Source organism: Jaculus jaculus, chromosome 13, assembly GCF_020740685.1.
Source record: "Jaculus jaculus isolate mJacJac1 chromosome 13, mJacJac1.mat.Y.cur, whole genome shotgun sequence".
Classification (NCBI taxonomy): domain Eukaryota; kingdom Metazoa; phylum Chordata; class Mammalia; order Rodentia; family Dipodidae; genus Jaculus; species Jaculus jaculus.
The window spans coordinates 86,895,573-87,039,751 of NC_059114.1; the positions used below are offsets into that span (position 1 = coordinate 86,895,573).

The 144,179-nt window shown below is 43.3% G+C and overlaps 1 protein-coding gene and 1 pseudogene across 1 annotated transcript; one reads left to right on the top strand and one right to left on the bottom strand.

Moving 5' to 3' along the window:
* Nucleotides 1-9,840: 9,840 nt before the first annotated feature.
* Marchf11 (membrane associated ring-CH-type finger 11) lies at nt 9,841-117,246 on the top strand. Its single transcript, XM_045132163.1, has 5 exons — nt 9,841-10,068; nt 10,270-10,698; nt 11,912-12,067; nt 92,098-92,290; nt 116,719-117,246. Exons 1-5 carry the CDS (start codon nt 9,841-9,843, stop codon nt 117,039-117,041), a joined length of 1,329 nt encoding a protein of 442 aa, XP_044988098.1. The 3' UTR covers nt 117,042-117,246.
* Nucleotides 117,247-126,076: 8,830 nt separating this feature from the next.
* LOC123454012 lies at nt 126,077-126,669 on the bottom strand (annotated as a pseudogene).
* Between the last annotated feature and the right edge of the window lie 17,510 nt (nt 126,670-144,179).

Genomic DNA, 144,179 nt, shown 5'->3' on the forward strand with positions numbered 1-144,179 from the left:
ACAGATAGCTCACTTTAATTTCCAAACTCGTTATCTGTGATCGGCTTTGGACAGGGAAATGAGGAGGTGTACTTATTAGGATCCCATTTAAAACCAAACCTAGCAGGTCTACTCAGCTCACCTGAAGGGGAAATGGAAATATTGATACATGCATTCTTTTTTAAAAATATTTTCTTTTAATTTATTTGAGAGCAACAGAGAGAGAGAGAGAGAGAATGGGCGCACCAGGGCCTCCAGCCACTGCAAATGAACTCCAGATGTGTGCGCCCCCTTGTGCATCTGGCTAATGTGGGTCCTGAGGAATTGAGCCTTGAACCAGGGTCCTTAGGCTTCGCAGGCAAGTGCTTAACCGCTAAGCCATCTCTCCAGCCCTGATACCTGTGTTCTTATGGGCTTGTGTGGGGTATGGGCTGAGGCGAACTATGAGAGGCCAAATTGCTCATTTCCTGGTCTGAAGAAGCTCTTGACTGTGTGTGTGGTGGAATGAACAGTGCCGTCTTGGTAAGCAAATGGCTGAAAGTCTGCAATGCTCTTTCAGCAGAAGGTGCCTGTCTTCTCACACTTCCGTACATGGTAGATGTGTCTTATGTGTTACTTAGAGTTTTGCTCTTCTCAGCTACGTTTTCCATGCCTCGCATCACATCTGCTCTCAGTGTTGTCTTGATAGTCCTCATACTTAACGTTTCCTGTATATGGCAATCCTCTCTTCCCTTGATTTTGTTCACTGTTAGGTTGGACTACATCTAACATATTCCTATCTGGCATTCAAGTTTCAGATCAAATGACTCACTCTGAGAAAAATTGCCTGTACAGAAGTGTCATATTTCTGTACATCCACAACACTTTTAATCCTCCTACTATGACCTGCTCTATGTAATGTTTCTATGTGTATATGCCTAGCTTATCTTCTTACTTTCAGAAGCCAGGTCTCAAAGGCATTACCCAAAAGGATTTACTTGCTAATTGCTGATTGCACACATAATGTTTTATTCTTATTTTTTTTTTTTACCACTCAATTCCCTCTGATGATACCCATAATTATCTTATATTTGGAATTCCATGATATGCTCATCCTTTATATATTATATGGAAACATTATATGTATTTACATGGCTCATGGCAATGTCAAATATTTTTAAACTATTAAATTATGCCACTTACTCAAGCCTTTCTGCATTTAGGAATCCTGTATAAAGCTGCAGTATTTTTTAAGATTATGCGTGTGAAGGATGTACGAGAATGTGTATATATATACAGGGGCACACACGCCATGGTGTATGTGTGGGGGTCAAGGGACACCCCTGGGTGTCTGTCCTTTACTTTCACCTTGTTTTGAAGCTGGTCTCTTATTGTTCGCTGCTGCATTCACTGGCCTAGATTGACTGCAAACTTCGGGGTTCTCCTGTGTCTATTTCCTGTCTATAACTTGGAGCACTGGCACCACATCGTCTCTGTGGATCTGAACTCAGGTTGCCAGGCTTGTGCAGCAAGCACTTCTAACCACAGCCATCCACTGCTCCTAGCTGCAGTTTTTATAACTCTTATTTTTCATTTCAAGTGCATTTTGCAGCATGCTTACCTGTTATTGGTTTATCTGGGAGGGAAAGAGGCAGGTCTGGGAGCTCAAATGGTCAGGAGAAAAGTGATAAGTCTCATGACTTGCTATGGGTTTCCAAAATATGGGAATAGTTGGCATCTTTTTTTTTTAAATTTGTTGAGAAGCATTCTCTCTAGAAAGGACATTTACCTTCATTTGAGGAATTGGTATTCACAGTAACTCTGTTTTTTTTTTTTTTCAATATCAACCACTGTAGTTATTTACAATAGTATATATGTTGGTATTGGTAACTCTTCATGTTGCCGATGACATCTTCACTGACTGCTCATCAGCTTGTTAGGGATGCTGGGGTGATGACAATCTGCTCCTGTCGTTTCTGAGATCTGGAAGAAGGGGCAGGGGTGGAGTGTGAGGTTCTTGGTCTCATATAACTTTGGAGCTGAGTCTTCTCCTCGGCCCAAGAGAGATTCTTTTTTTTTTTTTTTTAAGTATTTTTATTTATTTATTTATTTGAGAGCGACAGACACAGAGAGAAAGACAGATAGAGGGAGAGAGAGAGAATGGGCGCGCCAGGGCTTCCAGCCTCTGCAAACGAACTCCAGACGCGTGCGCCCCCTTGTGCATCTGGCTAACGTGGGACCTGGGGAAGCGAGCCTCGAACCAGGGTCCTTAGGCTTCACAGGCAAGCGCTTAACTGCTAAGCCATCTCTCCAGCCCGAGAGATTCTTTTATGGCAGAGGTCACAGGAAGGAGGTGGGAGTGTGATAGTGATACCCTGAACCCTGACACTGTCTCTCTGGATTTCACGCTTCTCAACTGGTCAGGTGTCCTGGTGATAGGATCAGTACCTTGGAGAAAAGTGGGCAATAGCAGAGGAAACAGAAAGGAAACGTGGCAATTCTCCTGTATTATCAGAGCTGTCAACTGATCCTGAGGGACACAAAGTCCATGTCAATACTAGCTATGGAGGAAGTGGTCTCCATGCAGCAAATCCTCTAATAAATGAGTCTTCTGTTCTCCACTAGGATTTCATGAGCTCTCTTTAAGTTTTAGTTGCATGGAACCATGTTAATAACTGAAAAATAGTAGTTTTTGTTTGTTCTTTTCAAGGTAGGTACTCACTCTAGCCCAGGTTTCTCTGGAATTCACTCTGTAGTCTCAGGTAGCCTCAAACTCATGGCGATCCTCCTATCTCTGCCTCCTGAGTGCTGGGATTAAAGGCGTGCGCCACCACACCCAAGTAGTTCCATTTGAATTCATACTCACTAATTTAACTCACATTTAGGTGAACACCATATTAAGCCCATGTTTCATATCTATGACCTAGAAGGACTCAAATTAAGTAGATGAAAATTTAGCACAATAGAAAAACTTCAGCCAAGAGCATACCTAATGTTACACTGCAAGGCATAGCTTGAAAATCACATTTGCTATGTTTGATGGAAAAAGTGGTTTTCTGCTGAGGGGAATCAGAGATGGCCTTATTTGAGGTCTCTCTGCAGCTTGGATGCCCCCCCTCAAGTGACACAAACGCTGCCTTCCAGATGGTAGGTTGCTTCAGGACACCCTGTGCAGACATACTTCATTGTGATTTAATTAGGCACTTTGGGCATTCACATCTCTGATGTGAAAAGCACTTTGTGTTTCCAAGGTTCAGGGCAGGAAAGAAAACAATACTTGGTGATTTTTTTTTTTTTTTTTTTTTTTTTTAGTGTTATATGATCCTTTACCAAAAACGTGCTTTAGCTTGAGATATTATTTCTTCAAGGTCTTGTAACTTTTGTGGGGTAGGTGAGGTAAAGGGTGTGGCTTTGACAGCAATCAATTTATATTTGGAGCTTAGGTATCTTTGAGTTTTCAGGAAAGAGGCCAGGTGCTTGGAGAAATGTTAGGTCTACGTTATTAAGTGGGTGATGATGAGTGTGCTTCATGAGGGTACAGAGAGACCTGTCCGGTGTAGATATGGAAGCCTTTTAAACTGGAAAAGGCACAGGGCTAGAAAAAAAAGGGACATATGGGAGACAGTGCTAGAAAGAACCTAAGAAAGAATGTTACCAAATGTGAGGGTAAACTTAACAGATGTGAAAAAGTTGTGTCAAATCATAGAGAGGAACACAGTGGATCAGTGATGACATTGCTCAGGTGTGGGCAATTTTCAACCACACTCCTTCGCTTTGATTCTCTTCACACCAGTGACATGCATTTAAAATGTTCTGACACATACCTTTGGTGAACATGGGATGAAGGCCGTCCAAGACTGTGACCTCATTTATTCACGGTAGCAAGCAACCTACACATTATTATGATAACGGGATAATTGGAGTTAGTTCAGTTAAACTGTGGAGGAACATGTTTTGCATCATATGGACAAAGCCTATTTCTACAGATTGCATTCCCACCTGGGGACTTCAACGCAACCAGCTGCGCAGTGACTCAAACACAGAGACTGATGAATAATTTCCTGCTTGATGGACTGGATTACTCATTTACTTGTTGAGTAAATATCAGCTGTGCTTCACTTTGTCCAGATACTTTTCTAGGCACTGACAATAGGGTTCAATAGGGCAATAGTACTACTCAAAGGGGATAGATGGAAAAAAGAAAGCGAGGGAAATCTATACCACACACACACACACACACACACACACACACACACATTACTTTATTTTTTTTATCGAGGTAGGGTCTCACATTACTCCAGGCTGACCTGGAACTCACTATGGAGTCTCAGAGTGGTCTCGAACTCAGGGCAATCCTCCTACCTCTACCTCAGGAGTGCTGGGATTAAAGGCGTGCTCCACCACGCCTGGCTTCATATTTTATATATATATATATATATGTGTAATGAAAGTTAGTGAAACTTAGCCACGGTTAGACTTAAAACAAGTGTGGAGGGTTCTGTTGCAGATGAAGGGCCTGAGTGGCAGAAGGAGTAAGTCCCTAAGACCTGGGCTAGGGCAAGGGGGACCCTGGCAGTTACAAGTGGTGATTGTGGCAGGAATGAACAACAGGAAGGGTGCAGCTGCTGTGGAGTGTTTGTAGATGTCTTCAGACAGGGAGCTAGGGGTTTGGCTGAGGACTCCTAAGACGTGTTAAAATATTTGATATGAAGTGTGATGGGAAGTTGTATCAGTTACCATCTTGTTGCTAGGACAAAATACCTGCCAGACCAGAAGCATCTGAAGAAAGGAAAGGATTTATTTTCAGCTCACAGTTTTGAAAGAATATCATGTTGGGTGTGATGGTTTGAATGTATGTCCCCCATAGACTCAGGTGTCAAAATTAAGCTTGTAACTTGTGTCTCCAGCCGTCTGGCTGGAGGAGGTGTCACTGGGGGCAAATCCTAGAACCCAGCCCTATGGTGTCACTGAGGTCAGATCTGAATTCCAATCAAAAGGTGTGTGTGGGCTGGAGAAATGGCTTAGCAGTTAAGCCTGTGAAGCTTAAGGACCCTGGTTCATGGCTCGATTCCCCAGGACCCATGTTAGCCAGATGCACAAGGGGGCACATGCATCTGGAGTTTGTTTGCCATGGCTGTTAGCCCTGGTGCGCCCATTCTCTCTCTCTCTCTCTCTCTCTCTCTCTCTGCCTCTTTCTTTCTCTGTAACTCTCATATAAATAAAGAAAAATAAACAAAAAAAATTTTGAAAGGTGTTTGGAGAAACCGGAGCTCTGTGGGGGTCTGACTGGCTGCTGATGGCCCTCGCTTTCTAGTTTCTTTGTGTGTGTGAGCTGGAGCTGGCGTTTTACTTGCTGCAGTATTTTCTTTGGTTGGACGTATGGAAGCAGTTTCTTCTGTCATTATAGAAGTTACCCCGGATCTGTAAGCTTGAAATAAATCCCTTCCTCCTCTAAACTGTGCTTGGTTTGGATGTTCATCCCAACAACGTGAAAATATCATCTACAGTGCGGATAACATGGCAGAAGCAGGAAGCTGGAGTGACATGGTCACATCCACAAGAACGAAGTAAAGAAAGATGAGTGCTGCTGCCCAGCTAGATTTCTCTTTTTATAGAAAAAAAATATTTATTTATTTATTTATTTATTTGAGAGAGAGAGAGAATCAGAGAGAGAGAGAGAGGGAGAGAGAGAGGGAGGGAGAGAGAGAGAGAGAGAGAGAGAGAGAGAGAGAGAGAGAGAGAATGGACACACCAGGGCATTCAGCCACTGAAAACAAACTCTTGACTCATGAGCCACCTTGTGTATCTGGCTTACATGGGTTCTGGGGAATCAAACCTTTGTCCTTTGGGTTTGTAGGCAAATGCCTTAACTGCTAAGGCATCTCTCTATCCCTATATTTCTCTTTTTGATTCAGGCCAGGATCCTTATCTATGGAGAGGAGCCACCCACAGTTCTGGTGGATCCTAATGTAGAGAGTGCTTAATAGATATGTCAAGAGATTTGTTTCCAGGTCAATTCTAAAGCCTGTGACTTTGACAACCAGAGACCAAGCATCACAGAAGCCATTGGTAGAAGTGAGCAGGGGTGAATGTGACTGGAATCACACTTGAATGAGATCACCTGGCTGTCACAGAAGATTATTCCAGGATGAGAAGTGGGGGGATAATCCAGAGACCATGTTGGTCGTCCCAACAGGGATGGAGGCAAAAGTAGTCTTGAATATGGTGTGTACTTTGAAAGGACATTTGAAAGATTTTATTCCTCACAAGTCAAGGATAACGTCAAGGATTTTGGCTTGAACAATGGATGAATGAATAAATGGATTAAAACATATGAAGATGAGTGACAGGTTTGGGGTGTTGTTTGCTTTTGGACTTGCTTGGTTAGAAGTTGCTTTGAAGGATACAACTTGATATAGGACTCTGGACTGAAATAGGAAGGAAGGACTAGGAGATATAAATTGTGGATGCATCTGCATATGGCACTGTATTGTTAAACATGGCACCACATTGCAGCAGTGGGTAACAAAGTTACATTCTGCACTGGTGAGCGCTGGTCACCATGCAGGTGGAGTGCCAGTATCCCCTAAAATAACACCCTCTCTCACTTACAGCATAACTCTGTTGATCTGTAACCCAGAATTGCTAGTTTCTCTTCCCAGATGCTGGACACAACTAAGAATTCTGTGTGTTGTACTCAGTGACTGCAGAGATGTACCTCAAATGTGACAACTGAAACATGCTGGTGTATCCTTAAGAGCTACACTTGAAGTGTCTGCACAGAACTTCTAAAGAGCTCCCCAGGCTACCTCTCTTCCATTGCTTGAGGGCAAACCAAGGCTATCACACCTAATCCAGACTCAGGACAATGCGGAGAACATGACCTGCTCCATCCCAGACTCAACGGACTCCAGTTGTACACACGAGGGAGTGCCAGGAGACCTCTAGGGAGATCCATAAGTATCTCTGAGGAACATCTTAGACATACTTGCCTGCCAGCCCCTCCTTCCTATTTTCCTCCTCCCATGGACTCAACTAGTGCTGTCTTAAGGGTCTGCACCCCACAAGGAAGCATTCCATCTGAAGAAGGGTGAGCGCATGGGGCGTGTGTGTGTGTGTGTGTGTGTGTGTGTGTGTGCGCGCGTGTGTGTGTTGTGCATACAACGGATGCGTTTCATCTGCCATATTTTCTGCACCTTTCTCCTTACTTACATATGTTAAGGTCAGTTTCATGAACTTTTTAGCATTAATGAATTTTTTTTTTTAAACTTGATGATGGTCAGGATCATGGTATCCTTTCTCAACTCTTCTTTATCCAGGTCTCCGTGACCCACCAGAGTTCCAGAAGTCCAGTGAGTCATCTTTTGTGGGTCACTACCCCCCCTCCACTTTTCAACAGCATAGGGACAAAGTGTTTCTTGAGATTCCTTGAAGACTTCCTGAGATAACTGAAGATCATGAACAGTTTCTCCTTTGGAGGAGGGGACAGAGGTCCACCTTGGAGGTCACTAAAATTTGAAAATAATGTTTGTTTGTTTTTTTAATGTGATTACCTTCCATGTCATGGAAGCTTAATTTGTTCTTATTGAAGTTAATTATTTCTTCAAAAAAAGAACAACTGGAAGCTTTGCTACTTTAATTATTCTGCATACTTGCCATACAACCTTCACTAGTGCATTTTGTCACAGCTTGTAGCAATGTCTCAGTCATAACTGAATTTCATGATTGAAATCAGGATATTTCACATAAATTCCAACCCTTTGTTAAGAATTTAGGATCAGTATTCAAGACTTACGATGATCTTAGCCTGAGCAATATACAAAAGCCACTCGATGTTATCTTGACAGGGGAAGACTAGGCAAGGAGCACATGGACTGAAGGACTCAGGAACCAGACGGATGCCATGACAGGCTTCAGAGTCCTCAGTAGGCCTAAGTTTCTGTTTCCCAGCAAGATCTAAGATTTTTTATCTTCTGGTAAGGGTGGGTTTAACAGTTACTGGAAACTGATTAAGCCATATATTCCTGTAGTCATAGATAAGTTCAATTCCCCTATTCCCAGCCAGCCAACTTTTAGCCCTCCAACTTTTAGCTGGCCAAAATCCGAAGCCAATCAGAAGAATACAAGTGCAGTTACTGTTTTAGTCAACCAATCATGTACCCATTCCCTTCTTCCATGTTCAAATCCCTATGAAAACCCTACCCTCCCACTACTTGGGGCTCTTGTATGGATCCACTGTGTTGGTGAAGTCAAGAGACTGAGCTTAAGCCTGAAATCAAGCTCCTTGCCCTTGCGTATGTGTTTGGTTCTCCTTGGTGGTCACTGGGGGTGCCAAGAACTGGGCATGGTCAATCACATTTCTTCAGCTTGGTAAGTTCCTACTGCAGGAGAGGATTCTTATTTTAGAAAATGTGCTTGGTGCCTGCCATTCAGCCATCAGAAATAAGCTGGTCTCGGGGACTGAGTGTGAGAGGACATTCCTGGAAGATATTTCATCCCAGTCCACTTGTGGCAAAGAATTCTTGAATTCTCTTTTTACCGGTCTGTTCCAATCAAGCTGATGTAAGTCAAAAGACTTAGGTGGTTCGTTTTTCCTTCTTCTCCCTCCCCCCTCCCTCCCTCCCTCCCTCCCTTTCTTTTAAAAATCAAATATAGTCCTTACTGCCAAAATGTGTAATTGAAAAAAACTAACTTAAGCTGGTAGTTCATCTCAACCATTTCTAAACATGTGTTAATGAGAATCAGAGTCACCAAATAAACTATGCATTGCAATACTACTTTGGGAGGAAGAAAAAGACTCGGGGGTGGGGGTGGGGGGAATCCCTGGTGTTTGAGCCAGGAAAGCTGGTGTCAAACATCTCAAAGGTCCTTTAATAACTGATGACCTTGAAGAAGTTAGTTTGCTTGTCTGACCCAAGATTGCTCCTAGAGCCAGCAGCCTGCCTCAAAAACGTAAAAACACCAGTGAAAAGCCACCAGCGATTTGCATAGACACATTGCTTTGTGTCAACCCAGTGACTTCGGATTTCTTTCACACCGCACTGGGTTCCCATTATTATGGGACCTATTTCATGTGCAAATTTCTTTCTGCAAGGGAGCTAGTTTCTTTCACAAGGAACCCAGGCCAGAGGGTACCCCTGGGGAGGTTTTGTGAAATGGAGTTATAGAGAAAACCCTGTTCAGGTTGAGTCAAAACCCAGGTTCAAGATTGTAGCCAGCCGCTTCTCCTGGGTAACGGATGATGTCATTAATTCAAGGATGAAAGTGACCACGAGTCACAGACCGTGATACCGAAATTTGTTAATCGGCATCACTGCAGGAAATGATCCTTGAAGCGCCAAGGCACGGAGATGTTTACAAGTAATCTAATGCATGCGCTTCGCCAGGGGGCGAGGACCACCGAGAAGAACTCAGTGAAGAAACAGAGGGTGTGATCACAAATCTAGAAGCTTCTGTGTGAACGCACTAGGGGTTGGGGAGGAATGCCCTGAATGGGCAAGGTAAGGGAAGCTGCTAAGTTACGAAAGGGCAGGGGCGGTTACAGCGGCGGGTTCCGCGCGCCGGGGCTCGATCCCGGGCTCCACTCCCACGCGGGTGGTCGGCTTGGACCGTCGCGCCCCCAGCGGGCCAAAGTCTTGGAATTCCCCTTGACCCATCCAGTAACGGTTTCAGAACCAGCACCCTGCGCCCCCTCCCCCTTCCCCGGCTCGGGAGCCGCAGTGGCGCGCGGTTCGGAGCAGGCTAGTCCGCCCCGGAACCGACGTGAGCGGCGGCCCGGGGCGGGGTTGGTGGAAGCAGTTTAGGGATTCCTCCCACCCCCACTCCACCTCCCAATTCCGGCGGGTCCTCTGCGCACCCCAACGCCCGGGGTTCGCGTCCCCCATGCCTCCCTCCCACGCAGGCCCTCCCGGCATCATCCCGCACCAGCTCCCCGCACACCGCCTCCCCGGCGCCCCCCGCTCCGCCTCCCCGCCTTCCCCTGGGCGCGCGCCTGGCACGCGCAGCCAGATTTCGTGCCGCCTCCATCAGAGCCGAGCGGGCGGCTCAGCGGAGCGGCCGCGTCCGCCGCCACCGCCGCCTCCGCCGCCTCCGCCGGGGTCCTCCGCGTTGGTGCCGCCCCCGGACCCGCCTGCCCAGCCCCTCTCCTCCCCACCCCGCGCTCACGACCGCAGTCCGCGCCCGGCCTCCCTGCCGGGCGGGCGGGAGGGCGGCGGTGGCTCCACCATGAGCTTGGAGGGCAGCCGCCCCGGCCACCGGAGTCGTGGGGCCGACCGCCGGGACGCCGAGCCGCCCCCGGCGCCGCAGGGAGAGCCGGTGTCCGCGGCCCCGTGCCCCCGGCCGCCGCCGCCCGCGCCCCCGGAGCGCCCCGCCGGGGGCTGGGCTGAGCCTCCTGGAGAGATGGTTCCAAGGCGCCGCGGAACCGACGAGCCTCCTCCTCCTCCTCCTCCTCCGCCGCCGCCCCTGCTGCCCGCCAGCCAAGAGGTGTCAGCGGCTGGAGACTCCGGGGAAGGTCCGAGGCGCCTCCCGGAGGTGGTCGTCCCCCCAGCGGCGGAGGCGAAAGGCGGCCCCCCGGAGCCGGAGGCCAGCGCGGCTGGAGAGGGCGAGCGGCGGGGCGCCGGCGACCAGCCCGAGACGCGCTCGGTCTGCAGCAGTCGAAGCAGCAGCAGCGACCAGCGCTCCGGGCACCAGCACCAGCACCACCAGCCCATTTGCAAGATCTGCTTCCAGGGCGCCGAGCAGGTAAGGCCGGGCGGGAGCCCGGTTCGATGGCCGCGGGGTCGGTTTGGCCCGGGAGGACTCCGCGTTTGCAAGGGCAGGTTATTTCAGCACCGCGGACAGAGCACGCCTCCAGCTCGCCTCGCGCTCGGCTGCGCTCATCCCGCCCTCTGAGCTGCGGCTGGCTTCTGGGAAGGCAGCTAAAATGTGCTGGTGGCAAGCACAGGGCTCATGTAGCCTACACTTTTCCCTCCCTACCCGGTTTTACGGTCAGTGACGCCTCGGGTACTCTAATGATGTGGTAGTGCCATTAAGTATTTCTTGGGAATTGCTCAAAAGATTTTAGTTTATACATAAAAGCGAACTCACAGGCTGTAAAGGTGAAGTCTGTTTTCTATTAATGCATCTGGGGACGGATAGTCTTAGATACAAACTGGGAGGGGAGTCAAGTCACAATGAGAGAGAAAAAAAAATAGGCTCTTCCCTTATTGCAAATTTTGGTTATTGGATCTCATGGATGACGGGAGTATGTTAGAGTTCTTATGAAAGTAATAAGAGAACTATTTGAAAGACAGGTTATTTAAGGCAATGATGGGCCTTATATTTTTTGTCAGAAACACATTTCAGAAATTACAAACGCCATTAGAGGTGCCTGCAAACTCACATGGGAGAGAGGATAGTGCATTTCTCTTCCAAAGTGTGTGCTGTGAGAAAACGGAGGCTTCAGATCTTTAAAAGTAAGGAAATTACATAAGAATATGCAGGCTTTCAGGAACACAGTGCCCCAAGTCAATATTTATGATGCTACATTTAGAAAAAAAATAAAAGCATAATGCTATTGCAGGCTACTTTCTGGGATGACATGCATTTCTCCTTTAGCCATGATTAAGAATAACTGCCGAGGAAATGCATCTGACCATCCACTTAAAAGTTATTAAAGAGATTTCATAGTACAGAATTTTCCCCAGGGTATCAGCAGATAGATCTTGCAGACGTTTCGCATCTTGGTAGAACATTTGTGTCATAACTCTAAGCAATATCACTGGGATAGTTTTAAGACTTTAGCAACATTCCCATCTGAGGGATAAAACCTTAATTTGGTTTTCTGGGATAGAACTTGATGCTTGTATTCTGGGTAAGCAGCTTGTAGCTTGGAAAGGAAGGAAAGAGAGTGCTGTGTTTTTACATAGAGACAGAGACACGCGTATTCATCCTGAGCTTCTTTTTTTTTTGGCAGGGTGAGTTGTTAAACCCCTGTCGATGTGATGGGTCTGTCCGGTACACGCACCAGCTCTGTCTGCTGAAGTGGATCAGTGAGAGGGGCTCCTGGACCTGCGAACTCTGCTGCTACCGGTACCATGTCACAGCCCTCAAGATGAAGCAGCCTTGCCAGGTAGACAGCCACGACATCCTCCCAGAGAGGATTGTGTTAACATGAGTGTCCTTAAGTCTATTTATCATTCAAAAGGTCTATTTAATGCTACTTAAACACATTTTATGCAAATTTCATAAAAAAAACAAGATTTAGAATTTGTAAAGATGTGTTTGGAGAAAGACATGCGTTATCTAAGAAACTCAAAGCACATTATAATCAAATGATTTCTTTTTTCCTCTGTTATTTACTGATCAAATTGTACCTATTTTTGTTTCCCAAAAGGCAAATTGGTAAAGTGACGCACAAAATCCATTTCGATCTATTTTATTAATTAGGAATGTCAAACAACTTATTTATTAGTACTTTGTTAAGTATTTGAGCCCCAGTGAACTCCCTTAATGGAAACTAGATGCACGTTCAGCAGAACTTTGCCATTTTAGAAACTTTGAAATTCTTCTCATTTGGACTTTCTGTTTCACAAGACACTTTTTTTCTTGATTATTTTTTTTCACATTCGTTCTTTGCCATATCCAACAGTGAGTACAGAAGTATGCCCAACAGTTCCCCTCAGTGATGCTACTGAAATTGTCCATAGTTTTAAACTTACGTGTAAAATTTTAAAACACAACATAACAAATCCACAAATGCCCCAAACCTTGCTTTTTTCTCCTTAGTTTTTCTTAATGAACTGATTCAAGTTCTTTTGAATAGGATAGGCATCCTCAAGAGAAGTAGAAAATGGGTAAGCTCACTGGCAGTGAGTTGGGCCTGGAATTTAACAGACAGAAAAGAATTCAAAACAGAAACAAAATATGTAATGGAAGTAAAAGGAAGAGAGACTTGAAAAGCTGAGAGGGGAGAAAAGTCATAGAATTGAGTGGTCCTATGTGTTTATGTCTAAATCACCAAATTTGGCTTTTGGTGAGCCTTTATAGCATATGCAATCATAGTGTTAGAAGAAGGAACCTGGAATTACCATTGCATTATTAATTTAAATTTCTTGGTATTTAATTTGTACATCACTCATTTAGTTTACAATTAATTGGGATCTACGAGAGCTGCATTTACGACATGATTAGCAAGCACAAAATGACAATGTGAATTTTCTCAGGGGAGGCTTATAAATTATTTGGAAATAGGAAGTGTAACTAACATGGGGAAGGGGCATTGCCATGCTGAAGATGGGCACAAAGCTGGCATTTTACCAGAGCGTCTAATGCTCAAACTACTTTTACACCAACTTACTGATCTATTGTAGTTGTCCTGATCAAAACAAAACAAAACAAAACAGATGAAACCCATGTCCAAAGATCAGGATATGCTTCTTTCTACATGTGGCATAACCTGAGGCTATCAGTGGGAAGTTTGGCTGGGTTAAAACATGTACGATGGTTCATTCATTTGACTTGTCCTTGACATTGCCTATTAGTTAGGAGAGTACAGTTGGAGATGCTAATTGCTACCTCATTTCTCTTTCCTGTGTCCAGTGGTTGCTGGCTTCAGAAGCATGCCAGGAGAAGTTACAGATATTCTGAGCTCAATTTCAAAGGTTACATGATTTCACCTCTGTCGCATTCCCCTGCTTAAATCAAACCTCATGGCCAATTCAGATGCAAGAGAAAGGCACTTTTAATGAGTGATCATTTTCTTTTTCACCCTCCATCAGAGACAGTGTCTAAGGTGACTCTTTCGATCTACCTTGATCTCTGGGTTTGATCCTCATTCAGTCCATATGGACCAGTAGGCATCACCATCATGTCTCTCCTTGAGAGCTGAACCACAGTTGGTTATAAATGCGTGGGAGCCTGGCTCATCCTCCATGTTGGATGTATATCACTGAGCACTTTCAGGAGCCATTGTTAGCACAATGTCTCCCCTAGTGCCCCCTGGGAGATATAGACAGTGAGGTCAAGGGGCAGGTCACCAGTAAGCACGTGTGCATGAGGGCAACAGAGTGTCTGAAACTTTAGTTGACTTGCTTCTGGCATTGAGTTTAATGCTTCCACTCACACTGGAGCTTGGTGATTCTGAAAGGGCCTACTAGAAAGCAGCAGACATGTTCACACCGTAATCGTTGCATCATTAGCAGCGGGAGTTAATTAAGACATTCGAGGCAGTTAGATGCATTTACCTTCCTCCTTACTTGCAGAATCTATTTATTAACATATCCAAGATGATGCATTATTGATATTTTAAGAGTTCAGACTAATTGTGTTTGGAATCACATAATATGTTCTAAAATTAGTGAGGTACATGAGCACATAAGATGGAATTTATTTTGAGACGTTGGTGCCATTGTAAACTGATGAAGTGATATTTCCTATCTCTCCTGAATGCTGTCAGTACTTTTCCAAGAGAATCTTTGGTGTCTTTGAAGCGATAACATCTACTAGATAAAGTATTGTACAGGGAACTTTAACCTTTGTATAAAAGCCAGACTGCCATGACCACAGATAGAAAACCATGTACAAATGCCAAGTTTTACCTATGTTCTCTTAGATAAGAGTTAACATGTTTTTATAAAGGAGATCAAAGTGACACCTACGCCATACACTGCGTGATTACCCTTGTCTGTGACCATTACGACTCGTTCAGCCTGTTAACACATACTGACCTTCAGATATCCACGGATAAGACATACCTCTGGTCACCTTCCATTTACTGTCTTAATAGTGAGGTTCCTGCTTCTCTTTCCACACCACTCTCCACATTTTATTTTTAATGGATTGATAATAACTGGATATACTACAGGTACAAGGAGGTGTCTCAGTGCATGGATACATTGTGAAATTATTAAATCAAGTTAATTAGCATATCCATCATCTCAGGTACATGCCATGTCTTTGTGGTAAGGACATTAAAATCCTCTCCTTTAGTTCTTTTAAAATATATAGCATGTCAGGCCGGGTGTGGTGGCACACACCTTTAACCTCAGTACTTGGTAGGCACAGGTAGTAGGATCACCATGAGTTTGAGGCCACCCTGAGACTACATAGTGAATTCCAGATCAGCCTGGGCTAGAGTGAGACCGTACCTCAAAAAATGATATATATATATATATAGCATGTTGTTATCAACATGACTGTGCACTATAGTTGTTATGCTGTGCCATAGAGTACCAGCTCCCTGTGTCTAATTCTAACTTCGTTGACCAGTCTGGCCTTTGTCATTCCCCAGCCTCGCACTATCTTTTGGTCATTACCATTCTATTCTCTACTATCATAAGTTTGGTTTTTGTTAATTCCACATACACACAAGACCCTATGGTCTTCCTTATTCTGTGCTGACCTTATTCCACTTAACATGGTGTCCTGAAGGTTCATCTGTATTGTTGTGACAGATTTGTTTTTACTTTGTTAAGGCTGTATGGGATTCCATCATATCTATATATCTGTTGTAGACATTTTGGTTGTGTTCATGTTGTGGCTATTATGAATACAATATTTCTCTTTAGATTTTCACTTCTCCCCTTCTTTTGGAAAAAATCTCAGTTTCTAGCCAAATCAGTTATCATAGATAATGAGTAGGCATTTTAAAAGCAGGTATGTGAAATACAGTGATCTCAGTGCATGTCGTCTCCAGATGTCTAGCTTACATTATTGAGTCTTCTCATCACGGAAGTTCTGAGATGTGGCTCAGTGTGGTCAAGTGCAGGACAGTACTATTCAAGGTGAGGTAGCCATTGTCAGTTTATTCTTCTGAATGCCCACCTGTAGGGTGTGGTGATTCCAGACAGTGGGTGGGAGGTTGAGAAGTTCCTGGAGAAGTTTCTGGCTAAGCCTCACTCAGCACATCTCGGGGCCCATCCTCCAACTCTCCTTCCTTCACCTCAGAGTAGCAGGGGAGAAGACTAACGCTATCTGTCCGCCATGGGAACGTGGGGAGGGCCTGGGACTTGCATAGTGGCGGCGCGCCTTGGTGAGTGTGAGACGTTGCCATTTTTAGCAGCCTGGAGCATTTTATTAGCCTTGCTTACTGGGCTTCCTTTAAACATTCCTAACATGCTCTCAGCCACAGATCTTGTCATGGCCATAAACACCAGGGGTCCTCCTATGAAGCCCAGGACATGAGGTCATTTGTTACTTTTGAAAACTCATGTTATCCCAACCCTGAGATTCACCATCATGTGTGCAAATTAACATGGAATTTGGTGCCACTGGGACGTGTCATGGCTGTCTTTCTGTGGCACCGCTTCTGGGCCTAGTTGTAAGTTGTTGAGAGAAACTTTAGTTAACTTTCTAAGGTCTCTGTACTCACATCTTTCCTAAGTGGGGCATTAAAGAGACATCTTCACCCTTGTACTGCCTGCTTGTTAGTATGATGTGGTCAGTGCACTAGGAGAAGCTGAAAAATGATCACTGACATCGAGATCCTGGAAACTTGGTAAGACAACATCTGAATCAGTGCTGCATGCTGTCATATGAAATCATTCAGGGCACCCTTGTTTAGGACTTCCCAATGTTTCACATATGGGCAACCTTGGCACACTTTGGCTCCCCCTCCCCCAGGTATTGTTGTTCTTAACATTATTTGTAAGTTTAATAGCAACAAAGCCAAAGTGAAGCTTTTATATGACCATGCCCAAGTTACAGAAAAACAATGTTCAGATATAATATTTCTGAGTGTCTAGGCTGCCATATCCTATAGGCAACTAAAAATGTCAACACAGACAAAGGACACACCACAAAGCAACTTTCTCGCCTTTGCAATTGTTTCTGTGTCATTTGCTTACTCATTCTCAAGACACATGAGTGTGTTTGACTCACTAGCAAAGATTAATGAGTCTCTGCTGAATGAAATACGTAAATTGGTTCTTGTGTACTACGATAGCTATCATGTTTACCGTACAGGCTTTGTGTGCAGTGATTTTTCAATTTCTCTCAAAGCCAGATGGCTCTAAGACAGGAGCAGGAGGAGGTGGAGGACATCTGGGCTTTGTAGAGTAAGGCTGGAGGATGACGCGGCTCCTGGAGGAGATGCTCCTCAGAGCTTGCTTCTCTGCGTGCACACACCTGCTCTTCCACATTTGTTCGCTCTTTGTAAGCATATTTCCCTTTCTTTTTGTTTTTGTTTTCACACGTTTTATCGCCTTTGCTTTTGTTGCCTGTCCACTTAGCTGACTTTAGGAGAAAGAACTTCCGGGACAGACCTGGATGGAGCAACCTCTCAAAACAAGATGAGGGTGGCAGAGAGTGTTTGGGTAGAGAAATGTTATCACGTCTCCAAACCATCTCCACTTGATACGGTTGTCTTATTACTTACATCAGAGTTCAGCCACTCTCTCCTCTATAGGGACCAACAGAAAGTAGGTCAGGCTTTGAGGGCCATTGTAGCTGTTGTCTTGACCGTAGATGCTGCATAACTGAGTGGGTATGGCTGTGTTCCGGAACAGTTTTACCTACCAACACTTAAATCTGAATTTCCTGTAGTCATAATGTTGCAATGAATGATATTCTTTTTTTTTTTGGCATGCATACATGTGTGGATAGATATGTGTGTGCATGTTGTGTGTAGCTACACGTGTGTTTTGATGGTGGACATATGTGTGGAGGCCAGAGATCAATGTCAAATGATTTGCTTCCCACCTTATTTATTTACTTATTATTTATTTTCTGGACAGGGCCACCGCAGGTTTAGGTAGTTGACTTAGTAAGCCATAGTGACCCCCCTGTTTGCTCCCCCAGTGCTTGGTGACAAGCATGCTTCACCATCCCTGGCATTTTACATGGGTGCTGGGGAGCCAAAGTCAGACCCTCTTGCTCACACAGTAAGCATTTACGCACTAACATGTCTCCCCAACCCATGAGTGGCATTCTTTCAAAAATTCTTTCTCTTATCACTTAGAAATGTAAAATCTTAGGCTGGGGAAATTGATCAGTGGTTAAAGGGATGCTTTCTTGCAAACCCTGCTGGTCCAGTTCAATTCCCCAGTACCCACTAAAATCCAGATGCACATAGTAACACATGCAGCTGGAGTTTCTTTACAGTGGCAAAGGGCCCCAGTGAACTCCTATTTCTCTCTCTCTCTCTCTCTCTCTCACTGCTCACACAGAAAAAGACCACAACACATGTCACATCTCCTAGGCTCCATCAAAATAGGTGAAGAACTGGGTGTGCCCCATGGCATTTGGTAGTAGTTTAAACAAATGGAGGGTTGATGTGGACTTAGGTGTTTCCTGATTTTTTTTTAGAAAATTTCATGGGTATTTTATTCTTTCTCATTTTGACGGAAACCATAATATACATCCATCATTTAGAAAATGATGGTTCTTCAGCTCCAGGACAGCATTAAATATTATTATTACATTTTATTCAAGATTAAAAATCATTGTTTCTTCCAAATGATTACTTGGCTATCTTACATACAAACCCTGGGTTTCCAGGAATTGTTTTAATTACTTAGAAGTAGCAGAACAAGGAATAAGTCCTCAGTATCAGCAAGCTGTCCTCTCAGTGGAGTGAGTCCTGGTGTTCACTGTGGCAAATGCTTGTGCGTCCAGCCCTTTCCATGTCCTCTGGCCTGCAGCCTAGTCTTGGTATGCATGCAATAGACCCTGCTGAATATCTCAGGATGGAGTGTTCTAGAGTTTGCTTAGGGTTCCTGGGGTTGCTTCAAGAGGAACAAGCCTATCAATGAGTGTGATACATTTTAGAATTAAACGATATAACACAGCCCAGTATTGCTTGAGACTCTTTCTCTTGGTCACTTTGTGGTCAGCCAATGAGTATTTATGGAATGAATGAATGAATAGATACATAAGTGAGTGTTTTAGCAAGATTCTCGGAGTCATGAGGGTCACATTATTTCTGTAGTGAGAGTATCTCGTAAGGAATTACAATTGCTTTCACTGCTTACATATTCATTATCTATTGGCTTTTGATTCTTAGTGTGTGCACCTGGCTTCCATGGGTACTGGGAAAATCAAACCTGGGTCCTCGGGCTTCACAGGCATGTGCCTTAGGCACTAAGCAATCCCTCTAGACCCTAAATATCTAGATTTTAATAATGGATCCCTTTGTTACTTTTAAGGCTTTTGGCTATGGTCTGAGAAAACTGAAATATGACTGGAAAAATATATTCTGCTTTTCTCTAAGGACCCAGGTTTGATTTCCAAGTACCCATGTAACCCAGATGCACAAGGCGGTATATGCATCTGAAGTTCATTTGCAGTGGCTAGAGGTCCTGGCATGCCCATTCTCTCTCTGCCTCTCTCTTCCTCTTTCTTTCTCTTTCTCTGTCTCTTTTACTCTCTCTCTCGAATAAATACATACAATATATTTTTAAAAATCTAGATATTTAAAATTTTATTTATTTACTTGAGAGAGAAAGAAGGGGATAGAGAGAGAGAGAGAGAGAGAGAGAGAGAGAGAGAGAGACCAGACGCATGTGCCACCTTGTGCATCAGGCTTACGTGGGTCCTGGGGAATCAAACCTAGGTCCTTTGGCTTTGCAGGCATGTGCCTTATCCCTTAATCCATTTCTCCAGCCCCAAATCTAGATATTTAAAAAGCCTCCAGGGCTGGAGAAATGGCTTAACGGTTAAGGCATTTGTTTGCCTGTGAAGGCAAAGGACCCAGGTTCGATTCCCCGGGACCCACGTAAGCCAGATGCATAAGGGGTACATGCATCTGGAGTTCATTTGCAGTGGCTAGAGACCCTGGAGTGTCCATTCTCTCTCTCTCTTCTCTATCTTTCTCTGCTTGTAAATAAATATATATTTTTAAAAAGTGACATATATCTTTTCATATTGCAAAATGTCCTGAATACAGACCCAGTGATTGTGGAAGTATCTATGTGTGCAACACACGCTCTTGGAGATTGTCACTGCTTGAAGAGTTTCATGTAGCATTTGTTCAGGGGGTTTGAATAATTTGGTGGATGTTTCACTGTATGACCATGGGTGTGGATGAGCTGCTAAGAAAGCGTAGTGAGTTTAATTTTTGGTGTGAAATCTGCCACCTGGCTTAAAACAAGATGCCATCTTTTTCTTTGCTGAGTGATTTGTATGGTCATAGCATCACTTAGAATGCGACTCCAAGATAGGGACGAGGCAGGAGAGCACGCAGCTTCCTCCTTGCTCATTCCCTGCGTCCCCTCTGCACACGTACTTTGCTGTGTGCTGTGACTAAAGGGATCGGACAAAGGAGACTCAGGGTCCTTCTGTTTCTGGACCATCTGAGAGTGGAAGGGATGACTCAAAGGGCAAGTTGAGTGTTCACTGGACCATTCAGAATGGTAAGGATTGAGCTGATGGGCAGGTGATCAGCCACAATCACCAGTCAGTGCATGGCAGCCGAGGCTTCTGCTGAGGAACAGCTGCACTGAGGCTTGCACTTTCTGCCTCCTTGGCTCTCTGACAAGGCATCTCCTGTGAGCACGGCTCATAACTCAGCCGCTCTTGCTGTGACTTAGCCAAGTGAATTTTGCTGTAAGGAGAGGTGGACACAAGAGAGAAACCGAGACAAAGGCCATTGGGGAACTGTGGAAGACACATTTCTTATGCCCTCCCTCCTCCAGGTACGAGACACTGTGAAAACTCCTGTCAGATAACCTGCTCTGTTTCTTTTCAACTTTTAAATTTCCAAGTGAGTTCATTTTTTTTTTTTTTCGAGGTAGGGTCTCACTCTGGCTCAGGCTGACCTGGAATTCACCATGGAGTCTTAGGGTGGCCTCGAACTCTTGGTGATCCTCCTACCTCTGCCTCCCGAGTGCTGGGATTAAAGGTGTGCGCCACCACGCCTGGTTCGCAAGGGAGTTCCTTTTGACTAGTGACTCATGAGCAGTGTGTCGGGCTTGGACTCAGAGAGGGCCTGCGTCTCTGTATGGTCTGCTAATTATGTGAAAGTGGTCCAGAGCTTAATTTGGGTAGAGGGTGGCGCCTCGTATGCTTCTAGCTCTTATCCCAGCCACCCTGTGGACACTCCTTTGCTATATATGTCCTTACAGTTGTGCCAAGTGGTGTCTTCCTTCTTGATCACTGTCACAACACACTGAGCTACAAAATAGTTTCAGTGAACAGGGAACTGTTTCAAGAAACTGACTCAGGCCTGCCTCCATTTGTTCAACCTTTCCTGAAAACGATTTCAGGAAAGCTGGCATCTTTCACAAACATCAGGGGACTTTATTTAGACTTCATGAAGGAGCATTTCCGAGGCCACAAGAAGTAATTCCCCCCCTCCAGCCCGGCCCCCTTACTAGCACTAAGCTACTATTAATCTTTTCTCTGTTGTTATTACATTTACAGATTTTTACAAAGATATGTACATAAATGATCCGCTTTATTATTATTATTTTTAACATTAAAGGACACCAAAACCTTTACATAGAGTAGAAAGGAACACAAGATTTGCTGGGCTGATGGTAGAAAATTGCTCTGTACATATGGTTGTATCCTTATCAACATCTTCTTGCTTTTCTGATAAGTTGCTTACTTCCATTTCTTTTTTTTAAAAATTATTTATTTATTTGAGAGGGATAGACAGAGAGAGAGAGAGAGAGAGAGAGAGAGAGAGAGAGAGAGAGGGAGAGGGAGAGAGGGAGGAAGGGAGGGAGGGAGGGAGGGAGGGAGGGAGGGAGAGAAAGAGGGAGAAAATGGGCTCACCAGGGCCTCCAGCCACTGCAGACAAACTCCAGACACATGTGCCACCTTATGCATATGGCTTATGTGGGTCCTGGGAAATTGAGCCTCGAACCAGGGTCCTTAGGCTTTTCAGGCAAGTGCTTAACCGCTAAGCCATCTCTCTGGCCCCTTACTTCCATTTCTTATGTGGGAGGAACAGATGGAAGCTTCCAGTGAGCGTTCCAGCCCCATGGAGAGAAGGGCTCAGTGAGGAGAGGGGATGGCCTCTGTCTGCACAGGACTCCTAGGGCTGCTCATGCTCAGTCCCCGACCTAGAGGCTGACACACATTTTGGAGACACGATGCCATTTAGTATCCTGCTGCAGAGCTCTCCTTTGCCTTTCGCGGTGGCTTGTCAGGCACGCTGCGGTGGCTTCTGTGAAGTGCATCTGTACCTCTAATTTGACTACTTGAGAGAAGCGGTGGGGGGGGGGGGCGTGGGAAACACCAGGCTAGCTAGAAGAATGCAAAGAACTTGGTAGACTTTTTGTATGGGTGGCTTTGGGCGTGGTTCTGGGGCTAGGGAGTAAAAGACGAGCTAGTGTCTTATCTCTCGAGCGTGAGTGACAACTCTCCCTGTGGTCCACGGGCCTCCACGGGCCTCCGGCTCCTGAGACTGAAGGAAGTGCTGCCAATGAAAAGGACACAGGAAAAAGAAATGTGCCATTTTTTTTTTTTAATTTGTTTGAGAGCGACAGACACAGAGAGAAAGACAGATAGAGAGAGAGAGAATGGGCGCGCCAGGGCTTCCAGCCTCTGCAAACGAACTCCAGACGCGTGCGCCCCCTTGTGCATCTGGCTAACGTGGGACCTGGGGAACCGAGCCTCGAACCGGGGTCCTTAGGCTTCACGGGCAAGCGCTTAACCGCTAAGCCATCTCTCCAGCCCGAAATGTGCCATTTTGATCAAGTCCTCCAAAAACATAAACTGTATGGGGGTGAAATCCCAGCCATTCCTCTCCTTACCTGTCTGGAGATTCACTGTCAAGTCATGCTGAAGCCATGGGGATTATGAATGCTATACATCAGGGTGATGGTTCAGCATGTGTTTAATTTTGGCCTGGAAGATGATTTTACTCATGCCCCAAGGGTAACCTCAAAGTATTCCATCTTTGTTATTTTCTACTATGAGCTATCTAATCAATACTTCATTATTGATTATTTTTCCATTTATTTAACAAATTACTGCTTCACAGTAGGCATACTTCTCAGCCCTGGACTTGCCAACTTGGGTAAAAAAAAAAAAAAAGGCAGGGCATGTTCTTCTCGCACTGAGATTATTTATAGTTGGGGATTGGAAATAAATGGAAGAACTTGTTAAATATAGATGGTTCTAGTAACTCTAGAACTATAATAACTCTAGAACTGGGTATGGTGGATCATTTTATGTCACGGTGTACCTAACACTTGGCTATGTGTTATTCTGCGTGTGTCTGTGAGGGTGTTTCTGGTAAAACTGGCATTTGAGTCTGTATACCGAGTAAACGTGAGTGCCTTCCTAACGTGGATGGGCCTCATCCAGTCAGCAGAGCCAGAGAGAATTCCATCTACACAGACATCCCAAAGGTTGATGACTCCGCCTTCTTGCAGCTCACTGGGGAGCATTTTGAGAGGAGAATGGTGAAACCAAAGACTAGGCCAAAAATGGCTTGGGTGTTGGATGGAATGAAACGGAGTCTGTGTGGAGGAATGGGAGAGGTCAGTGGGGAACGAAGGTTGCCATTTAACTTCCCAAAGTGGCTGGAATCCAACCCGGAGTCTTGGGGTGTCGTTTAGAGAGCGCAGACCTTGGCAGTGTGCGGGGCAGGATCGGCGCTGCCCGTTGCCAGGCTCCGTGGCCGACAGTGGAGTCACACGTACGGAGTCACACGTACAAGCTCCTTAATTAACCTCGCCGGGATGATCAAGACAAGTGTGTTTTCAAAGTGCTCCTTGGAGTTTGATGATCTTTTTGATTTCTGGCACCTAACCTCATTTTATTATCACTGCATTTGTAAAATCAATATTAATAATAATTATAATCCTAGGGAGGCCATAGTTTCCCATTTATGGAGAATTAATTTGAAGGTTAGTCATTTACACTTTAAATTTTATTCTTTTTTTATTTGTTTATTAGAGAAAGGACAGAGAGAGGGGGAGGGAGGTAGGAAGGGAGGGAATAGAGCATGCCCAGGGCCTCCAGCCACTGCAAATGAACTCCAGACACATGCTTCACCTGTGCATCTGGCTAACGGAGGTACTGGAGAACCAAACCTGGGTCCTTAGGCTTCTCAGGCAAGAGACTTAATCACTGAGCAATCTCTCCAGCCATAGTCATTTACTTTTTTCATCCATTCAATCATCAAACAAATTTTTATTTGTGACTTAGTAGATGTCAGGCACTAGTCTAAACACTGGAGCTTAACTAAAAAGAGAAAACAAAAAAGACAAAATTCTGGTTCTTAGTTGTATATTTTCCATAAAAATTGGTGATAAACAAGATGTTTCAAGTAAGCCAGTTTAGTGAGTTAACCAGTCATAAGTGCTAAAGAGAAAACATCAGGCAAGGAAGTGGGTAGGAAAAGTTGAGAGATGTTAAGATTCTGGACAGGGTAGTCAGGTAAAGGCTACAAATCCACATCTAGGGTTTGTGATGTCATTGACAGATGTTAAAATACATACAGCCTTCTAGAAATAGAGTATGCTAATGAATATTTACCTCAACCAGTGTTGCTATTTAGATACATTTAATTCTGGATTTTCGTTTCCCAGTAGTGAAATGGATAGATAAATATCTATAGCCTAATATTCTATAATTTGTGAACATTAATATATTGATAATATCAATATATTAATATCCTTGGTAGATGCTCAGTGTCCCTGGCCTATTTTTGCATTCTATGTATGGTAGCGACAAACAAGGAAAAAAGTAATACAATCAGACAGATGTTAAAAAAAAAAAAGGTCAGAGAATATGTCTTCTCATTTCTAAGAATCACAGATAATTAGTTTTCTCCTCCTGAGTCCTTTAAAATATTTAATTATGTGGCCATATTTACAGTTAAAGCTAAATCTGAAATCGAAGCCGGGATTGGCGCACACTTTTAATCCCAGCACTCGGGAGGCAGAGGTGGGAGGATTGCCATGAGTTCAAGGACACCCGGAGACTACAGAGTGAATTCCAGGTCAACCTGGGCTAGAGCGAGACTCTACCTCAAAAACTAACCAAACAACCAACCATCCAAACAAGCAAACAAAAAAACCAAAAAGAATCTGAAATGGCTAGAATCTTAAATTTCCACTTATGGTCCATTATAGCCTACCTAGGTAGGATTATAGTGATTTTTTAATGTCAATATTTACGAATATAGAAATAATAAAATAAGTTGTAAAACTAATTTTGAAGCAATCTTATTTTGGGAAAAATCCCATTTTTTCTGTTGAAAACATACAATTTCTGATGTGAATTATTTTGGAATGTCACCTTGATGGTTGCCTGTTTGGAGAATGACTGTTTCATGAGGGAATGTTCAAGATCATATGGTAGGGCTTGTATTGGAGTGGCGTGTATGGGACTCAGCTGCTGTCAAAGACATGGGCTGCCTTAAAGAGGTGATGATTCTTAGGTTGCCCCAAAAGCTGTGCAAATTGATATCCGGGCTTCTGAAACCCTCTTGGAATTAAATGGTTTTCATTTATCAGTGTAGTGGGATACTGGGCAGCCCATGTGTTTTTGAACCTCTTAAGTTGACATGGAATGTGACTCTAAAAGCGTTCTGTGGTGCAAGTATTTCTTCCCCTTCATAAAACTTTCAATAATATGCAGACTCTTGTTAAAAAAAAAATCTTAGAGTACTTGGTCAGCACAATTGGAATAACCACTTCCCCAAATTAGATAGGAAATGCCATCAGTGACTTGAAACGTTTAGTTCTCTAAGGCCACAAGCATAAGTGGGCTATAAAGAGGCTTTTGTTCAGGAATCAGCTATTAGTTATGAGTATATGCAAGAAGGAGGATTGATCATTTTAGGAAAAGTCTTCTCCGTTGAGCTCTCATCCGAGTTTCTTGGGTTTGATTGATTTCATAGTGGGATAGTTTAGATCGTGTGGTAAAAGTTAAAAGTCCCTTCAAAATAAGTTGACATGTCTCAAGGGTTTATAATACAAGGAGTTCTGCTAATCCCTTTTCCCCAGTCCGATGTCAGATGCACTTCACCACGCAGCTCTGCCCTCTAGTGTTGACATGATCCACAGCTGTGTTCTTGGGATCTGACCAAGAATCAATTAACTTTTCTATTTGGAAAAGAAAACATATTTGCTGAAAATATTTTAAAAGTTACTTAAAAGATAAAAAAATTATCTGTTATTTTTCACCTAACTAGCGTGAACAAAGATGACAGATTTTTTTACCTGGATTTAGGTCTTTTCTGTTTTTTTTTTTTTAACTTGGGAATTTTACTGTATTGCATACTGGTCAACTTACTAAATTACCTTTAAGATGGGGTGGAGAGATAGATGGCTTAGTGGTTAAGGCGTTTGCCTGCAAAGCCAAAGGATCCCAGATAAATTCCCCAGGACCCACATAAGCCAGATGCACAAGGAGATGCATGCATCTGGAGTTTATTGGCAGTGGCTAGAGGCCCTGGTGCACCCAGTCTCTTTCTCTGCCTCTTTCTCTCTCTCTCAAATAAATAAAAAAAAATATTTAAAAAATTGCCATCAGGTTATGTGTTTATCCACCCTCATTCTGCTGAGGCCCCCCTCAGTAGTTACCGGGGTCATGAATGTGCCAGGCATTCTCTGTCACAGGCCAGTACCTGAGCACACCTTCCCTTCCTGAGGTTCGCATCTTCCCCCCCCCCACCCCCCGCTTCATCTTCTGCAAAGGTCCCTGAGTCCTGGAGGCAACTCTTTCAGTGTTGATCTCTCAGAAGCCTCTGATTCTGCTCTGTTAGGCTTTGAATCTCCTCACATCTACCATTTGGGTGGATTTTGGCTTAGTCAAACCCTTTCTGTTTCCCATATTCCATATTTTACAATTTGAGGGTGTGAAGTTATTAAGGCTCAGGAATTTTTGCAGTGATTTAAAATTAAAAATATTTCTTTTCATTAAGTAGAAATTTTCTATGGACACATCCTGCGCTGGTACCATTATTTCCACCCTCCCTGTCCCCAATCCACTGAGGGCCCTCTTAAGTGACATTGCTGGTATTCCCCATGGAGTAGTGGGTTATGAGACATGAGATCAGCAGTCAGCCATTGTAAGGGGGCGGGGCAATACCTCTGGATGGTCCCTTCCATTAAGAGGCTCTTACAGTTTTTCCGGTCCCTTTTCTGCAGGATTTCCTGAGCTGTGGGGGGTTTAAGTCTACTTGAGCATTGTGCTTTCAGCAGCTTCTGAATTTCTGCTTTGATACATTTTAAGCATCCTCAGGGTCTGTCTCCATCTCCCTGGCACGGATTGTCTGGCTCGCCATGGAAGCGGTTCCCTTGCTCATCTCGCCAATTCCCTGTGGTTTCACCTGGGCCCTGGCTGCTGTGCACTGGGTTGGAGGTTTACCTCCTCAGTTCTCACGGCCTTACTGCAGAAGCACAGGGTCCAGGCAGCCTCAGACCAGCAGCTGGGGGACCCCAATGTCTTTTAAGTAATTGAGGAGTATAAAGTTTGACGGGCTGGAGAGATGGCTTAGCGGTTAAGCGCTTGCCTGTGAAGCCTAAGGACCCCGGTTCGAGGCTCGGTTCCCCAGGTCCCACGTTAGCCAGATGCACAAGGGGGCGCACGCGTCTGGAGTTCGTTTGCAGAGGCTGGAAGCCCTGGCGCGCCCATTCTCTCTCTCTCCCTCTATCTGTCTTTCTCTCTGTGTCTGTTGCTCTCAAAAAATAAATTAAAAAAATTAAAAAAAAAAGAGTATAAAGTTTGTAAACTCAAGCAGATTGTTAAATTCATTTAAAAGTATTTTTGGGAGTGCATTCATGCTCATAATATTTCCAGGCACAATATACTTAAACAGGGGATAATCATAGCATCTGCTGCTGTCAAAATATTTGTGACATATTGATAATCACATATTTTAAATATTTTGGTGAATCAAAGCAAAGTTCTTTGAACATCATTCATTTAGATTCACATGTTATGGAAGCAACTTCTGACCAATTATTGGACTTTTGTTATTTTAAAGAGAAACTGATCATATCTTAGTGTCTTCTGTTTTAAACTTTCAAAGAAGGTCTTTTATTTTGCTTGGAGCAACATTTTTAAAGGGAATTAGATGAGAAGTAATTTTCATGATGTAAAACTTATGAAACATTTGAAAATGAGGTTTTTAATTACTCTTGATTGTTCTGCTAATGACAAGCTATCTTGCTTGAGGGAGAGCTTTTTTTTTTTTCCCCAGGAAGCTTAAATTCCTAGTTAACAACCAGCTGAACATTCATTAGATTAAGCTGTAACTATTGAGGCACCGACCATCTTCTGAGGCCCCATCACTGGTGATTGTGGAGAATGAGTCTCTCCAGCTGCCTGTGAGTCTCTAGGAATGGCTCTGGGTCTGGTAATACATGGGAACAACAGAAAAGGGAGAGACATGAATGGTCTTATCTTTCTAGGTGAGAAATACTTTGATTTCAGAATTACAAGGCATTTTAAACAGCCTTCATAATTAGTTTTAGACAAACATCTATTTGTCTGGAAGCACATGCATACCTGTACGCTGTATGTACACTGTACTCCTACTGAGAACAAATGTGCAATGTGTCTCTAGTGGGCTCATTTTGTGACACTGGCCCTGCCCTACTGGTCAACTAACACATGTGTCAAGAAGCGTATGACATGGCAGAAGCTGGAAGGAAGTTGTACTGTATTGGGGAAGCCCGCTTCAATTCTGATTTTAAAGTTGGGCACTTGTAATTGTGGGCAGGCTAAATCAAGTTAAATGACATATGCATCACCCCAGGTATTACCATGTGTTGTGGTAAAAACCCCCTAAAATCTACTCATTAGCTAATTTCAAGAAAACACTATAATGCCACTGACTAGAGTCCCATAAATCTCTTGAATTTGCTCTTCCTAACTGTCATTTTACATCTGTGGTGGTTTGAGGTGTCCCCCGTAAACTCAGGTGTTCTGAATTCCAGGTTCCCAGCTGAGGGAGATTTGGGAATTAACGCCTCCTGCAGGCAGTGTATTGTTGGAGGCGGGCTTATGGGTGTTATAGCCAGTGCCCCCTTGCTAGTGTTTGGCACACTCTCCTGTCCCTGTTGTCCATCATATGTTGGCCAGGGGGTGATGTCCACCTTCTTCTCATGCCTTCTTTTCCCTGCCATCATGGAGCTTCCCCTTGAGCCTGTAAGCCAAAATAAAACTCTTTTTCTCCACAAGTTGCTCTTGGTTGGGTGCTTTCTACCAGCAGTGTGAACCTGACTGCAACATCTTTGACTGACATCTCCTCATCTTCCAGCTCTGGCAGCTAGTGTTCCGCTCTCTGCTCTGTTTCCTTTCACATCTAGAAGAAATCATACAGTGTGGGTCTCTTCTGTGTCTGCCTTACTTCATCTAACATAATGTCTTCCACATTCATCTATACTGTCATAAATGAAAAACATCCTTCCTTCTCTTTGTTCTTTTTTTAAAAATATTTTCTTTTAACTTATTTATTTGAGGGGAAAATAGGCAAGGGGAGAGAAAGAGGGGTGGAGTGAGAGAGAATGGGCATGCCAGAGCATCCAGCCACTGTTAGATGCATGCGCCACCTTCTGCATCTGGCTTATGTGGGTCCTGGGGAGTTGAACCTGGGTCCTTTGGCTTTGCAGGCAAGAGCTTTAATCACTAATCCATATCTCCAGCCCCTTTCTCTTTGTTCTTTATGAAGGCCACAGAGGATGTCATTATGTATGGATACCACATTTTCTTTATGTATCTGCTGATGGACATAGAGGATTCCATATTTCACTGTTGTGAATAATGCCACAGTGCACCTTGGTGTAAGCTCTTGAGATACTAACTTTGCTTCCTTTGGATCCAGACCCAGCAGTGTAGGATTGCTGGATCTTATGGTAGTTCTATTTGCCATTTTTTTTTTTTTTTTTTTTTTTTTTTATGAGAGAGAGAGAGACAGACACTTGGCATGCCAGGGCCTCCAGCCATTACAGTCGAACTCCAGATGAGCGTGCCACCTTGAGCGCACGCGCGACCTTGTGCACTTGCATTACCTTGTACATCTGGCTTATGTGGGATCTGGAGAATCGCACATGGGTCCTTAGGCTTTGTAGGTAAGTGCCTTCATCTTAAGCAATCTCTGCGGCCCCCATTTGTCATTTTTGGAGGAATCTTCATGCTGTTTTGTTCAATAGTTGTTCCAATTCACATTCCCACACCACCGCAGAGTTGGTTGTGGGTCTTGTCCTTGCCAACACTCACCCGTCATCTTTCTGACAGTTCCATTCGAACAGGTGTGAGCAATAACTCCCTGAGGTTTCTTTACTCGTTAGTAAACCTGAGCATTCGAGAAATGTTTCTCTCTCTCTATATATATATTTTTAATTTTTTTGTTTTTATTTATTTATTTGAAAGTGACAGAGAGAGAAAGAGGCAGATAGAGACAGAGAGAGAATGGGCGAACCAGGGCTTCCAGCCACTGTAAACAAACTCCAGATGCGTGTGCCCCCTTGTGCATCTGGCTAACGTGGGTCCTGGGGAATCGAGCCTCGAACCGGGGTCCTTAGGCTTCACAGGCAAGCGCTTAACCGCTAAACCATCTCTCCAGCTCTTTCTCTACATATTTTTAACATTACTTATATTTCCTCTTATTCCATGAAGGTGTATTTCATCATGTTGATGATTTCTTTTGCTATACAGGAATTTTAAATCCTGATGTTCTTATATTCATCTCATTTTGTTTTTTGTTACCTGTGCTTTTAAGGCCATCACTAAAAGAATTATTGCTTAGGTTCCTGCTATGGATCTTTTTTTCTATGCCTCCTCTTAGTGCTTCGTTTTGAAATTTCTAACGTTCGGTTTATTTTTTTAATTTGTTTCCAGTTGATGTTGGTATATGGAATGAGATAAGGGTATAATATCATGCTTTGCATGTGACTCTCCAGCTTTCCCAGCATAATTTATGGATGAAACTGATCTTTCCACTTTGCATGGTTTTTGAATCTTTTTTTTGTCAATTATTGAAATTATTTGACCAGTTGGGCGTGGTGGCACACGCCTTTAATCCCAGCACTTGGGAGGCAGAGGTAGGAGGATCGCCATGAGTTTGGAGGCCACCCTGAGACTGCATAGTGAATTCCAGGTCAGCCTGAGTTAGAGCGAGACCCTACCTCAAGCACCCCTCCCCCTGAAAAAATTAAAACAAATTATTTGACCATAGATACATAGATTTATTTCTAGGATCTCTGCTCTTTTCCACTGGTCTCTGTTCCTGTTTTTTTTTTTTTTTTAATTTTTGTTGTTCGTGTTGTTTGTAATTTTTTTTATGAGAGTGAGCAAGTAAGAGAGAGAGAAAGAAAGAGTGAGAAAATTGGCGCACCAGAGCCTCCAGCCACTGCAGTTGAATTCCAGACACATGAGCCATGTTGTGCACATGTGTGACCTGTGCACTTGAGTCCCCTTGTGCACCTGGCTTACCTGTGAGCTGGAGGGTCGAGGTGGGTCCTTAGGCTTTGCAGGTAAGTGCCTTAACCACCAAGCCGTCCTGCAGCCCTCTGTTCCTGTTTGGATGGTAGTGTAGCACCCTTTGATTGCCGTAGCTTTCCAGATTGTTTTCAAGTCAGATAGTGTGATGCTTCTGTTTTTATTCCTTCTCACAATTTCTTCTCAAGATTTGGTGTCTTTCATAGTTCCATACGAATTTTAGTTTTGATTTCTTTATTTCAGTGAGGAATGACATTGGTATCTTGAAAGAAAGCAAATTGCAACTGAAGATTACTTGAAGTGATATGGTCATTTTAACAATAGTAATCTTTCCCATCCATGAACATGGGGATTTTTATTCATTTGTATTTTTAAATCTTTTAAAACAACATTTTATAGTTTGAAGTACAGAAATCTTTCATCTGTTTGGGTAAAATTTTTCTTAAGTATATTACATTTTGTAGGTCTTGTAGATGATATTATTTTCTTTCTTTCTTTTTTTTTTTTGGTTTGTTTTGTTTTTAGAGGGAGAATCTCACTCTAGCCCAGCCTGACCTGGAATTTACTGTGTAACCTCAGGCTGGCCTCAAACTCACTGCAATCCTTCTACCTCTGCCTTCCAACTGTTGGGATTAAAGGTGTATGCCACCATGCCCAGCCTTTTTGATGTATTTTCTCACATAGTCATTATTGAATAGAAATGCTACCAATTTTTGCTAGTTTCTGTGTTCTGCAACTTTACTGTTTGTTAAGTATTTGATTTTTTTTTGATTAATCATTAAAGAGTGCTATATTTGAGATCATTATATGTATAAACAAGGGCATTTAATTCTTCATTTCTGACTTTGGTGGCTTTATTTCTTTCCATTGCATGATTGCTCTGATTAGGACTCTATGTTGAATGTCAGTCATGGGCAACCTCATCTGGTTCCCATTTTTAGATAAAAAATACTTTTAGTTTCCTACTGTCTGTATCCTCTGTGGCATCAGTGTAATTCCTTCTTAAATGTGTTATCTTTTTTTTTTCTTTATTAGGAATTTTGTCAAATACTTTTTTATGCCTACTAAGATAATCTTGTGTTTTATTCTTCATTATGTTACTGTGGTATATTGTGTTTACAGATTTGCGTGTTTTGAAATAGCCTCCCATTCCTGGGATAAATCCCACTTTATCTCCGTTGCCAGTGAATTTTGTTTGCTAGTATTTTTATTGGTAGGCTTTGTATCTGTAGTCATTAGGGATGTTTCTTTCCTTGTAAGTACTGTCTTTGGCACCTGGGTAATGCTGGCAATGAGTTGCCAAGATTTCATTTTGGAGAAGAGCTATAAAAGGCCTGGTGCTCTTGAAGGACCTGGTAGAGCTCAGAGGTGAAGCATCCAATCTTGGGTGCTGTTTGAAGAACGATTTTGTTATTGTTACTGATACAGTCTCCTTAACAGTGATCATTCTGTTCTGATTTTCTGTCTTGTCGTCATTCAGTTTTGGTATACCTCATGGATCTCGATGTGTGTCATTGGCTGTGAAGTTATCTGCTGGTGGCCACAAGCAAGCCCTTGGAGCTTTCATGTGGTTGTGGCATCAATGGCAATATCTCCGCTTTCATTTCTGACTGTGTTTTTATTCCAGTCTAGCTAAAGGTTTGTTGACTTAATTTTTCCTTTCAAAATAATTCTTAGTTCATTGATCTTTTAAATCTTGTATTGAATTTATTTTATTTATTACTGACCCTACACTTATTATTTCCCCTTTTCCTATTAACTTTTGGCTTAGTTTAATCTATGTCTGCTTCCTTGAGTCATGATTTCAGGTTGGTGTCTTTAAAAAAAAAAAAAGGAATTAATTAAAAAAGGAATGGGGCTGCAGAGATGGCTTAGGGGTTAAGTGCTTGCCTGTGAAGCCTAAGGACCCCAGTTTGAGGTTCAAATCCCCAGGACCCACGTTAGTCAGATGCACAAGGGGATGCACATGTCTGGAGTTCATTTGCAGTGGCTGGAGGCCCTGGTGTGCCCATTCTCTCTCTCCCTCTTAGCCTCTTTCTTTGTCTGTCACTCTCAAATAAATAAATAAAAATCAACAAAAATTTAAAAAAATAATTTAAAAAATTATTTAATAGATGGAGGGGGAGGGGAAAGGGAGAAAGAGAGAGAGAGAGAGTGGGTGTAGCAGGGCCCCTAGCCACTGCAAATGCTGAATGTGCCACCTTGTGCATCTGGCTTATGTAGATACTGGGAAATTGAACCTGGGTCCTTAGGCTTCACAGCCATTTCTCCAGCCTTTTCCTTCATTTTTGATGCTGGAACATTGCTATGAACTTCTTAGAACTACTTGTGCCGCATTCCAGATGGCTTAGTGTGTTGTGTGTCTATTTTCCTTTGTCTTGTGGCATTTTATAATTTCTCTTTAATTCATGTGTTATTCATGAGCATGCTGTTGAATTATTAAGTAGTTTGAATTTTTCTTAAATTCTCCCTATTAATGATTTTGTAGTGTCATGTCAATGTGGTTGGAACTTTTTTTGTGGCCTGACGTGATCTGTTCTGGAGAATATCCCATATACCTTCAAAAATAATGTGTAGTTGGATGGAAATTGGCACATGCCTGTGAGGTCCTATTTTGTCTAGTTTAAAGTCTGACGTTTACTTATTAAGTTACGTCAGTGCTTTTTGTCATTTATGTCAATTCTAGCCATTGCTGAATGTGGGACAGCGTAGTTCTGCTATTGGTGCCTTAGGCTAGCCCTCGCTTCAGCCCATGACACTCCCTTTAGACATGTAAATACTCTGGTGACTGCATCCATGTTTATAGATGTTAGCACATCTCGATGGACTGATTCTTTTTCAACTTACAATGACCTCCTTTGTGTCTTTTCATATTTGTGCACTCAAGTCACCTTTAAACCTGATTTAAATAGTTAAATTCAGGGTTTCATGCATGCTAGGCAAGTGCTCTACTTCTGAGTTACATCCGCACCCCTACTGTAAAGGATTTTAGGTGACCAAATAAATACACAAATGCATCGACTGTAACATGAAGATGTACAAATAGTACTTAGGCCTTTAAAAGCTGTTATATATTTTGGGGCCAAGATAGATTTGAGACCTTAAAAAGCTAAACATGGGGCTGGAGAGATGACTTAGTGGTTAAGGTGCTTGCCTGCAAAGCCAAAGGACCCAGGTTCGATTCCCCAGGACCCACATAAGCCAGATGCACAAGGGGGCGCATGCTTCTGGAGTTCGTTTGCAGTGGCTGGAGGACCTGGCACACCCATTCTCTTTCTCTTTCTCCCTGCCTATTTCTGTCTTTCTCTCAAATAAATAAATAAAATAAAATATTTTTGAAAAGCTAACAATTATAATAACATCATAAATCCAAATGGTTAATTTATAATCAGATATTCTAGTGGTCTATGTTTTAGTTTGGTCAGCTCGAAAAAGTATTCTCTATTATATTTTTATATGATAAGAAAAAAATGCCATGTTACTTACTAAGTGGCTCTTTCATCAGCAAACCACAGACAGTAAGAGAAATAAACACACAGTAAATTGAAACCTGTTTTGTATGATCAATAAAATGTTTTCAGCAGTTAAAATTTCATCCAAATGTTCTGTTTACTAATTTGTGTGACAATAATGTAATAATTAAGGTGATTAATGTTGTAATAAAAGGTTAGTACAAAACTGGGGCAGTTTTCAGTGAAGTAACATAAAATTTCATTGAGTGAAGAAAGAAATGATTACATTCAAATGCCTCTAAATAGCACGTTGTGTATCAAAGTGTATTCATTTAACCATTTCTTCACAGATTCCCCCTGTCATAAGATTACTTATTCCCACAAGAAACGAAGAAAATATTAGATACTGATAAGGGCAGTTTTAGTTTATAGTTTGAAGACAAAACCCCAACTTCAAATAAAGTGCTAACTGTGTATAGTTGGCAGTTTTATGGATATGAGAAATAATACAGAGCTTCTTATCAGTTGTGAGTCAGAATTTGGCCAGTACTTGAGAGTAAGAGAGCTCATTTCTCAAATCTTATCAGAGCATCTAATAATGGAATCTCTTCTATATGTTTGATCAAAACCAAACACTGTCAGCGAGATGACTATACAGTGAATAAATCATATAATCATTACCTTTTATGCTAAATGCATACAGAACTTAGTACAAAGAAAATACACGTTTTTCATATACATCTGTGTGGATTAGAACTCACTTCATTGAGTAGCCAATAGCATTGGAAGGTTTGTAGATTTAACAGGGGTTTGTTGAAGCAAACCTTAATGTAACATTTGCGGGATTGAAATATTTTATTTATTTATTTATTTATTTATTTATTTATTTATTTGAGAGCGTTAACAAATGATAATTGAGAGTGGTTTGTGGCAAAAGGTTAAGAATATGATAAAACATCTTCCCATGCACATACTTGCAGGCTAACTATGAGCTCTGTGAGCTCAGGAAAGGATGCATATATTATATGCTTTGCACTGCAATATGATCAGGAGCTCTGGAGTCAGTGACAATATTAACAGCTGTCACCTACTGAGCTCCGATGTGTCAGGCACGTTGCAGTGTGCTCACTAGGAGCACTGTACATGACATGCCATGAGAATGACCTGCTCAAAGAAGGATCCCTTAGCTTGTGTCAGAGTCTGGGAGTTTGAAAAGCATAAATAAGTCTGGGAAAACTGAGGCAACATCCCCATCCAGGCATTTAGGGGCTGGGATCCTTGTTCACGCGGCGGTACTTGACACTGTGAGATTTGGAGTGTCTTATGAAGTACTTGGTTGTTTTGAACTACAGAGTCATAGAGAAAACAGAATGTTGTTAAAATTTAAGTAATTGAGATAATGCAAAAACAATATAGCAAAACTAGATAATCGTGTTCTTTACCTCCCAGGCTCTGCCTCAACACAGTTGGGCTCCCAGTGGCGATCACAGGGAAAAGGCCCGGCCCGTAGCTTTGTCAGACTTTGGGAAATGCATTTCCATGTGCATACACTTGTGTGTGCACTTAATTTTATGCCCCCTTCCTGTGTGAAACATATTGCTTTTCTTTGTAACTTTGTTTACCTGGCAGTCGATCAGCACTGAGGGCCTTTCATATTTTCAACCATTGCATTGTATTATTTATTAGTCATATAACAGTGCATTTCATAGTTTTCCTAAAGCAGGATATTGGTTGGATTTAACGTGTCACTGCTATAGCTCTGGCACAGCAAGCTCAGCACACACACTGCTTGCACTATGCGGACCTGGGTCATCTGGGGGCGTGCTGCATCCGGGGCATCTGCACCCCTGAATGAAGTCTTCTCACATGGTTGCAGTCTCCTGCCGTCAGCCCTGTGCATTTCTGTCAGCAGCAGGCCAGCGCTCCCTTTCCCATAACCTCATGGATGAGGAAATCATAAAATAATCAGCTGTGAATAAATTATTAATGCCACATAAAAGAGATACTGGGCTATTTTAGTTTTCATTCCTCTGACTGGAGAGGTTGGGCATTATCTTCTGAGATGACTGGCTGTTGACATCTGCGTGTGTATGTGAGAGAGAGAGAGAGTGAGTGTGAGAGAGAGAGAGCTCCGTGTTTATATCCTTTCCCTGTTGTGTTATTTTTCACTGTGACAAAATAACCACAGAAATCAAAGGCTGCTGAGAACTCAATAGTAAAAGACTTCCAACATACCCCCCCACTACCAAAAAAAAAAAAAAAAATTCAGGGCACATTGCAGAAGAGAATGTCAGCGTCACAGGGTGGTAAGGTATATCCAGAGGCACTGCCCTCCACCTCCTCCCAGAGACTGGCTGCTGCGTTCCTGACTCCCCAGTGGATACCCAGAATCCCATGGAGAAGGACCCTCAGGGGAATGGGTGTGGGGGAGCGGTCACCTAAGAGTATAACCTGGTGGGAAATGCCACAGTGGTGCCGCGTTCACGTATCGGAATAGAAAGCGTCACTTTAGCTCACGGTTTTGGAGGGCTCCAGCCCACCAGGGTCGGGGAAGGAATGGTGGCATAGCCCCTTCCTGTGGCGGCATGAGCCTGTAGTGGCCACTTCTCCCTTGGTGACCAACCAGGAAGCAGAGAACTCACACTGGAACCACAAGTAAGCCCACCTCCAGCGGCCGGGCTGCCCAGTGGTCCCACAGCTCTTCCAAACAGCGCACCACTTAGGGCACGCCTTCTCTGCTTCTCACTTGGACAAAAACCCCTTCCAGATTTGTGGGTATGAACTAAAACCACCAATTTTGAACACAGCTCCCTGTGCACGTAGAATTGTGAGTGCTCAGTTTGGTCTCCCTACTACACTGTGAGGGCCTTTTTTGTTTGTTTGTTTGTTTTGTTTGTTTGTTTTCTGAGATAGGGTCTCACACTAGCCTGGGCTGACCTGGAATTCACTATGTAGCCATGTAGTCTCAGGGTGGCCTCGAACTCTCGGCGATCCTCCTACCTCTGCCTCCCAAGTGCTGGGATTAAAGGCGTGCGCCACCACGCCCGGCTGTTGTGCCTTCTTCATAGTGACTGGCCAGGTGCAGAAAGAACATTGGAGAATGCACTGGTCAAGACAGTTGAACAGGATGGCTTGGTGGCATCACGTCATTTTGTATGACACACAAGAGACTGAATTACCTTCTTTAAACTTACACTATGTGTGGTCCATATGGCGTTACTGGTGATAAGTCACGGTAGTGAGCAGAGAGGCACATTCTGCTCAGAGATATCACTGTTAGCTGCAGGCGGTGAGGGAATGCCTGAGTCCTCTTACCAGCGTATCTTAGTATCTATCAGATTTACTCTTCACCAAGTAGAGGAAGCCGAATGGAGAAATGATGCCAGTTCCTGCAACTGGATTCATCTGGACTGCTTCACCCATGAAGCTTTGGGGGGAATAATGAGCGCCTTGGCTCCATTCAAGCGTATGATTGGTTAGGAGGAGGATGTTGGGAATTCTCTGCAGGCTGCTGGGAAAAGTCATATTCTGGGTTTTTGCAAACCTGTTTTTCCCATCTTAGTTGAGAAGTGATCATGACAAAACTACTGGTTTTACACAAACCCAAACTAGGTGTTGAGAAAATTGGACTGGGTTGTTTTAAAAGATGAGTTAATTACAGTCTGAAATGATTTGTGACATAGTTTTGATAAAATTTATTACTCTTGGGCTGGAGAGATGGTTTAGCGGTTAAGCACTTGCCTGTGAAGCCTAAGGACCCCGGTTCGAGGCTCGGTTCCCCAGGTCCCACGTTAGCCAGATGCACAAGGGGGCGCACGTGTCTGGAGTTCGTTTGCAGAGGCTGGAAACCTGGCGCGCCCATTCTCTCTCCTTCTATCTGTCTTTCTCTCTGTGTCTGTCGCTCTCAAATAAATAAATAAAAAATTAAAAAAAATTTATTACTCTTACACCAGTGGCATACAAAAGTGAGTTGTGATGATGTTTTTTGGACCTTGGCCCATGCTCTTGGAACAAAGCTCATCTTTTGAGAGAAACAGAAATTCTGTGTTAGACGGGTGGGTGGGCATGTGGAACCGCCTGGCCCGCTTTGTCCTCATTCCTGTGTTTTCACACTGGTAGATGCAAAGATGCATTTGGTAAAAGCCACTTATTCCTAATAGAATGGGGAGATAGAAATAAAAATATAAAGCTCACCTCACATCCTGCTCGTGCTTCATGAATGAGGTCCTGGCAATGCAGCAGTCAACGTGGGGAGCGCGCGTGGCCTCTGCCATCTGCACTGTCACTTGAAATTGTTTAGGAAGTGCTAACTAATGAGGAGAGGACAAAGCCATCGTTACCTCAAAAGTGCCCTTTCCCAACATTCACATCAGTGGGGAATATTACTTCTCTTCGCCCCAAGAGTCTAACAAAATGAAAAGACCCTTGTGATTTTATTTGCATTTTTGGTTCATGGGAAGATTGTTTTCATATGTTTACTGGCAATGTCAGGATAGAAAGGCACACGTGATCATAACTGGATTCCTGGAATGAAAAACTGGGTTTATTACCACCATTCAGTAGCTCCGAATGCCTGTATGTGTGCATTCACACACACACACATTCATACACACACCACACACACAAACACTCACACAGAGGCACATAGACCTGCACACACATATGCACACATACACATACACACTCTTGAATAAAGGATGTGAGACTAAAGATGGCTACTTTTTTTATCTTGCCAGGAGATGAAAACATATTAGATAACTGTGAAGGAATGGGGTGTGGCAAGAGTGGTTCTGGGGGAAAAAATCTGTGCCCTGGGTGTAGTTATGCTTGTGAAGAGTGGCCTGTGAGTGTCAGCCTGAATACAAAAATGTACACCTCTTTGTCTTGGCAGTCCCCCCTCAAGGGATTTACTCTACAGATAAAATTATCTGCGTCTGAAAAGATGTGTTTATGAGGATATTGATTTTAGCTTTGTGTGTTATATAGCTATAGGGGAGCGACCCAGATACTACCCATAAAGACCGGTGAATAGTTATGTAAATTATGGCAATAAAGTGGATGACTATGAAGCCTATAATTGTACTGACTTGGACCATTTCCCACGCCCTACTGAAGAGATGGAAAAATCAGGTTATAGAACACTTGTGTGTTCTTGTTCCAGTGGTAGATGTAGACAGTTAAATGCCTACATATAACACACACACACACACACACACACACACACACACACACACATATATATATATATATATATATGTATGTATGAACAAAGGAAAATAGTGAAAAACTTTGCCAACTATTGACATTATTAATGAAAAGCTGAGAAGACACATGTAAGTATGTGGCTGGGGAGAAATAGGGACTATTAACAAGTAGCTCTTCTGGCTATGGGCTTCAGAAAAGGGGCGGGTCAGCTCTGCAAGAAAGGTCGGCCAGGAGCTCACACAGCAGAAGGCACTTGAATCAACTCGCTTAGTAATATTAGGTGGAGCAAATGGGACTGCGTGCCAAGTATGGAGAGCAGTCCATATTCTCACTTGGTCAGCCCAGGCTAGTGTAAGACCCTATCTCAGAAAACCAAAAATAAATACATAAATAAATAGCACTCACAGTGTAATAGGGAGGCAAAACTGAGCACACACAATCCTACGTATGCAGGGAGCTGTGTTCAGAATTGGTGGTTTTAGTTCATACCCACAAATCCAGAAGGGGTTTTTGTCCAAGTGAGAAACAGAGAAGGCATGCCCTAAATGGTGAGCTGTTTGGAAGAGCTGTGGGACCACTGGGCAGCAAGCCACTGGAGGTGGGTTTACTTCTGGTTCCAGTGTGAGTTCTCTGCTTCCTGGTTGGTCACCAAGGGAGAATTTTATCCTACAATGTTCAATGTACAATGGGAGGTGCTGTATTCGGTACTGAGAGTCTCACTGGAATCATTCATTTGGACTCAAGTACCTGAGTGGCTCCTGGGGAATTTCACCCTGGAGTTACTTGACAGATGTGCCCCACAGGCTGTGGTAGTACTGAGGAAGGACACCTGTCTGAGTTGTGAGTGTGGGGAGTAAGGGTGGGAGAGTAAGAGGCTATAGACAAGATGTTTCTGGAAGAGCTGACATGAGATGACCCTCAGAGGATGAGCTCCCTATGTGGAGAGTAAGCGACACTGAGAGAAGCCATGTATGTGCACGTATGTCTCTCTTGTACTTTACCTTGATACCTGCAGCTCACTGACAGGTCAGGTGTCTCATCTGTGTAGAAATCCCAGTACTTTTTGTCCTTGCAGAGACAGCACAGACTCTTGGCCTTGCCCATGGAGACCAATTTACCTGCCCCCTGTTCTGCATCACCTCACATTATGCTTTTAAGGTGAATTGATTTGTGAGTTTGGGGAGTCAAGAAACACATCGCACCCCACTTTTACTTTCTCCAGCCTCGTGATTATCTTCCAGGGCTTAGAAAGCCCAGCCTGTCCTGGTGGATTTTTGATAGTGTAACACCACAGACAGGCTAATTTATAAACAGGAGACATTTATTTGGCTCACGGTTCTGGAGGCTGGGAAGCCCACAATCAAGAAGTAGCATTGGGGGCTGCAGAGATGGCTTCGTGGTTAAGGCACTTGCCTTAACCCAGGTTCCATGCATCTGGAGTTCATTTGCAGCCCATTCTCTCTATCTGCCTCTCTCTCTCTCTGTCTCCAATAAACAAATAAATAAAAAAAAATATATATATATTTTTGTTTTTTTGAGGTAGGGTCTCACTCTAGTCCAGGTTGACCTGGAATTAACTATGGAGTCTCAAGGTGGCCTTGAACTTTCGGCAGTTCTACCACTGCCTCCCAAGTGCTGGGATTAAAGTCATGTGCCACAATGCCTAGCTCAAATATTTTTTTTTTTTAAAAAAGAACTAGCATTGGTAGAATGCTGGGGGAGGGAGCCCTGAAGTCTAGTGAGGGTCTTCCTGATCCAAATCAGCACCCTCCCGAGCACGTATGAGGTAGAGAAACTGAGCCAAGCTCATCCCTGTCTCAGAAGCTCTCTCCTTGGGTAACCAGTCTGAAACTATTCATGGTGGCATCTCTTAGAAGTCTTGCTTCTCAACATGGTTGTGATGGCCGTTGAGTTTCAGTGTGGGCTTGCGAGGGGACAGTCAGCCCACAGACTGTGTTGCGACATCCAGGCTGTGCGTAGTCCAGACTTCAGCCTGAGCTGGTCTCGTGGCTTCTTGGAGTCTTTCCTCACAATCAGCCGTTATATTTCTTTTTGATAGTAGACTCTTTCAGTTTTTTTCCTCTATGACTCATAGACAGTAAAGTGAAAAATCTAATGTGTATCGCTTGGCAAATCCATCACCAGTATAAACACATGTCACAATATGAGTTGGTTTAATCCCTTTTAAAAAAATTAAGTGTTTTTATTTATTTATTTGAGAGAGGAGGGAAACATGGGTATACCAGGGCTCCTGTTCTTGCAAACAGATTCCAGACACATGTGCCACTTTGTGCATCTGGCTTTCCATGGGTAATTGGGAATTGAACCTGAGCCATCAGTCTTTACCACCAAGTGCCTTTAGCCACTGAGCAATCTCCTCAGCCCATGTTTAATTCTTAACAGACTCCTAGGTTGTCTCTCAGAAGATAACACCTTAAGTATAACATCTATCAAGATAAATTATTATTTGTATAGAGACCTTAAGTAAATGGAGTTTTCTGTTTGTTTTTTTTTTTAAATTTTGTCTTGGGTTCCTGATGCTGAACATTGTACATCATCTACATGGTGGAGTGTAACGGGTGCTTGCTCTTTGCATGCTGGGAAGTATTCCACAGCATGGTGATGCTCTTTTTATGTGTTGCTCCTCTTTGGACTTGTTGTTCCACACGTGGATGAATCACAAGAGAATGAGAATGCGTATAATCCCATCAGCTGCTACTTCGCTGGCCTAAACAAGTCCCGTGGTTGAGTCCAAAACACAAAACTAATCAGGGCGCACACTTCTTGCTGGGAAGCTGGGGAACCACAGAGTTCTGTGGTGAAGGAACGAGGTGAAGCATTTGGATCCTAATGCAGCCAGTGGCACCCGGTCACAGGGCGTAGCTACGGCGTTCCTAAGGGTGGTTTTCATAGATTCCGCCAACGGCTCTTAGAGTGTGTGCATAACGTGTGCTCCTTGGTGGTGCTGGAGAAAGCAGCTGCTCTGCTTTTTTCCCAGTACGTGGCATTGAATTCTTATGAATTTTTCATTCTAACCACAGCAACCAGGAATAGGATGCTTTAAAAGGTTTCCTCCTCATCTTAACTTTCCATTACCCATTTTCATCATTTTTACTTAGATCCTAAATCCTTAAAAAAAAAAAAAGATGCACTTTTTTTTGTCGCTCCAAGAAGTTTTACTTTACCTAGGTATTTGGGTGTTTGGTATGCTTCCTGGGGAAACACACACAGATATGTCTACACCCCAGAGAGAGCACATTTGACAGACCATAGTATGATTACTACAAAATCCACCTTGGTGAACCAGTGAGTTAACAGGGGGTTCCCTACAGAGCATGGGGGAGAGGTGATTCCCAGGAGTTGGGCGAGTGGTTCCTTACAGGAGCTCAGGATGACTCAGCTGCTCCTTCCCCACTGAAGAGGTCCCCCCAGCACTGTGAAGCTTCAGGCTCGCAGGAGCCCCTGGGCTCACTCACTGGGTGGAGAGTCTCCTTCCTATCTCAGAAGTTGATTTGTGGACCTTGTAGACTTTAGGAGTTTCCTGAGATTATGAGATGTTTAGTTCTTAAGTCTCATGAGGGTTTCTCCTCCCTCCAGGTGGAAATATATATATGTATGTATGTGTATATGTATATGTATATGTATATGTATATGTATATGTATATGTATATGTATATGTATATGTATTATTGACAACTTCTATACTTACAGACAACAAACCATGGTATTTCCCTCCCCTCCCCCACTTTCCCCTTCATAACTCTGCTCTCCACCCTATCCCCTCCCTCTCTCCATTAGTCTCTCGTTTAATTTGATGTCATCATAAAAGGTGCACTTTTTAAGTGACTTTCTGAGAAGACCTTACTTATATTCCATGGAAGGTCTTGGAAATTGCGGGCCGGCTGGGGCGGGGGTCAGCACTAAGGATAAGTTGGGACGGTGGGTCAGGCGATGGGGGAGGCCTGCATGCCAGCGTGGGTGCTGTGGACGCAGTAAAGGTGACCTAGAGGAAGACGGCTGAGAGAGGAGATGGGAGTCAGTGCGGAACCGCAGCCTGTCGTTTCCCACGCGGGGCGTGGCGGTTGAGGGCGTGGATCTGCCATGCCACAGCTCCGTTTTCCTGTCTCTCCTCATCTGCTCGCGATGTCACCTTGGAGCAGATTTTCGAACTCTCAGCCTCCTGGACTCCTGGGCTCTCACGGGAAGATAAGAATCGTAGTAATTGCATCATTGGGTTTTGGCAGGGTGAGAGGGGGAGGGGGCGTTAGGCAGAATGATTCACAGGAGACATGCAGCAGAGTGACAGAGTGGAAGAAAGGACTCAATGGATGTCAGCTGCGTTTGCTGATGTTTTAAACAAAGGGCTTTATAGTGTGACAGAGATGACGTACGTCGTGATTCAAGGTGCTCTCGGAAGGCCTTGTAGGACAGGCGATCAGAATCTGCTGCCGGGGCTGTGCATGCGCCAGTGCGGTCTCGGCGCAGGGCTCCTCCTTGTGAGAAAAGTAACCTGAGCACGGTGGAGATACGCCTACTCTGATGAACTCGAGATTGAACTCTGGTGCTTCTTTTGTCCTCCCTGTCTCCCTGCTTCTCTTTCCCTTTCCCCTGCCCTCTCATTCACTCTCTTATCAGCATGTCTAACTTCGTTTTCTGCTTATCCTTTCTAAGCTAGAACTTCTAATTCTCCCGTGGCGTCTACCCACCTACACAGTACCATGGCGTAAGGCAACCGGCTTCGGAAACACGGCTGTAAGTGTCCTTCCCCACTAGCTGGACGGTTTTCACACTAGTTTACCATTTTAAAACTAAGTGGGGGCTGTTGCTGGTCCTCCCAGCTTAGTTACCGGGCCAAAAATCAAAGGATTTGGAAAACCAATGGATCCCAGTTTCCCTGCTTTTCACAGTCTGATGCACCAGCACTTTGAATGAGTTTCAGGTTTTGAGCCTGCAGAAGAAATGACTGTGAATCATATCCTCCAAATCTACAAGATGATCATGCGGGGGAAGGGAGCCTTGACGTCCTGCTCCTTCAGGTCACTTTCCTGTTCTCCACACCATCAAAGTCAGGCAGGATTCTGCACTTCTGAGCTGGCAGCTAAAGGAAGACAGAGCACGCCTGCCACAAACAAAAAGCTGTGCTTAACTGTACCCCACTTCTTATTCTGGTGAGAGTCAGGTTATGAACGAAAGACATCAAGTTCCCTGAGTCAGGATGACTTGACGTGAAATGTACTGGTTATTGGGACACTGTCTGCTCCCTTGTTTTCATATAACAATTAGAAACAAAACTCTGCCCATGTGGTACCACAATCTGATAACATCATCACCCTCTAGTGATGAGGAGGCTGTCCTATGTCCCAATTATTTTGATTATTTATAAAACCAAGCAAGGTGTTTTATTTGTTAAAATTATGCCCTTAACAGAAAACGCTCCCTGCCTCATAAATCTGGATGCTGTACTCTGCTTATTGAATTTGGTATGCGTGCTGGAGACATTGGCATTGGGGATACATGATTTGAAATGCTTCCACAAAAAAAAAAAACCCTCTAGACGATTTAGAAAAATATGAACAAAACTGAGCTAGAGTGGAAAGAAATTTACAACTAGGGCCCACTTGAGGTGCATGCCGTATGAGCACTGAAACATGGAGACCGTGGTTCTCTGAAGTGCCCATACACATTTATTTGGATAAAATGAGAAGAAATGGCATTGTTTATGTATTTTTTTTCCCAAATCAGTATTGGTAGAATTGTCTTTTCAATTGTATATAGTTCAGGTGTATTTGGACTTTTATGCTCCAATCACTTTTTCGTTCACAAAGAACAGTTATAGTCAGCTAGCACTGTGTAACAAAATTCATGGGGTGGAGGCTTGGAGAAGAGAAATTGGCCACTCAGAACTCTGGAGGCTGGAGAGGCTGAGGTCACAGGGTGTCTTGTTTGGTTCCTGGTAACCGCTCTCTTCACCACTTGATGGATGCCTCCTTCATCTGCATCTTTACATGGTGGATGAAGGAGGGAGAGGAGGTGGGGAAAGGGGGTGGTACAGGAAGGAAAAGGAGGAGGAGGAGGAGAGGAAGCTAGAGAGGAAGAGATTTTACAGAGCACAGTGTGATAGTATACTAGTGGTTTCATTTAATTTTACTTATGTGCTGAAGATCCTCTTTCCAAATATCGTTACATCGGGTGTTAAAACTTCAACACAGGAATTTGGAGAGTCGGTTGAAGCCATAGGGAGAACTTACTTCTGGGCATGCGGTCTCTGCAAAGCTAAGGCACCTCAGTTGCCACATGTATTAACATCTCAGAAAGTGTATTGATTTAGTTCACGAATTCCCCAGCCCCCATGGTTCCATAAGCTTGATAGAAAAGTCCAGAAATTTCTTGCTGTGTGTATTAACACATGTGCCTGTCTCCATTTCGTTGTCTCTAAGCATCGCCTAAAATAGCCTTTAGACTACTTGAAAGCAGCCTCTACATTAGCCCTAATGAGGACATTAACATAATAATAAAAATTAAAGAGTCGAAGAGGCTTCAAAGAACAAGGGAAGGATGATATCAGGAAAGGGGCCTTGCCGCAAGCCTTCTGTGAGAGACCTATGTGGCTAACCTGCTAGCCACAGAAGACACTGGACACCAGAGAAGCAAGGAGATGTGGAAGAGGTTCCCAATTTGGGATTTGAGGGTGCAAAAAGAACAGCAGTGTAGTGTAACCCTACAGTTAAGCAACCAGCTCCACACGCTGCATGCAGTATGAGTAATTAAGTTGCTTGGTCCTTTTCACTTCTCTGTGATCTTTGGCAATTTACAACAACGATTTTATCTTATTTATTTCATTTTGTAAAAATTTTAATTTTATTTATTTATTTTTAAAGAGAGCAAGAGAAACAAAGAGAGAGAGAGAGAGAGAGAGAGAGAGAGAGAGAGAGAGAGAGAGAGAGAGGGAGAGAATGGGCACACCAGGGCCTCCATTCATTGCAAACGAACTTCAGACACATGTGCCACCTTGTGTATTTGGCTTACATGGGTCCTGAGGAATCAAACCAGGGTCCTCTGGTTTTTTGTAGGCAAGTGCCTTAACCGCTAAGCCATCTCTGCAGCCCAACAAAGATTTTATTTTAAGGTACATAGGAGTTGCAAAGATGCTGCACAGAGCATATGAGCCCAGCGACCCTCCCCTGGTGTTGACGTTGTGTGACATTACTCCTGTCATAATTCAGAAATGACATTGGTGCACTATTGCTAAGCTCACCATTCACTATGATTTCACTGGTTTTCCTCAAATCGCCTCCCTTCCATAGTGTTCTGTTTCCCCACTGTAAAGTTAGCCTCCCTCCGGCATTTTCATAAGCTGTTCTCCTTTGAAACAAATCAAGAAATGCAAGTTACACTTGACGACAATCAGGGAAGGATTTTTTTTTTTTGATTGTTGTAAATGTATTCAGTCCCCTTCTCCTAACATGATGCGTAAGTGAACCCCTATTCCAAATTTAATCTTAACCCGATGGGAAGACGTTTTCTGCTCATTGTCCCCTTTATGCTCTTCCATCTGCTGTGTCCTTCAGCTTTGTCGGGTTTCTTTGTGTGCACATGGTGTTCGAAATCCAGATTAACACTGATCATCGTCTAGTTACCCCCATGCTTGTACTTAATTGTACTTAATTTAAATGTTTGCCCTCCGCCTAAAAGTTCAGATATGAGCTGAAAGTTATCTCTCATCACAGCGTTCTGCAACACGGGATTAGGGACTGTCTTTGGGTGCTGGGGTTCCTCAGTGGCTGCTGGATTGTGATAGAACGTCACGTGACTCGTCTCTGCCCTGCCGCGCTCACAGCGCACACTACAGCACGCCCCCGAATGCATGGTGTGGCTGAACGCTAAAGCCTCCGGATCAATCAAGCTGCAAGGAAACAAGAGGGGAGGATTAAGGGACGGGAAGGAGAGAGTGTCCATGGACACTGGTTGAACGGCTGGTGCTGGAGAGCCAAGGAGGAGGAGTGGTGCTGTCGGGAAGTGAGCGCCCGTGCTGGGGAGCTGGTGGGAGGTGGGCTGAGGCTGCGGGCTCGCCGGATCTGGTCCCCAAGGCGCACCTTGGTAATCGTCATCGTTAGCAGCACTGATGCTCATCTTGATATTTCAAAGCCGTCACGACCATTCCCGACTTTCTTTCCCCAAATTCATTTCGCAGCACTCAGCCTGGCTTTCTGAGTAATTACTACAGTATTTCAAAATTGTTTTGCATGCTCGCTACTTGGGTGTGAACTCCTCTCACTTGGAAACTCCTTGGGTGGAAGGTGCCATGTCTCGGGCATCTTTATAAATCAACAAATGTTTGCGGGGGTTTCAAAAATAAAGAATCGGGCTGGAGAAGATGGCTTAACAGTTAAGGTGTTTGCCTGCAAAGCCAAAGGACCCAGGTTCAATTCCCCAGAACCCATGCAAGCCAGATGCACAAGGAGGCGCATGCATCTGGAGTTTGTTTGCAGTGGTTGGAGGCCCTGGTATGCTCTCTCTCTCTCTCTCTCTCTCTCTCTTCCATTGGCTTCACCATTAGTCACATTTTGCAGGTGGGTCCACCGAAGCTTGGTAAGATTAAAATTTTATTTTAAACACTTGGCGAAAGACAAAGAACTGGGGACTTTAGCTGGCATCACTGAAATTAGTTGCTTTTGGGTAACTTGAAGGAATGGCCATCATTATGGCTAGGGATTGCTAGACTCAAGCAACTATGGTTTTGTTGTGATTTAATAATATAGTTATGCCCCCTCCCCCGCTCAGTGTTCATCTATTTACAAACGTTTGGTGTGCAAGATGGCATAATTGGAAGGGGATATGGACCTTCCAGAAACTGGTCCTAACCGAATGTCCATAGGTAATTTGTACTCTGCTCTGGCCCATGGTGTGACCCCTTTTTCCTGTTTTAGATCCTGTCATGATATGGTAACTTCACAGAGGCCAGATAAATGGGTCACCTGATATTGAACTTGAGGCTCTAAATTGTGAGCTAATTAAACTTTCACTCTCTGTAGAGTTAGTTGCCTCAGGTATTGTGTTGTAATAATGCAAGCCTGACTAACACATGAAGGGATCCATAAATGCAGCTGTCATACACGGATGTCCACCTAGATCAAACTGCAGGTCGAACATACTTAATCCAAACTGCACAGATTTGAAGCACTCCAAAATCTGCGAGTATTTGAGCATCAACATGATGGCAACAGGCATGATGGTGAAGTGTACACAGATTTTGTTTCATCTTTATAATTAGTAAAAGGTTATATAAAACTGTCACTAGCCTATGTGTATGTGATGCATATAAAACGCAAATTGATTTCATGTTCAGAACTTGGATCTCAACCCCCAAATATCTCATTCTGTGCATAGAAATATTCCAGATTGTGAAAAGATGACTCAAATCTGAAAGACTTCTGGTCTCAAGCATTTCAGTTAGGTGATATTCACCCTGTACTTCTGGAGTTCTTCTCGTATCTTGAAGGACCTTGCAGGGTGACCCAGGTGCAGCGTTCCAGAGGGGCTCTGTCGAACCTCTTAATGGGGATTCTGGCCCCCCTTCTGCACAGGCTTTGTTCCTCTTGCACCTAAGCATTCTGTTATTTCCTTCCTACTTTATTTATTTATTTATCTTGCTCCATTACTACTAGTCTTCCTAGCGTAAGCAAACATAAACAGAAAAAACAAATCTGAGCTGAAGAAAACACCTTTGTTAGTTGAGAAGCTGCCTGGGCCTTAGCTCTTACTTAGAACACTTCCCCTCCAAGGTTGCATGCTCACACCGGGGCGGTTTAAGGACTCCAGGGAAGTAGAACAAAGGATGTCCCTTCTGGACAGGGAGAATGTTGACATTTAGTGACCTGGGGAGCCAACTGCTGAGAGATGCAGAGGAAGAAGGAACCAGGTAGAGCGCACCAGGGCCCGAGACTTGCCTTGGCCTGTGGGCCAGCTCTAGCATGGGTAGAAAGACAGACAATGCCTCTGTTGGCCCAGCAATGAAGAAATGAAGTCACATGGCAGCTATTGTCAACTCTATGAGCATCCTCCACACTGACTTCCACAGTAGCTGCACCGGTTTTCCCTCCGTCAGGGAATGAGGGTTCCCCTTGCCCCCACACCCTGCCAGCGATTGTTTCCTAGGTTACCTTCATAACAGCCATTCTGAAAGGTCAGGTGGCATCTCAAAGTAGTTTTAATTTGCATTTCCCTGATGGCTGAGGATGTTGAACACTTTTAGGTAATTTATTAGTCGTTTATATTTCTTATTTGGGGAATGCTCTGTTCAGTTCTATGGCCTGTTTTTTAATTGGGTTGTTTTGTTTTATGTTTCGGGTTTTGTGTTCTTTGTATATGCCAGATATTAATCCTCTGTCAGATGCATAGCTGACAAAGATCCCATTCTGTAGGGTGCCTCTTTACCCAGTTGAACATTTTCTTTGTTTGGGTTGTAATTTCGTGAGGTCCCAGTTTTCGGTTTTTGCCCTTACTTATGACCTGAGCAACAGGGATTTCCCTTGAGTCCATTTCAGAAGGTCCTTCCTGTGCTTGTATCTTGACATGCACTCCCTACTTTCTCCACCAGCTTTTGCAGAGGTTCAGATCCTCTGTGAGGTTGGCATTGATTTCTGTGCAGGCTTGGAGACAAGAATCTAGTTTCATTCCTTCTGCATGTAGATATCCAGTTTTCCCAGCACCATGTGTTCAAGATGCTTTCTTCCAAAATGTATATTTGGAAACTATCAAAATTGTGATGGTTGTAGTTATGTGGACTTAGGCCAGAGTCCTCTGTTCTGTGAGGAGGTGCCCTTCCTTTCTCTATCCCATCTGGATGCCAGAAGGTTTTTTACTTTTCATAGAGGTCCACTAATTCATATTTATACATTTTGGGTATTCAATGTGGACTCTATTTCTTTCAATTTCTCCCTTTTTAAGAAATAAGAAATATTCATTTTAAATATTTATTTATTTGAGAGAGAGAAAGAACGAGGGAGGGAGGGAAAGAAAGAGAGAGAGAGAGAGAGAGAGAGAGAGAGAGAGAGAGAGAGAGAGAGAGAGAATGGGTGCTCAAGGGCCTTCAGCTGCTACAAACGAACTCTGGACACATGTGCCACCTTGTGTATCTATCTGGCTTACGTGGGTACTGGGGAATTGAACCTGGGTCCTTAGGCAAGTGCCTTAACTGCTAACTCATCTTTCCAGCCCCACAATTCCTCATTTTTGAAAATAAATTTTTGGCCTGGAGAGATGGCTTAGCAGTTAAAGTGTTTGCCTGCAAAGCTAACGGATCCCAGTCCAACTCTCCAGGACCCACATAAGCCAGATGCACAAGGGGCACATGCGTCTGGATTTTATTTGCAGTGTCTGGAGGCCCCTTCCCTCTTTTTCTCTCTCAACTAAATAAATAAAACACATGTTAAAAATAATAACTTTTTGTCCTTCTCTTTCTTCCTTTTCTTTCCCCCTCCTCCCTTCCCCCTCCTTTCCCTTCCCCTCACTTCCTCTCTCCCTTCATCCCTTCCTTCCTTCTCTGCCCTCTTTGTTCTGCTTTCTTGTTCTGGAATATCTGTTAAACATTTATGATGTTTCTGTACTATTATTTTCACAAAGTTTAAAACTTTTTCTTCCCTCTCTGCCTCTTATCTCGGGCTTCTTTCATGCTTTTGAGCCCTCTGGGGTTCTAACTTTGTTGCATTTAAAACTTTTAAATTATTTATTTATTTATTTGAGATAGAGAGAGGGGGAGAGAGAAAGAGAGAGCTAGAGAGAACAGGCACTCCAGGGCCTCCCGCTACTGCAAACAAACTGCAGACACATGCGCCACTTTGTGCATCTGGCCTTACTTGGGTACTAGGGACTTGAACCCAGGCTGTCGGCCTTTGTAAGCAAGTGCCTTAACCACTAGCCATTCTCCAGCCCCTGAGACATCTTGTAAGATGATGTTTGAGTTCCTTTAATGAAATCTGAGCTCTCTTACTCTTGATGTCCATGTTAATATTTCATGCTATCTTGTTCTCTGATCTTTGAATATAAGCCATGTATATCTATGGACGCCTCTTACTTGCCTGTTATTCCTCTATCCTTGTATTTTTTGAACATCTCTCATTATACATTTAGATTTCTATGAACAAGCTTCCTGTCACTGACTGCAGATCTACATACTGTGGGAGCATTATAAGGTCCCCTTAAGCAGGAAGAAGTGGCTTGGAGTGATTGCTTAGAGGTTAAGGCACTTGCTAACAAAGCCAAAGGACCCAGGTTTGATTCCCCAATACCCATGTAAAGCTGGATGCACAAGGTGGTGCATGCATCTGAAGTTTATTTGCAGTGGCTAGAGACCCTGGCATGCCCATTCTCTCTCTTTCTCTGTCTGCCCCTCTCTCTATCATTCTCTCTCAAATAAATAAATTAGCTACATTAAATAAAAGAAGGAAGAAGTCAAGGACAGACATGAATGCATATGAGTGGAGAACAAAATGAACAGAGTCCTGAATGAGTTCCTGGTTGACAGGTGAGGCAACATGGCTGGCCTGAAGGTTGGAGGGTTCAAACCACAGGGCAGGTATGACATTCTTCCCCCCGTGCTACTTCCCCGTCATTTCTTCTCTTTACCTTTGCCGCTTGGAGCATTGCAGTAAGTCTTCCCTGTGGGCTTAGCACAAAGAACACGCTCTCCCTGCCCCCAGAAAATGCTTTGAACCCCCTGCCATGGGGCTTGGAACACAGAGAAAATGAATTCTCTGTAGTCGGTCTCTGAATGACACAGGTCACAGTCAGTGGCCTCTTTTCTGGCTTTCACTATTTCTTCCTCATTGTTCTGTTTTGGGTTTTTTTTTTTTTTTCCGTTCTTTTGTTTGTACCTCAGTGAGCTTCACCTTAGCACAGAGCATCGGGATTTACTGAGTGGAGCTCCCTTTCAACCAGGCCATTTACCACGACTCAATTTCTGACCCTAGAAAGTAGCAGAAGTTAGACAAGAGTATGTTAGTAAGAGGGGAAAAGGCCTATTAAACATTTTAAGCCAACAGTAAAGTAATCTTTCTCTTTAAGCTGTCTATTATAAATGCCAATGTACCCAGAATATTTGAGTTGAAAGGGATTTGAAAAGATAGGTTCCCCCTTCTTGCTATCCAGTAGGAAACTGAGCCTCAAGAGGCTGCCTGGCTCATTGCTATCTCACAGAAAGTGATCAAAAGGCCTACTTAATCCTTCTTGTATTTCTTCTCCTCCTACTCCCCAGTTCTTCCCACTGCTTTGGTATTGACATTATACTTTTTTTTTTTAGAGAGAGAGAGAGAGAGAGAGAGCAAGATCGAGCATGTCTGCGTGCGTGCGTGTGTGCGTGTGTGTGTGTGTGTGTATGATTCTGTCATTGGCTGAATGAGGTGTACATGTCCCGGGGCACACGTGGAGGTTTGAAGAAAACTTTCAGGTGGAGTTTCCACCTCCTCACACTTCATTTCTGAGGAAGAGTCTTTCCCTGTTCATGGCTTCTTTCACCACCCTAACTGGCCTATTGCAAGCTTCTAGCAGATTCTCCCTTCTCCACCTCCCCTCTCACTGTAGGCATGTTGAGAATACAGACACCTGCTACCGCATCCGCAGCATGTGGGGTCTGGACCCAAACTTAGGCACTCACACTTGCTCGGCAAGAACTTTAAACACTGACCGACTCCCTCGCCCTTTAATCGCGCCTTGTTTCTTCCCTTGTTTACCACAGTCCATGCTTTCTCATGCTTGTTCCAGTATGATTGTACATTTGTATGTTTCCAAATTAATTGAAAATGTTCCCTAAGTCTGTTTCTTGCCTGTGGTTGGTTATTAATCCTGTGTTTCCACAGAAGGTAATTTCAGCAGGAGGACGCAGTGGCTTGCTGACCACAGCTGCAGTGCCTCACGCGACTTCATGGTGCTGCTTGACTTCCTTCCCCAAAAGTCATGTAGATGTGGGCTGGAGGAATGGCTTAGTGGTTAAGGCGTTTGCCTGTAAAGCCAAAGGGCCCAGGTTCGATTCCCCAGGACCCACGTTAGCCAGAAGCACAAGGGAGTGCATGTATCTGAAGTTCCTTTGCAGTGGCTGGAGGCCCTGGTGTATCCATACTCTCCTTCCCTCTCTCTCTCTCTCTCTCTCTCTCTCTCTCTCTCTCTCTCTCTCTCTCTCTGTCCAACTCTTTCTCTGTCAAATAATGAATAAAAAACAATAAAATATTTTTAAAAAGTTATTCAGATGCTATTACCATTGGAAATAGAATTTTGAATGTTTTTCTTTTATTTTTCTCTTTTTGGTTATATTTTAGGGTCTCACTCCAACCCAGGCTGGCATGGAACTCACTTTATAGCTCTAGGCTAGCCTTGAGCTCACTGGGATCCTCCCACCTCAGCTTCTTTTGTGCCTGCAGAATTTTGAACTTCTTTGAGAATTGCCTGTGACTGTGTAACTGGCGCTTGCCTCGGCATTGCGCATGCATCGATGTTGATTTTCACCTCCCTCCTGCCTGCAGCATTCTTAAGTGGAACTTTCTTAGCACTGCTTACCTTGCATGTAGAGGCACATGTCTATTTAAAATCAAAGAGCCTGGCTGGAGAGATGGCTTAGCGCTGAAGTACTTGCCTGTGAAGCCTAAGGACCCCAGTTCAAGGCTCAATTCTCCAGGACCCACATTAGCCAGATGCATAAGGGGGTGTGCATGCGTCTGGAGTTCGTTTGCAGTGGCTGGAGGCCCTGGTGTGCCCATTCTCTCTCTCTCTGTCTGTCATTCTCAAATAAATAAATAAAAATAAACAAAAATTTAAAATGAAAGAGCCATCCAATTATATTTGCCCGACAAAGCAGTTGAAACTTTCAGGCATATGTGTTGAAATAATTGTGCCCAATGGGCGAGAGTTAGGAATTAAGCTAATTTCAGTGAAGATGGAAATACAGTCCCTGGAAAAAAACACTATAAGTGTATTTGGAGTTAGCTGTCCATTCGTGACCTGACCTCTAACAGTGACAGCAGACTTGATTTGTGGCAGCACAGTTTATCTTCTGCCCTATAATTATAGTATAAACCTGAAACCTTGAGAATTTTTGACTCCTTTCAGTAATGCTTTCTGGATTATTTGCATAGAAGAATCGAGTAAGATAGTTGTCTTTTATGTGTATTCTTTTTATTTTATTTTATTCTTTTCTTTATTTTTTAAAAATTATTTATTTATTTATTTGAGAGCGACAGACACAGAGAGAAAGACAGGTAGAGGGAGAGGGAGAGAATGGGCGCGCCAGGGCTTCCAGCCTCTGCAAACGAACTCCAGACGCGTGCGCCCCCTTGTGCATCTGGCTAACGTGGGACCTGGGGAACGGAGCCTCGAACCGGGGTTCTTAGGCTTCACAGGCAAGCGCTTAACCGCTAAGCCATCTCTCCAGCCCTTCTTTATTTATTGACTGTATGTGTGTGTGTGTGTTTGAGAGAGAGAGAGAAAAACAGAAAGAGGGAGAGAAAGATAGAGAATGGGCACACCAGGGCCTCCAATCATGTACCACCATGTTCATCTGGCTTACATGGGTTCTGGGTAGTTGAACCTGGGTCCTTGGGCTTTGTAGGCAAGTGCCTTAACTGCTAAGCCATCTCTCCAGCTCTGTGTCTATTCCCTTAATGAGTCCCATCATCAGCACAGCTTTCACTGGAAACAAAAATGAATTCTTTTCCAAATCGAGATGTGTCGTCTCTGTTTAGTGGCTCCCCTCTGACTGCGTTCTATGCTCACCCAGGTAGGATCTCTCCAGAAGCCTATCAAGCTATAATGGCCAGTATCACCATCACTGTGCCCCAGGCTGTGAGCCCGTTTGACACAACAGTACTGCGGTTCAGGACATGTGCATAGTCAGTCTTAGTAAGCTGCTCATGATCTAAATCGAGTAGTATCATGGGCCAGGAAATAGGGAAAATTCAGACTCATCCATGTTTGTGTCTGGAATTTATAGTTTCTCTGTCAGCAGAGCAACCAATTAGAGTGAGTAGTTAATACATGGACCAAATTTTCCAAGCGGAATCTGCTTATAATTTTATAAGACTTATTACAGTGAGATTTTTACCCACACTTACCCAATTCAATTAGTCGCAATCATACTGGGCAGCAAATACTGCTCCCTCATATTTTTTCTGGAACTTATGAACTATTTCGACTCTATTAAATTTCTAGGAAATATATCTTGAAATGTTAAGGAAAAGACAGAAATATTATCTACTTTGGACTTTAGATCACAAATTTCACTGTATATCTTGTTTCCATTTTCATTTACTTACCCTTTGGGCCTTGTCTTATTGGTCCACATGCAGTAAACTGAGTTGACACAGGTTTCAGAGATAAGCACTGTGGTTTGTTTGGATAGACGGCCCCCAACATAGTCAGTGTTTTATTAGTTTGTTGTTTGGATCTGTAGCCACCTGGCTGGAGGCGGTGTCGCCACTGGGTGGATCTTAGTGCCCAGCCCTAAGGTGTGGTGGTGGGTTAGAAGTTTCAATCTAAAGGTATGCAGAGTGCCTGGTTTCACCTGGAGTTCCTGAAGTGTCCTGTGTGGCTTTTGGATTTTGGCTTGTGGCATCTCTCCCTCCCTTATTCCCTCCCTCCCTCCCTCCCTCCCTCCCTCCCTCCCTCCCTCCCTCCCTCCCTCCCTCTCTCTCTCTCTCTGTCTCCTTGGACCTGTGAAGGCAGGCCAGCTTCTTCTGCCATTATGGAACTTCCCCTGGATCTGTAAGCTCCAATAAATATCCCTTCCTCCATAACTCTGCCTGGTCTGGAAGTTCACGTCAGCAAACCTGAAGCTGTCTGCTATAAGCATCACGTAAAAGAATTATAAAGCTCACTGGGATGAATGTCGACTGGAAGTCACTATTTATTGAAACCTGACAACATATTCTAGAAGGGTATCACCCCCATTTCTTCTCCTGTGTATGTGTATGAGATGGTAGTGTAAGTATAAGTATCTGTGTTCGTATGTGTGTGATCACGCGTGTGTGTGTGCATGGGTGCACTGCATGTGGAAGTGGCCCTCTTTTGAGTTCCTTCAGCATACCGTTCACCTGTTCTTTTTGAGACAGGGTGTGCAGTCAGGTTTGCATTGCTGGCAGAAGACACCTGACCAAAAGCAGCTTTTGGAAAAAGGGTTTATTTTGGCTTACAGACTCGAGGGGAAGCTACATGACGGCAGGGGAAAATGATGGCATGAGCAGAGGGTGGACATCACCCCCTGGCCGACATCAGGTGGACAATAGCAACAGGAGAGTGTGCCAAACACTGGCATGGGGAAACTGGCTATAACACCCATAAGCCCACCCCCAACAATACACTGCCTCCAGGAGGCATTAATCCCCAAATCTCTATCAGCTGGGAACCTAGCACTGAGAACACCTAAGTTGATGGGGGACACCTGTATCAACCCCCCGCACAGGGACTCTCATTGGCTCGGAGCTCACTGATGAAGTTGGACTGGCTGGCAGTGGGCCTCAGGGGTCCTCCTGTCTCTGCCTCCCCAGCACTGTGATTATAGACATGCGCCACCACGCCCAGCATTCATCTGGGTGCCGGGTATCAAATTCAGTTCCTCAGGGGGCTGGAGAGATGGCTTAGCAGTTAAGCGCTTGCCTGTGAAGCCTAAGGACCACGGTTCGAGGCTCGGTTCCCCAGGTCCCACGTTAGCCAGATGCACAAGGGGGTGCACGCGTCTGGAGTTCGTTTGCAGAGGCTGGAAGCCCTGGCTTCTCTCTCTCTCCCTCTATCTGTCTTTCTCTCTGTGTCTGTTGCTCTCAAATAAATAAAAAATGACAAAAATATTAAAAAAAAATTCAGTTCCTCACACTTGTGAGGCAAGCACTTTACCAGCTGAACTGTCCCTTCCACGCAACCAACTAAATTCTACAGCAAAATTCTATAAAGCTTTGTTGAGAGTAACTGAAAGTCGGCGTAGAGGTAAAGTACTGCTGAGCCAGCAAGTTGGTAATTTACTAATTAAGGCACAATGGGAATATAAAGCAACTAAAATAAATATTTTGTTTGAGTATCTTTACATTAAGTGAAATTAAATTTGGCATAGCTATTTCAATAAAATCCTTTAACAAGTATTTGTTTTCTCACTGTAAACTGTGACTTGAAAATTTGTGTACTATATTGCTTTCTAAGGAAAAGAAAATGGAAAGGCAAAAAAATGGTTACTAGAATCAACTTTTTCTGATAAAGTTTAGGGAAATATAACCAAAGAAATGATGTCAACAGCATGAAAACATCCTCAGCCCTTTCAGTCCTTAAAATAGCTACGTGTCTTGGGACAGTTCTAACTCCTTAAATTTGTAAGGTACCTGTCTCTTTAGAAGTGAGAAGAATATTATACTAATATGAGCCTTAGACTTCCAGCTGGTGGTACCAATTTCATGACAACTGCATAGTCTGTGAAAAGTTAACACATTCTGATCCCCAAATTGAAGATGGGACAGTGATACCCAGGTTAGAATCGCTACATAAGCAAAGTCATTTTCCAATCAACCCCGAACAACCAGGGTTCACTGGACTTCTGTTGTGTAGCAAGCAGATGGCTCAGAAATGAAATTTTCCCTCCTGAGGAGAGGACAAAGCACTGGGGATTCAGAAGACAAGTCTGAGAGAACCGAAACTTAAAAGGCCACATGACCACTCCTCAAGGTGATAGGAATGATTAAGGCCAGACTTTGACCAATGTGAATGAGGAATTGAAATTGAAGTAGTCCCTCCCGGAAGTGGGGAGTGGGAAGGAAACTCTGGGGAACTCAGAAGGTCAAGAAGCCTGATTGAGGACGCTGCCTCAGGATGTAAAAAGGGAAAACGACTGCTTGGGGATGAGAATCTCTGGCAGACTTGACTGCAAGATGCATGGCCTGCCGAAGATGCCCAGCTGCCCGCGGGCTATGCCATGGGAACCAGAGCTGCAGGTGCCGGCTTCTCAGCGAGGCGGCTGCCTTTGTGCCATCCCTTGCTCCTGTAGGCAGCCCCCCCTTGCTCTATAAGCAACCCCAGTAAACACTTTGGCTCGCCAACACTGGTTTTGCTGCGGTTGTACTTTGGTCTCTCATCAGGCCCTGGCTAGGGTGAAGAAGTGTGTTCATGACTACTCAGGGAAAGAGTTTCCTGAAATAACTTCTTTTTTCTAAAAAAAAAAAAAAATCAGGGCTGGAGAGATGGCGTAGTGGTTAAGCGCTTGCCTGTGAAGCCTAAGGACCCCGGTTCGAGGCTCGGTTCCCTAGGTCCCACGTTAGCCAGATGCACAAGGGGGCGCACGCGTCTGGAGTTCGTTTGCAGAGGCTGGAAGCCCTGGCGTGCCCATTCTCTCTCTCTCCCTCTACCTGTCTTTCTCTCTGTGTCTGTCGCTCTCAAATAAATAAATTAAAAAAAAAATTAGTGTACATTAACATACATAAAATAAAAGTTCATTTTGTAATTGAGAATAACTACGTATTAAAGGGTTGGGAAGTTAACATCTTAGGTTCCTGTGCCCATGGGCCATTGCTGTTTGTGATGTGCTGTCATGAACAGATGGCAAAGTTTGATGACATGTTTTCTTTTCCAAATTTTTTTGAACAGTGAATGAATTCCCTGTGTACATCAAAGCTACATTTAAGGTGATATTTATATGCAGCCATACATATACATGTACTTTTTTTTTTTTATTTATTTGAGAACGACAGACACAGAGAGAAAGACAGATAAAGGGAGAGAGAGAATGGGCGCGCCAGGGTCTCCAGCCTCTGCAAACGAACTCCAGACGCGTGCGCCCCCTTCTGCGTCTGGCTAACGTGGGTCCTGGAGAATCCAGCCTCGAACTGGGGTCCGTAGGCTTCACAGGCAAGTGCTTAACCGCTAAGCCATCTCTCCAGCCCCATATACACGTACTTTGATAGATGACAGTTACAATCATTTCAAGTAAGGTTTTTCTTCTTTTTTTTTTAAATTTTTTTTTTTTTTTTTTTTTTTTTTTTTTTTAGGGCACATCGTTCCCTGTTCACGGCCTTTTCCCAAACCATGTCAGCTTAGTAAAAATCATTAGGTTCTGCTTCTCTATCGTTTGCTCCCCTGTTCTACAACAAGACCTCAAACGACTTCAATTCCTTTTCCATCTATTTACTAGTGTTCCTAGGGTCATCACAGTGGTTTTCAGCATCGCTCAGCAAATAGATGCTCAGCAATTTCCAGGGTTTCACCAAAGTGCTTGGCCCCGGCCCCCATTTCATCCTCCGCGGCCACATTTGAACTGCCTGCAGACAAGGGCTGCTCACTTAGGTCTTTTCACCCCATGAGTACGGAGTATGAAGGCTGCTGCATCACACTCACTAGATCCCGGGACCACCCGTGTACTTCCGGTGCCATTCAAGGTTCCTAATTGCATTGGGCCAGAGCACCTCATTTAGTGTGCCTGGTTATGCTTAAGTCTCATTGGCTTTAATCCCATACACAGTGCCTTGTCCACATTCCATCCCCATGCCTTCCCCTGTGTGTAGAGACACCCCTGGAATTTGCAGCTATTGGGGACACGGGGAAGGAGAGGGAAGAGGGAGGATCACATAAGACCGTTTACAGCCAGCCCTATGCGCGCGACACAGGAGCACTCTCGTCTCACTGGCCACCCAGTCTCACTGGCCCTAGTTAACAGCCGAGCATGCAGAGTGTTGCAAGATCATGCACTCTGGGCTGAGCTTGAGTCAAAAGTCTCCACGCGACTGGAGGGAGCTGTAAATTAAATATGCAGCTGGCATCTGCATAATATTCATTAAATTGTCTTGTTCCAGGAGTTTGCATCATGACCTGTGAAACTTCAATATTTAAACAGTTACTAAAGCTATGCCTTCATAATTTATTATTTGGTAGAATCATGGGGGAAATGCTTGTTTTTCTGTTTGAAATATGATGATACAAGTGGATAGATTTATGTTGTTATTAAAAATCTGTAACTTCTTAAAAACATTATCTAAATTTTATTCTTGACTATCAAGTTCTACTTTGACTCAGTATAAGATATCTTTTCCTATTTAAAGTCGATATGAACCCCAGCAGAGCCATTTCTTAAGACTGGAACAATGGAAATTTTAATGGCAAGACAACTCACAGGATGAATTGCTTTAATGTCGATACTTATTGCAGTCAGTTGTGTTCTCTATTTGAATGATTTCCTCCTATTTAGAATACCATGGTTTCCTGAAATGGTGCTCTTTAATAGTGTCACAAAGCAGGATAGAGTCCATCAGCTGGATGGCAGTGGTGGAGAAGCCAGTCTTAAGGTGCTGGCCACTTGTGCAAGCTTCAAATTCATTCCTTGGGGCCAGGCTGCAGACTGAATTCCCAATGGTAGCCCAGGCATTGCTGAGACATCAATTCCATGCTGCATGACACGTATCTCAGAGGCCTGTTTTGGAGACTCGCTACAGTACCGAGGGCCCCAGGATTAGTATACTGATGGGATTTACTGATCATGAACTGTACACGGTTCTGTTGTGGGTAATTCCATGCATGGCCCTCAGTCCACACTTGACCAAACCTTGACCAGAGTTTAGGGCATGGATTTTTGCCTGGTATTCATTCAATGCCAGATGGTCACAAATATACTATCTGTAATGTTTCCAACCTCACCCAGAACTGTGTTTCAGCTTAACGTGACATATCACAGTTGTCAGGGCCCTGTGGAGTTGATATTGTCCAGTATAGTAAGCTTCACATCACTGATGAGAGGCTAAGAAATTCTCCCACAAGGAAACCTCCAATGGAAGGGGATGATAACAGACTTAAAACAGTAAAAACACCGAAAGACTGGTATTCCTGGAATGACCACTGCCACCGTTCTAGAGAAAACAATGACAGATTTGACATTGACTCTAAACCTAGAAATGGTTGATACGCTTGGTCTGAGTTGCCATCTTGATGACATAAGGATGAGCGAAATGCACCAATGTGTTTGCTGGGGTCATTTGCAGAGAGGACTGACCTGTGGGAAAGTGGCACTGTATAGAAAAGTCCCCACCTTGGGCAGGGGCTGAACGCTCCAGTGGGCCAAGTGTCTGGATGAAGAAGGGAGGTGTGAGTGTGCGGAAGGAGACGTGGAGCCAGCACGTCTCTTCTGTTCTGCGTGGTTCTCTATCAGGCTGCTGCCCACTGCCATCAGAGTCAGCTTCTCCCACAGTTCAGTTACAACTCGCTACCACTAAGTGTCTTGGGAACTATCATGCTTTCAGAATTGCATTAGGATTGCTAAGGCATCCCACTTCCTAGATGGGGAACCAGACTCTATCTCTCCAAGGAGCAAATGGCCATTGTTGGACTACTTATCCTTATTTTATAAGCCAGTTCTATAAGTCACTTTTATTATTAGACATGAACATATTTAGTATGTAAGTAACACATGTTGGTACCATCTTTTCCCTCTTCCCTACACCTTTTCTGAAGAGGCCTGCCTTGTTGGGGATGCAGGTTAACCCCATGGGGATTTTGGTTGTGCATTATGCGGGCGGGGGGTAGGCAATGTCTCTGTGTAAAATGTCCCAACTTGAGGCTCTAACAATCTTTCTGGTCCCCCTCTTCTGCAAAATTCCCCAAGCCATGCTGGGAGCATTTTAAGTCTACTTCAGTGATGGGCACTTAGGAGACTCTGGATCTCTGCTTTGGTAGGTGTGGAGTGTCCTCAATGTCTGTCTCCTGCACCCTGGTGCTGATATCAGGTTCACTAAGAAAGCAGCACTCTTACTCATTTACCCAATTCCTCTGTGGTTTCTCTATAAATCACTCTTTACAGAATACATGTGTGCATTCTGTTAGTTCTGCTCCAGTAGAGAGAACACTGCCCAGTACAACCGAGATTCTGAAAAGTACAGACTTATGTCTTCTGTGGTTAATTAAACACCTGTCTCTGTATGTTTCATGCAAGATATAAATTGACGATCCTGTACGTCCCTGGAACTTGAACACCGAGTGTTCCTGTGGGGAGCAACGCAGGACTTCCTGGACCACCACTGAATAGTGTAAATTCTGTCAGGAAGTTCTGTGCCATCTCCTGGACACTGGCTGGATCACTGACCACAGGCAATGCGTGAACTCAAACTCAGGCTCTCACATTGCTTATGATGGCATCATACAGTGTGAAGCCACGTTATCATGGCTATGAAAAGCAGCAACCATGTCTGAGAGATCAACATTCTTACAATTGACTTTTCAGTACCAAGACCAAACGCCCAACACCCAGAAGCATCTTATGGCAGGGCAGGGTTTATTTTAGGGTACAGTTTTGAGGGGAAGAGTCATCATGGCAGAGAAAGCATGGCAGGAAGAAATAGCAGGACATCACATCTTCTCTTCAGTAGGGAGAAGCAGCAAGAGCAAGCTGTCCAGCACTGGCAATCTGGGCTGGACCATGAAACCCCAAGGCCTGCCGCCAAGGACACACCTGCTCCAGAGGCTCCACCATCTGGGGATTAAGTATGAAGCTTAGTAGCAAATGCTTAAAGCTGCAGGGGACATTTTACACTCAGACCACCACGGATTTAGAAAAGGGAGGGAAGGCATCAGTTTCTTACTTGGTCTCAACATTTCAGAAACTGCCCAGTGACAGATTCACACATTCTGGTATAAGGAATTGAGGTCATGTCATAATGATATTTAGGTTTGTTGTTAGAGAATAGATGCTTAAATTTTATGGATTCAACTGCCTGAAAAGTAGAATTGTGGGCTGGAGAGATGGCGTAGTGGTTAAGTGCTTGCCTGTGAAGCCTAAGGACCCCGGTTCGAGGCTTGGTTCCCCAGGTCCCACGTTAGCCAGATGCACAAGGGGGTGCACACGTCTGGAGTTCCTTTTCAGTGGCTGGAAGCCCTGGCTCGCCCACTCTCTCTCTCCCTCTATCTGTCTTTCTCTCTGTGTCTGTCACTCTCAAACAAATAAAAAATGAACATATATATATATATATATATATATATATATATATATATATATATATATATGTAGAATTGTAAGTTATTTCTTTTGGCCCACCAACCACTGTGAGCAAATAATGTGATGTCCAGGACTCTGTAACCCAAGAAATTTTGGGATCTTGAATTCTAAGTCCAAGAAACATAGCAAGACATTTTTGAAACTTAATATAAGACAAAACCTATACAGTGTTCCTGCAAAGAGTGTTTCCAATCATATTTGAGTAGGGAATACCAGGTCTGTTCATGTGCTTTGAATCTTTTTGGAGATCTCAAAATAAAACAAACTTTATCTAGTCTACAGATTTGCATTGGTTCAAAGTCTGCTTCAGTTGAGAGGGATAAATTTTCCTTAAATGGTGACTAAACTTCCAAAAATTAAAAAAAGTTGTCTATTTATTTATTTGAGAGAGAGCTAGAGAGAAAGAGGCAGATAGAAAGAAAGAGAATTGGAGTACCTGGGCCTCTAGCCATTTGCAAATGAACTCCAGACACATGGGTCCCCTTGCACGTCTAGTGATATGTGGGTACTGGGGAATAAAACTTGGGTCCTTAGGCTTTGAGACAAGTGCCTTAACTGCTTAGTTATCTCTGCCCCATTTTTCTTTATTTCGTTTTTTTCAAGGTAAGTAGTGTAATTTCCAGGCTGACCTGAAATTCACTATGTAGTCTCAGAGTGACCTTGAACTCATGATGATCCTCCTACCTCTGCCTCCCAAGTGCTGGGATTAGAAAGTGCTGTATTTAATTTATTTTTATTTTTAATTACATTTATTTGTTTTTCAGAGAGGGAGAGGGAGGAGAGAGAGGAGAAAGGGAGAAAATTGGTGTTCCAGAGCCTCCAGCCACTATAAACAAAATCCAGACACATGCACCACCTTGTGAATCTTGCTTACGTGGGTAGTGGGGAATCAAACCTGTGTCCTTAGACTTTGCAGGCAAGTGCCTTAACTGCTAAGCCATCTCTCCAACCCTCCAGCCCTATTTTAACTAATTAATTAATTTAATTATTTGAGATAGAAAGAGGCAGATAGAAAGATATGGGCTCCAAGAATTTTCACTACCATGAATTTTCATTTGATTATTAATACTGAGATGAAATGGATTGAAGGCACTTCTTCCCAAACATTAAACTCCCTGCATGTGTCCCTGATAAATGGATGTGAATTTCCTTGGAGTTGCATCTTCCAGCTTTTCTACAAGAAACCTGCCAGACCTCCAGGTTTGAGTCCACTGCTCAAATGCGTCCTTCCCCGCTCTGTCTATCCTGTGGTCCCTTGTTCAGGTCCATGGAGAGCCTTGCTCTTTGTGCCTGAGTGTTTTGGGTTGATGAAAAAGGCAAGCTGTTTTTGTCCAGATGATCAAGACTTGCTTTGAAGTTCAGGCTCAACTGAACTTTTTAGAATTCCTCCTGCAAATTCTGACAGTGGCATCCCTGAGTCATGATCTAGAGCCGCAGCTCCGAGAACATTACTGATCCTACTCTGGAATGGAAGTGGATCCCCAAAGCATGTCAATCACCCTAGTGCTCCTTCCCTGTCCCTTCTTCAGTTTCTCTTGCTAGTCTCGTTGGTGAGTCACTTCACATATGTGTATGTTCTGCATTCCTAATTGGGGGTTCCTGAGTGGTAGCTCCTCCTTTTCTTTGTCCATCATTTTTTACCTCATAACTTCTCACTCATTGTTTCCACTATTCCCAGCCATTCACCCTCCCACCCAAGGTCCTTCCACACCCGTAGCTTGCAGTGAGCCCACTAGACCAACGCTTGGCTGTCATTGTCTCCTGCATTCATTCAAATGTTAGCAGATTATAGAGATTTGTGCTTGGAGACTTTGTAAACATCAAAACCTGTACACTTCAATTCTAGTTATTTCACAGTTATGCCGTGAATGCCCAGGCAGCCTTCTATCCGATATGCCCAGGCATGTCTGTGTGTTTGTCATGTCATTTGCTGGCTTTAAAATGCAGATTTCTATGCCTATACATTACATGAGGTCTGACTGTGAATTGTTTTTCATAGGTTAAGACTGCATACTCAAAAAGTGATCTCCAGCAAATACGTCTTCCATTGTGCAAATTCTGCTAAACGATGACACTCTGCTACTGTGCTGACATCGCATATGTTACTACAGATACCTATGAGCCGAAATAAGGACACATCCTTTATGGCCTTCTACCTTACTGTAGACATGTATGTGTCCACTGCAGTAGTGACAAGACAGCTCTGAGCATATCCTAAGGTCGTGTACGGTATATTAGCTCACTTAGGCTGCTATAGCAATGTGCTTAAAACAACACAGATTTATCATCTGTGTCTGGAAATTCAAGGTTAAGTTATTGGCAAGATTGTCCTTTGAGTGCTATCAGGGAAGGGTCTGTTCCGGTTTTCTCTCTCTGGCAGTCGGTGTGAATTTCCTGTTTTCAGTCGGTCTTCTCTTGTCCCTGTGTTTTCATCGCTCCTCTTAGAAGAAGGCCAGTCACCTTCCATCACAGCCCACCCAAGTGCCCACATTCCCCCTACTCTTCTCTACCTAAAGCTCGGTATCGGTGCAGTTGTAATCTGAGGTACTAGGCTGCTGTGGAGTGAGATCGGAGCAGACAGACATGATTCAGATCATAACACGGTATGTGTGAATGAACAGAAGAAAAGGTCTTGAAGAAGGACAGAAGAGTGAGTGAGTTTCAGTAGGGAGGGATGGTGTAGCAGTAGCCTCTTCAGTGCTGGGCAGGAAAGAGTTTATTTTGATTTCATCGTGGTGGTCAAATCATACCCCCAAGCAGGCAGCTGAGGCATCACAACTTGCCATTTCAGCAGAGAAGAATAAGCATGGGTGTTCTTGCTTTGCAAGTAGAGCTGGACTATAACACGCCAAGATCCAACCCCAGTGATACACTCCTCCATCAGGGCTGTACCTCCCAAGGGGAGCTGGACTATAACACTCCAAAATCCAATCCCAGTGATGCCCTCCTCCATCAAGGCTTTACCTCCCAAGGGGAGCTGACTGTAACACTCCAAGGTCTAATCCCAGTGATACCCTCCTCCATCAAGGCTTTACCTCCCAACTGGTCCACCAGATGGGCACTGAGAATGAAGCTTCATCATATATGAGATCTTTAACGGCTGAGCCATCCCTCCAGCACTATAGCAGTTATTACTATTATTGTTTTTATTTTACTTGTTCATTTACTTGTTTATATAACTACCATGTAGTCCTTATATTTCTACCATTACATCATCCACTGTGTTAGTTACTGGAAACATAGGAATGAATGAAATAAGAGAAGGTCTTTGTCCTCAAGGGAAAGGCAGCCTAGAAGTAAGTAAGAAGGGCTGAGAGATGGCTTAGTGGTTAAGGTGCTTGCTTGCAAAGCATAAGAAACCAGGTTCAATTCTTTAGTACCTATGCAAGGCAGAAGCACAAAGTGGTGCATGCATGCATCTGGAGTTCATTTGCAATGACTACAGACCCTGGTGTGCCCATTATTTTTCTCAAATATATAAATAAAATATAAATCTTTTTCAAGTAAGTAAGTATATGGTAAAACATTATATAAGATGGTGTTAGACCTATGTAAGAAAACCATGAAGTGCTCCTGCTTGGAGTGGAGTATGTATATCTACAATTTTGTGCAACCGATTGTGAGAAGGCATCACTTCACTGATGAATAATAAGGGAGTGACATATGAATCTGTGTGGGCAAGAAGTATCCCTTAGAGCCTGGCACAACAAACATAAAGTGGTCTTGTTATATTCACGTAGCAGTAAGGAGGTCAGTGTAGCAGGAACACGGGGCTTAAAAACAATGTGTTGAATAGCTTTGCACCATGAAAAAAAAAACAAAACAAAACACAAAACTGATGGTTTTCAACAATTACCATTCATTGAGCCCAGTTATTTCGTTGTAAGCAAGTTGGCTGGGTTCAGCTAGACAGTTCATCTGCTAGTCTGGACTGGGAATGTCTTTGACCTCTGTCAGGAAGCTGAGTGCCAATCCTTCCTGGAGATCTCAAGTGGGGTGGCTTACCTCTGGTCAGTCATCTTCCGACAAGTGATCCTCTGCTTTTTCACATGGCACGTCTCTTTGGACACACTCTATTGGCCAATGGCAGTCTCAGGCAAGTCAGCTTCATCATAAGAGGAAATGGATTCTGCCTGTCATGGGAGGAGGCATATTGTCATCATTTGTGCAGTCCACTCCAGTGATAGGGACAAGACAGGAAGGCAGAGTCCTGGAGCCCCATACATTGTAAATGTAACTTTAGGTTCCGTTCTATTGCCAATTGCACATACACATTGGAAAGGCACTTGAGAATTTGGAGTGGAGCTCTAGTGCAAGATTGTGCAATAATCAAAAAGCATTTCCCAGTTGATCTGTGCAAGAGACCTGAGAGGGATTAGGCAGATGCAAAAATGCCCAGGTAGAAAGCTATGGTAGTAATCCATGTGATACTTGTAGGTGACTTTATCCTGAGAGGTAATAGTGGCCATATTCCAAGTCTGCATCCACTCTCTGTTGTCTTTGTTCACTCTTTCTGCCCATTTGATTGAAAGTTTTTTGTAGGCAAGAATTGTATTTTCCACAATATTCTCAGTACTTGTGGCCTTGGCTGGCACCTTGCAGATCTTTCACTGTGCAATGGTTAAGTGAAAGAATGAGTGAAGCAATGGAGCTTTGCATTTCCAAGTTGAGTTTGCAGAAACCAACAAGGTCCCATCCTCGGAAACTCTGTAGGAACTCCCAGGCTCCAGCTGCTCACGGCACGCTGTGCAGTCAGAGATAGGCCTGTGCTTTCTGTCCTTGGAGCATCTGCTTGGCTGGGAGTGTCCTTGCGTTAACTCCTCAGCAGAGCATGTGGGAACATAAAGCCTAGGGAGATCCATTTGTGAAGGATTACTTAGTAACTCGTTCTAACCTACTTCATTCTGCTTCGTTGCATTCTGCGTTGTTTCTTTCAATCTGTGAGTCGAGTTTTTATTACTACAAACAGAAGTGATAAAATGCAGAGCCTAAGGTTTTTGCTTGCTCAAGGGGACTAATTAATAGAATAAACTTGGAAACTCGAGGGTCAGTAAGTCAGTAAACCTAATTGTCTTTGTGGCTTATAGAAACTCAATGTCCTCATACACATACCTTTCACGCCTAAAGTTTCTTGAGTGTTTTATAGCTTCAATGCTTCCAATTGTCACAGCCTTAGGGACTTGAAAGAATTAAAATCACTTCTCCCCTAACTGCTACATAATGTCAGAGTTGTGCCCCACTGCATGACCTCTCTCCTTCTGGAACTTGAGAGAAAGTATCGGCATCCTCAGGAATTTGCTTTTCAGTGTCTTACCCTGTTCAGCCCAGGTGACAGCTCAAGGACATTTGCCCCCAGAGCACTTCCTTCCTTCTCTACTCTTAAGTGTCACTTCATGCTGAGACTATTTTCTTTATTTAGTTATGTATTTTTTGTTGATCAATCACATTTAGAGATTTTGTACAGAAAGGAAGTGTATCTGTACGAAAAAGTTGTTTTTCCAGAATGGATGTGAGATGGGATCAAATGTCTTTATGTTGTTGCAGACAATAATGTGATTTCTTTTCCATTTTATTTTATTATTATAATTATTTATATCAAAATATATCTTTAAAATTTTTATATTATGTGAATAAATGTTACTTATAATTGGTGGCCATTTTAAAGTATTTTATTTATTTATTTGTGTGTGTGTGTGTGTGAGAGAGAGAGAGAGAAAGAAAGAAAGAGAGAGAGATAAAGAGGCAGATAGAGATAGGGAGAGAATGGACACACAAGGGCCTCTAGGCATTGCCAACAAAGTCCACAGGCATGTGCCACCTTGTGTGTCTGGCTAACCTGGGTCCTGGGGAATAGAATCTGGACTTAAGCACTAAGCCATCTCTTCAGCCCAAGGTGATTCTTTTTTTTTTTTTCAGTATTCTGTGTAGCTGTGTATTCTATTCACTGTTCTATTTAGGATTGCTGCATGGATATTTAGATTATTTTCTAGGATCTAATTTACATAGACCTGTACAGCCCCAAACTCTTGTTCTCAAACCTGACAGGTCTTGCACGCTGTGGAAGATGCATCTCCAGTCTCATTCTTTTGTTATTCTCCTCTTGGGTTCTCTTTGTTTCCCTGAGTGCCTCAGGTTTAGTTTGCTTTCATGTTTTAGTTTTTAATTTTTAATCCTAATCCATCTTGTGTTGAGTGTGCAAATTCTTTCATGTTCACAAATAGCTGCCTACTTGGCATGCTTCCCCGTATATCTAATGAGAATTTGAACGTGAACGGAACGAGCGTGTCTCTCCTAACCCCATGCCAGGGCATGCTGGGCCTCACTGGCATCTGCAGGTGCTTCTGCTGTCAGTCAGAACCTCCTCCTATTGGGACCAGTTGTATCATCTTCTGCGTGGGGGTTTCTGCTTCTCTTCTGCCCAGATTCATGTTCTGTAGAGAAACTACGGCCGTATCACTGGTCCTCAAGCCCCTTCGAGCTTGGTTGGACAGGCAGCTAGAGTGAGAACCGTAACGCCCTTAAAAGGACTTAAGATCTCCCCAGCCTCGGCTGTGCTTGCTTCGTAGGAGTCATTTCCTGTCACTGGTTCTTTCCTGGACCACCTTCTACTCAGGTTCTCCATGTCCCTACGACCTGTCCTAGAGCTTGGTGTTCTGCCCTCTGCCCACACGGCTGCCCCGGGATCTGCTCTCCTTGTTGAGTTCTCACCCATGCCTCAGCCCTCTGGATGAAGTACTGTGGCCACTGGGATCTGGTTTCTCCCCCATGCGCCCAAGGTTTGGGGACCAGCTTGTGGCACGATTGGGAAGTGGTAGACCGTTTAGGGGATGGGACTTCACAGAACGAGGTTAGGTTATTGGGAGCATGCCTTTGAAGGGAATGCTGAACCGCCTCCCACTTCCACCCTTTCCCTCTGATTTCCTGTCATGAGGTTAACAGGTGTCTTCTGTCATATGCTGAAAAGCAGTAGAGGCAACTGTGGGCCAAGGGCTCTGAACCCCTGGGCCAAAGGAAACGTTTCCTCCTGTAATTACCTTAGATATTGTCTCACAGCAACTAAGAAGTGACTTACATAGATGCCTTTTGATCCAAGAGGCTTCCTGGAATTCGAAATTTAGGTACGTTCTTCCTCCTTCCTCTGTTTAGAATGCCCTGCACCTGCTGTTCACTCCTTACAGTGTATGCTTATTTACGCAGTGACCCCTTTGTACACGCTCCATCTAAGACCCTCATTTTCCACTCGTCTGAGTGCCCGGTGAGCAAGGACTTCCTGTCTTTCACCAGTGCCTGACCAGCATCAAGGACAGAGGAACCATCAAGTGAATGTGAGATGAATGAATGAATTTTCTTGCTGGTTTACTTTGGAAGCCACTTGAATGTAAGAGAAGCAGTCACCACTTCTGTGAGCTTGTCACCTTTCTGTAGGCCCGGCTGTCAGTGTTACTGGTAAAACACTGCAAGTATGCAAGATATATAAATTTAGTTTAGGAGCACAAGTAAAGAAGCTAGCTGCTAAAGATGTCTATGCAAATGAATCAATTTAAGAACGGTTTGAACCATTTTATCATATGGTTTTAAAAGATTAGTGAATAAATATTCTGCTTGGATAGTCAGGAATAAATAATTCACGGCATCTTCAATGAGCCATATTATAGTGAAGCCGATATGGTCATGTTTTATTTATCTCTGTATTGAAGAAAATCAATTTGAGGAATTTTCAGAGCAATCCTGGCGCTCAGCTACTATTCCCTCTGTGTCTTAAGTTAGGTGGCTCTTCTCAATAAGTATGATGCCCCCCCCAATACTGTGCTCTCATTTTGCTCCAGTTCCTAATCCCTGGTGCACTCAGCACTTCACTATTGGTATGTTTGTTCTCCCCACCTTGTGACTTCAGTCATTGCTCTGAAATTCTAATCACTAGGGTAACACTTATCATTTACATTGGAGTTGTACCCTCTAGCCCGCAGCCCTCCTCACATGTGCTGGCTGGGCAGTGTGGACTCACCTGGAGCTTATGTCTTGTATTTGAAAGAAAACCCTTAGCATCTGCCACTGTCTGACCCTCCATGAGGAGAGGGACTGCTTGGGACAAAGCAACTTCTGCTGCAAGATACCCCATGCAGCTCTCCATGTCCTGTCTCCTAAACATCCCCGCGTCGTTCACAGCTTCTCTTGCAGCTTTTCCCCTTGAATGGCGTCATACCTTGGAACAACTTCCAGATGTAACAAAATGCAGTGCCATCCTGCAGAGTGGGCTAATAGCAGCTTCTACCCATTTTTAATCTCCATAGCCTCAGGGTGATTTTTCACAAATCACTCTATGATCATTTCACAGTGTCAAAGCAGCCAATGTGAAGCCAAGTGCCTAGCATTCATTTCTAGCAGAAGTTCATTTCGTAGTGGAGAATCTATTCTGAAGCATCCATAACAGCAGTCGCCTGCAGTTTAGGGGCTGGAGGTGATACTGAACTCGGCCATGTGGGATGTTCTGAGTGGCTTCCACTCCTTTAAGAAGCTAGGGTGTGGGGTATGGGGTAATGCAGAATGTTCTGTATTTCTGGTGACAGGTAACCCCTCAGGCTCTGCTCACTGAAGTTGTGGTCAGTTTGATTTCATACAGACAGAGCCAACTTTGTGGTTATAGTAAGACAAATAGATCCTTGCCTAAGTGTGTGTGTGTGCGCGCTCAAAGGGGGTTGCTAGTGATCAAATCCAGGGCTTTACTCATCCTAGGCAAAGGCTTGATTGAGTTACATCCCTATTCCTGCAAAATTTAGCTCCCTCAAAGCACTTCAAAAATAGTGTAATTTTAGCTGGGCATGGTAGCACACACCTTTAATTACAGCACTTGGGAGGCAGAGGAAGGAGGATCACCGTGAGTTCGAGGCTACCCTAAGACTACATAGTGAATTCCAGGTCAGCCTGGGCTAGAGGGAGACCCTACCTTGAAAAAACAACAACAACAAAAAATTTTTAAGTATAATTTTAAAATCACTGTTTTTGAGGCAGGGAAGCATAACAGACTGGCCTTTGTGGAGAAACAGCGGGAGTGTGCATGTGCGAGAAAAAATTGGCACCATCGGGCTTCCCGCCACTGTAATTGAACTCCAGATGCATGCGCAACCATGTGCGCATGTGCAACTTTGCCCTCACGCCACCTTGTGCGCCTGTGCGACCTTGCATTTGCGTCACCTTGTGCATCTGGCTTATGTGGCAAGTGGAAAATAGAACGTGGGTCATTAGGCTTTCCGGGCAAGCGCCTTACCTGCTAAGCCATCTCTCCAGCTCAGCAAATGTCACTTTTCCTGTCAAAGACAACTATGTGAAAAGTAAAAACATCTCCAAGTTTTGATTTAACTGGTGTGACATTTTCATATGTCTTTATTCCTTGCTTGTGGCTTTTTGTATTGACAGGCACGTATGATGTGTGTGCATGATGCGTGTGTGTTGGCTCGTGCAGGCACGTGCATGCGCAGAGCGTGTCTGAAGGTCAGAGGACAGCTCTCGGGCGGTGGTCCTCACCTTGCACCTCATCCGGGGAAGGTCTCTCGTCCTCAGTGTTGTCCCTCCGTCTGTCCGTTCCCCAGGCTTCCTGGTTCGTGAGTTCAGGGGAATTCTCCTGGCTCTGTCTCCCATCCACCTGTCATCACGCCGGGAGCACAGAAGCCCACCATGCCTTTTCACTTTCCGATGGGGTTTGCGATCCAAACTTGAGTACCCAGGATTCTGGGGCTCATGACCCAGGCTTACTGGTGAGCTCGCTCTCTTCCATACGACCATGGGACTATGACATCAAGAGGTCCTTGTCCACTTAGATCTTCGCCAAAGAGGAAGCCAGAAGCACAAAATGCAAGAGCCGAGCTCTAGAAAAGCACAGGAAGAGAGCTAAGTGCATAGCTAATGCAAGTGTTACAAAGGGAATTGATGAATTAAGGAACCAGAGGGCACTCATTATAAAATAATGGCTGAAATTAGACTCACAAATTTTGCCTTAATAAGCAGATGGGCTAAATATTTCATCTTAAGTTATGCTTCTTGCAAAATGCCCTTTACAAAGTCCCACCTCGGCTTCTGTTAAAAATGTTCCTGTAGAGTCCAGACTCATGCTCTCTGTTCATGAACTTCCCTGACGGCGAAGGTGTTTGTTGTTGCAAACAGATGAAGTGGTCACATGCAGCACTGGGCACGGAGGCCAGAGTGGGGTAAGCACAGGTAAGTATTGTCAAGCACAAAGGCTTAGGTGAAGGTGGTTTTCGTTTTCCATCCAAGGACTCAAATATTGCAAACAATGATCTAAATCATCAAATATTCAATTAATCAATGGCAAAATGAGAAACTGTCCTGTATTTAAATTTCACATTAATTATTATGGCGGTTATTTCTTCTTTTTGATTAGAGAAGTTCATCTCCTAAGGATGCTGGGAACAGACCAGGAGGTCCTAAGAACTGACGGGTTGGGCCATGCAGCAGTTTTGGACTAAAAGTAAAGGTCACTGCTGCATACAGAGCAGTGCTTTCTGGGAGATGGCCCAGGGTTACATGTGACAAAGACTGTTTAGAGCACCTTAGACAGCTGACCTGTGAGCCTAACAACCGCAACGATGAAAGAAAGCAATTCCAGCCACTTTGCTGAAGGAATTTATCACCTTTAGAAGTTTTAAGATGGAGACTTTTGTGTCACTTACGTATGGGATCATGTCATCTGCAAATAGGGGTAGATCTGGAAGATTAGGCTAGATGTTCTGGAATGCCGGAAACAGAAGTTGAGTGACGTTTCTAACGGGCTCAGAAGATCTGAGTAGGAGTGTGGAGAATAAAAGTGACGTCAATGACGTTTTCGTTGGAAATGAGTCGTGTTGGAAATTGGACTAGAGTCCATCCCTGTTACATCATAGCAAAGAACTAAAACGCACTTTGCTCATGCCCTGGTCTTTATAGAAGGCTGAGATTAAAGAGGATTGCTAGTTTATATGGTGGTCTGTAGGTAACAAGGCATGCAGACTGTGGTCTGGGTTTCACTGGGTTCTTTTAGTCACATTTCTAGTGAGAATCAAAACAAAGAGGACAAGAGTGAAAAAATCAGGGGAAAATGCATCTTTCCAGAAAAAGGTGCATGCACGAAGGTGCGGCCAAGGTAGACACAGTTTCTACGTGAATCACAGGACTCTAAGGGCTTTGAGCTGGGGCAGCAGGTTGGGAATTGTTGAGGCCGCCACCACACAAGCTCAGAGGTGAAGAAATGCAGAATTCTTTCAAGGACTTCTCAGGGCAGAAGCTTCGCAGAGAACGCCTTACTAACCTACTGCCTGTCCTCAAAATCTCCCAAAAAATTTGTTTGCATATATGCAGTCAGAAGGGCAGCAAAGGTGTTACAGTCATGATGGAAGCAGGACTGACGGCAGCTTGCCTTGGCAGGAGATCTTGGTGTGTCATGCACGTGATGCTGGCCTTGCCAACATCTTGTTGGAAATTGTAGGTCATGGTAGCTATCCCTGAGATTTTATTTCTTTATTTATTTATTTGACAGAGAAAGGGCAGGGGAGAGAGAGAGAATGGATGCGCCAGGGCCTCTCACCACTACAAACAAACTACAGATGCGTGTGCCCACTTATGCATCTGGCTAACGTGGGCCCTGGGGAACCAAACCTGGATCCTTTGGCTTTGCAGGCAAACACCTTAAACCACTAAGCCATCCCTCCAGCCCCAGCCCTGAGATTTCACAGGGGAGGCTAGGTGGTATTATGTAGGCCTCTATATCTGCAGCCAGCCTCAAGAGAGTGATGTGGGTGCCATGAGGGGATTTGCAAAGCTGTAATGGAGACCCCAGAGAGTTAGTGCCCCCAGGAGCATACATCGAGTGCAGAGGGAAGCTGCGGGTAACGTGACAAAGCAGTCTGAGAGAAAGGCCAGGGGCACTGCAATCAGCCAAGCTGCGGGCAGTGCCCACACCCAGCGCAGAACCCACCAGGCTGCCGAGTCCCACCGTTGCACCTTGGAAGTACGGAAATCTCTTCTCGTCTTGTTTTCACACAGCCGCATAGCTGAGTTGCCTTGTGTCCCAGAAAAGCCTTCAAACTTGACCTTTGAACAAGGCTGGAGCCTATGAACCTTACAAGATCCTTGAGGATGAGCTACATTTATTTGTGTCATGAGCTGTAGTTTGGATGTTAGATGCCTTTTGTTCTCTATTTTTTTCAAAACATATTTACTTATTTATTTATTCATTCATTCATTTAGAGAGAGGAAGAGAGAGAGAGATACAGATAAAATGGGCATGCCAGGGCCTCTAGCCACTGCAAACAAACTCCGGACACATGTGCCACTTGGTGCATCTGGCTTTATATGGACACTGGGGAATTGAATCTGGGTCCTTTGGCTTTGCCTGCAAGCACCTTAACCACTAAGCCATCTTTCCAGTCCCTGTTGAATACTTTGTGAAGGTCCATATTGAAGTTTTTGTTGGTCCCAAGAATAGACCTGTTGGGTTGAATTGGGACTTTTCTTCAATATTTTGCTATACTGATGAAATGCGGACGAGTATAGATAGGAAATGAGAGAAAAAAAAAAAAAACAAAAACATGCTTTTTAATCAGTACTCTCAGCAGTTTACTTCTGGTGCCAGATGTGTGAGGAGGATGTTTCCCTATCACGAAGTTCTCCATGATTTAACTGCCATCTGACCCGTATCTGCATTGAGCTGGATGAGGTAGTGTCGGGTCTCGGAGGTGGAGAGGTCAGACCTAGAGGATGGACCCCGCTTTGGATGCCGGCCACAGGTCTAAGCTGAATTCTTTGCTGTCCTTATGGGGTTCGGTAATTTGCTAGACCATCGCATGGAAATCAGGGAAGTACGGTACTTTTATTTATGCAGTATTCAGGGCATGACTGTGGAATGACCAAATGCAGAAGAAGAGGGCAAGATTGATGGCAGCGGGCACAAAGTCACCCTCTGAGTACCAACCCAGAGTTCTCTGAACTCTTTCCTTTGGGTATCTACGGAGATCTCAGTCCATCCCTATGATTAATGAATTCACTGGACATCCGTGAGCAGCTCAACCTTCAGTTCTTCTTCCTTACTGAATATCAGAGTGCGGATGTAATTTCAAGGTCTCTGACCTCACGACTGGTTTCTCTGGCAACGGCCTCATCACAAGGCTGTTCAGATGCTGTCAGCCCCCCTCCGTCATCTTGTTTGCAGTCAAAAACATACCTTGACAAACCAAACCAAACAAAAAAAACCCATACTTGTGACTTCAGAGGTATCAGGGGTTTTAAAAGCTAGATGTCAGGACGTCGTGGCAGAGACCGAATGTATGCTTTATGTCACGGCTGCTTGCAGCTTGACCTGGAAGGTAGGTGTTATTCCCTCAATTTTTTTTTTTCATATGAGGACACTGAGGCTGTGAAGGTTAAGCAAACCTCCAAGGTTAAGTCGGAAAAGGCAGAGTTAGGACGGCCCTCAAGAAGACCAGACCCTTCCTAGACATGCGGATTGGCCACCAGCAGCAGCAGCTGGTGGACACAGGAGCAAAGCGTCACCCTTGTGCGCACAGCCATGCGTACACAGTCCCCAAACACTCTGTGATGCACTCCACTGAGAGCTCTGCTTCTTCAATTGCGGGAGAAAAACACCCTCATGCGACTCAGCTCCGGAAAAACACTGTCCTTGGTTTGTGTTGTTGTGGCCTCATCATGGGACGAGACCGTAGTTTCCAGAGGGTGACTTCCCAGGCTACAGCCTCGGGGCTCTCTCAATCCAGTTTTGTAGCCAACAACGCCTCGTTCTCTCCGCCTCTACCAGCTGTGCTGGCAGGGAACGTGGCTGACCTGACCTCCCCTTCTCTTCCCCGCCCGGAGCTTGTCCTGTCTGGACAGCCAGGCCGCTCCTTCCTCTTAATAAGAAGCAGAGGTAAGACTGTGCCTTCCCAGGTCTGTGCCCACCATCGCAACCCACCCCTGCCTTCCTCCTCCACTCTTCTGGCTAAGAAATGCCCAGGCAGAGGTCTTTGCAAGCGCGTATGTACGTGGGAGGGGCGCATTTAAGATGTGTGGCTTTGTAAAAGTTTTGCATCGGTTACCTTCTCATGGCGGGGAACAAATACCCAGTGAGAAGCAAATTTCTGGAAGGAAAAGCATTTAATTTGACTTCCAGTTCCAGAGAATAGAGTCTGTCGTGACGGGAAAGGCATTATAGGAGTTTGTCACCTTGTCCCATCAGGAAGGAGGAAGCTGAGAAAGAGAAAAGCAAGTCCTGGCTATCAGCCCTTAAGACCCCCCGCCCCCTGCACACACACCTCCTCCAGCAAGGCTGCACCTCCTACAGGTTCCACAACCTTCTAGAACAGCACCAGCTGGGGATGAGGTAGCCACGTGAGCCTTTCGGGGACATTTTACGTTCAACCAATCATAGTTTAATTACTCAGAGGGTAAAAGTGACTTTATTGTTCTATTTGGAAAGCATGTCTAAGTCTGTTACTTCCAGTCATGAAACTTCTCTAAGAGGTTCACTGAAAACCAAAGCATCCGTTAGAAGGAACATATCCTAGAAACAATAGGAGGATAATCTGATTTTCAGAAAAGGTCAACAGTGCTTCTCTCAAGCCCTCTTGAGTTTTCCTCATTACTTAGTTCTTTTCTCTGAGCATCTTGGCAGAGAGCTGCTCCAGGAAGCATGCTCCCGCACCTGGTGACAGGGAACATGCTGTGAAAGTCCACTGCTGAGATTTCCCACTGCTGTGTGGGGGGCTGCATAGTTGTTTCTTCTGCGCCATTTTATTCTTCTTTTGATTTTTCATGGTAGGGTCTCACTCTAGCCAAGGCTGACCTGGAATTAACTATGTAGTCTCAGGGTGGCCTCGAACTCATGGCGATCCTCCTACCTCTGCCTCCCAAGAGCTGGGATTAAAGGCGTGCACCACCCATACCCGGCCCATTTGTTCTTTAGCATACATGCTTATGTCATGTGTCATGTGTCATTGACTGGTGCTTTGAGAGCAGCAGTCTGTCGTCGTGAGGAGGGCTATGTCTCTGGATATTCCCTCCCACCCTTGGCTCCTACATTCTCCCCTGCCCTCTTCAGCATACTTCCCTGAGCATTGGTGGGCGTGTTTTAAGACTCCTTTAGTGTTGAGCTCTCAGCAGCTTCTGGATTTCTGCTTTGGTGCATTTTGAGTGTCCTCAGTGTCTGTCTGCATCGTCCTGGCCCAGGCTACCAGGTGCAACCCCTTCCTTACCCAGCGGCCTCTTCTTACTCATCCTGCTAAACCTGGCTCAAGTGCCACCTTGTTCTGGAAGCTTCCTTTGGAGACTATGGCAGAAGCAATCTATCAACATACTAAGCATCATGTTTATCTTTCTCCTGAGCACACACAACCTTGTGTTGTGAGTTTTAGATTTTGTTCTGCTTGGGCAATGATCTTAGCCATTCTGACTAGAGAGAGATGGAATCTCAAGGTAGTTTTAATTTGCATTCCCTGATGGCTAAGGATGTAGAACACATTTTTAGGTGTTCATATGCTATCTGTATTTTTTTTGGTAAGAACTCTATTTAGTTCCATAGCCCATTTTTTGATTGGGTTGTTTGATTTGTTATTGTTTTGTTTTTTGAGTTCTTTGTATATTCTGGATATTAATCCCTTGTCAGATGTGCAACTGGCAAAGATTTTCTCCCATTCTGTAGGTTGTCTCTTCATGCTATTCACAGTGTCCTTTGCTTTACAAAAGCTTTGTAACTTCATAAGATCCCAGTGGTTGATTAGTGGTTTTATTTGCTGAGCACTTGGAGATATATTCAGACAGTCATTACCTATGCCAATATGTTGAAGGGTTTCCCATACCTTTTCCTCTAACAATTTCAGAGTTTCAGGTCTGATATTAAGGACCCTGATCCACCTGGGTTTGATTCTTGTGCATGGAGAAAGACAAGGATCTGTTTTCATCTTTCCACATATAGATATCTAGTTTTCCCAGCACCACTTGTTGAAGAGGCTGTCTTTTCTCCAATGAATATTTTTGGCATTTTAGTGAAAAATCAGATGGCTATAGCTGACTGGATTAACATCTGCATCCTCTATTCTGTTCCATTGATCTACCTATCTGTCTTTGTGCCAACACCATGCTGTTTTTGTTACTATGGCTTTGTAATATAGTTTAAAATCTGGTATGGTGATATACCACTAGCCTTTTTGTTGCTCAAAATCATTTTGGCTATTTGAGGTTTTTTCTGCTTCCAAATGAATTTTAGGATTTTTTTCTATTCCTGTGAAGAATGCCATTGGAATTTCAATGGAGACTGCATTAAACATGTAGATTGCTTTTGGTAAGATTGATTTTTTTTTTCACAATATTGATTCTTCCAATCCAATAACATGGGTTATCTTTCCATTTCCTTGTGTCTTCTGCAATTTCTCACTTGAGTGTTTTAAAGTTCTCATTGGAAAGCTCCTTCACTTCCTTAGTTGTATATTCCAAGGTACTTTATTATTTTTTTGAAGCAATTGTGAATGGGAACGATTCCCTGATTCCGTTCTCTGCACATTTGTTGTTAGTATATAGGAAAGCTATTGGTTTCTGTGCATTTATTTTGTATCCTGCTATGTTGCTAAAAGTGTTTATCAGCTCTAACAGTTTGCTGGTAGAGTTTTTAGGGTCTTTTATGTATAGAATCATGTCATCTGCGAATAGTGATAATTTGATCTCTTCCTTTACAATTTGTATCCCTTTTTATGAGTGTCTCTTGCCTTATTGCTATAACTAAGACTTCCAGTACTATGTTAGATAAAAGTGGGGGCAGTGAACACCCTTGTTTTGTTCCTGAATTTAGCGGAAAAGCTTCAAGTTTTTCACCATTTAGTATTATGTTGGCTGTAGGTTTGTCATAAATAGCTTTTATTTTGTTGAGATTTGGTCCTTCTAGTCTCATTTGTAATACTTTTACCATGAAGGGATGTTGGATTTAGCTCACACTGAGTGGACGTATGTGTACTCATACTGCAGATACTTACATTGGACTTTTCGTGACAGAAGTTCTCGAATCAAGAACGGAGGCCCAGTCCAGCTTCACGTACTAGACACTGCACATTCAGCACTTAGCTTTGCGGGCGTGTCTTTCCTCTTACCGACTCTTCCTCTTCTTGCTCATGCAGCCATTGACTCAGCCTTTAGAACTCAACTAAGGAAGTAAAGTGAGTCATGGAGACATTGGTGCACACCTGTTTTGAGATACCTAAGTTTCTTTTTCTGTTGCTATAGCAAAATGCCTGAGGCTTGGAAGTTTACTGGAAAATGATTTAGCTCACAGCTTTGAAAGCTGGAAACCCAAGATCAGGCGTCCCCCTCTGTCCAGCCTCTGAGGAAGTCTTCATGGCGGGTGGTGTCATCATGGCGGAAACCCATCACATGGCCCAATTGGAAACGAGTTATTCGAGGGCCGGCATTGTTCTTGTAGCAATTCTGTCTCCTTCCAGCAGATTATGTCTTAGATTTAGTGACGTCCCACTCAGCTCCGTTGGGACACACACCAGCATTTTCACACTGACGACCAAGCTTCCAGCACATGAGACTCTGGAGGACACACTCACGCCACGGCTCACTGTAGGGCAGCTAGTGTCACATGCCCCTTACAGAGGGCAACATGGAGGTCTTGATGAGGTGAGGTACTTGGTAGCAGGGTCAGTCCAGAGCTTTAGCTATCCCAGCACACCGTGCTTTCCTCCATTAGCTAAGAGACAGACACGTTACAGAAGGTTCTGCATTCCTCAGCGGAGCTGTTCTGCCTCCTGCCGTAGTCCTTCATTACCAAAGGGGCTGTTGGGACCACCAGGAGAACGTGCAGTGAGTGGAATGAGCTGAAATGATAAGGGAGTTGCTTGCAATGAAAATTCTGTCCAAAAGTGAGGTTGGAAACATTGACCATTTTACTAATCGTCTTTGACAAAGGCACATTTAAAAAAAATATATTTTATGTTTATTTATTTATTTATTTGACAGAGAAAGAGGGAGGGAGGGAGAGAGATGCATGCGCCCTCTCGTGCATCTGGCTAACATAGGTTCTGGGGAATCGAACCGGGGTCCGACAAAGGTGCGTTTTTAAGGCCATGTGGGGAGAACAAGTCAGTGCAGCTCTGATCACATCCTGCTACCTGCAGCTCCTCTTGGGTGCAATGTAGTCAAACATAATTAGTCCTGAATACGTAGCAGGGGCAATGAAACCAAATGCACGTACATAAACATAGATACATACCTTTAAATCATATAGGGCAGAATCAAGCTATTAAGACTAACTGTATTAGACAGTTGGCACTTACGGGTTGTTTCCTTGGTTTAAAATAATGAAGAGTACCTGCTTTTGCTATGAAAAAACAATTGCAACAGGGAAGGACTTTAGAACTGAAAAGGTGAGTGCATTTTTCTTTCAGTACTTGGAATGGTATATCTGGATTAATAAACCATCGTCATGTATGAAAGTTTATGATGGCACAAGCAACTGAACAAGTGAATTGACATAAGGGACAGTTGTTGAGGAGTTAGGAGCAGGATAGGAGAGGACTCAGTAGAATCACTATGTGGACTGGGTACGCTGCACTTCTTAGGCTAATACTTTTTCATCTGCTCAAGTCAGGTCTTTCCGGGGATATTGTTCTGAGACACCACTTTACAACTAACCATCCTTATCTCCTAGAAGCAAACTTTCCAGCCTTGCTTGTGTTTTGTTCCACCTTCTGCTCACAGGCCTGAGGACGGCCAGATAGGAAGTGCGCAGGCTTGTAGAGTGTGTACGCGCCCTCTTTTTCTCCCAAAGACACTCTTCTCAATGAAGGGCAGACTTCCTTAGAGGGGTTTCTGGGAAGACGTTGCTCAGAAAGGCTCATTTCACTCGGGCGGCAAGTGTCCTTGATACTGGCCTTTCACCGGTGACTCAGCCATTACTACCCCTCCCTGCTTCAGGTCCTTGGGCTCTTTTTATTTTGATTCTCATTTAATAAATCAACCTTCACACTGATCTCATCTTCTCCTAGAATTGAATTTAGAGCTTTCCTGTATTATCGGGTCCATAGAGCCTTGGCTCACTATCCTCCATCCTTTTCCTGTTTTGTTCCCTTTCCTCATTTGTAATCTCTAGGGCCCAGGCCCAGGTACATAGATCTGGACACACATCACAGAAACCCCAATGTAATTCTCACCTAGGGTTTATTCTCTCAGAACTGAAAACTACCCTAAAGACATCATCATGGTCTTGGAATATGGCTCCATCAAACCTCCCATGATTTTCAGGGTTTTGGAAGAAAATTGAAGTTCTGAATTCTATCCAATGGCATGGAACCCTCATAGCAACTCCTGGAGCACTTGGGGAGCTGTCCAGGCACCTCCTTCCCTTTGTTTTGTACTTTTGAGACCGAGGCCCAGGCATCTCAGTCAAATGGAGTGATGGTTTATGGACAAGACCCCGTCTAAGTACGTGCATCTCCAGTAGCCAGGGGCCTACGGGGAGTGAAGGTTGTTTTCATGTAGGAAAGTGGTCTTCGCTACTCAGTCTTAGAAAAATTACAACCAGTGATTTGGGAGTTTGCTTTTCTTTTTGATTTATGTGAATTAAAATTAGATTGATCAGCATCACCTGGTAAAAGGACTTTTTAAAATACATACATATATATTTGCAACAGAGATAGCATGGGAGAGGGGTGTTGCTGGAGAGTGCCAGGACCTCTTGCTACTACAAATGAACTCCATACATGCGCCACTTTGTGAGTCTGGCTTTACCTGCTACTGGGGAATCAAATTTGGGCCACTTCTTTACAAGCCAGTGCCATTAACCTCTGAACCATCTCCTCAGCCCCTTGGTTGACATCTTAAATGTGTGTATCAGTTACCTTCTTCTCAATGCTGAGACAAACCATCCAACCAGAAGCCACTTGAGGAAGTAAAGGGTTTATTTCGGCTCAGTTTTGAAGGGAAGTCTGCCATGGGTGGGGAAAGCGTGGCAGGAGCAGGCAGCCAGTGTCACAGTTTCACATTGGCATGAAAGAATATAAAGCATGAGATCAGTCCAGCAGGACTGGGCTACAGCCCCTCCAGACCCTCCCCAGGGAAATACATCCTCCAACAAGGCTCCATCTCCTAAAGGTTCCACCACTTTCATAAATAGCCCCAGCAACTGGGGATGGAGCATTCAAACACATATCTGTGGGGGAATATTCCACATCCAAAACACCACATTGAGTGACCATTAAAACAAAATGAACAGCAGCAGGAAAACTACTCTGTAGTATTTGAGGACAATGGTTACCTGAACAATATTGAGCCTTCTAATCTGTCATTTATTTCAATCTTTAAAATTCAATTCTAGGCTGGATGTGGTAGCATATACCTCTAAATGTAGCACTCAAGACACCAAGGTGGGAAGACCTGGAGTTGGAGAACAGTTTGAATTACATTAAAAAAATGTCTGTTTAGGGCTGGAGAGATGGCTTAGTGGTTAAGCACTTGCCTGTGAAGCCTAAGGACCCTGGTTTGAGGCTCGGTTCCCCAGGTCCCACATTAGCCAGATTCATAAGGGGGCACACACGTCTGGAGTTCGTTTGCAGAGGCTGGAAGTCCTGGCGGGCCCATTCTCTCTCTCTCCCTCTATCTGTCTTTCCCTCTGTGTCTGTCGCTCTCAAATAAATAAATAAATATATAAAAATTTTTTTAAAGTCTGTTTAAGTAATTTATAATTTTTAGTGTTTTTAATATAGCATCATTGCTATGTTACTTTAAGTGTTTTCAATACTTGAATATGACAATTTGTTGACTGACCTTGTATTTTCAAACTACACTCAATACATTTATTAATATACTCAATAATTTATTCATATATAAGGTTTTCTTTACTGATTTGTACACGGGTAATCATGCAGGCAGACACAATTTCATATTTAATCTTTTGCAGTTTTTATACATTTCTCTTTTGCTCTTGCTCTGTTGCACTTGCTAGAACATGCTGTCCAAAACTGAATAGAAGAAACAGAATGAACATCTTCATTTAGTTCCTGATCTGAGGGAGGAAAGCATTTTTGTTTTACAAGTCGATGTGATCCGGCTTCAAGTGTTCCATAAATGATCCTTTCAGGTTAAGATGGTTCTTCTCCATAATTTCTTCATGGGTTTTACCATATGTAATGAGAGAATTTTTGGCTTTTTTTTTTCATGTTTAGTTTCTTACATAGTCTGTTAGTTGATTGCTACTTCCCTAATACATCAACCTCGCATTGCTGTTTCCACACCACTCACACGCGTTACCATCTTTGTGTATTGCTAGAAAGAATTTTTTTTCTCTCTATCCATGTCTAGGAGGAATGTTGGTCTGGGTTTGTTTTTTCCTTGAGATGTTTTTGTCAGGTTTTTGCGTCAGAGTTGTTCTAGTCTTAAGAAGAGAGTTGGGAAATGTTCCATTTTTTTAATTTTCCTAGTGAAAATATTGATACTATTTTTTTTTAAATTTAAATGTTTGACAACTTCTGTTAACTATCTGGTCCTAGAAATGTTTGCTGGCTTGTTTGTGGAAAGATTTGTTTAAAAATTCAGCTTATTTTATATAGGGTTATTCATACATCCATATCTCCTTAGGTCAACTTTGGTAAGGAGATTTCTCTATTTCGTCTCTGCTATGAAGTTAATGGGCATACAGATTTTCCTGCTTCTGTTTTTTAAATTTTATTTAAAATTGTTTCCTTATTTATTTGAAAGCGAGGGGCAGATACAGAGGGAGAGAGGGAGGAGGGTATGCTACTGCAAACAGACTACTCCAGATGCGTGCACCACCTTGTGCATCTGGCTTATGTGGGTACTGGGGGATAAACCTGGGTCCTTTGGCTTCACAGGTTAGCACCTTAACCACTAAGACATATCTCCAGACCAAGTTATTTTATCTCTTACTCCTCTTTTCATATTTCTGATCAATCATAACATGTCTGTTATCATAAGCAATTTGTTATTAAGTTTTCTAATAAATGATCCCAGTTTTTTCACATTTTTTTGAGTTGTTTTGATTTCTTTCATCTTTCTCAGGCAAAGCAAGTTCCTTTTGTCTGATTTCATCTCAGTTCTGATCTGTTTATGGACATGCTTTTCAAGCAGAGCAGGCTTAGGACAAACCACGAGATTACTCTTCTTGTGCAGCCAGCAAAACAGTTCTCTAGAGAGCGGACCTGCTGGAAGGGAGTGTTGTGTCTTCTTGTCAACTTGATTCTACCTTGAGATGTTTTCTGTCCCTATTTTCATTTCAATCCCCACCTTCAGGCTTCAATCTAAACATCATCTAAGGCTGATTGAGAATAGATTGCGGTTAAATTGATGTGTTTCTCTCTGATGAGGACACCCTTTAGAGCAGGTGTTCTCTCGGGAGGCCCTGGAAGTAGTGCCGTCATGCTGCAGACCCATCAACTTACGGTTCAGAGCCGTCCTGCCCTGTGCAAACAAACGTGAAACAGCGCTTTGGATGGGACCCTTTCGTGAATGCTGTATGAATCTCCTCTCCTAGCCAAGGCTGGTTTCCTCTGAGCACATGGTATTTTCTGGGAGGAAAGTGGATTCTAGATGGAGGAAACAGTTTAGCTCTTTCAGAAAAACAAAATGGCTCATCTCCTAAGCTGCTTCCTAGAAGCCCAGTGGCTGCATGCCTTTCTCAGGTGTTTTTTTGTTTTGTTTTTTTGTCCTGCTAGTGGAAGCGATTTATGCAGGGGAGACTTCAGGCCTTTTTTATTTTAAGATTTTATTTTGATTTACTTATTTATGAGAGAGAGAGAGGGAATGGGCATAGCAGGGTCTCTAGCCACTGTAAATGAACTCCAGATGCATGTGCCATGGATGTGCATCTGGCTTACATTGGTTCTGGGCAATCAATCCTGAGTTTCTAGGCTTCATAGACAAGTGCCTTAACCTTTAAGACATCCCTCCAGCCCAAGGCCTTTTTTTTTTTACTTAGTCTCCTCCCCTTTCCTTAAAGATAGTTCTGACTTTTTTTTTTTTCCTTGTAGCTTTTCTTCTCTGAAGGCAGTTTCATAATAAACCTGAATTAACCTGTAATATTTTTGGTAAGAGTAACAACACTGTGGTTTGACAGAAATCTGTGGTAATTTGGGGGGTAATGGCTAGCCTAATTTCCCAAGAAAAACAACCTGCTGGCAAGGACCATCACACACAGTGACACCAATTATATATTATACATTGTGTCTTTTTAGAACTGATGTAAACACTCCTGAACAGCTGTGCTTAAAGGAAATCTAAAATAATTTATGATAAAAGTTTATGTTTTTCTAAATTTGCTCAAATGAGAGTCAGGTCCTCGAGACTATCTTCCTAACGTTAGCATTCATTTCAACTACAACTTGCAGTCCACAGAGGCATTTGCAGATGCCATTTATAGAGCTCAGGTCAGATGCAGCTGGCGTAGCAGGCTAAGATGCCAGTGGGGTTTTCCCTTTCTCACAACCCTTTCTGAGAAGCTTAATCATACCTATCTTGCTCTTCTTATCAGATGCAGGCTCTGCCTGTTTAAGCAAGCAGAGGAGGGGTCAGGGCAGACAGAGGAAGGAAGAGCAGATGGAAGAGGCAGAGAAAGGCAACTTAGATGGAGCTTGGGCACTGGAAACAGATCTGAGTGTGAATTCTCACTTGTCAGTTCACTGATGCTGGGACCTGTTCCTGCAGCAGCAATGCAGCGGGTTAGAAAAGAATATTCCACTCGGCAGTCGGAAGGTAATGGAAGCCAGGGTCGGTCTCCTTACATGTCAATTGCTGGTGTGTTCAGCTGTGTGGGGCACCGAAGGGGAATGTGGTTCAGCGTCTGTCATCATGAAACCTGTAGTCTGTGGACCTCGTGGAGACCTCAGAGCACCCTCAGAGTGAAGTGAGAAAGCAATTAACACTAAGCGGATATGTCAACAGTGGGTTTGGTGGCCAGGAGAGAGGGATCCTGACTGTGAGCAAAGGGATGGCTGTATAGATAGAGTAGCATTCGATCCAGAAGGGAATGGATGACAAGACGGGACCCAAGGGATGAGTGGATGGCCTTTGGGAGAGTGAAAAAAGTCAGCTAAACTGAGGTGAGGGCTGGAGAGATGGCTCAGCAGTTAGGCGCTTGCCTGCGGAGCCTAAGAACTCGTGTTCACATCTCCAGGTGCCATAGAGTGGGGCGCCCAGTGGTGCAAGCATGCAGTGTCGCACGTGCACCCCAAGGGGGCTCAAGCGTCTGGAGTTCATTCTCAGTGGCTAAAAGGCCTTGGCGTGCCCATTTTCCTCTCTCTCTCTTTCACACACGCACACTTAAAAATAAAAAGTCAAAAGGCAAAAACTGAGTTGAGAGATGTCCCTCCTTTATCTATAAAGCAATCTCTTCATGCTATTTTTCTGCTAACTAGGGCTCCTCTTTTCTGTCCACCGAATCCACCATTTACATAATGGTTTAGTGTTGATTTCTCTCTCACTTCAATCCCAGAGAGCTCTGAGGTCCGTGCATAGTCCCCAGACTACAGGTTTCATGATAACTCCCTCATAGACCTGTGGTGGGAATTAAATAATTTAATTCATATAACTCCTTTGAAAGATATTCGGATGTCTTAGTTCTGTGTAAAATATAGGTTGTTATTGTTAAATTACTTCTGATACATGGGTGAGTGTCCAACAAGAGGAGCCTGGTGGTTCCACTTTTGTCAGGAATGGCATTTTATTATGCAGATATGAACAGATTTTCAGGAATTTGAGTCTCATATATTCAAGTAATATGGAAAGAAATAAAATGAAACATGTAGATCCAATCAGCTGTTGTTATATTACTTTCTTGGGAAGAAAGCTAATTGAAAAGTTCAAAGAAAGACTCACTATGTCCTTGATTATAGTGGCCTGGAATTAGCTATGTGAACCAGGCTGGACTCAAATTCATGGTAATCATCCTGCTTCTGCCTCCCAAGTGTTGAGATTATAAGCATGCATGACAATAGCTGGACCTTTAAAGCAGAAAAGTGTATTTAGTCCTTGAAAATTTTTGCTCATTTCAAAGCATCTTTCAAAGTTAAGTCTAGTCCCTGGGTTCTGCCCGGTAGAAAGATCGTTCCCACTAGACTCATCTTGTACTTATATTGTTCCAGTAGATGGTCTTTGAGCTGAGCCTGTAGATAATCTATGCCTTCGAAGAGCAAGGATTCTGGCTGAATTTCTTAGCATGGAAGACAGAGGTATTTTTCCTAGGGGAATCATGTGTAGCAGTCCTTTTTGCACATTAATGGTTGACATAGGAAGGGGCTATACAATGTGGGCAAGAATGTTACCAAGATAACGTCAGGGTCCAAAAAGGAGAAAGCCTCATTCTCAGGACCATGTTTGATTTGGTTTTTCCTCATTAGCTATTTGGGGAGATGATTTTACTTTAGTGGCCAATAGGTGTATGAATGCATTTACTTTCAAACACAGTTGTATTATACGTGGAATAAGTTGAATGATAGATCACACACACACAAAAAAAAAAGTTCAAGAGATTCATTAGAGATGTGTGCAATATACCTTTATTTAAAATTAAGCTTTAACGCTGCTCAATACTTCTTATATCCGTGGAAAAGGTATCGCGCTTCCTTGAGCACTGCAGCCAAGGGAGGCTTTTTGCTCCCTGCTCCCTTACCTTTAATCATTTTAACTCCACGCTGGCAGGCATTTGGGTTTTCAGCCATTTTTACTTTGTCCTCAGCAAAATAAGGGTGAAGTGTCCATGGTTCTTCCTCTTGGCTATTGTCACTTAACTCATTTCACACCCCTGCCCAGGAGCAGCCACACTCATGTGTTTGAAGCTCAGCTTACAGGAAGTCTAAGTGACCTTGAGTCAGAGCTAGAGTGGCCACTCCCACTTGCTAGGTCCTGGGAAACTCCAAGGCTGTGGTCCAGCATCAACACAGTCTTGCCTAGTTCAAACATCCATTAAAGCAAACAACCCTGTGCCTACGACCGCCCGTATTGTCACTGACCTTTGTAGCTGAGTGTAGACCAATTAATGAGTAGGTCTAATTGAAGTTAATTATTATGACTATACAATCTCGAGATGCTCAGTTCTAACTTCACAAAGTTACATAACGAGCCTGCAGTATCATCCGGGCCATTGGCAAGACGTAAGTGAGGACTGTTCTTGGTGACTCCTCCTCACTAAGCTTTCACTACCCAGAATTCCCATGCAGGTATATGTGTTTTAACAAACTGACCTCCAGAAGAAAATCAAATACAGCGAGACAGAGAGAGAGAGAGAGAGAGATCATCTTTACCTCACGAATGTAAAAGGATGAGACATTTTAGAGTCATGCATGACGGCATATGGTGCAGTGCCCATTGCTTGGGAGGCTAATGTCCAGAGGTTATGAGTTCAAGACCATACTGCATAGTTAGACACTGTCTCAAAAATTTAAAAAAATGCATTGTTTTTATCTGCCTGGAGTGACTAATGAATGAATTGATGAAGGGTAAGTTAATGCATAGAAATGTGGTAGCACCCATTTCAGACAGACACCAGATTTGGATAGTGTTAAGATATTCTCTACCAGGGATTTAAGACAAGTTTTAATGAAATTCCAAACTAAACAAAAATAAGTGACATTGACAGTGTACATATGTTTGGTGATACCAAATGTAAGATGTTTTTAAAATTCAAATACCTCACAAGTGGAATAAATATGTTTCAAATTATGTTGGAAAGATCATGAGCAAAGCAACATCAAAAAATATTCTAGAAATACTTATTGACTCACATATGATAATAAGATAATGTAAACTAGCTAAATTATTCATTCAGATTTATAAAAGAAAGATCTATGTTTTCAGTTAATGAAACTTCATATTAAAATAAGAGTAATGTGTTTATTATAGCAAATAACTATTGATTGGTATGATTTTAAGCAAATGATTTTAGAGTACGAACTATTTGAAATGAATGCTGACTTTCAATCTGTGACAAACACAGAATTTGATAGTAATACTCAAGGTCAAGTGCAGATTTAAAAAATACAAGTAGATTATTTATGAGGTATACATACAATGGGAGGGAGGAAAGGACACAGAGAGAGAGACTGCCTAGGGATGAAGATTTTGTATGGTGTAGTTTTATTATTAGGATATTATTATCATATATTCAGACTTAAGGTAAGTATGAGTTTTAAGAAATTTCAGATTTATCCAATGGACACCAAGTGGTTGAGCTCAGGTTTTAGAAAGTTGTGTTTGAACTGGGCTTCCTCTGATGAGCTTCATGCGACAGCAGTCAGAGCTTTCTCCTACAGACCAGGGTCATGGGAATTGGTGCAAGTTTCATTGCTTCCTCCCCAACTGTCAGAACAATGCCAGTTGTTTCTTTCTCTCAAGCATGTGAAGTGAGAACATGAGTTAACGGCGCCCCTGAACAATCTCTGAGCATTAGCACAGCTAGCCCTCTTGAACACTGATCTCTAGAACACCATGTCATTTTCCGCATTGAATACTGTGTACCAGTTGCCATTCAAGAGTTTCTAAGATACTCCATTTGTGTACAAATTCTAAATCTTGACAAAAATGCTTCATGGATTAACCACTAATTAACAGAAAACCTGTTACTTCTGAGTATATGAGATGTACCAATAACAGATAAAGTACAATTTTATAGTTGTCTTATGATTACTTTAATATGTTATCTTAAATGACCTTTTCTCACTGATTACATTGTCTAGCTCATTTGATTTTTTTTTTTACATTTTTTTTTTTTCTAAAAGAGCAATGGAAAAATTTCTCCCTTTTAAGAACCAATGCTTTAAAGTTAATATGAGAGAGAGGAGTCCTCGCCATGTTTTGCCAGTGTTTTTGATTTCAAGAATTCATGGAAGATAATATGATTACCAGTCACTAAGTGTCTCTCCAGCTACTCACACTCAATGCTCTTGTCTAGATAAAAGCTAGAATAAACTTGCAGAGTGGTGAATTGCTGAAAATAATATTGTTAAAGGTATTTTTATTAATCTTGATCTGCATGGCTATTTTTCATAGCCTGGATATAATGCAAAAATTTTATTTGGTGGTTGATCAGGTGGAAAGGGGTCTAGTTTTATGAAGCGAAATACAGGGCTGAAATGTGTTTTTAAAAATCATACGCAGCACTTTTTTCCTCACGTGCCTCTGTTTTTCTTTTAGTGGCAGAGCATTTCTATAACACTGGTTGAGAAAGTTCAGATGGTCGCTGTTATCCTAGGATCCCTGTTCTTAATAGCCAGTGTGACTTGGCTCCTCTGGTCAGCCTTCAGCCCCTATGCAGTGTGGCAGAGGAAGGACATCCTTTTTCAGATCTGCTATGGAATGTATGGTTTTATGGATCTAGTGTGCATAGGTAAGACAACGGCGTCGACACGTTCACACTCTGTTAGTAATCCATTTCTTTCAGCATTCGCCTCTGTACCAGTCGGGTATAAGACACAGAGAATGTTGTGGTTCATCGTGTCTTGATTTCCCATGAATTATCTGAGGTGGGGAGGGGAAGGGTGCCATAATTTGGCTACTTTTCTGAAAAAGCGTAACATTTCTATTGCAGGGTACTTGAGAAGGAGAAAACAACACAACACCAACAAGCTAGTGTTCATCTAACGTGGCACATTTTGCAATGAACAGGAAAGTGGGGTAGTTGGAGAGGTTGTTGGGGATGAGCCCTGTGAGAGCAGCTGTTTGCATCTAAGGTGGGGGTGGGGGGGAAGCTGAGGAAACCAGGACCAGCAGCAGTGGTGTGGTTTGCAGGAAGGACCACCTTCCCAAAGACCTGCCTCATGATTCGAGCTCAAGCTTCCTTGGAAGAGAAAGGGCACCTTGGAAAGTTAGAGAAATGGGAACAATGTCCCTTGGTTATTTGTGTCTTATTGTTGTTCTTAATAAATTCTGTGGCTTGGAAAAAGCAATGCCTCATGCACTTAGCTAAAATAGACTCCATTAAAGGTTACTTCTGTGTTTCATTTGACCAATCTGCCCTTTCGCTAATACCACAAGAAGATGTTGATTGGTGCAGCATTTATGTGGAGAGAGAGAGGCATCACTGGCCCTGCGATGGTGATGGTGGGGGTGGGAAGAGGGTGGCCAGGGAGGACTAGCCAGTGTATCAGGAATTTTCCTGCTCAAATGTGGTTGACAGCCTCAGGGTTGTAAGACAGAGCTGAAGAAGGAGGTAGACGTGATTTAAAGGAGCCGTTCCCCCAGTGAGGGTTGTGGGCCACTGGCTAGCAACATTCCACCACCTTCTTAGGAGTCCACATTCACAGACCTACTGAATCAGAAACGTGAGGTGGGGGGACTCGGAAGCCATCTACGTCGCTCACGCTGTCCTCAGAGCCTATGGACTCCGAAGCTTGAGATCTGCAGGTCTAGGGGATGCATGCTGAGCTCGGAATTGATGGCTTGGTTTCTAACGCTGGCCTCTGCTTTCATACGCCAGCCTCGTCTCTCCATACTCTGACTTCTCACTCATGAAAATGGAAACAGTAATCCCCACCATGCAGCTCTGAGTAAAGGAAGCAGCGATCATTGAAGAATTACGCTGTTAGAAATGCCATATCGGACATATTGGAATGAGACAGAAACACAGAAATAACTTCACATCACTTAATGTCTGCGCTTGCTGTAGCCTTCATTTAACTAGAAATTTCCATATCCTTATTTTTTTAAATGGACTTTATCTATAAATATTTAAAATATAGTCAGTTTAGTTTGATTTTTTCCTTCCTTGTCACTAATGTAGGACTGTTAAGAAAGAAAATGATGAAATTTCAGGCCAGAACAAAAAATATAGAGGGAAATGTTATAAATGATAAATAAACTAAGCAGATGTTCCCTGAATAATTGGACTAATCATGTACATGAACGCTTTGCATTAAATGTGCTAATGCATACAGAAGCATTTGGAAAGTCTAAATCTCTATTCACATTCAATCTCTAGGGCATTGCTCTAAATAAAAAGGACTCATAGAATTGTTCTACATATCAAATCTCTCAACCAGCTCAAAGACAGAGTTTATTCCTTCAATGAATTCATTATAAGATGTGCCATTAATATTGAAAAGAGGAGAACTTAATGAACCTAGAGGAATGGATTTTGAAAGTTTTCACCATAAATTAATGATACATACTTGAGGAGATATACATGTTTAGCCCTGAATTTAAATATCACACAATGCATATACATATATGGAAATATTACTCGGTGTCCCCCTAATGTGTACAAACTTTATGTTTTTATGCACCAGTCCAAAAATAATCTTAAGAGGCTTAAAAGATGGCTCTGTGTGTAAGAGCACTTCCCTGCAAGCATAAAGGCCTGAGGGGGTCTCAGGCCACCTGAGTTCCGTTTCTCAGCACCCATGTAAATGGCTGGGCTGGGCATTGCCCCACATGTCTAACACCAGTCTCTGAAAATCACTGGGGCTCATTAAAACAGCAAGCTCTGGAGTCTCTGAGCGAATCCTCAATGAACCATGTGGCTGAATTCTGGGTGGGAGCTGCCCCACATTCTCTTGTCTCCCCACGTGCACCTGTGGGACAGCACACACATCTGCACACCGATGCACTCATCACACACACCACACATACTTTGCACATGCAAATAATAGTACTAATAATAATAAATTTAAAAGAGGTACAAACACCAAACAAACACCAAGAACCATTAAGCTCACTTCTGTACTTGGAAGAAAAAAAAAAAAGTTGAGTTGACTTTCCTAGTACCATTGTAACACGATGGAGGACGTGCCATTTTCTGGTTAGGACTTGGTGTTTGTTGCTAAGTTGTGGCACCTTAAATTTGACTGCTGCTGCAATCTTTTAGTTGAGGATATCATAATTCTGCCTAGAGCAGTGGTCTTTTAATAGTATGTAACATATTTGGTCTCCTCTTTTGAAATTTGAACATTTACCCCTTTTATATTCTAATTTCTTAGAAAAGAAAATAGTTGCCATTTTTGGAGATATGTTGGAAAAGTGAATTTTCATCTAAGTTATTAACATTGAAAATGCTTCTCATTGTCTTTTTGGCTCATCAAAACTTATCAGTGATCTATTTGTACAGCTTGAAAAACATTATGGATATCAGACTGAACATTATTTTACTTGGCACCCTCACTAATTAGTCGGTTTTAGTCAGTGAAAATCATACCTTTTACCCCAAGAAGCTGGAAAACTAGAAGAGTAAATGAGGCACTAGCCAACTGGATCATGGCCAGTATTTGCCCTTGCTAACATTTCAGATTAATTCAATAGCCTGCTAATTAAACATACACAAAATTACACTGATAATACTTTAAAAACTACTGACTCCAGACTTAGCGGCAGAGCTAGATAAGTGTCGGGTTTGCAACTGAGTCCAATTCACTCAGGCAAATTACCAGGAGTATTCTGTGTGTCAAACACGGCATTAGGTGGTAGGAATACAAATAAAGTCAGCCACTTTCCTGCCCTTAAGAATCCAGGACCCCATGGGGCTGTGAGTGTTTTCAGACTCAAACTGAGTCAACTTACCTAGCCCTTGCAAAACTCAATCAATCAAACAAACAAACAAACAAATGTGCAAAATTGGAACACTGTTGGGGCAGGAGGGGTCTCCATACTTATACCTGATAAGAAGCACCCCAGAAGACACCCAGAACCACAGCTTCATGCAAAGACTGCCACAAACACAGAAAATATTCCTGGAAGAACACCTTGACCAGTTGTGGCCTGTTTGGCTTCGAATTGGTACCACCTTTGTTACTGATCCTAAACATTGCTGATTTTAGTCCTAGTGGCCCAGGGTTGCTGTTTAAAATTCTTTCTTTTTTTAAAATTATTTTTATTTTTATTTATTGTATTCCTTCTCACATTCCCTTTAAAAACTTCCCTTGCCCTCAACCTCTTTGAACATATTCCCAGTTTGCTGTGTTCACATTACAGTGCCACTTGTTATCTAGTTTAGCAGAGAAGATAGATATATAAGCATGTGGTTAGGCTGTATCGGGTTGGGCGGGGCAATGGAGTTCAGGACTAGAGAGAGAGATCCAGGCAGGGATGTGGCTTGGAGGGGAACTGTCCAGCCACATATCATGGGGGAAGAAATAAGCAAGCAAGTTGGCAGCTGGACAGATACTTGACACATGACCTGATGCTCCACACTTCCCACCACGACAAGATGTGACATTGCGGAAGGTATTAAAATAGTTGGAGCTAATCTTATAAGAGCACCAAACTTCATCATATTTGTAATGAGAAAAAAAATAAGCTGATTGACAACTTTGCATGTTCTTTTAAAAAAAAAAAAATCCTCTGCACAATCTATAGACAAGTTCCAGGACCTAAAGAGATTAAGATCCAGACACTGCATACAATACTTAGCAGGAAACTCAATCAAGAAACATAAATTTGAGGATTTGCTGAACATGTCTTGACTTGGGGAAATCTGATTACTTACTTCCAGTCTCACTGAATTTGCTTATTGTTTTCATTTATTATTAATTAATAAATGTCCTTCCCACGATTTCACTTCTTTCTGTTAATAGTATTTTAAGTTCTCCCAAGTTTCTGAGTACTATTATAGTTGAACTGTTGACAACAACCAGTCTGTCCAGTAGAATGTTCTGCAGTAATGACAAAGTTCCAAATCTGGGCTGGGCATACCGTGCTCATGGACATTTGAATTGTGGTTAGTGAAAATGAGAATCTGGGTGTTTTTTTTTTTTTTTTTTTCCCTTGGGATAGAGTCTCACTCTAACCCTGGATGACCTGGAACTCACTCTGCAGTTCCTTGAATTTACAGCCAGTCTCCCCAATGCTAGGATGAAAGGCATGCGCCACCATGCCCAGCTGAGAAGCTGAATTTTTTTTAATTGAATTTTTTTTCAAATTAAATGCAAGATCACTGACCTATGGCTAGTGACTGTCATACCGTACAACACAAGAGCAAATGGCAGAATAGAACGGAAAGATTTAGGATTCCAGTAACAAGTCACCTTGCGGTACAAATAGTTCTCAAGTGACAGAGTAACTCTGTTCTGAGAAAGTAGTGGCTTCCAAAGGAGTAAGGGGAGCGCGTGAAATGTGGGATAGACAGACAGCCACAGAGGGAAGTCTCGTTCAACAGGTGACTCTTTGCTGTTACTAAAAGTTCTGTCTAGAAGACTTGGGTTAAGTGTGAATTAAATTTTTTCCCAGCCTATGTTTTGCAGTTGATATCCGTTTTAAGACAACTGAAACATGAAGAGACAGAGCCTTGTCTTTGGAAGTCTCTTTTAAATATTTAAATGGGTGACACGCATACAATGGTTGCTCACACTACAAATAATAGACAGGGTTTATATCTCTGAGACATTGCCTGTGATGGTAATCTGGGGAGAAGCAAAAAGCATCCCGGGCTTGTGCTGGCTTTGCCTGGGAAGTCAGGGAAGTGAGTCAGGGAAGACTGGCAGAGCCAGAAAGGAATAGCAAGTGTGGAGGAGAAGGCATCGGGCAAGGGACGTGGCTTTTCACACTTTGCACATTGAGAAAACAGATCACTATCACTTGGATTGATTGTGTGACTCAGAGCCTGCCCAGCAAGCAGAATACGCGCATTAGTGCTTAACCCCGAGGGCCTCTGGGATGACCATGTGAGGACAGGGAGTCGCTGGTCACTCGCTGTTTCAAACAAGGCATCTCTCGAGCGTCCCAGGCTTAGAGCAACGAGGTGAAGTCAGCAGTCCCATTCCAGCCGTAGGATTTCCAAAAGAGAGATTGCAGCGCCTGTCCCTCATCTGAAACACGTTCTTGTAGCAAGTTCGTGTGCAAGCCAGAAAGAAGAATACGGTCAGGAACTGGATTATGTTACCACATTTTAAAAACACGGGTTGCTTTTGTTCTTTGAAAAAGATTTTAATTTTGTACATATTACCTATATACAAATGTGTAACTGTTGCTTATTATTGTAAAATGTATAAAGTTACAAAAGGCCACGTCACTTGCACCGACTTTTGCTCTGCCACTCCCTTTGAAGGAATGTCTCCTTTCAACATTTGAATGTCTGGCCTCCAGATCAGATTTGTTCGTGGTGGTACACTGATGCCGCAGCCAGTTTGTTAGTGATGTGTGTGAGATCACAATCTACAAGCATGTAGAGTGACTCTCCTTTCCCCACGTAACAGCCTGTTCTTGAGGCCTTTCTCTGTTCAAATAGATGCATCTTGATTTATTTAGTTTTTCATATGCATCTGATTATTTTGGTTATTCAATGTCACTTTTGTGATAAGGGATAGGGCCATAGAGGACATATGTTTTACATTTTTTTTTTTTGTTTTGTTTTGTTTTTTGTTTTTCGAGGTACAGTTTCACTCTAGTCTAGGCTAACCTGGAATTCACTCTGTAGTCTCAGGGTGGCCTTGAACTCATGGCGATCCTCCTACCTCTGCCTCCCAAGTGCTGGGGTTAAAGGCGTGTGCCACCACGCCCAGCTTGTTTTACATATTTCTTCTTGTTTTATATATTTCTTAAGGCAAGATCCTAAAAGTGAAAAATCTGGATTGAGTAGTGGACATATGTTAAATTTTGTAATGTCCTTTTAAGTTGTGTATTATAAAGTTGCTACCATTTGTACCTCCTCAAAGTATTCCTATTTCCCCCCGTCTTGCCAACCATAAACAACACCACTTTTTGACATGAAAATTGGTGGGTTTAATTATATTTAACAGTGTTAGTCATTCTTTTCAAGCCAATTCTGTAAGCTGATGGGATAGTTTTATCTAAGGCCATAAGAATGACCACCCAAGATCTTGCTGATGGGTAGCTTGTTCCTACCAAGAGTCTTTAGAGACCAGGGGTATGGTGTTGAGAGACATAGATCAGGCCTTGGATGAAACCCATTCACATTTTCCCTCAGGAGTGATGGAGGTTAGTGATCATTGAGTGTCAGACATCCTGCAGCCTCCGGCACATTAGGAGCTCTGGGGTCAGGTTTCGCTATCTGTTGTTCTAACACCAAGGGGATTTCACCACTCTCTGTCTGTTTCTGGTTAGTGTAGAATGTGCTTTCTGAAAATAGTTTAAGAAAACAGCCTCCCTCACTCACTTGGCCCTGCAACTAAAATGCTAATCTGTTACATTTGTTCAACTATTGCTTTGCTTCTGAAGCCATGGCCCAAACGCGCACATATCCCCCCCATGCTGACGGGCCCGCCAGAACTCACAGGATCTCTCGGGGCTCCTCTAGACTCTCTATGCCATCTTGCCTTGGAAAAGCTACAGAAATTAGGAAAATCTGAAGAGTAAACTGAGAATGACAAGCTGATCAAAATATTGTTCTTCCGGGCTGGAGAGATGGCTTAGTGGTTAAGCGCTTGCCTGTGAAGCCTAAGGACCCCGGTTCGAGGCCCGGTTCCCCAGGTCCCACGTTAGCCAGATGCACAAGGGGGCGCACGCGTCTGGAGTTCGTTTGCAGAGGCTGGAAGCCCTGGCGTGCCCATTCTCTCTCTCTCCCTCTATCTGTCTTTCTCTCTGTGTCTGTCACTCTCAAATAAATAAATAAATAAATAATTTAAAAAAAGAATTAAAAAAAATATTGTTCTTCCAACTGTACCAGTTATGTTAATACAAAAAAAATTGCCCCTTCTGCAGCTCTTTAATATTCTATGAATTAAACTTTTATCTTCTGATGTTTTCAGACAAAATAGTTGCTTAAGTTCCTATCAGTTCTTATAGTTACGATAGCCCCTTGGAAGAAGTCCTCTTTGTAACCATCTGGTTATGTGACTGAACTCCTTGAGTACCACATTGCTTGGAGTGGGTGATATGCTGGCAATTCATTAGGGTGCTTCAGGTCTATCATATAGCACAATATCTGATTGGTTAAATCAGATATAATCTGCATTTTGATAGCCAAGATAATATTTCTCTCATTTTATTTTTTTTTTAAAAAGTGTATTATTATATTAGCATTCAAAGCAGTGGGCAATATTGCTTCACTTTGGTAGTATTTTCCCAGTCAGAGAAGCTAAAAGTAATATATGATTTAGCATTTTATTGACATGAAAATTTTAAAGCCCATTTTCTAACTGTGACATTGGATGAATAAACATGAACAATTTTATTCGAAAGAAATTTCAGGATCATTAAGCTCATTTACCATAAATCAGTCCCCCACATCAGTGTTTCCTAGGAATGTGGGTCATCTTGTTGTTTTCAGTGTGTACAAATCAACTTAGCACAGCAAAACAGGATGATGAAGCAAATCTGTTGTTAAGGAGGCATAACATTGTAATATATCCCAAGCAAAATATAAGTCACCTTTACTCTTTTGTAGAAAGAAAAAGGAAGAAGAAAAATCTTTCTTTTCTGGCACCTGTTAGCATGACTCAGAGTGAGCAATATTTCTCCAGTACTTAGGTGAAAAAATATATACTGAGAAGATGAAGGAGTCAGAAATAATTGTTACTAGGAGGTGAAGCATTTATAAAATATGGCAGAAAAATTATATGCAGGAGTTTCTTAGGGCAGCAGAAAAGCCTGGAGTCTTACCACATGGGATCATCTGCCATAGATAAGTGTGAAGGAAGCAGTTGCTAGTGACGTTTAGATAATTTATCCTTTTAATTTGATTTTGATTTTGATTTATTTAATTGAGAGAGAGAGAGAGTGAAAGAGGCAGAGAGGGGAGAAAGGGCGAGAGAAGGAAGAGAGAAAGAGAGAGAATGGGCACACTAGGGCCTCTAGCCACTGCAAACTCCAGATGCAGGTGCCCCCTTGTGCATCTGGCAAACGAGGGTCCTAGGGAATCCAACCTGGGTCCTTTGGCTTTGCAGACAAGTGCCTTAACTGCTAAGCCATCTCTCCACCCCCTATAGATGATATTTTTAGAGCTGTAATATAAGCATGGATACATGTAAAATTCGTTAGATGTTTCCAAGTCAATAATGCAAAACTGCACAGGAGCAATCAGCATGCTGTCACCTCTGTTTGGGTTCTATAGGAGCCCTGCTCCACACAGAGGGGACTGAGATGTATGAGTCAAGGAAGCTCTTTCCTAGGCCTTCCTTAGGTGAGGCAAGTAGGACTACTGGAATCCAGTGTGGCCTGGCATGGGACACCTCCACATTGAAGATCTTTCTTTGGATGAAGTTATGACCATAGATACCATTCATCACCACCTCAACATATCTTAGGATGGCTCATACTGGGAAGGCCTTTCCCCATTCAAAATTGCTAGAAATTTCAATCAAAAAGATTTAACAAACACATGAAATGGGGCTGGAGAGATGGCTGAGCAGTTAAGGCACCTGCCAGGGTTTAATTCCCCAGGACCCATGTAAAGCCAGATGCACCAAATGGTGCGTGCACATGGTGTTTGCTTACAGCAGCTGGAGGTCCTGGCTTGTCCATTCTGTCTGCTTCTCGTCTCTCTGCCTCTCTCTGCTTGCAAATAAATAAAAATTTTAAAAGTAATGTTTAAAAGTGTGAAATAGGGCTGGGGAGGAAGTTTAGTGGTTAAGGCACTTGCCTGAGAAGCCTAAGGGCCCATGTCCAATCTCTTTCCAGATCCCACTTGAGCCAAATGCATAAAGGTGAGGCAAGCGCAAGGTTGCCCATGCCCACTAGGTAGCGCGAGCATCTGGCGTTCTACTACAGTGGCTGAGGCCCTGGCACACCATTTTTCTCTTTCTCTCTCTCTCAAAAAAGGGGGGATAGGTTATTTCTTCATAAAAATTTCAGAACTCAGGTCCAATATTTCTTCACAGCCCCCCCCGTCTCTCACCTCAGTTACCACCATCACTTCCCAGTTTGGAACCGAGTCAGAGGGGTTACTTAGGAAGGCAGAGTTTTGCAGTCAGACCAGCAGCATTCAGCTATCGAGTGGGGTGCTGTATAGAGTGTTACCACTGGGGTTGACCTTTGGGTTATAGTTGAAGGCGAGCTGTAGGAGGTGTTGATGTAATTGTCTTGTCCTGGGTTTTGTAGGAAGCACTGATGTGGATTAAGTCTGTGTGAATCACAGGCCTGTGATAAAGGGAGCTCAGCCTCACCAGCGTTTGGCATAATAACCGGGGAAGTTGATTAGCACAGTATTTCCTTTTGTGAGCACACACGTCACTATAATTTTCTCTCTGCCCATAAGAAATATGTCCAGCCACTTCTGTTCCGGGGAATTTCTCTATTTCCTGTTCTATAATTTGATCAGGGGCCTGTATCCCTCAGTACCAGAATTTGGCTGCTTGGGAGACCTTTGGGCAGCTGCTTCTGTAGGAAGAACAGGAATATTTGCCCACTCTTGTATTAAGCAACTCTGGGTTTCCTTGCCAAGGGAATCTCAGGCGGAGGACTGGCCTGTAAGGTTGGCTACACTGCCAGGGCCTGGGGCAGAAATCCACGCTCTGCTAGCTCTTCCTGAATGATCCTTGCAAAGGAGCTTAATTCCTTTCTAAGGACAGATCATTCCTCTTTGACTTCAGTTCATATCAACTCGCTCTAGCGTCTAGGAAATGCCGTTGCTTCTTTCTTACAAGCAATCATCCTGAAATACAACCTGAGTCCATCCTGCTTACCAGCATCACTTTGACCCCATTTGGATACCCCCCCCCATAGGGGAGGGCACGGGAAGATGGCCCTGTACAATTTAAAATGGCTAAAAGAAACAACTACCCTTCACATACTTTGAGAAGTAGGCCGTTGACTCTTTTCTCTAGAGGTACAAATTACAGGCCTTCTTGTACCTTAATCACAGTGATACTCACCAATCTCTCTAAAGATTATTAGCATGGCTGGTTATTCGTGATATTTTTGCTTTTAAAACTCCAGGAAATAAAATAGAAGGAAACTTGTTTTTGCTATTTATTTTTCAATGTTGTGCTAGAAAGGTCTCTTGAAGCTAATTAACCCTGTAGGTCTCCCATGAGGAAGCATGAAGAAAAAAATTCCTCTTGTGTGACCTTTTGAAGTTCAAGGTATTTTTGAAGAAACATTAGCATAATAAGCTGAGCAGCAGACCAAGTATGTTGTTATTATTATTATTGACTTCTATTTCCTCTATAGGAAACTGTGACACTTTCAGCTCTCTCTCTCTCAGCTCAGCTCAGCTCAGCTCAGGCAGTCTAGCCAAGGGCTAGTGTTAGTTTAGTTACCTATTTAGTTACCTGGTTGAGCCATATGCTACTTGGACTGTGTATTTCCAGGTATTAATCATAAAATGGAGTCCTGAGGGCTGGAGAGGTGACTCAGCACTTAAAGGAACTTGCTTTTACAAAGCCTGATGTCCTGGGTTCAATTCCCCAGTATCTATGTAAAGCGAGATGCACAAAGTGGCACATGCATCTGGAGTTCCATTGCAGTGAAAAGAGGCCCTGCTGCACCCATTTCCCACTCTCTCATTCTCTCTCTGTGCTTGAAAGTAAATAATTAATTAAATAAAGAATCCTAGCCAGGCATGCCTTTAATCCCAACATGTGGGAGGCTGAGGTTGGAGGACTGTTGTGAGTTTGAGGAAAACCTGGGCTAGAGTGAGACCCTATCTCAAGAAAAAAAAAAAAAAAATTGAATCCTAAAATTCTAAAAGCAGAACAAGATATGGCTCAGGGGCCAATCTAACTCATTGCCCTATTTTGTACAATCCATGACCTAAGAATGCTTTTCATATTTTAAATGTTTGAACTACATTAAAAGAATATACCACATGCAATACATCACACTATTCCATGGCATGTAAAAGTTATAGCCTCAATGCCAATGAATAAATTGTATTGGGACATAGCCACATCTATCCACGTATGTGCTATGTCAGTGAAGTTGCAACAGGGGTCAGAAGGTTTGCACACCCTGAAATGTTTGCTGTCATCTCACCCCTTACAGCTTGCTAAGTTGGAATATAGCATACCCCCTGCTTTTCCATTCCATGCAAGAAGATAGTCACAGAAAGAAAGCAATTTAAATACAACCTGGACAAATATCAGGAGAAAAATATCTGTGAGAACTGATGGGGGAAGCTTAATTATACTTATGCCAGCAGAGTCCATGGAGAGGAAGAAAACATTGAAACGAACTTTAAGGGAGAACAGGAATTAGAAAGGGGCTCAGGAAGAAGGAACTACTGGGGCATATCAACAAATGGGGGATAGTAGCATTTGCCATTTTATAAACCATAGGTAATTTTTTGTTTGTTTGTTTTTTTAGGTAGGGTCTCGCTCTGGCCCAGGCTGACCTGGAATTCACTATGGAGTCTCAGGGTGGCCTCGAACTCACGGTGATCCTCCTACCTCTGCCTCCCGAGTGCTGGAATTAAAGGCGTGCGCCACCACGCCCGGTACCATAGGTAATTTAAAAGGGCAGGAACAAAAAGATTCTTCATGTAGCCACAAAGAAATGAGGTCTAACCCATGAAGAAAGACCCTGAGGGTAGAGCTTGCGGGTGAGAAGAAGACAAAGGCTCAGAGGCCTCCCTATGATCCTTTCCAGAGTGTGGCTGGTTACTGTGCCGTCTTTGGCGATTGTCATAGTCAGATTCACATTGCTGGCGGGAAACACCCAACCAAGAGCACATTGTGGGCAAAAGGGTTTACTTTGGCTTACAGACACAAGAAGTTCCATGATAACAGGGAAAGTGATGGCATGGTGGGCATCAACCCCTGGCCAATATCAGATGGACAATAGCAACAGGAGAGTGTGCCAAACATTGGCAAGGGGAAACTGGCTGTAACACCTGTAAGCCCGCCCCCAACAATACACTCCCTCTAAGAGGCATTAATTCCCAAATCTCCATCAGCTGGGGACCTAGCATTCAGAACATCTAAGTTTATGGGGGACACCTGAATCAGACCACCACAGTAATGATGAAGCATGGAGTAGAGAGAGTCATACTGGGAAGGTCAAGAAGGGTACTATAATAATCTCGGGAAGTGGCTATTTTTGCTTGCATCTCGACTAGTGGGAATTGCTGTAAAGAAAAGAGATTGATGAAAAGACACCATGATCATCATGGTGGGCAGAGGAGGATGTTGGGGGATGCAAGGGTGAGCCCATCAGTGGTGATTTACAGAGGCAGTGTTAGTCTATGGAGGAGGGAATCAGAATAGAATGAAGAGAGAGAAAGATCACAGATTCCTTCTGAACATTCTCTTTCTTTGCAGAATTTCTAGGAAACCCATGTGGGTAGCACCAGTCAGCAGCGGGTTTTACAAGTCTGTGGCTCAGGGTGGAGATTGGAGCTAGGATTTGTATGTGGGAGTTGAAGCTTCAGGGGAAGCGATTTGGGTATGATGAGCAGGCGGAGGACACGCAGTGAGACAAGAAGGACACGGGAAGGCAGCCAAAGAAAGACACGAGTGAGCCGGGCAAGAGGAGGAGGGGTGAGGGACTCCACCCATGAGGAGCCATGTCCTGGTTGGTGGCGGGAAGCCACTATTCATCCACTAGATGGGCAGGATGGAGGAAAGATCGGGAAAGGGCAAGATTTGCAGGAAAGTGAGGATGTGTGGATTGGCAGTAGGAGCTCATTCTGTAAATTCACAGATCCTAACTGACAAAGGGCACAGTTAAATAAGGAGAGAAGCTAGAGGGGAGTGTGGGATTGAGAGAGACTTTGTTGGCATGCCTGTGTGTTTAAACGGTATAGTTAGATGTAGGAAAACCGTGAGAAGAAATGCCTGGATGAAATCTGAAGGAAGTGAAGATCCAGCTGTGGCATGGAGCAGTTTAATGTCACAAAGAGCACAGAGTCCTGAGCCCGTACTCCTTGAGAGAGTGTGCCATGCAGAGGGGCTACTCCTGCCCCTAGTGAAGGGTGGGTCCAGCTGGCGGAGTGCTAATGGGATGGGCTGTGCTTCTTAGTCGGATATGCGGTGTGGGCAACCGTGGTGTATGTTGGAAGAAGGCTCTGAGGTGATGGTAACCAATTGCTAAGGGCGTGAGGAGAAAAGGTTGAGGCAAGAAGACCTGTAAAACCTCTTGCTGTGACTGAGTACGTGATTAAAGGCCACAGCAGAGTGACCCTGCAAGACACGACTGGATGGTGGCCCTTGTACCACAGAAAGCAGGAGGAGATGCACAAGCGAACAGAGGAACTGGGCTAAGGCTGGTATTGGTTGTGCAGAGCCTCTGACGTCACCACTGTGGAGGATGGCCACATGGGGCCCTGAGCTGTCTTGGCTGCTCATGAGGGGATAGCTGTCACACAGAAGCCAGCGCACTGGGAAAGACCCTGGCAGTGAGCGACTCAGGAGATGTGCAGGAGGAAGCACTGTTGTGAAGAAAGTGCGTGACGGAAGTCCTGGGAGATATTGTCCGCATTGGGTTGGCAGAGTGTCAGGGCTTGGAATTAAGATGTTTCTAGAAGGACAAGGCCTGCCACAGAGGAAGGGGCTTCGTGCACATGCCCATGGAGCCTGCATCCACAGTGACCCTGCAGGGATAAGACCGCGTGTGATTGTGCCCTCTGTTCTCCCATGGGTGCACAAAGGTCCCCACTTCTACTGGCATCTGGAGGAGTGGCCGTGTGGGCACTAAACGTGAGCTTTGGGCATGGCAGCGGCAAACTTAGATGTTAGTGTGTCCTGCGACATTGGAGCATAGGGTGATGTCGTGAAAAATTCCTGGAAGAGTAAGAGGAAATCAGATTGCATGCCAACAGAGCCTTAGAAGTGGGTGGGCCTTCCCTCATTTAGGAAGGCACAGACCAGGCAGCTCCCTCCACCCCCAGATCTGGAAATCGTTCCCCCACGGCTCTTTGCGGATTTCCCGACTTCATGGTCTTCTGCAGTAGAGGTCTTTCCTTCTAGCCCAAGGAAATGTGACCCGGATGATTCTTTGAGATGACAGCTTGGGCGCTGAGTTCTGACAGAGAGAGGGTTACCAACTCTAGATTTCACCAGGAACCACAGAAACTTGTATACAAGCGGAACCTGTATATGTTTTCAGCTGTTCACAAGTAATAGAGAAGGTTTAAAAAAACAGTCTTTCGGTGATGTTTGAGATCACACTTACTAGGCTCCATGCAGCATTTTAATCACCTCTGTTTTCACACTTACTAATTACACTGGTGTCATTCTTACCTCAGAAATGAGAAATCTCATAGTGAATTACAGGTCAGCCTGGGCTAGAGCGAGACTCTTAACTTGAAAAACAAAGCAAAACAAACAAACAAAAAAAAAGAAATGAAAAGTCTAAAGCACAGAAGTCACTACCTCAATGGGTTGTGGTCACAAAGACCAGAAGCAGGGCACAAGGTCAGAATTCCTTTTTTCTTAAAAAATAATTTATTTATTTTATGTATTTGGGAGAGATAGAAAGAGGCAGATAGACAGAGTGAGAAAGAATGGTGCCAGGGCCTCTAGCCACTGCAGAGAAACTCCAGAAACATGCACCATCTTGTTCATCTGACTTATGTGGGAGCTTGGGAATCAAACCTGGGTCCTCAGGCCTCCAAGCCAAGCGTCTTAACAGCTAAGCCACTTCTCTATTCCTGGAATTCCTTTCTTTCACTAACTAAGAATGTTTCCGTGACTCCGGTAATTATAGTTAGTATTTGGCTAAAACCCTCTCCTTTGATTCTGATCTCGAATAATTTATACAATGTTGTCCACACAAGAACGTTCAAGTATGTCAACTATGTAATACGTACGACATATGGAATTAGGACCTTTTGTTAAGAATAAAGGAATTGGCTTTTAGATTAGAAAATAAAAAAGCTTTTTTTCTAAAATCCCAAAGAGATGTAGATGCTTAGATGTTTTATGAGCTATTTGTACATTTATTCAGAATTAATAAAATTAAATATACAAAAACAAATTAATAAAGTAAAGGGAAAACACCACAAGCCCTCTCTCCCCCCCCCCCTCCTGTCTTCAGGGAAACACTTTTTAAATAAGAATTATCAATATGGAGAATCACATGTTCCTCTTGAATTTTTATACTTACTTGGTCACAGAATAGAATATTAAAATCAAGCCCTGAATATTTTTATTTTATGTTAAAATTCTCATTATAGTCTTAAGTAAAATGTTTAACTAATGTCATGGAATGACAGAAGAGTGGGAAGTTAATCAGAACCATCCATTTGGAATTTTTTATCCATTGCTTTATGATCCAGGAGAAACACTCAAAAGAAGTCAACAAAAATGAAATAGGCCATTATAAATCACAAAATAAACAAATTTTAATTTACTAATTAGGTATTTCAGTTTAGATCTTTTAACATAATTTTCACCTATCAAAGATAACTAACAAACACATGTATCATTTACGCACCAAAGATCTAGCAATATCATGTTTTTTGAGTTTGCAGCAGCAGTTTAAAAAAAAAAAACCTGGAGAAGTAATAGTAATATAGCTGTATTTAGTTCTACCTCTAATAAAACAAGACCACTTGTGGTCTATAAACATCACTTCAGTCTGTGGTCCCAAGAGTTTTAAAGAGCTTTAGTTAACACAGAAAATACATGTCTATTGTTACTTTATATTTTAAGAAAACATTTGAGAAATATGCTGACGGTAGATGTGTGCTCCAAGGTTGGGAACTGAACAATTCAGAGATCTATACACCGAGGAACAAAAGCAAACAGTTGATTGATGAATTGTCTTTTCCAAAACCAAGTGCTGAGATGAATGGGGGGTGGGAGGCTGTTCGTTTTGCTGGTTTACCTGCCAACAGCAGAGAGGCTTTGCTTCTGAATACAGCCATTTTGTACCTACTGGATGTGGTTCAGTATCTAATGACCAGGCCAACGAGGCAGAGAGGACTATATGGCTACCCGGTTTACTAAGGATTAAAAATAAATCTTGTAACTTTCTTGTCTCCACATTTGCTTCTGTGCATATGCTTTGTTTTTGCTCCCCCCAAAAGGTAAAAAATATGGGCACTGCCATGAAATCTGGGCACTGATGCCTTAAATCCTGTCTGAATCTAATATGAAAGTGCATGGTTCAGTTTGTCTTTGGCACCTTAGTATATTACCTTAATATTACAAAGGGCAATAGTTAAAATCTATTTCCATTATTAAATAGTGCTATTACAAGTAGACAAGTCCAGTCCTTAGGTTGAAGAGGCCTTACTCTTTCTTGCTGGAATTCATCAGAGATTGACAAGAGTATTCCATATGCCAAAAAACTGAATAGGTTCCCAAAGACGAAAAAGACAGGGTTAGCCTTGCTAGGGGCACAAGGTGATTAGAGATCCCAGCATTTAAACATGTTGGTGCTGTAGAGGGAATGAGTGACAGCTTGCCGATATGGTCACTGGAAGTCAGAGATGGTCAAGCGGGGCCGATTGTCCATTCACAATAAGTGGCAGATGGTGGAAGTGAGGCCAATTGACTGGGCACTAGAAGGGGGAGATGGTGGAATTGGGCTGGCTGATTGTGCACCCGAGGAATGTCTGAGCAGAGAGCAGGACAGGAGCTAAGTCTTGAGGCTTGATTTAAATAATTTTTGAATGTGAGAGTGGGCATTTTAGGAATTTCTTTTCATTTTTGCAGACCCAGTTTTGCTAAAAAGACAAAAATTAGCATAATTTAGTCCAGCATGAGAGGAGTCCTGGTGGACTTCCCGGCTTGTGATTTAATTGACTTGGGAATGGTCATTAACTGAAATAGGGATAACGGGGCAAGAAGCTGTGAGGGAAGGTTTTAGGAAAGAATCTGCTTCAGTCACCTCAGAAAAGTTTATACTCTACCAGAAAATGGGGCTTTGAATCCTGCTGTCCTTTCAGCTGTGGTGACTTCAGCCGTGGAGTTCCAGCTCACGTATGTTTTCCTCCCTTCTAGGCTGATGAATGCAGATATCAACACAGGAGCAGAGCCCGAGCACGCCCCATCAGTTTCATTTTTTTGCTCAGAGAAACTTTGTTATCACCTAGGGGCCCCAACATTATAACAATCATCTTGTTAGGTGGCTGTGCCCATTGGCATTTAGAAATTAGCCAACCTCCATGCCCAGGGATTGTGTGTGTGTGTGTACGCGCGTGCGCCATGGGAAGTTTTCAGTGTCATTCATTGTCTTCCCAAATTTCTCACACAAAATACCGTATGGCCAGTGATAATGATGAAGGTGTTTGATGCCAGCTCTTAGAGCGACATACTATTTCTCATATGAGCCTGGGGAATTTCACTTGACTTTAGTGAATTCTAAGAGGAGCAAAAGTGTTTACCATTTACACTCCATAATAGAGAAATGAAAACATCTTTTATGGATATAAATGAATTTTGTGTTGGCTATTTCTTTACATTATTCATGTATGAACAACACTGGAGATGTGTATTCACCAGGTCTTATTTATAATCAGCTTGTTGTTATTCCCAGAGGCTTGGGTTTGAGGACATCAAATTTTTGACAATTTTGTTTTGTGACCTTGGTGATTTTTGTGATGGCACATTATTACCTTTCAGTATGTACCTCTTAAAGTTTTATCTGCTTACATTGTTGTGTGTTTTATTTTTATCTCTGTGTACAATAACAATAACAAAAGCAGCCATCTAGTACATATGGAAATAATCATGATTTTTGGTTATTGTTTTCAAGATTAGTATTAGCAGTGAAGAGATGACTTTTTTTAAAAACAATTTTTTAATTAATTTATTTATTTGAGAGCAACAGACACAGAGAGAAAGACAGATAGAGGGAGAGAGAGAGAATGGGCGCGCCAGGGCTTCCAGCCTCTGCAAACGAACTCCAGACGCGTGCGCCCCCTTGTGCATCTGGCTAACGTGGGACCTGGGGAACCGAGCCTCGAACCGGGGTCCTTAGGCTTCACAGGCAAGCGCTTAACCGCTAAGCCATCTCTCCAGCCCAAGATGACTTTTAAAGCAATTACCTCCATACTCATATCTAAGTTTCTCTGACTGTTGGGGATTTAAATTGTGGGTAAGCAGCAAAATGGTGCTGGGAGAGTCGGTGTCATGGACTACAGTCTCATTTAGTTAATCCACACTAGGTGCTTCTCCAATTGCCAGCAAATAAGTAAATAAATAAAATAAAGGAGTGAAAGTAGGACTAACTGATGAGATAAACTCCAAACTGTTCTACTGCATGGGACTAGACCGTCCTTCAGCCTGCTACTAGGACATACTGACTATTTGGGGTGACTCAGTTTGTATTTATAGAGACTGAAAGCAAACATACAGCGAGGCACATCTTGACGTGCAAGGAAGGGGAGCTTTAACCTAGAAACTGTGGGCAATTTCACAATCCAGGTCTTTGTCTGACCAGATGCTTACTGTGGGTCGGTTTTCTTCCCCCTTCCCAGGGGCATTTTGGTTGCACAGCAGTGCGGCCCTCAGAGCCTCCTGTCACAGAGGGTTGACTTGTCTGGGAAACTTGAGGGTGACTGTGACTTACCAGAGAAGATGCCAAAGCAGCCACACCTTCCAGTACTGGTTTCAGATAAAGGCTCTGTCATCACCTTGTGTGTGCGTGCGTTGGCCAGGGATGGGATAAGGGTCATGGCTGCTAATCTTGGTGGTTGGTTGGATACAGAATGAATCCCAGTGACTCAAGTGTTCTGTTGAAGGCTTGCTCCCTGATTCCATGCTCAGACTGGGCTTTTGAGAAGTGAGTGTGTCATGAAGATTGTGATATACTCAATGGACTGACCTATTGATGGATTCTAGTTTGATGGCAGTAGTGGTAGGAACTAGGAGGTAAGGCCTCCCTGGGCCGTACACTGGGAGTGTGTTTTGGACAGGATGTACTTGTTCCCAGACACCCTCCTGCCTCCTGGCTTCCATGTGAGTAAGGGCTTTGCTCCACCATGCTCTCTGATTTGCTTTAGGTCCAAAGAATCATGGACTGCAGCCTCTGAAACAGTGAGCCAAAATAAACTTTTCCTCCCTCAAGTTGGGTTTCTTAGGTATTTTGTCGAAGTGATAAAAAGAAATAACTAACACAGCATCCTAGGAGTCTTAACTGAGTCAGTGAAACACTGGGGATATTGAAGTTATCAGCTTACTGTATAACTACTCAAATCACAGCTTTTCCTTTGAGCTATATTCCCATACTGAGGCTTTGTTAATCATAACACTTTTAGATGAGAATACAGAAACAAATGATGTGTGTGATGTCAGGCATATGTCCAAACACGTCATCAAGTGACTATATGTGCATTGATAATGACCCTCATTTCTTAAGAGTTTCTAGATCATAGTCTGTTTCCATAAAAAAACAAATTGCAAGAAATGTGTTACTTCAAAATTTGGGATATATTTACTAAAACCTTTTTTTATATCAATGAAATAAGACACTAAGCCTGCTTTGATTTTCAAGATTATTCTAAGTGTTCCTTTGCATATCAACAAGCTGTTTGCACTTAAATGTTTTTGACAAGAAAATAAACACAACCATTCACAACACTCAAGTCTCAAAACAACATATTCCCATAAGTTATACTTTGTTGACATCCATGCCATTCAATGTAGTGAGTATCCTATATTTAAAATATACATTTTATCAAAATCATCACTGTTTTCCACTCCAGGTCTAGTGAGTTTGATGGAAAAATAAACCCATGCTTCTTCTTATGCAACGTGAAATATCAGAGCAACAAATTTGCTTGATCATCAGTAAGGCAGTGTACTGTTGTATGTCTTCAGGGCGGGATTTTCAACACAGTGAATTGGATGTGAACAAGCCTTTTACCTTGAATTTAAGGTCATAGTAGCCATAGCTTCTCATAACTACTAGTTCTTAACGTATTGGCCACAACTTCAGAACATTTAATGAAGGAAAATGCATAGTGCAGAAAACCCTTGGGGGTAGGATGGAATTCATCATCTTTATGGAAATTTAAACTCCCATACTGGGAAAGAAATATTCTGAATGCTCCTGGGGAATCAAACAAAATCTACGTATCACTCATGACTTCATGCAATTCTGAAAGAGCCCAAAGGAGTTGTTCATTCAAAAGGGCTGTGTCTTCATGAGGACGTAAAAGTAGTTCTCTTTGTATTCCTTTCAGAATGTTCCCAAATGACCAGTGTGACTTATTTCTGCACAGCGATAGGTTTATATATTTGAGGATATATTCTTAGGAAGTGACTTCAAACTCTAGTAAGTTACATGATTATGTCAGGTATGGTGGCTCACGCCTTTAATCCCAACACGCAGGAGGCAGAGGTAAGTGGTTCACAGTGAGTTTGAGGCCACCCTGAGACTCCATAGTGAATTCCAGGTCAGCCTGGGCTAGAGTGAGACCCTATCTTGAAAAGCCAAAAAATAAATAAATAAATAAAAATAAATAAATATTTAATTTCTGGCCAGTCAAAGAAATTTAACAGAAGAAGAAGAATCCGAGGAATGAATGGTTTCCCAGGGTAGAGCTGCCCCGCAGCCCTTATGCTGCATGCACTCAGGGTGACTGTGTCTGGAGCGGTCATTGTTTTGTGATTATACCACATAGACCCACTACTGCTTTTTTTTGTTGTTCATTTTTATTTATTTATTTGAGAGCGACAGACACAGGGAGAAAGACAGATAGAGGGAGAGAGATAGAATGGGTGCGCCAGGGCTTCCAGCCACTGCAAACGAACTCCAGACGCGTGTGCCCCCTTGTGCGTCTGGCTAACGTGGGACCTGGGGAACCGAGCCTTGAACCAGAGTCCTTAGGCTTCACAGGCAAACGCTTAACCGCTAAGCCATCTCTACAACCCCACTACTGATTTTTTATGTTGTTTATTTACATAGTTGCCATCGCAGAGAAAATCTGAGATGGTGGATTGTAATTTCCTTTACATTCTCCCGCTAGATGCAGAAAATAGGTATTCTGATTGTACTTTAAGAAGGAAAAAAAGAAAATCAGAAAGGTTAAAATACTGGCCATAGAGAATTCAGGATGCTAATAGAACCAACAAATAAAATCTAGTGATCTTGGGCTGGAGGGATGGCTTAGCAGTTAAGGCATTTGCCTGCAAGGCCAAAGGACCCAGGTTCGATTCCCCAGGACCCACGTTAGCTAGATGCACAAGAGGACACATGTGTCTGGAGTTCCTTTGCAGGGCTGAAGGCCCTGGTGCACCCATTCCTCTCACTCTCTTTCCCGCTTTCTCTGTCAAATGAATAAATAGAAATTTAAAAATACTTAAAATCTAATAATCTTGACTTATAATTCTGACTTCTTCCTGAAAATACATGGTCAGTGGAGTCAACTCTGATTTGCCTTTGGAAAAAGAACTGTCAGATTTTTCTGAAATTGTTTTAATTAGCAGAAATTTACGTTTCTCATTATTTTGGAAAGGTACGTAATTGGGCTTAAAGAAGTATTTACTTATTAGGTCAAATGCCTTTTAGTGACCCCTGTAAATATCTCTGGGAAGATTTTAACTCACATGTACAAGGAGTTTATTTCCTGCTGAGATAAATAGGTATAATTTGGTCTCTTTTTTTTTTTTTTTTGCCCAAAAGTAGATATTTTTATCATCTACCTGGCATTGTTTTAGCTGTCAAAGAAATGGAAAGACAGAAAGAAAAAAAGAAAAGAAAAGCAGGCAGGAATATCTCTAGCACAAACGTGCTCAAAACTCTTACTTGTTGAAAATCACTACCATTATTCCAATTGCCCATTCCTTTAGCCTTAAAGCCATGGGACTGTACTGTGCTCACAGTTCTTCTGTTAGGATTCCTGCCACTGTCCCATCTTTACTTACCCTTGGATCCCTCTGCATTGGACCTTCTGCTGCTCTGCTCTTCACAGATGGTGTGGCAACCTCCTTGGTTTCCCCAGCTTCCTCATTCAATTTTACATTACTAATAAAACGTCAGTTCTCTTGGAAATTTTGAATTATTCAGGTGCAAAAAAACTGTATTGAATAATCCTGAACAGCACTTGAAATATTGTACATGAAATATTTAAAAAAACTTGAAAAATTAAATACTTGAAATATTAAAAACAACAATACTTGAAATATAATTCAAAGCCTGCTTGGAAGCCCCTCACTAATCTCATTTATTTCCTGCCTCCTCAATATTGCATCTTTAGTCATTATGATTTCTATGTTTTTTATCCATTAGTTCATATGTTTACCAAGAAAAATGTTCAGGATTTTTTTTTTCACTTCAATTATTTGTTTATGAAGCCTTTCATTATTTTCATTGTGGCTTTGAGATTATTTTTAAAAATATTTTATTTTTATTTATTTGAGAGAGAAAGAGATACAGAAATAAGCAAGGGGGGGGGGGCGAGCGAGCACCAGGGCCTCCAGCCACTGCAAACAAACTCAGATATGTGCACCCCCTTGTGCATCTGGCTTACGTGGATCCTGAGGAGTCGAACAGGGGTCCTTTGGCTTTGCAGGCAAGAGTCTTAAACACTAAGCCATCTCACCAGCCCTGAGATTCTTTTCATGAAGAGATATCCTTGGTAGTATATATGACTGTTCTCTCCCTCATTGCTCTCACCCATGGGATCCATGCTCTATAACCCATCCATCCTCCTGAGGATATATACTGAAATTGCTTGTGATAATTATGCAGTAAACATTCTGATCATGTTTTCCTGTTTCAGTTAGCTTGTGAGTATCTCCCTGGAGCTCACACACTTGAGTCCAAATGCTGAGGAGAAGGATCGCTCATCTCAGATCCTGCATTAGGGAAATGATTGTGCCCACCGGCACGCTGCACTTACATTCCGTCCTCCATCTTTCCTGACCTCCACCCATTCCAAATGCCATGTCAGCCTCTTCCAAGGCAAGAATCCATCCTACTCTCTCCATCTAAAGGGCTATCTCCCCCAGAGCCTCATTTCATTTTTTCTTTTCTGGGAGGAGTCAGACATTGAAAAGCTTTGGAACCAAATGCTGAAGTGTACACACATAAAAAATGCAATCTGTGTGGTTTGGTGTGGAACAGGGGGAATGGCTATATGCATGGCTGTCCCATGTCTGTCATACTGGCAGGAAGTTTATGATTTCTGGGCTTCTCATATTATCTTTTTAAAACTTTCTTGAGCCAGACACAATGGCACATGCCTCTAATCCCAACACTCAGGAGGCAGAGGTAGGAGGATTGCCATGAATTCAAAGTCACCCTGAGACTGCATAGTGAATTCCAGGTCAGCGTAAGCTACAGAGAGACTCGATTTCAAAGACCCAAGCATAAATAACAACAACAGTGAAAACTTTCATGAGTGTCTGCCTCAAAATAAAATAAATGTGACCATCAGATTAACTGCCTAAATACTAGCTAAAAGCACGGGCTCTAGGGTTGGCCTGCCTGGGTGTGAGCCTGGTCCCCCCTCTTATAACTGTTTTCTGGAGGAAGCTCTTTGACATTTCGGTAGCTAAGCCTCTGTGTTGGCAACATGAGGTAAAGGAGAGCATTTACTTCATAAGGCTGTGGTGAAACTTCAATGAGGTAACACCCGGAATAATGTCTAGAAGGTGTTCATTCCTGAAAGTATGAGAAACATGCTGCATAATATGCTTACTGCGTATCAGGGATTGCTTTGGGAACTGAGAAAATGGCAGGGAGTTTAATATATGCTTCTTTTCCATATTAAGCTGTCACCCTGCTCCACACCCATAATACATTTTATGATACATAGTGGAATAAAAAAAAAAATCAACCCAATGAGTCTCTGAAAACAATATTGGTGCCCAAATTGTATTCTGAGCCATGATGGGGAAAGGGAATTGGGCCCACATGTAAGTACATTCTCACTCTAAATGCTGATTGTTTCTGTGCAGCATTTGTCTATTCCGACTGTCATTCTTTGCTGGTGATAGTAGAGAATGGACTAGTTCTTGATTCCGCGCATTGGTGCAAAGTCATATTCCCAGCATATGATCCTCACCAGTCATTATCTTTTGTCCCCTCGAATTGCAGGTCTCATCATCCATGAAGGGGCTGCAGTTTTCAGAGTGTTCAAACGCTGGCGAGCCGTTAACCTGCACTGGGACGTGTTAAATTATGATAAAGCCACGGACATGGAAGAAAGCAGCCGAGGCGAGTCCTCGGCCGGCAGGACTTTGTGGCTACCGCTGACGGCTCTGCGGAACCGGAACCTGGTCCACCCCACGCAGCTCACCTCCCCGCGCTTCCAGTGCGGCTACGTGCTGCTGCAGCTCCTGAACCGGATGAGGACCCGCGAGGATGCTCCGGGAGATAACAGCTCGGGCGAGGTCGTGATGAGAGTGACTTCGGTGTGACCAGGGCGGACCCCACCCACACACATTTTGGAATGTAATTGCAATGAAAGGCGAAACCATAGCACTTCTAACAACGTCGTACATCGATGAACTTTTTAAAATCTATGCTTTTTATATGAACATTTGAATTGCAAATACATTTTCTGGAAAAAAAAAAAAGAGTCCTCTTGTTTGCTTTCCGACTTGTTCCATCTTTTATAAGTTAGTACTTGAAACCATTATACACACCCCTGAACTGGACTTGGTTTAAAATAATAATGAGAATTATCATTAAAGCCAAAAGTATTTTTCTTGATTATTTTAAATATATTTGTACCAAACGTCTTGGCTGCGTGAGTAGTTTTTCAGAGGGACGGGGCAGCAGTGGCTGCTGGGCACAGATGCCAAGCTGACTGTCCAGGGCAGAGCGCCGGGGGCCCCTCAGCACAGGCCTCGGGCAGCTCGGCAGACTCGATCGCCACCTTTCGCTGTGATGGCAAACAACCCATGGCTGGGGACAGAAGACCTAGGGATGATGGCAGGCTTTCGAACTTGAGAACAGAGAAAAGTGAACCGACTAAGATGCTTCCCCCCTAGTCCATGAAAACAGACAGCTCATGGAGCATTTGTAGCCCTCTAAAGCTCAAAAACAAAATAAAACAAAAAAGAAAACCACTGCATAGTACCCATGCCATTATAATACACACTCCAAAAAGCCTCCTCCTTTCATTTGCATAGCCCTCTAATAGACCTATCATAATTAATTTGGTAAATTATTAGGGCCTTGAATTATATGGCCACAACCTTAATTAGATTTTCTTTTTGTAAAAGCTTATGTACCTTCTAAATCACTTAAGCACTAATCCTATTACTATGTTTAATGAAGTCCCCTGAAATACGTTCGCCCGCAGTCAAAATCTGTTTCATTAGATAAATATTCACTAGATCAGATTTTTTTTTTAATGAAAAGAAGAAAACGAAAGTGAAGTTATTAACTCCTCCCCTCCCCCCGGGGCATAGGTTGCTAGCCAACCCTGCCTGGGGATGTTCCCCTTTCCATCTCCTTCATGGAGGTAAGTGGATCAACGACTGGGCCAGGGAGGTGACCTGTCCGTCAAAGGCACTTCCATATGCACCTGCCGGCCCGAGGTCTGCTCCTTGGGGCTCATGCGAAGTGTGGTGCGCAGGTCTGTGACCCCAGCACGCTTGGGGCGATGGAAGGCAGGACAATGAGTGGCCAGAACCTGAGGACCAACTGGACTGGCGCATCTGAAGTGAAGTGGGGGTTAAAAAAAAAAATAGCAAAAGAGGTCCCATCGCCAGCAGATTGGAGGGAGAGGACAAACACCCTGATGATGTCCCCAAACCTCCAGTGAATGCCCCCCCACACACAAGAACAATGGCAATGCAGTGCTTTCCTGTACAACTCAAAGGCTAGAGAGATTGCTGAGTGGTCAAGGCCCTCCCCTGGGAAGCCTAGGGACTCATGTTCGACGCTCCAGATCCCATGTAGGCCCGACGCACAAGATGACACAAGCGCACAAAGTCACACGTGCGCAAGGTGGTGTACACGCGTGGAGTTCGATTTTAGTGGCTGGAGGCTCTGGAGTGCCAATTCTCTCTCATAAAAATTAAAAAAGAAAAAAGTAAAAAGAAAAAAAAGAACCTTGAGTTAGTACTGGCTGTTTGAAGTAATTAACCAGATTTAAAAGCAGATGAAACAGTATTTTCTACTCTAGTCTCTACGCTTTTCCATGTTTACAAGCAGTGCTTTTTTTCCCTCGACAATAAATTCTCTCAAAACACGTAACATGTATTTTCAGTTAAAAATCTGAGTCACAAGTTACCAGAAAAGTGACAACTTGCAGAAATATGAGAAATAAAGCATGATGTCATGAAGGAAGGAAAATCTGACCAGATGTAGGAAGCAATAGTGATTAAAAATCCTATTCCCAACTAGATTGGTGTTGGCTTGTTTCGAGCTGACTTTACAAGGGTCCTGTCCCAAGTAGGTTCCTGGGCAGTTTAATTGCTCAGACGAGTCGTCAATAGCACAAGAATCAATGGAGAAGAGTTTTTGTTTCCTAGTGACATTACAGTGCACAGCACTCTGTTAACAACCCTGGACCACAGTTTTAAGCACAGTTTAGACTGTTGGTGCTCCTTTATATAGCAAGCCTGCCCTTGGAATTGGAGTATACCATTGCATTCATATCAACTCACAACAAAAGGAGAACCCTCTCTCCTCGGCTTCTGTGCACGGTGGGGAGAGGCCGGGCTGAGAGGAGAGCGCTCGGCAGAATGATCTACTTGGAAGGAGGCTGACCTCCTTGCCAGGACTCCAGTAGGCTCACCTCGGCATACACCCCGTATTTCCTCACCTCCTACTGTTGCCTCAGAGAGCTTAGAACTCCCAAGCCAGTGGCTCTCAAGCCTCGAGTTCTCATCCATACTTATCAAAGAATTGAGAATTGGAGACATGGATAAGGGTAAATTCTGAAAGATTTCTTTTAGGGAGAGCTGAGAGAGGAGGGGAAGCAGGAATGTTCTGAAGCCAGCAGGTATTCCTCCCGAGGATAGAAAGACGTGAAAAAAAAAAAAAAACTCAAGTGGAGGGCTTGGATCAAGTCCTATTTATATAAATTGGGCAGTCAATTACAATGAGTCTCATTGCCAAGTCCAAATATCTGTGAAACATCTTGATTGGTTGTTGAGCTCTGGAGAAATGCTGACTCAGGAAGGGCCCACCCATGGGTGCTAAGTGCCATAAAAGTACAGAGAAGAGTCAGGAAGAACCAGAAAACTGCTGCTTGTCACCAGTGTGGATGAGACTGAAATGGGCAAGTTCTAGTCTCATCAGTTCACCAGGGCAGAGTGACATTCATGTCCCTAACTGCCTGTGATCCTAACCACCTATGAAAAAAAGCTATCTTGCTATTAATCCTTCTTACTAACACACACACACACACACACACACACACACACACACACCACAGAACCCAAGTCAATACAGGAAAAAAGACCTAGCAGCATCCAAGAAACTTAAATTCACTGTTTTAAAATAATTAAAATTCTTAATACCATGCTACACAAGCTATGGCGATACAAACAATTAACTTTTCGATTGTGAAGGCCATAATTCAAACTCAATCTGCCTTCGATGCCAAAAACAGTTGTAGTTAGGAAATGAGTTGGAAATATTGTCAACTGTTATTTTCAGACTCACTTCCAATATGACAAAAATGCCCAGGCTGTGAGCCGGCCGTCTCTCTGGAAAGAGGGGTTTGCAGTACAAGCGTGGCTGGAGTGCTTTGTGTGCGCCGGCAGTATCGGCCGCATGGAATGTGCCAGGTACACGGATGGAGACGCGCCGTTCTGTATCACACCACTGCGGCACAGGTGAGCTAAGAGCCGTGGCATGCTGGGGTGGGATGTAGTCCTGGGACATTTGGGGAAAATGTCACTGAAGAGGAGCAGAGCCTGGTTAGCAAGCCTGAGTGGATATTTGCAAATCAAATAGAGGAGGGATGAGCATTCCAGGGTAAAAGCCATATTCCAGCCTTGAAGGCACTTCGTGTAGCTAATCTCAGACTACAGGTGAAGACAGGGTCCCTCCTACAGGGCTGCCTATAGTCTGGGACCGAGGGCCCCAAGGAAGTGTGAGGAGATCGTACTGGGCATGTGGTGCGCTTGACAAGGTCAGTCCTGAGACGAGGCATTCTCTGTGTACCCACTGCTACCAGTGAGACAAAGCAATAGAAATACTGAGCACTGGGCTGGAGAGCTGGCTTGGCCGTTAAGGCGCTGGCCTGAGATGCCTAAGGACCCATGTTCTACTCTCCTGGTCCACAGAAGCTAGACACACAAGGTGACATAAATGCACAAGGTGGCTCACGCGTCCAGAGTTTGGCACGCTAATTCTCTCTCGTGCTCGCTCGCTAGCTCACTCACATTCTTTTTCATTAAAAAAAGGGGCTGGAGAGATGGCTTAGCGGTTAAGCGCTTGCCTCTGAAGCCTAAGGACCCCGGTTCGAGGCTCAATTCCCCAGGTCCCACATTAGCCAGATGCGCGCCCATTCTCTCTCTCCCTCTATCTGTCTTTCTCTCTGTGTCTGTCACTCTCAAATAAATAAATTTTAAAATTTTTTTTAAAAAAAGCTCAGTCTGCTGGGCTTGCCTCAGAAAAGAAAAGAAAAGAAAAGAAAAGAAAGAAAGAAAGAAAGAAAGAAAGAAAGAAAGAAGGAAGGAAAATAAAAGAAGAAAAGAAAAGAAATACTGAGTGTCTTACAGGCTGTTTCTTCCCGCCCCTCTCCAGGAAGCATCAAAAGCTGGATTGTGGGAGGAAAAGACTTCTCAGAAATTGTGACACATAAGACATGTTCTTCACTATCAACCTCCCCCAAAGGATTTTTGGGGTAATTAAATTTTACCACCTGGCTTCTCCTAACTGTAAAGTGTAATTATTTTTTTTCTTATATAAAACATCAGGTGAAAGTACCTAAAGAGCAGAGCATTTGTCTGGCCTGCACAGGCCAGGCCCGTGTTCAGGTTAGTACTGCACACACACATACACACACACACACACACTCACACACTCACACACACTCACACACCACCGGCGATATGGCATAGTAGACCAAGCATGTGCTTTCACACTCGCTCTCTTGCTCAGCCCCTTATTTTGCTTCATCGCAGGATCGCTTTCCCTGTCTATCCCAGCCCATTCATTGACCATGTTAGTAAGGCCCGTTTCTGTTGATCTAAATGCTCCTTCCTCCATCTCTTTTCTTTGGCATGACCCAGTAAAATAAACTTTATTTGTTGTCCCAGAAATAAATTAGGTGTAATCTAGTAATATGTGTGCCATTTTGAACATATTTTTAATATTTTATTTTTATTTATTTATTGACAGAGAAAGTGGGAGAGAGAGAGAGACAGAGAGAGAGAGAGAGAATGGATGCGTCAAGGCCTCCAGCCACTGCAAACAAACTCCAGATGCATGCACCTCCTTGTGCATCTGGCTTACCTGGGTCCTGTAGAATTGAACCTGGCTCCTTTGGCTTTGCAGGCAAACGCCTTAACCACTAAGCAATTCCTCCATCCCTGAACACATTTTTAAGTAGAGGTCATGTTTTATCCGTATTTTCCTTTTGTATTATTTTTAATTACATCTTTTATTATGTTTCTGGTAATTATTTTAATTTATTTACTTGTCTATTTATTTATTTGAGAGAAAGAGAGAAAGTAGCAGATAGAGAGAGAATGGGTGTGGCAGGACCTCCAGCCACTGCAAACAAACTCTAGATGCGTGTGCTACCTTGTATATATCTGGCTTTCGTGAGTCCTGGGAAATCAAACCTGGGTTCTGAGGCTTCCTAGGCAATCACCCTAACTGTTAAGTCATCTCTGTAGCCCTTCTTGTAATTATTATTATACAGGGTTGCATAAGGCCATCTTCATACACGTATATGGTATATTTTGAGCATGTTCCCCTCATATCCCACTGTCCTCCCATATTCCCCTTAAATTACGCATTTTAATGAAAATAGTTTATAAATATCTCATATTTTAAACACCTTTTCCCCAAATCATCCATTTTCAAACTCAGATATGGAAAAGTTTGATTTCAGACTCTCCCTACAATATATATTATAATTGATATGGCAATATTTACTAAATATCATGTGTTATATAAACAGGTATCTTATATAACATATAATTACATAAATTATATAGTAATTTTCTATATATTAAGAAATAATTAAGCCAGGTATGGTAGCACATGCCTTTAATCCCAGCACTTGGGAGGCAGAGGTAGGAGGATTGCCATGAGTTCGAGGCCACCCTGAGACTGCATAGTGAATTCCAGGTCAGCTGGGCTAGAGTGAGACCCTGCCTTGAATACCAACAACAACAACAAAAAACTGATTTAAGACCTTATGATGATACTCATCAACTCAGAAAATAAGTTCCCATTATGATTTCATGTTAGAGAATTGTAGCAAATATTGTAATTTATTTAAAAAAAAAAAGCTCAAAGTTCTGGGCCCAGTAGTACATAGAGATTAATTCATTGCCTTCATAAAGGTGCCAGTTTCCACATCATGAATTTATCATGTATTTAGTCGAGGGTTTCAAAGTTGTTTAAGACAACGTTCTCCTAGTAAGTACAGGTCATTTAGAGTCAATGGAAGTATGAAAATAAAGTATGATTTCCGAAGTTTTCACATATTTTGTTAAGAAAAAATACTATAAGCTGGGGCTATAAAGATGGCTTAGTGGTTAAGGCATTTGCCTGTGAAGCCAAAGGACCTAGGTTCAATTCCCCAGGACCCATGTAAGCCAGATGCACAAGGAGCACATGCATCTGGAGTTTATTTGCAGTGGCTGATGCCTTCTCTCTCTCTCTGCTTGCAAATAACTAAAAATTTTAAAAAGCTATAAACCTTAATCCAAACTGTATACATTTCTAAAACAATCATCAGTCTCTACAGTGTTTTTCAAGTTCTCATGTTTTCATGTGTATTATATTTGCAATGTGACATTTTAGGGGAATTCATCTTTTTCTATTGTCACAAGTAGAAATAGAAGAGCTTGCTGTATGTACACGGAGGAAAGAGCTTCGTGTGTGTCCGTGCACAATGGTTTGCTTTGATTGGTTTTGCCTCACGATCCCATCAAGGAGAAATACTCATGGAAGGTGCTGGAACACCAAGAGGCAGGGAGCTGTGGGCCAGAGAGCCAAGCAGAGAAACGCCTTCCACAGCATTGTCTCCAGCTCTTTCATCTCAGCTTCTGAGGAGCTTCAGAACCACGGAGTCCTCTCCAGAAGCTTCAGCCACCAAACACGCAGTCCATGGAATCTCCACGTGCTCAGTGGGCCAGTCCTCTTTCCCATGAGACTCTCAGGTCGCTACAACTTAAGGAAAGAAAATAAATAAATAAACCTAAAGCATTGATCCAGAAGTCAGGAGAAAGAGACCATCTTTATTGTCCCCTTTGTGACGCAGCTGTTTTGTTGCTACAGCAATGGGGACATGAAACTTCTTGTCTCTTCATGTCCATTGGTTCTGGTTTGTGTAAACAGGGCAGCATTATTCCCTTTATGCCACTGTTAATATTACTGCTCCCCCTAAAATTAATATTAGTCCCCCAAGGAGGCCCCGGCTTGTTCCTGTTTGGAAGGTTAATACAGTCACTGGCCCTTGTTTGAAGGTAAGAAAAAGCCAAGCAAGGCACTATGAATGGATGTAGGGGGGTGGAGAGAAAAGTGAGGCAAGCAGAAAAGAGTGTCAAGTGTTAGCAAGTGAACTTCAGGGCCTGGGGGAAGATGACGTGACGAGAACCACCGCTGTGAGTGTGCATGTGTGGTGTCGGGTATCGAACCCGAGACCCCAAGCCTGCCAGGATACAGTACCAGTACCTCTGGGCTACATCCCTGACGCACGCTCTCTTCATGACTTTTCATTTTCAAACAGGGTCTTGCTACGTGGCCTCAGCTTCCGGATTACGGGACTACACCCCCACAGGAGGCAGGTATTTATTTAGTCGCAAGTGTTGTGATACAGACATGAGAATTCAAGGAAATGTCACAGAGGGAAGACTGGGGTAGTTTGAAAGTAAATGCCCCCCATATTTGTGCGTGTCATGTGTGCTTGATTCCCCGGCTGACGGTGCTGTTTGGGAGGACGTGGGGTTTTTTCTGAAGGAAGTAGATGACTGGGGAGCACCCCTCATGGAACAATAGCCCAGCCTCATGTGTCCCCCTGTTTCCTGTCTATGTGCGAGACAATGCAATGCAGGCTTCTTGCTCTGGACTTCCGTGACTTTTCCACCATGATGAACCCTCCCCTGCCCCGCACAGTCAAGCCAAATTAAACCCTCTTTCTCCCATAAGCTCCTTTCCGTCTGGTGTTTTTTCCCTGCAAGCAATGAAGAAGTAACTTACACAAGGACAAATGACTCCGAGGGTCAGGGACACGTTCCTGTAGGAGTCAGGAACACAGGCGCTGTGTGATGAGGTGGGGGAGGGACTTCAGCAAGAGTGACCTGACTCAGAATAGAGAAGCAGACCCCCCCCCCACCCCAGGGTGAGAGGTGGAGGGATTGCTGGGAGAAATGAGAGCTATCCAGGATGGCTCGTGCCAACCTTGAGACAAGGCCTTCAAGGCAGGATGAGGTTGCCCAATGAGGGAAAGAGGGAAGGAGATTGGGGTAGAGGGAAACAGAAAGAAAGAGGGGGAGAGAGAGAGAGAGAGAAAGGCATTAAATGTATATATTCAGAGGTCAAGGGGAAAGACTGCTTCAAAGGAGGAGAGCTCAAAAGTAGCAAATGTAGCTGGAAGTAAGAAAGTAAGGTCCCAGAACAATGATTGCATTTAGCAGCAAGGAGAGTCTCGGTGCTCTGGACAGACGCCGTTCCAGGGACATCTCAGGTGGGAGAAACCACGCTCTACCAGTGCATGGCAACGGACACCGCAAAGTTGCTGTCTTCTCAATGCAGGGTTTACCAGCACTACGCTTTCCTTTTTTAAAATTTTGTTTAGTTTTATTTATTTATTAGAGAGTGACAGACAGAGAAAGAGGCAGAGAGAGAGAGAGAATGGGCGTGCCAGGGCCTCCAGCCACTGCAAACGAATTCCAGACGTGTGCGCCCTCTTGTGCATCTGGCTTATGTGGGTCCTGGAGAATTGAACTGGGATCCTCTGGCTTTGCAGGCAAATGCCTTAACCGCTAAGCCATCTCTCATTATTATTATTATTATTATTATTATTATTATTATTATTATTATCTTTTAACACTTATTTGTCAGAATTTCAGAATCAGGTTCTCTACCTGGTAAATAGAAGAGTAGAAACGTTTGCTACTTCTAAAAGGCAATGATGACAACCCAGTAGTACATCCTCAGGGGAGCTTCTCTAGGACTCAGACACAGAGAGTTCAGTCTGCAGTGTCTCTGCAATGACAGGCATGGACCTGTGTCCCCACATCCTGAGATTTGCGGGTCATTTCTCTGTGAAGCTGGGGACGAATCCAAGAGGTCTTTCTCGGTCCCACTAGCTGGCCCAGTCCTGGAACTGGAAGCAGTCACTCACTGTCTTCCACACTGTGTCGCCGGGTGAGGCCTGGGCAGTCAGGATGAGGCTCTGGTTAATGCACGGTTGCTTGCTGCCCTCGATCTTCACTGCTACACAGGACTGGAGCCTGGCTGGGTGTGGCTTCATCATGAGCAGGCTGGCGGTCAACCATGCTGATCACTTGAAGGCAACATCTCCACAAATCTCACTCGATGGGGTGGAGGGATGGTTTGGTGGTTCAGGTGCTTGCCTGCAAAGCCAAAGGACCCAGGTTTAATTGCCCAGGACCCACTTAAGCCAGATGCACAAGGTTCTGCACATGCATCTGGAGTTCAGCTGCAGTGGCTGGAGGCCCTGGAGCACCCATTCTCTCTCTTTCTCCCACTTTGCCTCTTTCCCTCTCTCAAATAAATAAATAAAAATAAAATATTTTTAAAAACTCACTCGAGGATTCCTATCCTAAAACAGCATTCCCATTCCACACCAGGGGGGCCATGCCCATGTAGCCCTTAACTCTCCTGGGCAGCTCTGCAGGCCCCATCCACATAGGTCTTGAAGTCCACGGATGCCATCTCTGGGTCTTTGGGTAGAGGGAGGCCTCTGCCAGCCAGCATCTCTGTCTGACTGTAGAAAACCAGAGGCTGCACCGTCACGCCCCCCACACAGCAGATCTGACCCCAGAGACCCAACGTGGAGCAGGGGTCCACCAGAGGCCAGTCCCCCTACCTACCCCTAAAGGTCATGGGGTGACCATCACCCCGCCACTGAAAATTAATTTTTAAACTTTAGTTATTTATTTACAAGAGGAGAGAGAGAGAAAGAGAGAAAGATAGAGAGAGAGAGAGAGAGAGAGAGGGAGAGAATGGCTGCGCCAGACCCTCTAGCCACTGCAAACGAACTCTATATGTATGCGCCACTGCATGCATCTGGCCTTACCTGGGTACTGGAGAATCAAACCTGGGTCTTCAGGCTTTGCAGGCAAACACTTAACTACCAAGCCATCTCTCCAGCCCTGAATGTCTATTATTTTAAGCCACAAAGGTCTGAGTAGTGTCTTAAAGGCGCCCTAGGAAACTACAGTATCTACTTCCTTCCTGCATCCCCAGCTCTGTTGCACGGCAGCGCCATCCTTTCAGAATGCAGGTGAAATCATGCGGTTGCCCTGCTCGGATGCCCTCTGTTGAGAGCCCAGCCCACCGAGCATGAAGGTGGGGTCCTTGCAGAGTCCCATGGGACCTGCTTCCTGCTGCTTCTTTTGCATCAGCCCCTTGTTTGAAGGTGAGCCGGAGCCTACGTGTCAACTCCCTTCCACCTGGAACCTTCCCCAAGTGAAACTCGTGACAGGAAATGTCTCTTGGTCCCCATATTATAAGGTCCCTTGTGGTTGCGTTTGTCCAGTCAGATAATCCAGCACGATCTCAGAACCTCTAATCAGATCTGCCAGGCCCTTTGTGCGGCGTAGGTAATGTATTTGCTGGGTTCAGAGCGGTGGCATTTCTGTAGGGCCTCCGCCTGGCACAGAGTGCACCTCTGCTCTACGCTCTTCTGTTGCCAGGAGTGTTTAGCCTTTTCCTATGGCTGTGCCTTCCAAAATTGGGTGCCAGATGGGCATGGGTACCCTGGAGCATAATTCTCTCCACCCACCCAGGTTTATCTTCAGAGATGTCCTCATTACATTGGAGTTCTAAGGTATCTTCAGGTAAATCTCAGAAGTGTATAGGATCTAGATCACTAACAGTGCATCCATGAAAAGTCAGGAAAGGGAAACACGGCTCTGCCTCCACTCCAGGACTGAAAGCTGTCAGGGCAACTGAAAAGCCAAAGTGCTTTGCTCCAGGATGGGTGGAATCAAGGACATGTTAGTGTGTGAAACAAGCCAGACCCAGAAAACACAAACACACACACACACACACACACACACACACACACACACACACACATCACATGATCTTACAAGTGGAACAGAATGTAAAATATTAAAATACAGAGAGAGTAAAATGGCTTAACAAGGTCAAAGTGGAGGTGAGGAAGGGAGGAGTGGATGTGTTGATACATAAGGTGGGAAGGTTCTCTGTGACGGAGGATTTAGCTGCCACTGTTACACTGATTCAGCGTTTGTGCTCCCTGTGCAGACGACAGCCTCTCGCCATGGAAGGGCAGGGTGGATAAGCAGCTCTGCGATGTTGAATACGGTCTGCTGGAGCAGCCTTTTTCCCAGACATAGTTGTCAGATGTTGTTGTATACCATAACTATACTCGGTAAATTTTAAATTAAAAAAAAATTAACACGCTGGGTATACTGTTTTTCACATTCTTCTCCCAGCTACGAAGTGCTGGCTGCTCACACTGCACAGGGTCTCATCTGCCACTGAACATCTGCCTCCGTTTCTCAGGGGTACCTTCATGACTGACAGCTTCCAGGGACACCTTCCGAATTAACAGTCACAGGATGAGACGAGATGATGACATGAGCTGAGATGGGATGACAGAGATCCCGATTCCTCTTGCTTTCAGTTTTCTTATTGGTATCTAATTATATAATTATTTTAAGTACATACTTTGAAAATTGTTTTGCATGGGACGTTTCACTAAGGTGTCATTTTAGAGTTTAAATCAAGATTTACCACCTAAAATGCAATTTTCCATGATAGTCATGAAATACCATGATATTTGAAGATCTTCAGAACTCCTGATTTAATAAAGTCATAATTAACATGATCAAATTCTGGCTTTGTGCTAAGTATGGTTTGGGACACAAATTGTTTCTATTTTATCAAATGTGTGATGATGCTTTTCAACCCTGTTCCAGATACAAATCTAATTGTGTTACTCTGTGTAAGAGAAAATTTCCAAGGCTTCATTCCTGGCCATTAAGGATGAAATCCAAATTCCTTAACATGATGTCTCAGAGCACTTCTGTTGCCATAAGACAATAATTGAGATGAGGATAAATATGCGCGGCTGATGTAGAAGGACCACAGCAGCCCAGCGCTCGGGAGCGAGCTCTAGGTCATCCTGAGCTAGAGACACACTTTGACTCGAAAAATCAAAATATCAAAATAAAAAAAGCAAGCCGGGCATGGTGGCACACACCATTAATCCCAGCACTTGGGAAGCAGAGGTAGGAGGATCATCATGAGTTCAAGGACACTCTGAGACTACATAGTTAATTCCAGGTCAGCCTGAGCTAGAGTAAGACCCTACTTCGAAAAACCAAACTAAACTAAACTAAACTAAATTAAAAAAAAAAAGCAAGAAAGGGAGAACAGAAATTTAGTTGTTCATGGCTGGCGTTCCAGAAACTTGGCGTTCTGGGGCGTGGCAATGCTGAGCACCCGGTGAAGGTCTCCCTCCTACCTCCCAGCGCAGAGCAGGGGGTGGTGACGTTGGGGGCCAGAATAAATGCCAGCTCAAGTGTCTCTTCCTTTTCTCACCATGCTGAGTCACATCATTAGGGCCCTGTCCTTACATAATGCCAGTTACTTCCCCAACTCCCCACCTAGAAACACCTGTGGCATATGAATTTGAGGGCTCAGTTTCACCAGTAGCTTTGGAGGGAACGTTCATACCATGGCATGTGGTACCCTAAGGCCTGGTACCTGTCAATCTCTCCAGCCTCATGATTGCCACACTCGACCTGCAGCCAGTGCTCCTTCAGGACCCATGGCTCAGCAGGGGACTGTGCGAAGAGAGTGGAGGGACTGTCCAGAGGCACTGCCCCCCACCTTACAAGGACTGACTGATGCTCTCGCATCTCATAATCCTGAAACCCAGGAGGAATACCAGCAACCCCACAGAGGAGGGCTCTCAGCAGAATGGGGGAAAAGAGGAGGGAAATGATGGTACTAATTTATGATGTGTCCATACAACTTTCTACTTAATAATAATAATAATAATAATAATAATAATAATAAAAAGGCCTGAAGTCTGTAGCAGACAGCTTCAGGTTCACTGAGATGAACTTGCAGACCACGCATAGTTATAGAGGAAGGTATTTATTGAAACTTACAGATAAAGGAGAAGTCCCATCATGGCAGTAGAAGTTAGTCCTCTTTCACAGGACCAAGGAGAGAAAGAGAGAGAGAGGGAGAGAGAGAGAGAGAGAGAGAGAGAGAGAGAGAGAGAGAGAGAGAGAGAGAGAGAGAGAGGAGCCAAAACTACAACAAGCCAACACCCTTAGGAACTCTGGCAGAACTCAGGCACTCTGCATGTCTTAGGCTGGAATTCAGGCCCACCTTAGGGGGCTGGACCCTAAGGTCCACCCACAGTGACATCTCCTCCAGCCAGGTGGCTATAGATCTGAATTATAGTCTTTAATAAACTCCTGAATATATTGGGGAATCATCCATTCACATTACCACAAAGTCTGAACACTAGTCAAAAAGAAAAGAAAAAAGATAAAAGAATGAAGTCTGACAACCAGATGACCCAGGGCTGGAAAGCATGTATATGACACGAATGTCAAAACAAGGGTCAACTCCAGGTTTCATAGCTGTTAAGACTAAAATTGCCCTGGAGCCCCCCCTCACTGAGTGGTAACTGGGGCGGGTAGGGGGTACTTAAACCTGGCAGATTAGGTTAAGTCTCATCTGGCTTCAAATAAGATTTTCAAGATTAAAAAAAAAGTGGAGCTGGAGAGGTGGCACAGCAATCCAGGTGCAAAGTCTAATGGCCAGGGTTCATTTGCCCAGTACCCACAGAAGCCAGATGGTCAGAAGTTGGACATGCATGTGGAGTTTGCGTGCAACAGCTGGATGTCCTGGTGTGCCCGTACTTTCTGCCTGTCTCTCTTCTCTCTATCTTTCTGTGCTTGAAAATAAACAAATAACAATATATATGTGTATATATATATATATATATATATATATATATATATATATATATATATATTTTGACAGACACAGAGAGAAAGACAGATAGAGGGAGAGAGAGAGAATGGGCGTGCCAGGGCTTCCAGCCTCTGCAAACGAACTCCAGACGCTTGCGCTCCCTTGTGCATCTGGCTAACATGGGACCTGGGGAACCGAGCCTCGAACCGGGGTCCTTAGGCTTCACAGGCAAGCGCTTAACCACTAAGCCATCTCTCCAGCCCGACAATATTTTTAAGTGGTATCTTTGGGATGAAATATTTTTTTCCAAAAAAATGCCTCTAAAAAGGTAACTTTAACCTTCCCTTTTTTCTTTCTCTCTTTTGCTCACAGAGCAAATAAGGGGACTGTTCACAGAAGGCACCGTGGTAGGGGAGGTGACATTGGTTGTTGTCTGGTCTGACTGTGATCTTACTTTTCTTACAGACCCCTTTGCCCTCTATCTGGGGCAAGTCTGGGGCGTCCACCTGGGTGGTCATTGCATCTGCTGCTTCCTGGTCATCTGGTCTTACATGGTGGCTGCTCCCCAGTCTGACCCATGTTCCCTACTGTGTTCTGCCCTTTTGTCTCACTAAGGCACCCATCATCGGGAGCTCACGGGGTTGTATAACCTGACCCAGGTTAAGACGCTTCCACCCTTATGGAATTTTCTCATCTCAAGTTTTATACACACCCTTGACCCTGGTGTCAATTCATTTTGCTGGTCAAGTGATTTAATTGCTGTTATTGGACAGTCGGTCTACACAGGTGCACCTTCAGCATACAGTGAATGACATGAACGCATGCTCCTGTGCAGGAAGCCGCTCAGCTACGATGCAGAGCAAATGCTTCGTGAAGAGTCAAGTCCTTCACACAGCTCGTCTTAGTGTCTGCACCACAGGCAACCCCTGTCCAATGTCTACCAAGGAACACTGGTTAGAACATCCTATAAACGGAACTTCATATAATTGAGATAAATACAGAGCATAGATATACTATATGTGACAGTAGTGCTTCTTATTTGACAAATTTATCTTTTCAATATTTTTTGGGGTTCCATTCATATTGTCTTACATGCTTGGATGCCTGGGTTTATGCATTTCAGAATAGTATTCTAATACCTATCACAACTTGTTTATCCATTATCCTTTGATGGACATTTAAGTGGTTTCTAATTTCTGGCTGTTACAGGGCATATGGCTATCAACTTTCTAGTGTAAGTATTTATGAACATGTGGTTTAAAATAGTACCCTGTGGGGGGGAGGGCTGGAGAGATGGCTTAGCAGTTAAGCGCTTGCCTTGAGCCCTAAGGATCCTGGTTCGAGGCTTGATTCCCCAGGACCCATGTTAGCCAGATGCACAAGGGGGCACATGCGTCTGGAGTTGGGTTTCAGTGGCTGGAGGCCCTGGTGCATCCATTCTCTCTCTCTCTCTCTCAAATAAATAAATAAATAAATAAATAAATAAATAAATAAATAAATAAATAAAATTTTAAAATAGTGCCCTGGCCTAGGAAGATGGCTCAGTGTTTCAAGGTGCTTTCTTGCCAAGCCTATCAGACAGAGGTCAGTTCCTCAGTACCAATGTAAAGGCAGATTCACAAAGTGACACATTTGTCTGGAGTTCATTTGCATTGGCAAGAGGCTCTGGTGTGCCCTTTCCCCTCTTTCTTCTCTCAAAGAGCTAAAAATAACTTGAAAAAGGAATAAAAATAGGGTTGAAGAGAAGGCTTGGTGGTTAAGGGACTTGCCTGCAAAGCCTAAGGACCCAGGTTCAATTCCCCAATACCCATGTAAGCAAGATGCACAATGTGGCACATGCATCTGGAGTTTGTTTTCAGTAGCTAGAGGCTGTGGTGTGCCTCTCTCAAATAAATAAATATTTTTTATGGTTTAATGTTTACACAAGGGAGTTTTATTTTTATTCCTTTAAACAAAAAACTTTCCCCTGTGTAAACATTAAACTACAAACAGCAATTCTATTTACAGATATTATAAATCTTTTGACCTTTACATGTAAGTAGGCCCTCTGCTCCTCCTCCTCCTTATTCCCTCTCTTTCTCATCAAAATAGATTTAGTTACTCTATAGTCTCTGCACTTTCATGTTTATTTCATATTATTCCGTAATATTTCATATTTAGAATTAAATTGTCATTAAAATAAATATTTGGGCTAGAGAAATGACTTAGTGGTTAAGGCAATTGACTGCAAAGCCTAAGGATCCATGTTTGACTCTCCAGATCCCATGTAATCAGACAAAGAAGGTGACGCAAGTGTGCATGGTCACATATGCGCACAAGGTGGCACATGAGTCTAGAGTTCATTTACAGTGGCTGGAGGCCTTGGCATGCCAATTCTCTCTCTGTCTCTCTAGCTCTCACTCTCTTGCATGCAAAAAACATGCCAATCTTTTGGGTTTGCCTCAAAAACAATAAATAAATATTTGACATTATACTGAAGTTATAAATGAAGTTTGGGCAAATAGATATTATAACAAGATAAAATCCTTTAATATAAAAATGTTCAGAATTTCATTAATTTGTCTTAGCCACATTTTTTGGTTTTAAGTATAAAGCTTTTCACCTTTCATGAAAATTACTTCTAAGTATTTACATTTTTATGTTCTCCTACATGGTGTATTGTTTTTGTAATTGCTTATTGCTAGTGAATAGAAATATATTGATTTTTCCATATGGAATTTTTATTTTGAGACCGTGCTTAATGCACTCATTGCTCATACTGGCTTTATTCTTATTGAGCCTCTCATTTTCCACATACATGATCACGTCTTTATCCACAGGTAACGACTGCACTGTTTCCTTTCTTCTCCCACACTTGAGCTTTTGAAAAGTTATATCGTACATGTAGCTTATGAGAGGGGGAAGCTTAGATCATGGATTTAAAATCATAATTACTTTCAAATATAACCACTGAAAATTGTAGATTCCTAAGTGTCTCCTGTATTTTTGGATGTATTACTTTATCTATCATCCTTTTAAAAATATTTGATGGGGCTGGAGAAATGGCTTAGCGGTTAAGCGCTTGCCTGTGAAGCCTAAGGGCCCTGGTTCGAGGCTCGGTTCCCCAGGTCCCACATTAGCCAGATGCACAAGGGGGCACATGCGTCTGGAGTTCGTTTGCAGAGGCTGGAAGCCCTGGCGTGCCCATTCTCTCTCTCTCCCTCTATCTGTCTTTCTCTCTGTGTCTGTCGCTCTCAAATAAATAAATTAAAAAAATTAAAAAAAAATTTGATGAATTCTTATGAGGTTCTTTAGCTTATAGAACCACGATACATGTGTGTGTGTACAAGTATGTATATGTGTTTTATATATATATATATATATATATATATATATATATATATAAAAGATATATATATATATGTAAAAGATATATATATATAAAGAGATATATATATATATATATATATATATATATATATATGTATTTATCAGAGAGAGAGAAAACGAAGCAGAGAGTGATAGAGATAAAGGGTGTACCAGGGCCTCTACTGCAAACAAAGTCCAGATGCATGTGCCACCCTCTGCATCTGACTTTACGTGGGTAATGGGGAATCAAACCTGGGTCCTCAGGCTTTGCAGGCAAGCAGCTTAACCGCTGAGCCATCTTTCCAGGCCCCATCATAATTACAAAGAACTTGTTCCTTCTCCCTGGATATATCTTGCCATTGCTTTAAAACATGGTTCACTGTGGCCAGATACCTTGTGTGACTTAAATCCATTCACTTTCATTGAGATGGTTTCATGGCTGGGACTCTGTTAGTGTATTAGCAATCTATTGCTTCTTAACAAGTCACTCCAAAGCTTGGTAGTTTAAGGCCAGAATTGTGTAAGGGGCATGGATGGTTCCTCTCCTAATTTCCCTTGAACTTACTCCCGGGCTTATATGTGACTAGGGGGTTGTCAGGGAGCGGCAACAAGTGGGGTGTGGGCAGTGATGTGACGTGTTTGAACTCCAAAGTGGAATTAGATTCCACAAATGTGCAGGACATCCAAGGCCAGTGGACCTCAACTTTAGGTCTTTGTTAAAGGTAGCAAAGAATTGAAAATGCAGACTCAGAAATTTCTTTTAGAAAGAGTTAGAATCCAGAGGGCAGGAAAGACTAACCCAAAAGAAGTTCTCCCCCTTCCCAGCCAGGCTGGGAAAGGAGAAGGGAGATGTAAAAAAATCTCCCTTCACATCTACAAGGAATAAACACACACACACACACACACACACACACACACACACACACACACACACACTGCTTGAGCCCAAAAGACTGATACATAGCGAGGTTCTCAGAGCTTAGAAGATTAGAGATTATACACATAACACAGCAAGAAAGCACTCAGAACAGAACACACATGAAAAGCCAGCAGGAAAAACACCTAAGAAAAAGAAATTCTCCTTCCCATCAAGGCTGGGAGCAGGAGGGAAAACGGGATTATTCACGTACTGAGAGAGCCAAGATCTTAGGAAAGGCAGCCAAGAAGAAGGAACGGGAGACTCAGGCCAAGAGCCATAAGCAGAGGTCCGCAGACTGGTTGATGGGATTCATAGGGTCAAACAAACATCTGACCATGGCGACTCTCGTCCCCTGACTCAGATGTGCAAGGGAGGAGCCTGATTGGTTGTTGGGCTCAAGAGGGGGCTCAGGGAGGGCCAGCCCTCAGGTGTGTGAAGACTGTCAAAGCCAGAAGAGGCAGAAAGCTGCTTGCTGCTGAGGAATTGTTTGCAGACATTTTGAATAAGACTGGGTCTGACACAGGTTCTAGTCCTGCCAGGGGTGGTGAAGTGGCATGCTTACTCTCTTTGCTCATAGATGATTATATATGTATATCATAAAGGTCAGTCTTGCAGAGTGGCAGCAACATTGCAGAAGGGTGTGGACAAGTGACATGCCCTTTGAGATTTGAGGCCTTAATCATAAGCAGATAACATCAATTCTGCCATAGTCTACTGGTCAGAGCGTGATAAGCTCTGGTTAAAGCAGTGGCAAAAGATACTCAACCACTGAATGGAAGGAGGGACAATTAACTGGAGACCATGGGTCATGGATTCTGGAAAAGAAAGTCTTGCAATTGTTGGGTGCATTGTTATATGAACTTCTTTTATCACAGCTTGGTCAGTCATTTTCAAAAGCTATGTGCTTGCAAGGTAGGGTCCCACTCTAGCTCAGGCTAACCTGGAATTCACTATGTAGTCTCAGGGTGGTCTTGAACTCATCGTGATCCTCCTACCTCTGCTTCCCAAGTGCTGGGATTAAAGACATGCGCCACCACGCCCTGCTTGCACATTTTTAGTCTATATATTTTTTAGTCTATATATTTTTTCCCAATTATTTTGGTATTATTGTATATCTACTAGTTCTCTTTATGTCTTTTAAGTCTATGTTTCATGTGTTTTGAAGGACTGTTCTAATGCATAAACATGAAAGGATAATTATCTCCTGATATCTACATTGAAGTCTTCTTTATCTCCTATAGAAATGCTTAGTATCTTTTGGCCACACTGACTTTCTTATGGTTCGTGTTTGCACAGCACCTTTTAAAATTGTTATGCTGAGGATTAAGCCCAGCATGCACATAATTGACTCCTACTCTTCTTAGTCTGAAAAATATTACTGTAAAACACCTCTTTGCCATATATAGTAGTGCATATAGAATTTGGATATATTTAAAGGGAAATTCTTCTGTGTACCAAATAACCAATTTCCCATCCCTTCAAATATCTAGAGCGATTCTCCTCATGGGAAGTAATGGTAATAATAACAATGATAATTGAGCCAAAATAAAAACAAATAATTTCCACAACAGAAAAATTGCAAAAAGTCTTGGAGATGGGGAAAATAAATGTTTCCTTTTGCTCTTTAGCCTCCTCTGGACACTTAGGTTTGAAAAAAATGATATTGATTAGTAGTTTGATAATTTATCTTTCCCCATTTTACTTCCTTTTTCCCCAAACTTGTAAGACCTTAACATCTTTCAAAATAGAAGTACCATTTGAAATATCACTTTCTATGATATTTTATCAACTTCTATGCTCAGAAAATCCATCATTAGTTTAGGGAAAGATGGATTTCCTCTGAGACAAGGAAAGTTTGAAATGCCAGAATGTCCAGGGGGAAGTATAGCATCTATTCTTTACACTTTTAATCTTTGTTGCTTGCCCAGATCTGGTAGATTTAAAGGAATGGAATTCTAGCTGTATTTTTGTGTTATATCACAGGAGAATTATACTCCAACAACATCTGTTCTATTGGAAATTGTCAGATACTCATGCTTATGAAGAATTTGCATCAACCCCTTCCAAATAAAAGTAAATTAAATTTACAGACAGAAGTCTGGATGAAAGTGTTCTTTTATTCTTCCATTTTACCTAAAATATTCCTGAATATAACTTAGATTGGACCTTTTCTACTGCGGATTGAACTAAGTTCAATCAAAATGGCAGATAAATGTTTTCTGTAGGAGTTTATGACTCAACTTCTATATGGGGACTAAATCAATAGTAAAGCAACCACCCAGGTCAAGTTAACTGCAGATATTTCTTCCATGGGTAATAGTCTTCTGGGCACAGCAGTAAATATGCTTGAAAATGTAGCACTAAAACTTAGTGGGGTTTTGTCTGCAATATGTGCAAGGGTGCAAAAATCTGTGAATAATAGTGCACTATTGCAGATGGTCAACATAGCCTGCTGTGTAAGTCCTCAGAGGCTACTCTGATCATCAAGGTGCAAAAGTGCTTCTTAAATACATCCCCTAAATGCATAGCTACAACATCCTAAAGAACAGCAAAGCAACCATTTGCTCCAGTCATTTTCACTTAAAAAAAAAATTATCACTACTAGAATGTAGGTCAAGGAGGTGACGGGGCTACAGAGGAGAGACATGGCTCTTTATCAATGTCAGAGGAAATGTCATCATCAGGATAAAAGACGGGTACAGTGTTCAAGGTTCCATTCTCAAACGTCTGATGTCTGCTTTGTGCCTGCAGTCATTGAGCCAAATCTAATTCTCATCCATCCTGCTTAAGCTTTAGAGCCACTTAGAGTCAATTCTAGCTGAGCTCAGAGGTGTGCCGAGAGTCTGGCTCTTATCCCAGCTTTATGGCCTCAGTCCAGCCTGACAATCTTAAACTCCAGCAGTGCCTGAGAATGAACATGGAAAATTCTATGATTATTTTTATTAATTTTAACTGAAATAATTATTCTACATCAGGAGATGCTGGGTGATAATTTGATACATGTATACAATATTTACTAATCAATTTAGAATAATCAGCATTTGTGTTTCCTTAAACACATCATTTCTTGGTGTTGAAAGCCTTCAATGTTCTCTCTTCTATTACTTAATAAACTTTGTAATAAACTGTTGTCAAAATTGTCACCCTATTGTGCTATAGAACACTAGAACTTATTCTTCAGGTCTAACTGTGTCTTGGTAAATGCTATCCAACTTCCTCCTCTACCCCTCAGCCCTTACACTTTGAATCATGCAGAAATGACCATTCTACCCGATTCTTCCATGAGATCAATGCTTTTAGCTTTCATGTGTGAATGAGAATGTGCAGTATTTGTTTGCTGTGTCTGGCTCATTTTACTTAAACGTGATGTTCTCAAGTATTCCATGCATGCTGACAAGACATTCCATTATTTCTTAAGGATCAGTACTATTCAACTGTGTATAGTACCACGTTTTCTTTATGCAGCCATCTGCCAGTGGATACATTGATTGTTTCCACATTTTGGTTATTCTGAACAGTCCTTTATTGAACAATGAAGTGTAGGTATCTCTGATACACTGATTGCATTTGGATATATACCAAGTACGGGCACATCTAGACCAGATGGTATTTCCATGTTTACTTTTTGGAGAAACCTTTATACTGTTTTAGAGTCCATACTCATTTACATTCCCACATTAGGGTCTAAGACTGTTTTATGAGGTGGAAGATGGAGAAGAAGAGAGAAACCAGGGAAGAACCAAGTGGGAATGCTCTGGCCCTGTGCCCCAGAAGAGGTGCCCCAGTCCTATGTGCATCACTGACAAGGTGCTGTCCTAGTCTCTTCCCAGTGCACAAGGAACCCGGATGCTGAAACGTCATGCCAACCTAGAGCCTTTTTAAAACCCAGCTGTTCTCAGGCCACAGAACCCAGCATCTTGCCTTCAAATAGTTCAAGTCTGCCTCCTGAGCTTCAGTGGCGTGCTTCCGCGGGCTCGCTTTCCCGACCTGCTGCCGTTAACCGTCCTCTAGTATGACCGGCCCTACCACGAGGGGCTGACCCACAGTGGCTGATGGCTAAACAGGCTGGGTGAGTGAAGAGTGCCCCAAGGGCTGCCAAGTGCACACACGTGACTGAAACCTTTTCTAGTAGTTACTTTCTCACTGCTGTGACAAAATACCTGACCAGAAGCAACTTAAGGAAGGATGGATTTTTTGTGGCCCACAGTGTGAGGCTACACTCCATCGCGGCAAGGAAGAGACGGCAGCAGGAGCATGACAGCCGCTCACATTGTGTCTGCAGTCAGCAAGCAGAAAGCAACGGACTTCGTGGGTTCAAATAATAATGACAAGGCTGGAGAGGTGGCCTAGTGGTTAAGGCATTTACTTGCAAAGACTAAGGACCTAGGCTGGACTCCCCAGAACTCATGGCGCATGCACGTGGAGTTCATTTGCAGTGGCTAGAGGCCCTGGAACACAAAGTCTCTCTCTACGTTTATATATGCCACTCCCTCGAAAATTAAAAAAGTAATAATGACTGATAGTTATTAATAAATAAGTAAATAATAGCCTTTTCCTCAAAGTTGTAATTGGGAGGAGCTCAGCAAGGTGGTTCTTCTTTACTCTTCATGGTATAAGTCATAACGTCTTCCCTGCGGACAGGAGGAGCTTCTTTCAAGTTCATTTACATTGCTGTGGAGTGGGTACTGGAACTGAGCTGGAACTCATTCAGGATTGTGAGTGAAGGCATCCGTGTCCTCTCTGTGCAGCTTATTTTTTTTTTTTTTTGTATGCACTGTTTGTAAGCATTTTGTTGTTGCAGTTATTATGACTTTTGCTACATGGGGAGGTATAGTTTTATGGCACCTCAGGTGGTACGGATTTAAAAGGACCACTTGGGGCCTGGAGAGATGGTTTAGTGGGTAAGGGAGTTTGCACAAGCATGAGGGCCTGAGACCAACTGAGTTTGATTCTCCATGACCCGAATAAATTTATGGGCATGACCATATATGATTTTAACCCTAGACCTGGGTGGAGGAGAGACAGGAGAATCACTGGGACTCCTGAAAACTGTAGCTCTGTGTTGAGAGAGAGACAGAGAGAGAGAGAGAGAGAGAGAGAGAGAGAGAGAGAGAGAGAGAGAGAGAGAGACTCTTTTGATGAAAATATGTGGACGAGTAATAGAGGAAGGAAAGAAACCCAATGCTCATCTCTGGCTTCTGTGTTCCTGTGAGAGCACCGTGATATATGCACATGCATACACCCACCTGTTCCCTCACATACAGAAGGATCACTTGGGATCATACAGTTTGGGTGGAAATGTGATTGTGATTTTTTTCTAGGACTTCCTGACAAAACATTCTCTCTTCCTCTTTGTCTCTCTCTCTCTCTCTCTCTTCCCGCCCTCTCTCTCTCTCTCTCTCTCTCTCTTCCATGTCACATACATTCTTCTCATTCCAGTCTTTTCTAAAACTAGTTCAAAATAAAAGTAATGGACAAAATATTCTCAAAATGTGTGCCTGAGAAGAGATGTGGCCACTGACCATTCATCTTGCAATCCCTCTCCTGCCAGGGTTACCATCTCAAATGCCTCATGAAAACGCACATGAAAGAAAACATTTTTAAAATGTAAGAATTAAAACCATTTTCCCAAGTGAGACTAAAATGCAGCAAGATTTGCTGTCTCAGATGCTTAGCATTTCAGCATTCTTCAATCTTTGGTGAGTACGTGCAATCTATCTTTAGAACACTAGAGGAAAAAAAAATCCGAAAATGATACAGAGAGAATCCATCTGGAATCAATTGTTTAAAATGTTCAGCAAACCCTCCTTCTCTCTGGAATGCTCCAGTCCCTGAATAGAGTTGAGATTAAAATAACTCCCATCTCATTCCTTGTTGGAAAGTTTTCGAGAAAAGGGTGTTCCAGCACTAAGAATCCCACTGAAGAATTCTATCTGGTATATTGTGTGTGTGTTTGTTTTCTTCTATCTTGAACCTTCTTTCTGTTGTATTTCTATGTTTGTGGCATACATGAATGTGCATATGCACGCTTACATGTGTATGGGTACACGTGTGTGCATGCATGTGCATGTCCATGCCGAGGCCAGTAGTTGACCTCTAGTGTCTTCCTCAAAAGAGCGTTACATTTTTTTGTTAGTTTGTTTAGTTTTGTTGTGTTTTGAGACAGGGCTCTCACTGGCCCTGGATTTGGTTAGACTAGTGGGCTCTCAAGTCCTGGGATGGTCCTGTTTCGGCCTTCCTGGTGCCGGGACAGCAGACGCACCCTGCCCTGCCTGGCTTTTACAGAATCCGAACTCAAGTCCTCATGATTGTATGCCAGGGACCTTAGGGACCCCCCAGCCATTTTTTGTTCCTTCTTCTAATTGTTCCAACCTTATATGAGCCTAGCAGTTGACTTCTTTTCTAAGTGAAGGGAATTGTGAATTTTCTCCAAGGAAGAGAAGCTAGCACCAGAATGTCCAAATAAAATGGTTGATGATCAATTGAACCATCTGGGCATTACACCAGCCTCAGCTAACAGTGTGTTCAGCATTGCACAGTGGGATGCATTTTATCACACAGGCAAAGGGAAAAACATCTTTTTTATACAGGCCAGGCCAAAAGACACATTCTTTATAGGGCGTTAAATTCAATCCTTTTTCCAGCTAGGACTCTTAAGTCTCCTTCACACTGACTTTCTGGCCTATGCTTTCTTCGGAAATCTCTGTGGTTCTTGCTTGGTGAAAATTTCCAGGCATAAATAATGAACCAGACTCTGTATCAAGTGATTTTCCAAAGCACTGTAAAAAGCACATTTCCTCTCATCAAGTGACCCTCACTACTCATGATCCCAAACTTCGCATCTCACAGTCTCTTTTACTCACCCTCATTAGCAGCACCTTGAACCCTGTGTTATTCCGTGGCCAGCAGCTCTGTGCAGCCTGGCAGTACCCATCCCCTGAAACTTCCTCTTTTATGACCAAGCAAAGTTTCTGCTTTTGATTTACTGCTACCCAACAAGCAAAAAGACCATGTGCATATCTGACACATACTTACCTGGCTGGCTGTAATGTGTTTCTTTCTGAGGACATTTAAGGTTTTGAACTTGTAATGGATAGCGTGCGCTTGCTTGGTTGCTCGACTCAGTCTATGGTGTGGGCATCGGGATCCGGTTTGTAAGGAAAAACTCCTTACACAGTGGGTGGTGGGATGTCACGTAACAAAGGGACGAGCGTGTTGTTTGTCCTCCAATTCTTTGCCTCAGGGTGGCTGAGCACAATCTTCTTGTGAACTTCTAAGCTTAGTGGAGAACTAGCTGGGAATATCTCATCTCCTTTCTCTATGCCCCATCTGACGAGCTGAGGGTTGGGCCTTGGGTACTTTTATGAAGAGGAAAAGAAAATTATCATAGCATGTATAACCCAGTTTAGAACCCACCTTTTCTCAAAATTAGTGACATACATTCAATTTCCATTCAAGTTTTACTTATCCATGCTGGGCTCCTGCTGAGTACCGTGGACTTCTCAGCTCATGCTTGGCATCAACGAGTGCAGCCTAAACACTCCTCTGTGGTAGATACAAGAGCCATGAACAGTAGGCAGCGCTGAACACTCCAGGTGCCAATTTCTCCAGGCCCCTGGTACATACTAATGCCCAGTTTCATGTGTACGGTGCCCAGCTTGGGATGGCACTGTGTCTTGTTGTTGTTTATTCCAAGAAACACACATGCATCCCTTTCATGGTGATACCCACAGGAGGACAAAAGTGCCTGTGTGTTGGCTGGTATCTGACCTGAAAAAGCCAACCACTATTATGCATTCATTCGGGTTTGACAGCCGGATGGCTGACCACACCCCTGCATCGTCTGCATTATCTTTCTGTCGGCTCATAAGCTGTCTAGGACTGGAGGGGAAGCGCTTCTTACTCAGTATCGGGTTTCACATGAAAGTCATGGTAGGCAGCACTTTTGGACCAGAACCAGCCTCAAATCTTGCTGTCTTTACTTAAGTGTCTTCTGACGCTGCCCAGTCCTTCCCACTGGCCATAGTATCTCTTGCCAACCTCCAAAAGCTACTAAAGTTAGATTCCATGAAAGTAAAAGAAAAACTCCTGGGATTGCTCCTGTGCTTTAGTTTTCATATTGGTCCCTTTGGGAAATGGTCATCTACAGCCCTAATCTCTTGATAGCACGCTTTCAAAGTGCCCAGTGTGAGCATTCGCCTCCGTGGCTGAGCTGCTGTTTCCAAATCGCTTGTGCTGAGAAATACCCTTGCTGCAAGGAGGGAGGATCTACATACAGAAATGTGTTTCATTCACTTATTTGAAAAAAAATATTTACTGAACACCTTTTATGTACGAGATCAGATGGAGGCATGAAGGTTTCAGGGTCACAGGAGGACACAGCTGAAGTCAAAGAGAGGTGATAAGGCCTTGAAACAGTAAAGCTTGGAGACTACAGGCACTTAGTGAAGGAAGCCTGGCCCTCCCTGGCTAGGGTAATGATCTTCATGAAACAAAGTTTTGATCCTGGAGAGATGGCTTAGCAGTTAAGGCATTTGCCTGAAAAGCCAAAGGACCCCGGTTCATTTCACCAGGACCCATGTTAGCCAGATGCACCAAGTGGTGCATGCGTCTGGAGTTCCTTTGCAGTGGCTAGAGGCCCTGGTGTGCCAATTCTCTCTATATATATCTGCCCCTCTCCTTTCTTTCTTTCTTTCTTTCTTTCTTTCTTTCTTTCTTTCTTTCTTTCTTTCTTTCTTTCTTTCTCTGTCTCTTTCTTTCTCTCTCTCAAATAAATAAAAATAAAATATTTTACACAAGAAGTTTCATAATCCCAACTTTCTTCATGAGTTCTGAGTAGCTAATGCAGCAGGCATGCTATTTTTATATCGTATGAGATTAATTTAAAGTCTCTGGCTGCACCCCTTGTCCTCATGTGACTCATTTGTCAGACACAGCACTCCTATGATCAGGAGGCGGAAGGCAGGGGCAGGTGCCAGGGCCATGG

Excerpts from the sequence above, each read along its gene's own strand:
- Marchf11 (XM_045132163.1), top strand. The coding sequence starts at position 9,841 with ATGCCTCCCTCCCACGCAGGCCCTCCCGGCATCATCCCGCACCAGCTC. Across the intron at positions 10,069-10,269 it reads CGCCGGGGTCCTCCGCGTTG|CCGGTGTCCGCGGCCCCGTG; the intron begins GTGCCGCCCCCG and ends CCGCAGGGAGAG. Across the intron at positions 12,068-92,097 it reads AGATGAAGCAGCCTTGCCAG|TGGCAGAGCATTTCTATAAC; the intron begins GTAGACAGCCAC and ends TTTTTCTTTTAG.